Source organism: Neovison vison, chromosome 7 (genome assembly GCF_020171115.1).
Source record: "Neovison vison isolate M4711 chromosome 7, ASM_NN_V1, whole genome shotgun sequence".
In the NCBI taxonomy this organism is placed as follows: domain Eukaryota; kingdom Metazoa; phylum Chordata; class Mammalia; order Carnivora; family Mustelidae; genus Neogale; species Neogale vison.
Window position 1 is genome coordinate 46,209,063 of NC_058097.1, and position 144,179 is coordinate 46,353,241.

At 42.7% G+C, this 144,179-nt stretch overlaps 2 protein-coding genes and 1 pseudogene across 2 annotated transcripts; 1 reads left to right on the forward strand and 2 right to left on the reverse strand.

The window, feature by feature from the left end:
• Positions 1 to 50,063: 50,063 nt before the first annotated feature.
• On the reverse strand, positions 50,064 to 52,195 carry LOC122911691 (zinc finger protein 420-like). The gene is made up of 3 exons (XM_044256658.1): positions 51,406 to 52,195; positions 50,698 to 51,314; positions 50,064 to 50,327 (listed from the first exon to the last, which is right to left on the reverse strand). Exons 1-3 carry the CDS (start codon positions 51,971 to 51,973, stop codon positions 50,223 to 50,225), a joined length of 1,290 nt encoding a protein of 429 aa, XP_044112593.1. The 5' UTR covers positions 51,974 to 52,195; the 3' UTR covers positions 50,064 to 50,222.
• Positions 52,196 to 52,646: 451 nt separating this feature from the next.
• On the reverse strand, positions 52,647 to 112,064 carry LOC122913316 (putative protein ZNF720). Its single transcript, XM_044260081.1, has 5 exons — positions 111,840 to 112,064; positions 111,587 to 111,645; positions 108,061 to 108,187; positions 107,256 to 107,351; positions 52,647 to 52,906 (listed from the first exon to the last, which is right to left on the reverse strand). Exons 2-5 carry the CDS (start codon positions 111,599 to 111,601, stop codon positions 52,647 to 52,649), a joined length of 498 nt encoding a protein of 165 aa, XP_044116016.1. The 5' UTR covers positions 111,602 to 111,645; positions 111,840 to 112,064.
• An 18,185-nt stretch (positions 112,065 to 130,249) lies between these two features.
• On the forward strand, positions 130,250 to 133,015 carry LOC122913317 (annotated as a pseudogene).
• Positions 133,016 to 144,179: the final 11,164 nt, after the last annotated feature.

Below are 144,179 nucleotides of genomic sequence, written 5' to 3' on the forward strand. Positions count from 1 at the left end.
GGAGCAACCACAGCACATGCCCAGCTGATTGGGTGTATTCCACTGTCCAGAAGCCTTCTTCATCTCAAACATCTATTCTACCACGTGACATCTTAAAGCTGCCCACATGATTGCATGATCCAAAACCCTCCTCCATCCCTTGTCTTGGATCTAGGCAAGGATAATACAGTAATCACTGACATCCAACAGCATTAGTCCTCAGGAAGACAAAGGAGGTCGATCAAATCATCAGGATAAAGCAGAACTTCCCTACTCCTGTGAAACCCACATTAGCCATCTCTTCTCCCCATGACATGTGTTCATCAGGTGATACCAGCAAGAGCTGCCTGTGCCTTTGCAGTGACTAAAGGGAGCCACCTCTGGGTCCCTCCCAACATGGGAAAGAGTTCCTCACATTTCCTTTTTTTTTTTTTTTTAAAGATTTTATTTATTTATTTGAGAGAGAGACAGTGAGAGAGAACATGAGTGAGGAGAAGGTCAGAGAGAGAAGCAGACTCCCTGTGGACTTGGGAGCTCAATTCAGGACTCAATCTCAGAACTCCGGGATCATGACCTGAGCCGAAGACAGTCATCCAACCAACTGAGCCACCCAGGCATCCCCTTACATTTCCTTTTAATAGGTCTTGTCTTTCTCTCAAATGATGGTGACTTCCCCCCAATTTTACTTAGATTCACATCCCACCACCCTGTGCTAAATGTCTTAATACCCATCGGCTTTCCATCTGTCTAATCTCAATTAAACATCTTTGAAGACATTCTCCACATCACAGGCGAAAAAGGACATAGCGAGGAAGAAAAATGAGGGCGAATACAAAAGATCTGGAGATAAGTAGGTCAGAAGTAGAAGTTATTTTTCTACATCTAGGGAGTCACATGGGAAACTCAGCACAGTTGTCCTCCTCTACATGCTAATTCCTCATCTTAAATATCTTTTGTCTCTTTCCTGGGTTACCACATCACTCCAATTGGGATAGATTTCTCTTTCTTATGGGATATCTATGACACACAGGACGGTCATATGTGCATGTGTACCTCACAGACACATGAAAACAACCCTCAATGCAGGATGTGGAACACATACTTTCATTTGGGGCCATCGGACAGTGTTATAGAGTCCCAAGTCTATGTCCAGAATATGGCATTTCGACTAAAACAGATTTAGGGAAGCTCTGGGGGAGGGGGAGTCTTCTCTATGGGACATGGGAAGGAAGGCATTGGAAGAAAGGAGTGATGGTGGCTCACTAGGATAGAGTACAGATGTTATATGAGACGTTCCACTAACTTGTCACCCTACAGTGTACTGACTGGGAATGCATTAGTGAGAAGGGCTCCTGTCAGTACAAGGCCCCAACAACACTACTGGCTACAACAAAATCAATGTCAAGTAGCAGTATCATGGAGTACATGAGCTAAAACACCAACAATACCTCTATGTCACAAAGCTTGGTAATACACATACAGTAATATCATCCTATTCACAAATAGGAGAAAATCATAGCATAGACTGGGGAAAAATAATCACATATCCCTTAAACCTTCAGAGCACTGGGAAAATGGTGTTCTAGGTATATTGTTTTACTCCAGTACCAAACAGGTGATGGATTCAAACAGCTCCGTTCAGCCCACAATGAAACAGAGGAACACTAGACGAAGAATAACAAATCATTCATGACATACCCATATCCATATGTTAGAAAACAATGTTTTATTGGGGCACCTGGGTGACTTAGTGGGTTAAAGTCTCTGCCTTCAGCTCTGGTCATGATCCCAGGGTTTTGGCATCCAGCCCCAGATTGAGTTCTCTGCTCCCCCTGGAGACTGCTTCCTTTTCTCTCTCTTTGCCTGTCCCTCTTTCTACTTGTGATCTCTGTTAAATAAACAAAATCTTTAAAAAACACACACACACACACTAGGTTTTATTAATTAAAATATATTAAGTTCACACATTACTGAATAATGCATATCAAATCCACTCTATTGTTGACATTCAAAATACAGAACACACATGTGCATTCAAGTGTTGTCAGAAGGATGTGGGAGTACCTATTTCCAAAAATTTCAGGACTGAGGTACATTCTGCAGAAATGTGTATGTTCAATGGTATGGCATTTTAGGGGAGAGTTAGCTACCTTCTTTCAGTCATCTGTCAGGATCTCCTCATTTAACCACATCAAGTCATACTCTCTAACGATTTCACTTAGGAAGATACATTTGTAGTTTACATGGCTACCTATTTTTCCTTTAGGAACAATTAGGAAAACCTCCTATTTCTGATATTCAGGAAGTTCTTTAGTTTCAATACATGCAGAAGTGTGTGCTCTGAACACCTGTCTCATGGAATCTTACATTAGTGTTATAACCGTAAGCACCATCTCCACTGAGATGTACTTCATATGTTGTATATCATACAGTCCTCTTCCATGGAAAATTAGGTATGCATGAGTCCCACTTAATGGAGCAGGACATCTAATAGCTTTGATGTAGCAACATGGGTGTTCTTACACACCCACGAGGAACAGAGAAATTTTCCAGAGTGATTTCAGAGGAAATACATTAATATTGCTAGTCACAAATCTCAAATAGGGTTATTGTAAAAATAAAAAAAAATACTGAAATCCAGGGGCGCCTGGGTGGCTCAGTGATTTAAAGCCTCTGCCTTCGGCTCAGGTCATGATTCCAGGGTCCTGGGATCGAGCCCCGTATCAGGCTGTCTACTCTGCAGGGAGCATGCTTCCTCTTCTCTCTCTCTCTGCCTGCCTCTCTGCCTACTTGTGATCTCTGTCTGTCGAATAAATAAATAAAATCTTTAAAAAAATACTGAAATCCATATATATATATGTATATATATATATTCTTTGAATGTATATATATATATCTATGATGTCTATATATATGTATATACATATATATATTCTTTCCATATATATATATACCCCATATATATATATATATATATATATGTGAAAAAGTCTATCCACTAAATCTGTTCAACAGACTACACATATACATTTTCTAAGTGTTCAGGTCTGATTTCTCCTTATAATCACTATTTTCATGCAGAGTAATGCCTGAGGAAGGTCAATAATGTATTCCATTGGCTTGATTTCTGTAACATTCATTGGCATCTGATGTTCAATTCAATAGTTTTCTAAACATTGCTAACTTTAAACTGACTTTCCTTAATGCACTCTCTGGTGTATGCTCCAATGTATACTAAAATGAAGGCCTTTCCACATTCACGATGTTCCAAGGGTTTGAATCTAGTATGCATTTTGACATATTGAGTAAGAACTGAATAACAGTTACAGGCTTGGCCACGTTCTTTACATTTCACACTTTCACTCCTCCTGTATGAAAACAATGATGTGAAGAAAGTTGGGAGTCCCACTGAGAGGTCAGACCCATTCTTAGTATTTGTACACCAACTCTCCTATTTAAAATCTCTCATATGGAGTGAGGAGGGAGCAGTCCTTAGGCACTCTCTCACATTCATTACATCCGTAATGAATTCACCTCTGCAGGGTGAATTCTGTGATGTGCAGTAAGGGTTGTGTGCCTGCTAGAGGTTTGGCCACATTATTCATCTGGTGTCTTTCCAGTCTGAATTCTCTGTTTGGAAGGCGTGCATGCTGGAAAAAGGTCTTGCCACGCTGGTTATATTTGTGAGGTTATTGTCTAATATGAATTCTCTTGTAGGCATGAATCGGTGAGCACTCTTTAACCAATTTTGCTCACATTCTCCTTTTCTTTCATTCTTCACGATTTTATTTATTTATTTGACAGAGAGATGAAGAGAGAGCACATGTAGAGAGGAGGGTCAGGCAGGGGGAGAGGGAGAAGCACGCTGCCCACTGAGCAGGGAGCTTGATACAGAGCTGAATCCCGGGACTCTGGGATCATGACCTCAGCTGAAGGGAGCGGCATAACCGCCTGAGCCACCCAGGTGCCCCTGTTCTTACATTCTATACACTGGTAAGCCTTCTATCTAGTATTAATATTATTTTTAGTGAGGACCAAGTGCCTATAAAGGCCCAACAACATTCTTGATGTTGGTAAGGTTTCTCTTCAGTATGAATTCTGTGATGTCGAGCAAGGGATGAGGTGTGTATGAAGGCCTTGCTACATTCTTGACACTCATAAGGTTTCTTTCCAGTATGAATTCTGTAATGCTGAGTAAGGCCTGAGTTGTGGTTAAAGGACTTTCCATAGACTTGACATCTGTACGATGTCTTTCCATTATGAAGTCTTTGATGCTGACTACGCCTTGAGCACCAGTTAGAGGCCTTGCCACATTTTTGGAATTTATAGGGTTACGCTCTAGTATGAGTTCTACTATGTTGACTGAGGTGTGAGTTCACCTTGAAGGCCTTGCCACATTCCTGACATTGGTAAGGTTTCTCTCCAGTATGAAATCTATGATGTCAAGTAAGGTGTGAAAGGCAGTTAAAGGCTTTGTCACATTTTTGACATTGGTAAGTTTCCTCTCCAGTATGAGTTCTGTAATGTCCAAAAAGAGTTGAGCTGTCCTTAAAGGGCTTGTCACATTCTTCTATTGGTAAGACTTTTCTACACAATGAATTCTGTAATGCTCAGGAGGACTCGACCTCCAGTTAAAGGCCTTGCCACATTCCTGACATTGGAAAGGTTTCTCTCCAGTATGAATTCTGTGATGTTGAGTAAGTGTTGGCCTGTCACAAAAGGCCTTGCCACATTCTTGACATTGGTAAGGCTTCTCTCCAGTATGAATTCTGTGATGCTGAGTAAGTTGTGAAGGGAAGGCATAGGCCTTACCACATTCTTGACATTGGTAAGGTTTCTCTCCACTATGGATCTGTGATGTTGAATGAGGGCTGGGCGCTGGTTAAAGCTCTTGCCACATTCATGACATTGGTAAGGTTCTCTCCAGTATGAATTCTGTGATGTTTCTTAAGACTTGAGTGATTGTTAAAAGCCTTGCCACATTCTTGACATTGTTTCTCTCTGGAATAGATCTGCAATTGCCCATTTTTTGATGAACAGTCTTTAAAAGTTTGACCACCTTCTTCACATTTGTATAATTTTTCTCTAGTATGCATTCGCTGATGTTGAGATAGTGTTGAGTGGCAGTCAAAGGATTTACCAAATTCCTTAAAAATGTAGGTTTCTTTTCCCCAGGGATTATCTCATTGATGTTTAGGCTTGATGACTAACTAAACATGGTCCCCAGTTTATTAGATGTGAATGGGCTTTTCCCCTTATGAATTCTCTGATGATCACCAACACTGGAGGACTGGTTATGAATTTTCCCACATTCATTATATTTATGAAGACTGTCTCCTGAAAGGAGTATACTGATGTTAGAGCTGATGAAAGCCTTCCCAACATTTATCACATTCATAATGGTTCTCTGCAAACCTAGCCCTAACATATCGGTGAACACTGGAGCCCTGGTTGAATGTTTTCTCAGATTCAGTGCACTGAGAAATTCTGTCTCCAGTGAAAAGCCACTGGTCATTCTGTAGGGTTGACTCCTCAGTGAAGCCTCTCTCAAATGGATCCCACTGAGCACTTTGTTTTTCATTTCTAAATCTCTGATTTAAGGTCTGGCCAATCCTATCTTCCAAATGGCTCAAATCATTATTTTCAGCTTGGACTAGGTTACTTTCCAGATGTTCCAAACGGTCTGTCAACAAATAGCTATGGTTGAATATTTGATTGGAGCTTGTGCTGACAGAAACACACTGCTCTGCAGAAATGACTTCAAAAGGAAGGTTTTCCACAGCGGTTTATATCCTTCACCATTTGGGGCAATGAGATTCCCATTATGGGCAACTGCCTTGGTTTGGGTGTATTGTCTAGGACTTCTTTGATGCCCTTCATTCTTCCCATCATCTCCCAGTCTGTGTGTAAGTGTAAAATCTCAACAGCACTATGTTTGTATCTGTGCATTGATCCATTCTGGAAAGAACATTCTATGCTCCGCTTTAACAGGAAACTCTGGGTCTCATGTGAAGGTAGGGCTGAAAGATACCAAATAAAAGTAAAACCATTGCACTTACTACATTCAGAAGAATATACTGATGACTTCAAATGCAGAAGCACCAAGTCACTCAGACAATGTCAGAAAGATGGCTGTGAAGGAGTCATCAGGACTTCATTTCTCCATGGACACACAACATGGCACACAATGTACTGAGCTCATGGTCTAATAGATAATTCTGCCTTATGGTCAGGGAGTAGCACAAATCACTTTCCTGTATCTCTATCAATCAGAAAAAGGATCACATGAGCTGAAAATAAGGAGCACAATGGATACTGAGACAGAAAACTGAAATGAACCAAACAGAGTACAGTAAAAATAGGAACATATCAAGCACAGGAAAAGTTTTTTGGTAGAAAAGATCAACAACATTGAGAACCCATGAACTAAATTAAAAATTATAGTGAAAGACTGACTAAAATGAGAGGTAAAGAAGTGAAAACAGACACAGTAAAACTGACCATAGGAATATAAGTAATTATAAGAGGAACAATGGATGATCAGTGTCCACAAACTGATACTAAAAGACAAGTATAAATTTCAAAAAAGTATAACCAATTTAGACTCCATCATTCAGAAAAGTAGAATAAATCTCAACTGATCTACATCCATGAAGCAGAATGAAAGAGGAATAAAAGAAAAAACTCCAACAAACAAAAATTGTGTGCCAGATGAATTAACTGAATATTCAAACAGTTACTGAAGTAACTATACCTCAAGTCTCCTCAAAGGTTTCCAAGGTGTGGGGCGCCTGGGTGGCTCAGTGGGTTAAGCTGCTGCCTTCAGCTCAGGTCATGATCTCAGGATCCTGGGATCGAGTCCCGCATTGGGCTCTCTGCTCATCGGGGAGCCTGCTTCCTCCTCTCTCTCTCTCTGCCTGCCTCTCTGCCTACTTGTGATCTCTCTCTGTCAAATAAATAAATAAAATCTTAAAAAAAAAAAAAAAAGGTTTCCAAGGTGTGAAGATCACAGAAACTAGTGGAACACCCTGTCCGTAGCACCAGCATTACCAGCTCATCCAAGCCAGACAAAGACACTACAATCAACAAAGTTTACAAAACTCTACCTGTGAGAAATATTCAAAGTCCACAATAAAATAGAGGAAACTGAATCAAAAGCACATTTTCCCTTTTTACAAGTTGATCAAGTGCAAAATGGTCCTGGATTTAAGGGTGCTCCAACATACAGAAAACCATACATTTAAGACTCCACATTAACAGAACAAAGATCAAAAATGACATGATCATATTAAGGGAGACAGAATTCAAATATGGGCACACTGGACAACATGTCATGCTAAAAACACTCAACATAGAGAGAGAAGGAAACCCCTCAACCCAATGAATGCCATAGATGTGTTAAAAGCTGAAACCTATTCAACAGGGACAGTCTGCAAGCTTCTCTGTGATCAGCAGGTAATGAAGTGATCCCACCACTGCCTTTGAGTGGTCCTGGATACTAGTCCTGGATACTCTAGTCAGAACAATTATGCAACCAAAAATAGAGTAAAGGAATCTAAACTGAAAAAGAAATAGTAAAACTATCTCTGTTCCCACATGACATGATTACAGAAATCCCTAAAAATCATCGTTTTAGCTTTTTTACTGTTTTTGGTCATTGTTTATTGTTTATTTCTGCCAGTTTTTTCCCTACTAGATTATCTATTTCCCAATTATTTCATGTCATACAACACAGAGTTAGGAAAAAATGTTGGAATAAACAAGTTAATTTCCACCACAGGAACTAAAAAAGGAAGAAATTTAGATGAAACTTAGTAGAGCAAAGGAAGAAATAAAAAAATCTGAAAGAAAGAAAAAAGCAGATTAACACTAACTCAACACTGAAAGTAATGCCCATTTCAATCAACAAAATCAATAAAGCTGGCAATGCTTTGACTCAGTAAACCATTACGTAGTAGCAAATAGGGTAATTTTAGAATAAAACAAACAAACAAAAAACACAAAAAAAGAGAGAATTCCTAAAAACAGACAAGTTATTAAGACTGATGTACTAACCCTGAACCAAAGAAATTGGAAATCCCCTTAAACCAGTAAGAATCAGGAAAGTTGAATTTGGAATCAATACTCTCCCAGCACATAAAAGCTCAAGACCTGGGAATCTTCCTACATTTGATGGAAGCAATGAGTTCCCTAAATAAATCCCATGTTGCATGATTCTTCTCCCTCCCTTTGCTCAGATTCAGTGTTTTCCTTTATTTTGCCTCCTATATGATGAAGTCACTCTTCTGCATCTTCCAACCTCCTCTTTACATCAAACCTGCTTCTAATCTTGCTTATTGAATTGTTCACCTATGTTTGATTTTTTTAAATTTTGAGGGGGGGGTGATCACAAGAATAGAGGAGGGAGCTATAGAGGCAGAGAGGGAATCACAAGCAGGCATCACACTGAGGGCAGAGCCAGCAAGCATGTTACTACTCTCTGTTTCCCATTTATCTCTGGCCTTGGCCTTATCTGTATGTTTTGTTGGGGATAAATTCTTTCATTGTGGCATTCTGTCAGAGTCTGTACCATCCTCTCTACACTAGAGAAGCGAAAGAAGGGTCCTGCTGTATCTTTCAGGCCAGGAGTCTGCAGGGGCTCTCCTTGCCTTCTATGGGTAGTGCTTGGTCCCTGGCCTGAATGTGGCCAGTTTGAATTAGGTGAGCTCTGGTCTGGTCATGAAAGGAGACCTGACATCATCTCCACCAGAACTGAGGCCCTGCAGTACTCACTGCTCAGGAGAGGAGAAAGGGGTAGGGCTGAACTTGCTGAGCCTGAGGCAAGCCTCACTGAGAAGGGAAGTCCCCTCAGATCACAGGGGGTTGGGTCTGGTGCACGCAAGGCAGACAGCCAGTGTCCTCACTGAGTGGGGCTCTGCTTTATGCTACAGGACGGAAAGGGGAAATGGTACCATCCAACTCCCATGTTCTTAGAGCCACATGTCACTGAATGTTTCCTCTCAGGAATGTGCTCCTAGACTACTGAATACTCTCTCCACCTTGTGCCCCAGGTGTTCTACAGATGGCTGTTTCACCACTCTGTGTCCTTGGTTATTTGCCAGCCTTCTCTTCAGGAGCACCCCAGTGCCCTCCTGGTTCTATCCCATCCAAACTTGCTGACCATTAAACTCTAGGATTTAAGACATGCTAGTTCCAAGACTCAAGAAATTCATCCCTTCTCCCTTTCCAAGCCAATGGCTTTGGGGAAACCTCCTTAGGCATCCCCGGAATGCTCCTCTGTCATGACACCTACTGCACAGCTGGGGTTCCCTGCCCTCCACAATGCTATATTCCTCTCCTCCCTAAACCATGTCTCCACACTATCTGCCATCTTCCATGTGGCCTATTCTCTCCTTTTACTTAGGAAGTTTGTCCAGTCACTCTTCAGACCAATGTCTGGGGCATTTAGGATGACCTGACAGTTGCCTAGTGGTGCTCATGACAGGACGCATGAGTCTAGAATCCTCCTGCTCCACTGCTCTTGCTTCTCCTGGGAATCCTTATTGCTTTAATCCTATTAAAACCCATATGCAGTTTATAAAACTGGTACACAAACCAACACATAAAAATTAGTTTTGTTTCTACACAACAAAGAACAATTCCCAAAACAGACACATCATACATTTACAGCAAACCCCCTCCGCACAAGAAATGCTTCCAATTTAACATAATGGTAGAGGTCAAACCAGAAATGATGAAAAGTGTAATATACTGTGCAGGAATCAAAGAATGAATAAGTAGGAAACCTAACCATGTTCTTTCACTGGAATAATTGAAACACAATAAATCTTGAAGGGATCTACAGAAAATGCATTCTCTACCAATAATCCATTGTCATTTTTGCACAAAGATCAAAACCCATCCTAAATTTACATGGATGTCATGGGATAAACCATACCCAAAATAATCTGGGAAATGAGGAGCATATATCCTGATTTATGGCATACAACAAGGCACAGATGTCAAACTAATGTTTTATAGACATGACGTCAGGAGTAGAATAATGGAAGAGTCTGGCTGAGCTAGTTGTGCACGTCTCCAATGTTAATGTGTATGACAATGAACTGAAGTTCCTGTTAAAATTCATATTCTGGAGAGAGGAGTCAAGATGGCGGAGAAGTAGCAGGCTGAGACTATTTCAGCTAGCATGAGATCAGCTAGATAGCTTATCTAAAGATTGCAAACACCTGCAAATCCATCGGCAGATCGAAGAGAAGAAGAACAGCAATTCTAGAAACAGAAAAACAACCACTTTCTGAAAGGTAGGACTGGCGGAGAAGTGAATCCAAAGCGACGGGAAGATAGACCCCGGGGGGAGGGGCCGGCTCCCGGCAAGCGGCGGAGCAACGGAGCACAAAATCAGGACTTTTAAAAGTCTGTTCCGCTGAGGGACATCGCTCCGGAGGCTAAACCGGGGCGAAGCCCACACGGGATCGGCGTGACCTCAGGTCCCGCGGGGTCACAGAAGGATCGGGGGTGTCTGAGTGTCATAGAGCTTGCGGATATTGGAACGGGAAAGCCGGCTGCAGAGACAGAGCCGACAGTAAGCTCGCAGCTCGGAGTTGCCTTGAACCGGTCGCAAACTCGGTGAGCTCGGAGCGCGGCCGGAGGTCAGGCAGACGCGAGTTACTAGGAGCTGTTCGCTGAGGGCGCACTGGGGAGCGGGGCCCCGGGCTCTCGGCTCCTCCGGGCCGGAGACCAGGAGGCCGCCATTTGTATTCCCGTCCTCCGGAACTCTACGGAAAGCGCTCAGGGAACAAAAGCTCCTGAAAGCAAAGCCGAGCAGATCACTCAGCCCGGCCCCTGGTAAGGGCGGTGTAATTCCGCCTGGGGCAAAGACACTTGAGAATCACTACAACAGGCCCCTCCCCCAGAAGATCAACAAGAAATCCAGGCAAGACCAAGTTCACCTACCAAGGAGTGCAGTTTCAATACCAAGGAGAGAGCAGCAGAATTCCAGAGGAGGAGAAAACAAACCACGGAACTCATGGCTTTCTGCCTGTGATTTTTTAGTCTTGCAGTTTATTTTTTTTTTCTTTTTCATTTTTTTTCTCTTCTTCTGCTAAAATTTTTTATAATTTTGCCATTTTCTTTTTTAACGTTTTTTAACTAGATTATCTAATATATATATATATATTTTGCTTTTTATACTTTTCTTTATTCATTTTCTTTTTTTTTAATTCTTTTTTTTTCTTTCTTTCTTTTTGAACCTCTTTTTATCCCCAAATCAGAAGAGATCCTAATCTCTTCAATCCTTTTTTTTTCTTAATTCTTTTTTAAATTCTTGATTGAATTTTTAATTCAATCTCTTTTTTTAATTCTTTTTTTCTTTCTTTCTTTTTGAACCTCTTTTTATCCCCAAATCAGAAGAGATCCCAATCAGAAGAGATTGGGAGATCCCAATCAAAGGAGATCCCAATCAGAGGAGATCCCTCACCCAATCGTGAGGGGGGAGAAATCCCCCTGCATGATTTGGGATCTCTTCTGATTTGGTTAAAGCATATATTCCTGGGATTGTTGCCACCCTTTTAGTATTTTACTTGCTCCTTCATATACTCTTAGCTGGACAAAATGACAAGGCGGAAAAATTCACAACAAAAAAAAGAACAAGAGGCAGTACCGAAGGCTAGGGACCTAATCAATACAGACATTGGTAATATGTCAGATCTAGAGTTCAAAATGACAATTCTCAAGGTTATAGCCGGGCTTGAAAAAGGCATGGAAGATATTAGAGAAACCCTCTCCAGAGATATAAAAGCCCTTTCTGGAGAAATAAAAGAACTAAAATCTAACCAAGTTGAAATCAAAAAAGCTATTAATGAAGTTCAATCAAAAATGGAGGCTCTCACTGCTAGGATAAATGAGGCAGAAGAAAGAATTAGCGATATAGAAGACCAAATGACAGAGAATAAAGAAACTGAGCAAAAGAGGGACAAACAGCTACTGGACCATGAGGGGAGAATTCGAGAGATAAGTGACACCATAAGACGAAACAACATTAGAATAATTGGGATTCCAGAAGAAGAAGAAAGAGAGAGGGGAGCAGAAGGTATACTGGAGAGAATTATTGGGGAGAATTTCCCCAATATGGCAAAGGGAACGAGCATCAAAATTCAGGAGGTTCAGAGAATGCCCCTCAAAATCAATAAGAATAGGCCCACACCCCATCACCTAATAGTAAAATTGACAAGCCTTAGTGACAAAGAGAAAATCCTGAAAGCAGCCCGGGAAAAGAAGTCTGTAACATACAATGGTAAAAGTATTAGATTGGCAGCTGACTTATCCACAGAGACCTGGCAGGCCAGAAAGAGCTGGCATGACATTTTCAGAGCACTAAACGAGAAAAACATGCAGCCAAGAATACTATATCCAGCTAGGCTATCATTGAAAATAGAAGGAGAGATTAAAAGCTTCCAGGACAAACAAAAACTGAAAGAATTTGCAAACACCAAACCAGCTCTACAGGAAATACTGAAAGGGGTCCTCTAAGCAAAGAGAGAGCCTACAAGTGGTAGATCAGAAAGGAACAGAGACAATATACAGTAACAGTCACCTTACAGGCAATACAATGGCACTAAAATCATATCTCTCAATAGTTACCCTGAATGTTAATGGGCTAAATGCCCCAATCAAAAGACACAGGGTATCAGAATGGATAAAAAACAAAACCCATCTATATGTTGCCTCCAAGAAGCTCATTTTAAACCCGAAGACACCTCCAGACTTAAAGTGAGGGGGTGGAAAAGAATTTACCATGCTAATGGACATCAGAAAAAAGCAGGAGTGGCAATCCTTATATCAGATCAATTAGATTTTAAGCCAAAGACTATAATAAGAGATGAGGAAGGACACTATATCATACTCAAAGGGTCTGTCCAACAAGAAGATCTAACAATTTTAAATATCTATGCCCCCAACGTGGGCGCAGCCAACTATATAAACCAATTAATAACAAAATCAAAGAAACACATCAACAATAATACAATAATAGTAGGGGACTTTAACACTCCCCTCACTGAAATGGACAGATCATCCAAGCAAAAGATCAACAGGGAAATAAAGGCCTTAAATGATACACTGGATGAGATGGACATCACAGATATAATCAGAACATTTCATCCCAAAGCAACAGAATACACATTCTTCTCTAGTGCACATGGAACATTCTCCAGAATAGATCACATCCTCGGTCCTAAATCAGGACTCAACCGGTATCAAAAGATTGGGATCATTCCCTGCATATTTTCAGACCACAATGCTCTGAAGCTAGAACTCAACCACAAGAGGAAGTTTGGAAAGAACCCAAATACATGGAGACTAAACAGCATCCTTCTAAAGAATGAATGGGTCAACCGGGAAATTAAAGAAGAATTGAAAAAAATCATGGAAACAAATGATAATGAAAATACAACGGTTCAAAATCTGTGGGACACAACAAAGGCAGTCCTGAGAGGAAAATATATAGCGGTATAAGCTTTTCTCAAGAAACAAGAAAGGTCTCAGGTACACAACCTAACCCTACACCTAAAGGAGCTGGAGAAAGAACAAGAAAGAAACCCTAAGCCCAGCAGGAGAAGAGAAATCATAAAGATCAGAGCAGAAATCAATGAAATAGAAACCAAAAAAACAATAGAACAAATCAACGAAACTAGGAGCTGGTTCTTTGAAAGAATTAATAAAATTGATAAACCCTTGGCCAGACTTATCAAAAAGAAAAGAGAAAGGACCCAAATAAATAAAATCATGAATGAAAGAGGAGAGATCACAACTAACACCAAAGAAATACAAACTATTATAAGAACATACTATGAGCAACTCTACGCCAACAAATTTGACAATCTGGAAGAAATGGATGCATTCCTAGAAACATATAAACTACCAAAATTGAACCAGGAAGAAATAGAAAGCCTGAACAGACCCATAACCAGTAAGGAGATTGAAACGGTCATTAAAAATCTCCAAACAAACAAAAGCCCAGGGCCAGATGGCTTCCCGGGGGAATTCTACCAAACATTTAAAGAAGAACTAATTCCTATTCTCCTGAAACTGTTCCAAAAAATAGAAATGGAAGGAAAACTCCCAAACTCATTTTATGAGGCCAGCATCACCTTGATCCCAAAACCAGACAAGGATCCCATCAAAAAAGAGAGCTATAGACCAATATCCTTGATGAACACAGATGCAAAAATTCTCACCAAAATACTAGCCAATAGGATTCAACAGTACATTAAAAGGATTATTCACCACGACCAAGTGGGATTTATCCCAGGGCTGCAAGGTTGGTTCAACATCCGCAAATCAGTCAATGTGATACAACACATCAATAAAAGAAAGAACAAGAACCATATGATACTCTCAATAGATGCTGAAAAAGCATTTGACAAAGTACAGCATCCCTTCCTGATCAAAACTCTTCAAAGTGTAGGGATAGAGGGCACATACCTCAATATCATCAAAGCCATCTATGAAAAACCCACCGCAAATATCATTCTCAATGGAGAAAAACTGAAAGCTTTTCCACTAAGGTCAGGAACACGGCAGGGATGTCCATTATCACCACTGCTATTCAACATAGTACTAGAAGTCCTAGCCTCAGCAATCAGACAACAAAAGGAAATTAAAGGCATCCAAATCGGCAAAGAAGAAGTCAAATTATCACTCTTCGCAGATGATATGATACTATCTGTGGAAAACCCAAAAGACTCCACTCCAAAACTGCTAGAACTTGTACAGGAATTCAGTAAAGTGTCAGGATATAAGATCAATGCACAGAAATCAGTTGCATTTCTCTACACCAACAACAAGACAGAAGAAAGAGAAATTAAGGAGTCAATCCCATTTACAATTGCACCCCAAACCATAAGATACCTAGGAATAAACCTAACCAAAGAGGCTAAGAATCTATACTCAGAAAACTATAAAGTACTCATGAAAGAAATTGAGGAAGACACAAAGAAATGGAAAAATGTTCCATGCTCCTGGATTGGAAGAATAAATATTGTGAAAATGTCTATGCTACCTAAAGCAATCTACACATTTAATGCAATTCCTACCAAAGTACCATCCATCTTTTTCAAAGAAATGGAACAAATAATTTTAAAATTTATATGGAACCAGAAAAGACCTCGAATAGCCAAAGGGATATTGAAAAACAAAGCCAAAGTTGGTGGCATCACAATTCCGGACTTCAAGCTTTATTACAAAGCTGTCATCATCAAGACAGCATGTTACTGGCACAAAAACAGACGCATAGACCAATGGAACAGAATAGAGAGCCCAGAAATAGACCCTCAACTCTATGGTCAACTAATCTTCGACAAAGCAGGAAAGAATGTCCAATGGAAAAAAGACAGCCTCTTCAATAAATGGTGTTGGGAAAATTGGATAGCCACGTGCAGAAAAATGAAATTGGACCATTTCCTTATACCACACACAAAAATAGATTTGAAATGGATTAAGGACCTCAATGTGAGAAAGGAATCCATCAAAATCCTTGAGGAGAACACAGGCAGCAACCTCTTCGACCTCAGCCGCAGCAACATCTTCCTAGGAACATCGCCAAAGGCAAGGGAAGCAAGGGCAAAAATGAACTTTTGGGATTTCATCAAAATCAAAAGCTTTTGCACAGCAAAGGAAACAGTTAACAAAACCAAAAGACAACTGACAGAATGGGAGAAGATATTTGCAAACGACATATCAGATAAAGGACTAGTGTCCAAAATCTATAAAGAACTTAACAAACTCAACACCCAAAGAACAAATAATCTAATCAAGAAATGGGCAGAGGACATGAACAGACACTTCTGCAAAGAAGACATCCAGATGGCCAACAGACACATGAAAAAGTGCTCCATATCACTCGGCATCAGGGAAATACAAATCAAAACCACAATGAGATATCACCTCACACCAGTCAGAATGGCTAAAATCAACAAGTCAGGAAATGACAGATGCTGGCGAGGATGTGGAGAAAGGGGAACCCTCCTACACTGTTGGTGGGAATGCAAGCTGGTGCAACCACTCTGGAAAACAGCATGGAGGTTCCTCAAAATGTTGAAAATAGAACTGCCCTATGACCCAGCAATTGCACTACTGGGAATTTACCCTAAAGATACAAACGTAGTGATCCAAAGGGGCACGTGCACCCGAATGTTTATAGCAGCAATGTCCACAATAGCCAAACTATGGAAAGAACCTAGATGTCCATCAACAGATGAATGGATAAAGAAGAAGTGGTATATATACACAATGGAATACTATGCAGCCATCAAAAGAAACGAAATCTTGCCATTTGCGACAACATGGATGGAACTAGAGCGTATCATGCTTAGCGAAATAAGTCAAGCGGAGAAAGACAACTATCATATGATCTCCCTGATATGAGGGAGTGGTGATGCAACATGGGGGCTTAAGTGGGTAGGAGAAGAATCCATGAAACAAGATGGGATAGGGAGGGAGACAAACCATAAGTGACTCTTAATCTCACGAAACAAACTGTGGGTTGCTGGGGGGAGGGGCGTTGGGAGAAGGGGGGTAGGGTTATGGACATTGGGGAGGGTATGTGCTTTTGGGTAAATTGGAAGGGGAGAGGAACCATGAGAGACTATGGACTCTGAAAAACAATCTGAGGGGTTTGAAGTGGCGGGGGGGTGGGAGGTTGGGGTACTAGGTGGTGGGTATTGTGGAGGGCACGGCTTGCATGGAGCACTGGGTGTGGTGAAAAAATAATGAATACTGTTTTTCTGAAAATAAATAAATTGGAAAAAAAAATTCATATTCTGGGGGCGCCTGGGTGGGTCAGTGGGTTAAGCTGCTGCCTTTGGCTCAGGTCATGATCTCAGGGTCCTGGGATCGAGTCCCGCATTGGGCTCTCTGCTCAGCAGGGAGCCTGCTTTCTCCTCTCTCTCTCTCTCTCTGCCTGCCTCTCTGCCTACTTGTGATCCCTCTCTGTCAAATAAATAAATAAAATCTTAAAAAAAAATTCATATTCTGATTTGGGTGTTTGGGTGAGGTCTGAGTTTCTACTTTCACAAATGTGCCACTGATGTCTTACATCAACAATGCATGCTTCCCACAGAAATCCAGGACTGAATCACGATGAAGAGTTTCAAAAGTTCCTAAAAGGCGGGAATAGCATAGAGGTGAGCATGGAGTTCTTCCCTTCCCTTCCCTCTTCATTCAAGCTAACTCTACCTCTATAAAGTTTTCTCTGGACTTCCTCTTATTTTTCTTTCTTCAATTCACCACACCACCGTATTCATGGAAATAGCTCCCTCTTTAACGAGAAACGCAGGTGCAATCTGCTTCTGGCTGCAACCCTGGATTTTGTAGCTTGGACCCCACTGCATCCACGGCCTTTATCAATTTCAAGTTTCCCCTGCATTTTTGCTAATACCTATGGCTTCAGGCTACAGGATCACCTCTGTGAACCTACACTTCCTTTTGAAAATGGACCTTGCCTAAAACGAGCACAAGAACACTTTCTGGTCTTCCCTGAAGAATCCACTTACACAGAAAAGCCTTCCTGAAACCTGTGGCCATTATCACACACTCCTCAATGGTGAGAGATGACAACGACCACACTCAAGGAAATGGAGTTAAGAAGCTCTCATAGAAATGACTGTTCTTCCATGTACCCGCTGGGCTACTCAGTCTATGAAGATCACAGGCTCTTCTTGGTCTTCTAGTTCACTTTGTCACACTACCGGACAGAATTTTCGCTTTCCCTGTCCCCTCCCTTCTACATTAAGGAACCTTTATCTCCACTGTGATACAGATCAGTTTGCTTTCCTAGGACTTTATCCTAGGGATAGGATAGTACATGAATACTTAGGATTAGCTTCTTTGGAAGAGTAGGGTTAGTTTTCTTGACCTGCAACTTCTTTTTTTTTTTTCCAATTTATTTATTTTCAGAAAAACAGTATTCATTATTTTTCTTGACCTGCAACTTCTTAAGACACTAGTTGAATCTACATAGGTATATGCTTCTTGGTATCCATCTTGATTTCTTTTCTACTAATGTATACCTGACCATGTTCCACTAGTTCAGGCATGCAACATGGAGATTTGACAACTCTGTGGGTTCTACTATGCTCACTGCAAGCAGCTACCATCTTGCACCATAAAATGCTATCAACATACCATTGGAGGAGTTCCCTGTATTCTTTTTACTCCATGACTAATTATTCCATAACTGTAAGATAGTACTTCACATTCCCATTTCCACATGTTGCCTATGATCCTTCTCCATTCCACACTGGTAACAATCAGGCTATTCATTGTATTTATGGGTCTGTTTCTGCTTCTTTCATTGTGTCTTGTCATGTGTGACAACGTGGTTTGAACCACGAAGTATTATGCAATGTCAAGTAACTCAGACAAAGACAAATACCATATATATTCACTTATGTGTACAATCAAAACAAGAACATAAATGAACAAACAAGAAACAGGGTGCCCAGGTGGCTTAATGGGTTGAAGGCTCTGCCTTCAGCTCAGATCATGGCCTCAGGGTCCTGGGATTGAGCCCCACATAGCATCGGGCTCTCTGCTCAGCAGGGATTCTGTTTCCTCCTCTCTCTCTGCCTGCCTCTCTGCCTACTTGTGATCTCTCTCTGTCAAATAAATAAATAAATTCTTAAAAAAAACCAAACAAACAAGAAACAGACCTATGAATGTCTATTTTATTTTGAATACTTCTATTTTATTTTGAATAAAGTTCATAGATAATTCTAATAAATATATAAATTCCAAGATGACACACATTTTACACTCTTTTGGTCTGTAACAATTTTCCAATACTAGCAGAAGTCAAGAGGTTCCCAGGTCAATGTCTAAGTGTCTTAGGGTTCATGACATAGCAAACACCATATACTTCTTCATCACATTAATTCCACTTGTCAACTGCACACCCCCCACTGATACAGGGAGACGCTGCACATGCTGTGGGTTTGTGTGGGACACTCTGAACATAGGAAACTCCAGTATCTTCAAGGAACATCTAGCATATCTGCCTGATCCTTGGCAATGGAAGGAGACATCTGTTTTCCTGTACAATGAATTTATTTGTCCTCTACCCAAGAGCCAGATGCGTTCACTATATCCCAAGCTCTTTAATATACAAACATGAGTGGAATGACAAGTATGACTAAAACATCAATCAAGGAAATGTTTGTGCAGATCACGACATCACCACATGACTTCAAGGAATAGTGACAAGACTGTAGAAGGCCCATAAATGAATGTATGATTTGGGACAGATATCCACAACAGCAAGCAATACATTTTCCTTCATTATCTTTTGCTGCTCACCTGGCAGTGATATACAGTCACATGCAGTGCAGATCACAAAGTCAATGTACCTGGAAGGTTTGACTTTAAGATGCTTTCAACCATCGACCATAGGGCCACTTGTGAAGGTCTGGAAGACACCCAAGATGCACATTGTGCCAGGGACACATCCCTGGCCACTCTGTCTACCTAACAAAGAAGTGTGCATCCAATGTCATGACAGAAATCTTTCACCCAAAAGCTGTCGGTGTGGGTCAGACTCCATTACAGGCAATGTCCAATGAGTTGCCTATGCTCTCCTGTTTGGCAATAAAAGCTGTAGAACTCAACCCACCTCCAGTGAAGTAAAGAGTGACAGTGGTACAACATCTATCAGGTTGCCACAATTGCAGGGACAGCCTGCACCACAAAGCTTATGGCAACTGCCCAACTCCTGGAGGCATGTCTGCTGTGGGAAAACAGGAATAATCATTCATCTGAGCACAGAGGCCCATGCATGATCCATGACACCACAACTGACATTGGATATCTGGTCCTGGGAGGCTGCTAACACTACTAGAGGAAGAATACATAGAGATAAGTCAACAGAGAAGTCTGCTCTAAGATCTTGGCTGTGTGAATCCATATCAAGACACGACTTGTGTAGGGAAGCCTGGGTGGCTCAGTCAGTTAAGCTTCTGCCTAAAAACTGGATCCTGGGGGTGCCTGGGTGGCTCAGTGGGTTAAGCCGCTGCCTTCGGCTCGGGTCATGATCTCGGGGTCCTGGGATCGAGTCCCACATCGGGCTCTTTGCTCAGCAGGGAGCCTGCTTCCCTCTCTCTCTCTCTGCCTGCCTCTCCATCTACTTGTGATTTCTCTCTGACAAACAAATAAATAAAATCTTAAAAAAAAAAAAAAAACTGGATCCTGATGCAGGGTCCTGGGATAGAGCCTTGCCTGGGACTCCCTGATCAGTGGGGAGTCCGCTTGTCTCTCTGTCTCTGGCCCTCCCCTGAACTTGTGTTCATTCTCTCTCTCAAATAAATAATAAAATCTTTAGAAAAAAATGATTTGTATAAGGAAATGGAAAGAAAACATAGTTCAACTTTTTCAGAATACGTTTCAATCTGTTAAACATGTTGGGGGGAAAAAAAAAGAAAACCTCAGACACTAAGGAAACCACAGAGCACAGTAATTCATAATACATTTGTGACTTAAATTTTACACAAAATGATGTGTTTACAGAGAAACACAAAGGATTCAGTCTCTGGTAGGGTATAAGAAAAAATTTCTAAGATGAGGAAAAAGAAATACACTAACCATGAAGGGTGAAATGAAGAATGAGATTACAATAAAACTCAAAACTTTTCTGCATCACAAGCTCAAGAGATAGAAATAGAGGTAGACTGAGACATGGGGACAAAAGACTCATTCTCACAACATATAGCATGAAAATGATTGAATAAAAAAATGTAACAGAAAAAAATGAGCACAAGAACTCACTAGACACCTTGTGGAGAGATTATCCCATGGTTCATGTCCAACTCTATAATAACAGAGAAAGACAACACCAGCAAAAAAGCAAATAAAACCTGTACTTAGTATCATCATGTATGAACCAGGAACCCAACATCAAAATCACATAAGCTACCAAAATGTGGATAAGCCAGAAACCTCATGCATTGCTGATGGATGTTAAAATGGGCACAAGTATTTGAGGAAGAACATGGTAGCATCTATTAAAGCTGAATGTATCTAACCTATTTACCAACAATCTGGTCCCACATAAACAGCCAGCAGATATGCATGCACATTCTAGTAAAAGACAAATTATAGATTTTACATACCAGTACTATTATTGACAGTCTGCAGTGAGAACCATTCCCTCCTTCCATTAATAGTAGAATGATGCAATCATTTGGTATTCATACAATGGAATAGGAGCAATGCATTCTTCTTCTCCTTCTCCTTCTTAAGATTTTATTTGTTACATGAAAAAGTGGTCCACATCACTCGACATTAGGAAAATACAAATCAAAACCACAATGAGATACCACCTCACACCAGTCAGAATGGCTAAAATTAACAAGTCAAGAAATGACAGGTGTTGGCGAGGATGCCGAGAAAGGAGAACCTTCCTACATTGTTGCTGGGAATGAAAGCCGGTGCAGCCACTCTGGAAAACAGCATGGAGGTTCCTCAAAAAGTTGAAAATAGAGCTACCCTATGACACAACAATTGCACTAGTGAGTATTTACCCTAATGATATAAATGTAGTGATCCGAAGGGGTACATGTGCCTGAATGTTTATAGCAGCAATGTCCACAATGGCCAAACTATGGGAAGAACCTAGATGTCCATCATCAGATGAATGCATAAACAAGATATGGTATATGTATATGATAGAATACTATGCAGCCATCAAAAGCAATGAAATCTTGCCATTTGCAACAATGTGGATGGAAGTAGAGGGTATTATGCTGAGCTAAGTCAGTCAACCAGAGAGGGACAATTATCATATGATCTCTCTGATACAAGGAATATGAGAGGCTGGGTGGGGGGTCATGGGGGTTGGGAAGAAAAAACTGAAACAAGATGGGATGAAGAGGGAGACAAACCATAAGAGACTCATAATATCACAAAACAAACAGAGGGTTGCTGGGGGGAGGGAGGGTATGGAAGGGGTGGCTACATGATGGACACTGGGAAGGGTATGTGCCATGGTGAGTGCTGTGAAATGTGTAAGCCTGATGATTTACAGACCTGTGTACCTGGACAAATAATACATTATATATTAATTTAAAATATTATATATATATACACATATATATAAAAAAACAAATAAAATCTTTATATATAAATATATATAAACAATAAAATCTTTACATATAAATATATATAAAGATTTTATTTGTTTATATATGTATATATAATTTATAAGTTAACATATTTAAATAAAATCTTTATATATATGTATAAATATTTTATTTGTTTATTTGTCAGAGAGAGCGCACAAAGTGAGGGGTGTGCAGGCAGAGCAGGCAGAGGGAGAAGCAGTCTCCCCGCAGAGCAAGGAGACCCATTCGGGACTCGATCTCAGCACCCTAGGATTATGATCTGAACTGAAGGCAGATGCTTCACTGATTTCGACAACCTGCCTTCCGGGGACCCGTCCATTCTAATGAATGATGCACAGTAGCATGCGGGAATACACATCAACTCACAAATAGACAGAAACAAAGCCAAATACAAGAGTCCCCACTGCCTGACTCCATTTATGTAAAGTACAAAATGAGCACAGCAACCTCTGGCCTTACAGGTGAAAAGAGTGCCGAGTTTGGGGGAGGGTTACTGAGGAGTTTAGAGGGAATGTTAGAGGACAGTACTCTGTGTTCTGATCTTACTGGCTTGGAGAGATGTGAACAGTTTGTGAAATTCCACTGAGTGGTTCACTTCTCTTATTCACATGTGACTTTACTTTAAAAACAAAAACTTACTCATGAAAAACAGATGTACGTAAATACATAAGCAACACAATGCACATATATGGATGGACTGAAATCACAGGTATGACGTAATGTCTACCATGACCAGATTTGAAAAGCATGCTTAAGAAAAAAAACAAGGCATGCCTTCACTTCTACCTAAAGCAACGTTACTGAATGCATAATGGTCACAGAGAAGGAATGAAAGAAAGTTCATATTTTCCTAATACGAACACAGGAAAACACAAAATAGTAATAGTAAAACAAAAAAAAATAGGTAAGGTATAAAGTAAAACATTAAAATACATTGTAAATCCAGGGGCGCCTCGTGGGTCAGTGGGTTGAAGGCTCTGCCTTTGGCTCAGGCATGATCCCAGGGCCTTAGGATCAAGCCCCACCTTGGGCTCTTTGCTCAGCAGGGGGCCTGCTTCCCCAACACCTCTCTCTCTGCCTGCCTCTCTGCCTACTTGTGATCGCTCTGTCAAATAAATAAATAAATAAATAATCTTAAAAAATAAAAAAAATAATTAAATAAAATAAAATACATGGTAAATCCAAATCCCAACATCTCCACTGTAATATTAAACATGAATGAAGCAAACATTCCAGGTAACACTAAATGATGCTTCAATATATTTCAGGGCATTTTTCCCTTATCGATAACTAAAAAAAAAAGGACTATCAAATAAAGAAGAAAGAAAGAAACAGCCCATATACTGATAAGCAATCAAATAAGCAGCAAGGCAACATAAACATCTCACAGAATAATCATTAACATGAAAGGCATTTGTCTCTGTTAGTGTTATGGTTCAATATCAAAAAATTCATGATTTAAACATTCTACCTCTTGGATATCAAACATCTGTAAGTGCAAATTCATACACACATATAAAGAAATACATACCCACAAATACATGTATACAGGGAAACATCTCTTTTTAACCCAGGAAAGAGAAAACCGTTCCTCACAGAGGAAGGACCTCATCCAGATAGTGACAAAGTAGTTCCACCTTCGCTCAACAAGCAACAGTTCACATGAGACACCAGTGCATGATTCTCAATACAAAAGGGTGAGGCTGATGCACCCCAGGACCCCAGAGACCAAGAAGGACACCCATAGAAGGGTAACATGAACAATTTCACGTGGGTCCCTGTGCGCCTTCCCCGGGCCAGCACAGTGCGCCACTAGCAGGGACCAGAAGGGAACTACAATGGCTCCAGGAAGAAAAAGCCCAGAGTGGACATCCAGCATTCCCCTAAAGGCAAACCACTCCCTGAGTGATCCAGTGAGAGCTCACCTCATGGGGATCCCTGGGGGCATCTGTGGTGCTGGACCACTGTGGACCCTATAGACACGGGGAAGGTGGGTAGGGCTTATAGTAACCAGGGCTCAGATCAAAGAGCTGCCAGACCAGACAGTGTTCCAACTTGTAGTGGCAACGAATCAGAGATCCACAGGAATCTGCCCATGTGCAGAGAGGAAATGAAATTACCTGCCTAAGATTTGTCAGCTGCTGTGACTGGCTTGGGTGTACAGCCAATGCTTTGAATTAGAACATTCTCTGTTTTCTGTCTGGGTAGCTATGCACGTTCTAAGTCACTTCCCATGGCTGATCCTAGCCTCCAATCCTGCCCCACTAGAAGCCTGAACAGAGACCTAGACAACCTCAGAGCATCTCTTACAAGCTTCTGGGGAGAAAACCAAGCTGGCAGCACTGAACAAGCACTGAGCATAACCTCTTGCTCTGCATGAGCAGGGAGCCTCCTCAGTGAATCTGGGCAGCCACAGAGCCCAGCCTATGGTCCTGTCCAGCAACAGAGAATGGCCTTCAGTCCTGCCACATGCTCAGTATCACCTCTGGCCCCAGTTGATCACAGAGTTGCCAGCATAGGTTTGGAAGGCACGCAGGAGTCCACATGTGTCCATGGACAGATGTTAGCCCTCTGTGCTCAAACAGAATAAGTTTATATCCAAAATGATCACACTTGCTTTACATCAGAAGCTGCTGAGGTCCATGGGATACCTCTAGAAGGAATGCCAAACAGTTGGCTACATTCAGATGATGGTGAATAAAGCCACTCAAATTTGCCTTCCTGCCACTTCACTGAAGGAGAAGGCACAGATACAAGAGTTAGCAATTCCGCAGGATTCCAATGGAAATTGGGATCACACAGATACTTCCACATTTCAAATGCACATGGGCTATTATTTTTAACAAGGTGCACTATTCATATTCAAGCAGAGGATTCAGCTTGAAATACAGAAGTTGCCCGTGTTTGGATTCTCTTTCTTCTTTGATACTCAATGGTTCACCCAGCTGTCTTCACACAAAACAGGTTCCATGAACGGACACTTCAAAGTCAACGTTCTAGCCCATGTGACACATATACAGGCTGAGTGGTTTTCTGGTTGAATCCTCAGAACTAGACACAAAAGATCAGGCATTCAAGGTACAATACAGGATAGGCCCAACACACAGGAGCCCACATTCACTCCTGGAGAACCAAGACGACACACCTGAGTATCTCACTACATTACCCACGGGCTACTACCTTCCCTGAAGAACACAACTATGAATGTGTCCCCAGATATAGGTTCTCAAGGTCTAGTCCCTAGACAGCCACCTGAGACTGGGTAAGAAAGGAAAGGTTGGGGGTTGCACCCCACAGCTACTGACATGGTAATGTAAGGCTGGGCACAGCGATCCAAGATTTATAAGTGCTTCCGGTGATTCTGACCCAGGACAATTTGCACAACGTCTGCAGGAACTAAGTCACAGGTCAATCCTGAGTTATCCCCAAAGAAGTCACTCTCATAAACCCTCTGTGCTTGTGGTCATGTTAGTGTTGGGACACACATACACACGGACACAATGTACACAACACACGTTTCCTTTATTAATGACTAAATCTGACTCTAACAGAGTCTGTCTTGGCTTCCTCCACTTCCAAGTCTCTCTTCTCTTCCAAATAATACCCATCCTAGGACAGAAACAGAAATAAGAACCACCAGGATTCTGCACCCCAGTGGAGACAAAAATGGACCAAATTACCTTATAGAATGCTCCAGAAAACAGGAGAACACAGCACCCCCCACACAAGTACAAATGAAGTAGAGACATTGAAGAGACAAGGAAAGATTGGGACAGTTGCCCACAAGGTTGTTCACCCTAACACTCCATGGCAACACTATGAGAAAACGCCTTCCTCTCCTCAGCACAGAAAGAAATGAGTGACCTGAAGGTTCAATAATCTGCCTTCTTTTGACCTGCCTGACATGGAAGACACAGAGAATGAGAGCACCTCTGGAGGCAGTGTGGTGGCTACTCAGACAGAAGGTGAGCTTTTGCTCAAATAAGGAAGAGACGACAGAGCTGAAGGCAAAGGGAGACGAGGGGATCACTCATTCTAAAGTAGTAACTCCCCTTCCTGAAACTGGGAAATTACTGTAATGTAGACTTGACAAATGTCCAGGATATGTGTGACAGAACTCAGAACTGCTATTATTAGTATTCTCCTGAGGAAAACAAGTCCATCATTCTGGGCCCACATGTTATTTTCTTAAATTCCAAAATACCATTCAAAGATCACAAGGCATAAAAAGAAACAGAAAAATATTCTCCAATTAGAGGAACAAAATAAATCGCCAAAACTAGCCCTAAGCTAATAAAGACTCATATATAGCCCCCCCACAAAAAAAAATTCACTGGGAGGAATTCAAATTACCATCATAAAGATCCTCATGGAGGAAGAAGAGAACACCACAGGTGACGAAACGTTATTGGGAAAATGAAGCATGACCAAAATATAAACCCAGAGAGACAGAAAGTGTAACATCCATGAACCAGAAATTGGGAGCCAATGAGAACAATTACTGAATTGAAAAATACAATAAGGGATCAGCAACAGACTTGAAGGACAAGAATGAATCAGAACTCTTAAGGACACCTTTTCTAAATTCTCTACTGAGGGGATCAAAGAAATAGGTGGAAAAGGACAGAGTCTGAGGGACTTGTGGGACACCACAAGTGGTTCAATATGCACATTAAGGGGCCCCCATAAGGACAGGAGCATGACCTCTGTGGACACAAGAGACAATTCAAGCTTGCTAAATTGTAAGTAGGATAAAGGGCAACACATGAACCCAGCTACAGATTGTAATTAACCCATCAAACACCACAGATGAAAAGAGGCTTTTGAACAGCATGGCAAATGCACTTCACCTTGTACAAGAGCTCCTAGAAGAGCATAGTGGGATTCCCAGCAGTCCCAACAAGAATGGGGCTGGCATAATATTCTCAGCTACTGAAAGATCAAAAAGTACCACCAAGAATATTTTACCAGGCAGAACACTTTTCCATAGATATAGAAATGAAGACATTCCCAAGTAAAGACCCCTCTATGTTTACCAGTAGACCTGTCCTACAAGAACCATTAAAGGAATGTTCTTGATGAAATAAAAGGATTCTACCCAGAACCTGCAACCACACAAGAACACAAAGCTCTTTGCTGAACATAAATATGTAGACAATTACATAAACCTGCAGTGGTGTAATGAGATACAAGTCACGTTTATTTCTGCTACACAGTTTTTAAAAAAAGATTATATATACATATATATATATATATTTGTTTATTTGACAGACAAAGATCACAAGTAGGCAGAGAGGCAGACAGAGAGAGAGGGGGAAGCAGGCTCCCCGCTGAGCAGAGAGCCTGATGGAGGGCTTGATCCCAGGACCCTGAGATCTGACCTGAGCTGAAGGCAGAGGCTTAACCTTAACACTGAGCAACCCAGACCCCCAAAGTTTTTGTTTTTTTGTTTTTTTTTTTAAGTGTAAAATTCATCAGTGTTGGTCATATAGTACACAACATAAAAGAATCTGTGATATCAGTAACAAAGTGGGTGCAGGGGTGGACACAGGAAGAAGAGTTTTCTATGGAATTGACACTATGAGTTTTAAATGGTTCGATTTACAACTAATTTGTTGTAAGGAATCACTAAGGTGACCACGATGAAAATACTCACAGAACATACAAAAGTCATTGAGAAAGTACCAGGACCTATCATGGGTATTAATGCAACAATTAAAGATAAAATGTATGTTTTGAATTTCATATAGTAACATGATACAGAAGATGGCGGAGAAGTAGCAGGCTGAGACTACTTCAGCTAGCAGGAGATCAGCTAGAGAGCTTATCTAAAGATTGCAAACACCTACAAATCCATCAGCAGATCAAAGAGAAGAAGAACAGCAATTCTAGAAAAAGAAAATCAACCACTTTCTGAAAGGTAGGACTGGCAGAGAAGTGAATCCAAAGCGACGGGAAGATAGACCCCGGGGGGAGGGGCTGGCTCCCAGCAAGCGGCGGAGCAATGGAGCACAAAATCAGGACTTTTAAAAGTCTGTTCTGCTGAGGGACATAGCTCCAGAGGCTAAACCGGGGTAAAGCCCACGCGGCCTCAGCATGGCCTCAGGTCCCGCGGGGTCACAGAAGGATCGGGGGGGGGGGTGGTGTCTGAGTGTCGAAGAGCTTACAGGTATTAGAATGGGGAAGCTGGCTACAGAGACAGAGCTGACAGTGAGCTCACAGCTCGGGGTTACCCTGAACCGGTCGCAGGCTCGGTGAGCTCAGAGCGCGGCTGGAGGTCGGGCAGACGGGAGTTACTGGGTACTGTTCTCTGAGGGCGCACTGAGGAGTGGGGCCCCGGGCTCTCGGCTCCTCCAGGCCGGAGACAAGGAGGCCGCCATTTGTATTCCCGTCCTCCGGAACTCTACAGAAAGCGCTCAGGGAACAAAAGCTCCTGAAAGCAAACCGGAGCGGATTACTCAGCCCGGGCCCTGGTAAGGGCGGTGCAATTCCACCTGGGGCAAAGACACTTGAGAATCACTAGAACAGGCCACTCCCCCGAAGATCAACAAGAAATCCAGCCAAGACCAAGTTCACCTACCAAGGAGTGCAGTTTCAATACCAAGGAGAGCGGCAGAATTCCAGAGGAGGAGAAAGCAAAGTACAGAACTCATGGCTTTCTCCCTATGATTTTTTAGTCTTGCAGTTAATTTAATTTTTTTTCTTTTCCATTTTTTTCTCTTCTTCTGCTAAAATTTTTTTAACTTTAACCCTTTTCTTTTTTAACGTTTTTAAACTAGTTTATCTAATATATATATATATATATTTCTTTTTTATATTTCTTTATTTATTCGTTTTCTTTTTTAAATTGTTTCTTTTTTTTTTTTTTTCTGAATCTCTTTTTATCCCCTATCTCCCCCCCATGATTTGGGATCTCTTCGGATTTGGTTAAAGTGTATTTTCCTGGGGTCTTTGCCACCCTTTTAGTATTTTAATTGCTCCTTCATATACTCTTATCTGGACAAAATGACAAGGCGGAAAAATTCACCGCAAAAAGAAGAACAAGAGGCAGTACCGAAGGCTAGGGACCTAATCAATACAGACATTGGTAATATGTCAGATCTAGAGTTCAGAATGACCATTCTCAAGGTTCTAGCCGGGCTCAAAAAAGGAATGGAAGATATTAGAGAAACCCTCTCGGGAGATATAAAAGCCCTTTCTGGAGAAACAAAAGAACTAAAATCTAACCAAGTTGAAATTAAAAAAGCTATTAATGAGGTGCAATAAAAAATGGAGGCTCTCACCGCTAGGATAAATGAGGCAGAAGAAAGAATTAGCAATATAGAAGACCAAATGACAGAGAATAAAGATGCTGAGCAGAAGAGGAACAAACAGCTACTGGACCATGAGGGGAGAATTAGAGAGATAAGTGACACCATAAGACAAAACAACATTAGAATAATTGGGATTCCAGAAGAAGAAGAAAGAGAAAGGAGAGCAGAAGGTGTATTGGAGAGAATTATTGGAGAGAATTTCCCTAATATGGCAAAGGGAACAAGCATCAAAATCCAGGAGGTGCAGAGAACCCCCCCTCATAATCAACAAGAATAGGTCCACACCGCGTCACCTAATAGTAAAATTTACAAGTCTTAGTGACAAAGAGAAAATCCTGAAAGCAGCCCGGGAAAAGAAGTCTGTAACATACAATGGTAAAAATATTAGATTGGCAGCAGACTTATCCACAGAGACCTGGCAGGCCAGAAAGAGCTGCATGATATATTCAGAGCACTAAACGAGAAAAGCATGCAGCCAAGAATACTATATCCAGCTAGGCTATCATTGAAAATAGAAGGAGAGATAAAAAGCTTCCAGGAAAACAAAAACTGAAAGAATTTGCAAACACCAAACCAGCTCTACAGGAAATATTGAAAAGGGTCCTCTAAGCAAAGAGAGAGCCTACAAGTGGTAGATCAGAAAGGAACAGAGACAATATACAGTAACAGTCACCTTACAGGCAATACAATGGCACTAAATTCATATCTCTCAAGTGTCAGGATATAAAATCAATGCACAGAAATCAGTTGCATTTCTCTACACCAACAACAAGACAGAAGAAAGAGAAATTAAGGAGTCAATCCCATTTACAATTGCACCCAAAACCATAAGATACCTAGGAATAAACCTAACCAAAGAGGCACAGAATCTATACTCAGAAAACTATAAAGTACTCATGAAAGAAATTGAGGAAGACACAAAGAAATGGAAAAATGTTCCATGCTCCTGGATTGGAAGAATAAATATTGTGAAAATGTCTATGCTACCTAAAGCAATCTACACATTTAATGCAATTCCTATCAAAGTACCATCCATCTTTTTCTTTTTTTTTTTAAGATTTTACTTATTTATTTAACAGAGAGAGATCACAAGTAGGCAGAGAGGCAGGCAGAGAGAGAGAGAGGAGGAAGCAGGCTCCCTGCCGAGCAGAGAGCCCGATGCGGGACTTGATCCCAGGACCCTGAGATCATGACCTGAGCCGAAGGCAGTGGCTTAACCCACTGAGCCACTCAGGTGCCCCCCATCCATCTTTTTCAAAGAAATGGCACAAATAATCCTAAAATTTATATGGAACCAGAAAAGACCTCGAATAGCCAAAGGAATATTGAAAAACAAAGCCAAAATTGGTGGCATCACAATTCCGGATTTCAAGCTCTATTACAAAGCTGTCATCATCAAGACAGCATGGTACTGGCACAAAAACAGACACAGATCAATGAAACAGAATAGAGAGCCCAGAAATATGCCCTCAACTCTATGGTCAACTAATCTTCGACAAAGCAGGAAAGAATGTCCAATGGAAAAAAGACAGCCTCTTCAATAAATGGTGTTGGGAAAACTGGACAGCCACATGCAGAAAAATGAAATTGGACCATTTCCTTACACCACACACGAAAATAGACTCAAAATGGATGAAGGACCTCAATGTGAGAAAGGAATCCATCAAAATCCTTGAGGAGAACACAGGCAGCAACCTCTTCGACCTCAGCCACAGCAACATCTTCCTAGGAACATCGCCAAAGGCAAGGGAAGCAAGGGAAAAAATGAACTATTGGGATTTTATCAAGATCAAAAGCTGTTGCACAGCAAAGGAAACAGTTAACAAAGCCAAAAGACAACTGACAGAACGGGAGAAGATATTTGCAAACGACATATCAGATAAAGGACTAGTGTCCAAAATCTATAAAGAACTTAACAAACTCAACACCCAAAGAACAAATAATCTAATCAAGAAATGGGCAGAGGACATGAACAGACACTTCTGCAAAGAAGACATCCAGATGGCCAACAGACACATGAAAAAGTGCTCCATATCACTCGGCATCAGGGAAATGCAAATCAAAACCACAATGAGGTATCACCTCACACCAGTCAGAATGGCTAAATTAACAAGTCAGGAAATGACAGATGCTGGTGAGGATGCAGAGAAACGGGAACCCTACTACACTGTTGGTGGGAATGCAAGCTGGTGCAACCACTCTGGAAAACAGCATGAAGGTTCCTCAAAATGTTGAAAATAGAACTGCCCTATGACCCAGCAATTGCACTACTGGGTATTTACCCTAAAGATTCAAACGTAGTGATCCGAAGGGGCACGTGCCCCCGAATGTTTATAGCAACAATGTCTACAATAGCCAAACTATGGAAAGGACCTAGATGTCCATCAACAGATGAATGGATAAAGAAGATGTGGTGTATATATACACAATGGAATACTATGCAGCCATCAAAAGAAATGAAATCTTGCCATTTGCGACAACGTGGATGGAACTAGAGCGTATCATGCTTAGAGAAATAAGTCAAGCGGGAAAGACAACTATCATATGATCTCCCTGATATGAGGAAGTGGTGATGCAACATGGGGGCTTAAGGGGGTAGGAGAAGAATAAATGAAACAAGATGGGATTGGGAGGGAGACAAACCATAAGTGACTCTTAATCTCACAAAACAAACTGAGGGTTGCTGGGGGGAGGGGTGTTAGGAGAAGGGGGTGGGGTTATGGACATTGGGGAGGATATGTGCTTTGGTGAGTGCTGTGAAGTGTGTAAACCTGGCGATTCACAGACCTGTACCCCTGGGGATAAAAATATATTATATGTTTATAAAAAATAAAAAAGAAAAAATTAAAAAAAAGGAAACACGATACAGAGGTATAAAATGCTTCAGAATTACTATGAATTCTAAAACGTCTTTCTCTCATGTGGAGAGAATAAAAATTCACCCACAAATACATGGTGAAATTAATTCTATCTTTATTTTAAATGTTTTATTTATTTATTTGTCACAGACAGAGAGAGATCACAAGTAGGTAGAGAAGCAGGCAGAGAGAGAGGGGAAACAGACTCCCAGCCGAGCAGAGAGCCTGATGCGGGGCTTAATCCCAGGACCCTGAGATCATGACCTAAACCAAAGGCAGAGGCTCAACGCACTGAGCCACCCAGGCACTCCAAAATTAATTCTATCTTGATGACAGGGGCACCTGGGTGGCTCAGCGGGTTAAAGCCTCTGCCTTTGGCTCAGGTCAGGATACCAGGGTCTTGGGATAGAGCTCCGCATCACGCTCTCTGCTCTGTGGTGAGCCTGCTTCTTTCTCTCTCTCTGCCTGCCTCTCTGCCTACTTGTGATCTCTGTCTGTCAAATAAAAAAAAAATTTATCTTGATGACAACTCAACAAGACATAGTACAACATTCACTGACCACTCTGCAAGGAGAGAAAAATTAGGGTCACATGGTGTGTATGTATGACATATAAACTCAAGACAAAGACACACATAATTTACTGGCAGAAAGCCCATTCATTTCAAGTTATACTCACATGGTCCTGAAATATACTGAGCTTCCTGTAACAACATACACAGATAAACCCCAATCCACACCTTGCTAATGTTGTAGAATGAGCCAGACAGAAAAATCACATTATTAGAAAATTCCTGAACCAGAATAAGACTAAACGTAACCCAAGAAATTCTAAATAAAACAGGAAAGGAAAGGAAACAGGAACAGGAAAGGAACATGAAAGGAAAGCTTCTATATAACTTTAATTTTGAACTGTGTCCATGTACCCAGGAAAAACAAGCATTTGACTGGTATCTCATCATGAGCCATAAAATTGTAAAGAATTTCATTAAAATCAATCATAAAAAGCTATAAATGAAAATTTTATGAACAATTAAAAAGTGTCAAGGAAATGTACTACATTATTAATATATTCCTTCTCTAACACAGGATGTAACCCTATACTCCCTTCTTTATTTTTCCTTAAAGATTTTATTTATTTATTTGACAGACAGAGATCACAAATAGGCAGAGAGGCAGGCAGAGAGAGAGAGAGAGAGAGAGAGAGGAGGAAGCAGGCTCCCCGCTAAGCAGAGAGCCGGATGTGTGGCTCTATCGCTGGACCCCAGGATCGTGACCTGAGCCGAATGCAGAGGCTTTAACCCTCTGAGCCACCCAGGCATCCCCCTGTACTCCATTCTTTAAGACAGAGGAAATGACAACATCTTCATTTCGAAATCAATAAAACCATGAAAGTTGGAAAATACACTGAGAGACAGTGTATATGAAATTAATATTTGTGGTTAAATTCTGATGCATTCTGAGGAAAGTAGAAGAAAAAGCTCATGAGTAATTTCCCATGAAGTAACATTGCATTACTGAACACAAGGATATTTCAAAATGGAGGTTTGGGATACCTCGGGGCTCAGTTAGTCAAGCAGGTTCCTTCAGTTCAGATCATGAGCTCAGGGTTCTGGGATCCAGCCCCACACTGGGTTCCCTGCTCAGCAGGGAGTCTGCTTCACCCTCTCCTTTTGCCCTTTCCCCACTCATTCTGCCTCTCTCTGTGTCTCAAAGAAATAAAAATTTTTTAAAGATTTTATTTATTTATTTTACAGACAGAGATCACAAGTAGGCAGAGAGAGGAGGAAGCAGTCTCCCCAAGGAGCAGAGAGCCTGATGTGGGGCTCGGTCTCAGGACCCTGGGATCATGACCTGAGCTGAAGGCAGAGGCTTTAACCCATTGACCTACAGAGGCGCCCCAGGAAATAAAATTTTTTTTTTCCAATTTATTTATTTTCAGAAAAACAGTATTCATTATTTTTTCACCACACCCAGTGCTCCATGCAAGCCGTGCCCTCCCCAATACCCACCACCTGGTACCCCAACCTCCCACCCCCCCGCCACTTCAAACCCCTCAGATTGTTTTTCAGAGTCCATAGTCTCTCATGGTTCATCTCCCCTTCCAATTTACCCAAAAATTTTTTAAACAAATTGTATGGAAATATTACTTATTGTCTAACTCACTTCTTATAAACACATGCTCATGTTGTATCAGGACATTTGATGTAAAAAATTCAGGGATAAATATCATAGAGAACTAATTAAAAAGTGAAAACACATGATGAAGTAGCAAGAAGTTCACACAAGAGAGAATCATATGATGGTACAATTATTAGAAAATAAAGTTATAAATGAGACTTTATTAAGGCACAAGTTCAAGTTCTAAATGTGCTAGTTCTCCAGTAGCATTTGTTATGTAGGAATTCTAGGAAACAAATAGAGACATCGCATTATTTCACCACCAAGGAATGGAACTCATAGAGTGGAAATTTCTATATATAAAAAAAGAAAGAAAGAAAGAAAAAGAAAAAGAAAAGAAAAAGGACCTTTAGAAGGGAAATAAAGCAGTACATTTTCTCATTTTAGGGCAGTGCTTTGTTATCTGAGGTTACTGAAACTCAATTTTGTAAGACTGAGATTAAACCCTCCATAATATTAGAAAGCAAAAGCCAGAAAACATTAGAAATCTGTCTCCAGTGTTCTGGGAATTTCCCCACCAAACCCCAGTGTGCATACAACTACCCTGACCTACTTGTCCCATGATGAAAACCAGAATTGACATAGTTTGTAGTGTACAGGTCCTCAGAAATAGGATGACTTCCCCAGGACCCTCACAGCAATGGAGGGAGATTATGGAGGCCCTCCCCCTCCAAGAAGAGTCTGCTGGCACTCCCTGTGGATGTGACGGACCATCACTGAAGCTGAAGGAGAATCCCTAGAGAACACAAGACCTTGATAATATTGGAGAGCAGACGTTCCTCTTGGAAAGAGAGAGACATAAAACTAGGCAAGTCTCCAGCTGATTTTCATTCAGGAGAGCTACTCAAACCACTGCTTAAGGTCTACCTTCCTCCTTCAGACTTGGACCTCCCCTCATGTGCCTCATTCATTCCCACCTACCTGGATGGAAGCCTCTAGTCTCCTTTATTTTCACATCCCAGAGCTGCTTCTCTTGCTCCAAAAACATGATCAGGTCTGGGCTTTGACACAGTGAGACCTGTTTATGAGGAAAAAGAAAAATGACTATTGCTGCCAATTCTAACTTTCCATCAGGCTTATGTTCAGCAAAGAGGAGACAGAGTAGAATTCTAGAAAATGGTTTTCCAAAAGCTGTGGCCCAACAGTCCCTTTAGAACACACAGGAGGCATTTCCAATGTTCACATCCTGACCTCCACTTCAAAGTAGTAGACATGGTAACAAGAAGGGGAAATTTCAGTTTAAGATGTGAGCAGCACCATTCTATGTCACTAAATGTTCAGAATTGCCACAATCTACACAAGGGATGATGTTACCTTGAGGAAGGAGAAGCTAAGGCTGAGAAGGAAACATCATGAGGATGTGTCTCTCCATCTCCATCTACAAATAGAGAGATCTCCTCTCTGCCTGGATCTGAATTCCACTCATTCAAAGAAAGCCCTCCCAAGAAACAGTCTTCACAGGAAGAAAAAAAACCCTCAGTGAGATTTGGGAAATCTGGAAGGAATCTTCCTCACCCAGGAAAGGAGGTGTCCAGTTTTCCAACATCACATCTCTGTACAGTTGCCTCTGAGTGTGGGTCAGGCATCCCCACTTCTCCTCAGAGAGTTTTATGGCCATATCCCTAAAGGTCAGCTTCCCTGCAATAAATACCACAGTCACCAAGACGCCATTGACACAGTTCATGATGGTTCTAAGATGAAAGAGAAAGTTAATGTCACCACTAAGAATCAGTTTGAACCTTTCTTTCTCTGTGACATGGGTGAGGAGTTAAAGAAAAACTTATGGGGCAGGGGGCTGCCTGGTTGAGAACTTTCACTCCTTTCATGACAAGAAGTCAACTCTTTCCACTACACAGAGGTCACAGCCCTCTTTGTCCAGTGCAAAGTGTTGGTTGTGGGAGAAAAGCCAATGGTCAATAAATTCCAGACATGTTTTGATGTGAAATATTGGGGTTCTGGAGTGAATGATGAAGGAATTGTTGAGATACCCATGGTACAAACACTGTGGTCCTAACGCAAGGGGAGAGGAAAGTTGTGAGCAGTGACTGCTTCTATGCTTTCAGCTGGGTAGGGGGTAAGGGATAGCAGGAGGCTCTAAGGAATTTGGAAGCAAGTTTCCAGGACCCTCGGGGCCTCCCAGCTGGTGTTTTGATGAGGCTACACACTGTATAGCAACACTTTAGTCAGGAGACCCTCCAGATATGTATAGGGGCCACATGCTTGAAGGATGTTGGCCAAGCTACATTTAGGGAATGGAGTTCAAGGAAGTTTCCAAAGGAGTTTTCATCTGTTAAAGAGGAATTACAGGATCCTGGAGGTCTATTGTCAAGCTAAGATATCCAACAGAACACTAAGCTTGCTTTTTGCATCCAACAAAACATTAACCTTGAGGCAGTTGTGAATTCCCTGAGGAATGTCCTACTCTGCCTTTCTCAGGTATTTATCAACAGACTAGAAGTTAAAGGAAATTTAATTTTATTCACACCACTTTTGACTTTGTTCTCCTCATCAGAAACTATAAGCAAGGGGGACCCAGATAGTTCAGTTGGTTAAGGGTCTGCCCTGAGCTCAGGTCATGATCCCAGATTCCTGGGATGGAGCCCTGAGTTGGGCTTTCCACTCAGTGGGGATTCTGTTTCTCCCTCTTTCCCTTTCCTCATTCATGTGCTCTGTCTCTCAACTGAGAAATTGTGAAAAGAAGGAAAGAAAGAAAGAAAGAACCTACAGGCAAGCCAAATGCAGAAGAAAGAAGTTTATACCCAAAATGCAACAGTTCCTGCATATTTCTCAGTATCCCATGTTCCTTACAAATGACAGGAGGGAAAATAGGAACATGACAGCAGAGGATCTGGCAGACAGCACAAAGCCAATAAAAGAAGTTCCCCTCAGCTGAATGGAAACAAATGTTATCAGCACCTAATGCACATCAAAGGACACATCATCACTGGAGTTTCCATTGGACTGAAAAAAGGATTTCAGAATATAAACCTAATTTTGGAAATGCACTGGATATACATATACAATTCAATCACTATACAATCTGTAGAGGCTGCTTTTAGGAAGCAGGCTTGAGCAAAGGAGTGAAGGGAGGGCCCCAGTGACCACTTGGCTGAGTCCAGACAGGCCCAGTGGGGACCCACCTCAACATTCCCAAGGCCCTAACGAACCAATGGACTTCTGAAACCAAGTACTATGACCAAAACTGGGAAGGTTCCACATGTTCCCCATAACTCCCCCATTAAGAAACCTCCCTGACCCACTGTTCCTTGCAGACAAGCTCTCCTGTGCCCTTCTGCCTGCTGGTCTTTTAGGTATTCAGTTAACTTCTCCAGCCTTTGTCCTGCCTCAAGGGAATTCCATCAGTACTGCTGGACGGGCTTCCAGCCAATCGTGGACCCTTGTCTCGGGCCACCATGCAACTGACAGAGACACTACACTGAGACAGCACAGCGTCCCTGTGTTAGAAATAGCTAGTTTAGTCCTTTTCAAATTTTAATTCCTAAAGATTTATATAATCTTCTTTTTAAAGATTTTATTTATTGGAATGTCAGGGTGGCTCAGTAAGTTGGGCATCAGCCTTTGGCCTAAGGCTCAAGAATGTCTCTCACACTGTGTGTGTGGGGGTTCTTTGCTCAGCGGGGAGCTTTCTTCCTCTGCCCACTGTTCACCCTACTTGTGCTCTCACTCTTTTCTTACAAATAAATACAATTTTTAAAAAAGATTCTACTTTCTTCAAAGAGTGAGAGATAGAGCACAAACAGGCAGAGGAGCAGAGGGAGAGGAGGATGCTGGATGATTTGGAGCCCACTGTGGGGATGGATCCCAGGTCCCTGGAATCACGACCTGAGCTGGAGGCAGAAAGCAGACTCAACCAACTGAACCACTCTTGGTCCCCAAGATTGATTTATACTTTAGAGGAAATGAGAAAGGGCAGGAGAGGGAGAAAGAGAATGTTAAGCAGACTCCCCTCAGGGCACAGAGCCAGAAGTGGGGATACCAGTCTAGGACCCTGAGATCCCAACCTGAGCTACAACCAACAGTCCAAGCTTAGTCGACTGAGCCCCCCAGGCACCCTCCTCTAGTGCATTTTAAGTAGAATATCTCTTTCACGTGCTAAAGATGCACACACACACACACACACACGTTTTCTGGAATGAGAACATACCAAGTTTTTCTGGACTCAGACCCTCCGAGTCTATGTCTGCATTTCCTTTCTCCCCGGCTGCACACAGCTGATTGAGAATCCAGAGAGCCCGAATGAAAAATTATTTCCCTCCCTGTTATCCCAGGACCAGACCTCATCAGGCATAAGAATCTCGGACTCGACACCTTCCCCTCCGGATCTGCCACTAACGGAATATTGTCACTTCTCAAGGAACCTTAATTCAAAGTGACAATGGCTGATGCCCTATCGAAGCCAGGTTGGGGACAGAGGACAGAAGGCTCTGGGACATAGAGAAGCATTCTAAAGACCTATCTGTGAGTATCACTTCTGACCACATCTTAAAAACAGGTGAAGGCAGAAGCGAGAAGCATCCGAACTTGAGGCATCCACATCTGCAGCTTCTAAACGCGAGGGCCTTTGAGGAAACAGAGGATACGGCTCCACGGGGACACCAGGCTCACCTGAGAACCAGCTGTTTCTGCCTTCACCTCCACCTCCACCTCCAGATTTTGTCCTCATGAGGAATCTGTGGGAAATCACAGCTGCATCAGGAGAAAATGCCCTGAAATCCAGCAACAGGGCTCCTTGTCCTCACACCACTCGCCCGCAGGCAGGACTCGGAGATGCAGAAAAGGCCTAACTTCCCAGTCCTTTGTGTCCAGAGTAGCTCAGAAACTGTGAGCTCCCATGAGGACACCCATCCCTGCATTTTCCTTACCTGCTTTGTGGGGGGTCCCCTGCCACCGCCATGCACAACTTCAGCATCAGCATCAGAACCGCGGGCTCCCAGACTCATGGAGCAGAGACCCTGTCACATCTCCAGGACCAAAGCAGCAAATCCACTCTCAGAAAACCACCAAAAGCCCTCGGATTCCCCCCTGGCCTCACTGAGAATCTCCTGGAGCCCTTAGTTAACACAACAGTGTTGTTTTCACCCAAACCAACTGACAGAATCTGAGGGGGAGGCCCAAAGAGAAGATCCTTTCTGAAACTCCACAGGTGACCCTGCTGGGAAGGAACTGGGGTGGTGACCAAGCCAAGCAGGGGAACCAAGCCTGGGGCTGGGAGCAGAGTTCGAGCCCTGCCTTCTCCACCATCAGAGTTTATGGAGACTGGTTCCTTCTCTCTCTTTCTGCTACACAGAGACCCCTGACAGACCTAACTTTCCTGGATAATCGCAAATGTCTCCAAGTTAACACAGGAGTTTAGAGCTCTTCCTTTATTTGCCTTTGATTCAAAATAACCAGCCAAAAAAAAAAAAAATGCACAGGCCAAACAGACATATTTTCGGGTGACAAAATATTCCCCTCAGTAGAATAAGTGTTTCTGTTCATAAGGACCTGCCACACAGTCTTGCACACTGCATGTTCTTTGTACCCTCCCATCAGTGATATGAGAATTCTAATTCTCAGCATTATCAGGAAAATTGGATGTTATCCTTTTTCTTTATTTTAGCCATTCCAGAAAACACTGAGTGGTTTCTCACTGTAAAGTATGAATTCTTACAACAGCTGTCTTGGTGACTGAAATGAAAACCACTTGCGAGGCATCAGATTGAACAAAGAAAAAAGCAATTAATGCTTCAGTGAGACTCCCCATTTCCAAATAAGTAAACTTTCTCTTCTCCACAGACCTCTTCTCCTCACTTCTCAGCCCTTTCTTTCAGGAACCTGGTTCTTAGAATATAAGTGAGGTTCGGTGGGGTGAGGTCTGGAGGCGATGACCAAGAAAGAATTCCTCAGACATTTTTGGTGCAAAATGGTGGTTTATTGAGGCACAGGGGCAGTCCTCAGACAGAAAGTGCTGCTACCCTGGGGCTGTGAGGAGTGGTTCACTATATACTTGCCAGTTGCAAGGGGGTCAGGGATGGTATAAGTCTCTAAGGAGTTTTGGAACTGAGGTTTCCAGGACCTTGAGGAACTAGGTATTATTGGGGAAAAGGTTATTCATTATTGGTAATGAAACGTTTGTCGTAAGACCTTTTAGATGTATGTCAGTGGGCCATATGCTTGGGAATGATTGTCAACACATATCTTGGAGCGTTTGGAGATAGAGTTACAAGGAATAGTTACAGTAGACTTCCAGGATCCTGGTTGGGGGTAGGGTTCTGTCAGGCTAGGATTGCCCTTTGCCTTTAGCAAAGCCTGAAGGTGGAGTTTGTTGAATCCCTAGAGGAGAGGTCATAGGGCTTGTTAGTGAGTAAGGAAATTGAGTAATTGTTCTTCTGCCTCTGCTTCCCACCTCAGTGAGACTCCATTTCCAAATAAGTAAGCTTTCTCTTCTCTGCAAACCTCTTCTCACTTCTCAGCCCTTGGTTTCAGGAACCTGGTTCCACCCCGATGAGATGATGAACAGGGCTGGAGCACAGACACAATTCCTCTGGAAATCGGACATAATCCAGTATTTTCCTACAAACCCCCATCCCTTTCCCCAGGTGAGCTGCAGGTTTGAAGGCCCCAACTTGCTGAGACCTCCTTGGCTGGCAAAGCAATGAAGCTCTGGCTGCCCTTGATCCCCAGCTCTGTCTGCACATTCTGTTCTGGGTCTGAAGCATGGAGGTCAGTTGACACAACAGAATGAATGTGAGGAGAGGAAAATTTGTTTTTTCCTGTGCTGTTCTCAATTCTTTGGCTGATCTAAGACTTAAAATGATGTAAGATATTTTCAGTAGAGAAAACAAGGAAGTTCTTAATTATGGGAACGAGAAAGACAAGAGACTCAAGGACAGGTGATTGAAGCTTCTGTGTCATGGTGACTTAAGAAGGAGGAGGTAGGATTTCAAATTTCCAAAGAGGGGATTATATTCAGAGGAGAAAGGAAAGATGAAATATTTATCAAACAATGGTTTGTCCTCCAGATAGGTAACTCTTCTTCTTTTTTTTTGCAATATTTTTTTCCCAATGTTCCAACATTGTTTATGCACCACACCCAGTGCTCCATGCCATATGTGCCCTCCTTAATACCCACCACCAGGCTCACCCAACCTCCCACCTCCATCCCCTCCATAACCCTCAGTTTCTTTCTCAAAGTCAATAGTTTCTCATGCTTCATCTCCCCCTCTGATTTCCCCAAACTCACTTCTCCTCTCCTTCTCCTAATATCCTCCGTGTTATTCCTTATGCTCCACAAGTAAGTGAAATCATATAATAATTGACTCTCTCTGCTTGACTTATTTCACTCAGCGTAATCTCCTCCAGTCCCATCCATGTTGATACAAAAGTTGGGAATTCATCCTTCCTGAAGAAGGCATAATACTCCATTGTATATATGGACCATATCTTCTTCTTCTTTTTTTTTTCAAGATTTTATTTATTTATTTGACAGACAGAGATCACAAGTAGGCAGAGAGGCAGGCAGACACAGAGAGGGAGAAGCAGGCTCCCTGCTGAGCAGAGAGCCTGATGTGGGGCTTGATCCCAGGACCCTGGGATCATGACCCGAGCCTTAGGCAGAGGCCTTAACCCACTGAGCCACCCAGGCACCCCTGGGCCATATCTTCTTATCCTTTCATCTGTTAAAGTGCATCTTGGATCTTTGTACACTTTGATGACTGTAGCCATTACTGCAATGGACATTGGGGTACTGATGGCCCTTCTTTTTACTGCATCTGTATCTTTGGGGTAAATACCCAGGAATGCAATTGCAGAGTCATAGGGTAGCTCTATTTTTAATTTCACAAGGACTCTCCACACTGTTTTCTAACATGGCTTCACTAACTTGCATTTCCACCAACAGTGTAAGAGGGTCCCCCTTTCTCCACATCCTTCTTTACACTTCTTTCCTGTCTTTTAAATTTTGACAATTCTAACTGGTGTAAGGTGGTATCTCAATATGGTTTTGATTTGAATATCCCTGATGGCTAATGACGCTGAACATTTTTTCATGTGTCTGTTATAAGTAGGCAACTATTTGTGATATAAACTGTTATTCTCCGGTATCCATGTAGGAAAGAATGTTATGGTTTGATATCCATGGCAAGGAAAGAATTCTTGAGATGTCTATGGTGCAAAAGGTGATATTGTGAAAGCATGGGGACAGGACCCAGGGGCAGAAAGACTGCACTCTATCATGAGGCATGGCCCATTATATACTTTCAAGTCAGAGGGGGTTTATATAGCACAAGTATCTAAGGAATTTTGGAAGCAAGGTATCCAGGACCTTGAGGGGGCTATCAGTTCTTGGGAAAAGGTCATTTATTACCAACCAAAAATCCTTACTCATGGGACCCTTCTGATGTTTATCCCTGGGCCATCTGCTTGGAGGATGATTACCAATAGGCAGCTAGGGGGTTTGAGAAAAAAGGGAAGTTTCCAAAGGAAATATTTTATGTTAAAGTAGACTTACAGGATCCTGGTGGGGGTTGGAGAGTTCAGGTCAGGATTGTCTTTTCCCATTAGCAACCTATTAACATCATGGCAGTTGAGTCCTTGGAGGAATGTCACTCTACCTGTTTCAAGGATATGTCAATGACCTGTAGGCATAAGGATATTAGAACTTTTTCTTCTGTCTTTGTTTCCCACATCATGATTAGCTTTCTTCCTAATAAAGGTCTTCCATCTAATCGATTCTTGAATACACAGACACACAGACACACACACACAACTCAGCATCATAGCAGAAGGCAATAATGTCATTTATATCACAGAACAAACCTTGAAGACAAGTTTCTAACTTTTTTTTTTTAAGATTTCATTTATTTATTTGATAGAAAGAGATCACAAGTAGGCAGAGAGGCAGGCAGGGAGAGGAAAGGAAGCAAGTTCCCTGCTGGGCAGAGAGCCTGATGCAGAGCTGGATCCCAGGTCCCTGGGATCATGACCTGAGCCAAAGGCAGAGGCTTAACCCACTGAGCCACCCAGGTGCCCCTCAAAATAACAGATTTAAACAAAACATATTTGAGTATGGTTGATCCATCAGTAAGTTATTTAGTAGTAAAATCATGACAAATACAACATTTGAAATTGTATCTCAGCAAACACTATGATCAGCAGTCAACACTGAGGGCATTTTCATGAAAGTGAGGCTGGGAGTAGGGCCCCAGTCCGGGCTCTCCCTGTTCACCACACACAGGATGTCTGAGCGGGGACCCAGAGAAACAGGTAAAGGTGGAAACAAGACAAGGGTAGTAGGAGGCTAGAACTGTTATTATTCATGGACAATGTGATTACATACCTGAAACAGCAGAGATTGTATTTTGAGGTCAGACTAACAAGAGAATTGAGAATGTCGGGAAGGGAGAACTTCCCCTGCTTTGTGGTCCTTCTCACTGGTCTTAGAATCAAATTGACATGAGACAAGTGTACGTCCGTGGAACCCACACAGATATGCAAGTCCAAAGACAACAAGGCACCACGAAGCTTACTTGAGCTAAGGAGAGGGGCACGGAAGAAGACACCTTGGCAAGGTGAAAAGAGAAGCTTGGAAAAACAAGATTGTTCCATCAGGCAGATGAGGGGCTTTGGTTAATACTTGTCTTCTGCTGCAGGTCACCCTTCCGATGTATATTAGGCAGTTACAGGGGAAGCAGAGGGCTTTTCCTGCATCTGCTGGGTTTATATTACTTTTAGCTCAAAACAACTTTTATGTGCCACTTTTTGGAGCAGCCTGCTTTGTGTCCTTACAAGAACGCAGAACAAACCCTTAACACAGTGACATCAGTCTTTCTGCTTTACTAGCAGTAATTTTAAAATAATGCAAACAAAAATTGAAGGGGTTGCATTTCCCATCAGCAAATACACTGTGACTCTTTCTTATGAGGCATTTCTAGATTTGCACAAAGGAGGGCATAACATTAAACATATCAAGTGGTCTGATTAAATTAGTTTTTGACTTAATATAAGAGATCATAAATATCCTTACTATTATGAGTTGAACTGTTTTTTTCTCAGAGAAGATATTGTTAAGTCCTAACCCATTCGCCCTCGGCCCCCGGCTTCCTCAGTGTGATCTTACTGGAAGTGGGGGTCATCATTGATATAATGAGTTAAGATGAGGTTACCCTGGGGTAGAGCACATCTTTAATTCAGTATGACAGGTGTCTCTATAGAAACACATGCATCATATGAAGATGAAAGATTGGAGTGATGGACCACAAGCCGGGAAAGTCAAACACTGCTCACCAAGACCAGAAGCTAAAAGAGCAAGGAAAGATTTTCCCCGACAGGCTTCAGAGGGAACATGGCCCTGCAGACATCTTCCACACTCAGGACTAGGAATCAATACATTTGTTTTTGTTTTGTTTTGCCTTTTTTTTTTTTTTAACATTTCTGATTTAGGCCACCCTATTTGTGGTACTTTTTTTTTTTTTTAAGATTTTATTTATTTGAGAGAGACAGAGAGAGAGAATGCACATAGGCAGAGGCCCTACTGAGCAGGAGCCTCTTGTGGGACTCGATCCCAGGACCCTAAGATCATGACCTGAGCTGAAGGCAGACATTTAACAACTGAGCCACCCAGACATCCCTATTTGTGGTACTTTGTTAAAGCAGCCCTAGGACTCCCATATGTTTATCAAATGCACAATGAAATAGTGTAAAATTATGTACTGGACACTACAGTCTTTTCAACATATAATTATTATAAAACTCTTGAGACCTCATCTGTGATACAATTTAAAGGAAAAACACTGGATATTTAACAAAAATAATAACTTTGGAATTGAATTTATTTATTTATTTATTAGATTTTATTTATTTATTTGACAGGCAGAGATCACAAGTAGGCAGAGAGGCAGACAGAGAGAGAGGAGGAAGCAGGCTCCCTGCGGAGCAGAGAGCCCAATGCGGGACTCGATCCCAGGACCCTGAGATCATGACCTGAGCCGAAGGCAGCGGCTTAACCCACTGAGCCACCCAGGCGCCCTGGAATTGAATTTAGATGAAACTTGAGAATACAGGGATAGGAAAAACAAAACAAAACAAAATAAAGCAAACCCAAAACCAAAAAACCAAAAAACCCAAAAAACAAAAAAAACCAAAAAAACCCAAAACCCTCCTATGGGTACTCTTTCCAGTGGAGCACTGGGGCTGTACACATGCCACTAAAAGAGGCCTTCGAGTGACTCCATTTTGACCTCAAACATTCTGGTTGGGTTCTTCTTTCCAGCTTGAGTCTCAGCTCACATGGAAGATCCTGAGAGCAAATCACTATGAGGGAAACTGAAAGCACCCCCTCACACAGTTAAGGATGGCCCTGAGCCAGCCAGTGCCCACCAATGACTGACTCACAGACGCCATCGCTTTGACTTCCACTGCCTACCTGCACTACTCATCCACCCACATTTGCCCTACATTTTCCTTAAAAGGCAGATAGACATTCCTCTAGGAACTCGGCTGCCTTGATGTTAACACTTTGCTAAAGGCAAAAGGCAATCCCAGCCTGATCCCCCTGGATCCTGCACGTCTACTTTAACATGTAAAAACTCCTTTAGAATTTTCCCGATGCAGGGCTCAGACCTGAGCCTCAGGCAGATACTTAATGACTGAGCCAACCAGGCACCCCTAGAACTACACCGATTATGGCTCTGAGAAAAGGGAGAAAGGTCCTGCACAGTAGGGAAACAGCTTCCCTAAAGGATTACCCAACCACACCGGATCTGACCTTGACTGGGATTATCTACCTGGGAAATGGCTTGGAAGCAACCACAGCTCATGCCTTGCTGATCTGGCCTATGCCACTGCCAGTGGTCTGGCATAAGTCTTCTTCACCTCAAACATCTGTTCTACCGTGTGACATCTTAAAGCTGCCCACATGATCATCCAACACCCTCCTCCATCCATTGTCACGGATCTAGCCAGGGGAACTTACAGTCATCACTGATATCCAACAGCATTAGTCCTCAGGAAGACACAGGAGGTCGATCAAATCATCAGGATAAACCAAGACTTTCCTACTATTGAGAAACCCACATTTTCCATTTCTTTTCCCCATTACATGTATTCATCAGATGACACCAGCAAGAGCTCCTTGTGCCTTTGCAGTGACTAAAAGGAGTCACTTCTGGGTCCCTCCCAACATGGGAAATAGTTCCTCACATTTCCTTTTAATAGGTCCTGTCTTTCTGGTGAAGGATGGTGCCTTCCTCACAGTTTACTTAGACTCATATCCCACATCATTGTGCTACATGTCTGCATTAATACCCATTTGTTTTCTGTCTGTCTAATATCAATTAAGCATTTTCTGAGGACACTATCTCAATAATACAGGCAAAAAAGAATGGTTGTAGTGCCTACATAGGTGGAAAGAAACATGACCGCAAATACAACTGGAGCTCTGAAGGAGGTCATAAAACAAGTACAAGTTATTTTTCTACATCTAGGGAGTCACAGTCAACTAGGGGTAGTTGTCCTCCTCTACATGCTAATTCTTCAGCTTAAATATTTTCTGTCTCTTCCCTGGGCTACCTCATTACTCCTATTGGGATAGATGTCTCTTTTGGGTTATCTAGGACACACGTAGGATGGTCATATGTACATATGCACCTCATAGACACATCAAAACAACATTCAATGTAGGAAGTGGGGCACATACCTTCATTTAGGGCCATGTTGCAGTGCTATAGAGTCCGAAATCTAAGTCCAGAATATGCCATTCTGACTAAAACAGACTTAGAGAAGTGCTGTGGGAGATGGATTCTTCTTTATGAGACATGGGAAGGAAAGCACTGGGAGAAAGGAGAGATGGTGGCTTACAAGGACAGACTGCAGATGTCATATGAAATGTTCCACTAACTTGTCACCCTGCCGCATGCTCACTGTGGAATGCACTAGTGAGTAGGTCTCCTGTTAGTGCAAGGTCCCTGCAAAACTGCTGGCTACACAAAATCAATGCCAAGTAGCAGTATCATGGAGTACGTGAGCTCAAACATGAACAATACCTTTCTGTTACACACCTCAGTAATACACCCACTGTAATATCATCGTATTCACAAAGAGGAGAAAATCACAGCATAGACTAGGGGAAAACATAATCACATAACCCTTCCTTCAGACCACTGGGAAAATGGATTCCTAGGTTTATTGTTCTACTCTAGGATCAAACAGGTGAATGATTCTATCAGCTCCCTACAACTCTCAGTGAGACAGATGAACACTAGACATAGGACAACACATCATTCATGACACACCCATATCCGTATGTTGAAAACCAGTGTTTTATTAATGAAAATATATTATGTTCACATATACACTAAGTTATGCTTTGAAAATCCACTCTATTGTTGACATTCGAAATACAGAATACACATGTGCAAAAGCATTCAGTGTTGCAAGAAATCTGTGGAGTACCTATTTCCAAAAATTTCATGACAGATGTACACTCCTCAGAAATGTGTATGTTCAATGGTATGGCATTGGAGGGAAGAGTTAGCTACCCTCCTTCAGTCATCTGTCAAGATCTCATTTAACCACATACATTCATACTCTCTAACAATTGCACTTAGGAAGATACATTCATAGTTTATTCCATGGCTACCTCTTTTTTCTTAAAGAACAATTAGGAAAACCTCCTATTTCTAATGTTCAGGAAGTCCTTTAGTTTCAATACATGCAGAAGTGTGTGCTCTGAACACCTGCCTCATGGAATCTTACATCAGTGTTATAACCGTAAGCACCATCTCCACTGAGATGTACTTCATATGCTGTGTATCATACGGTCCTCTTCCGTGGAAAATTAGGTACACAGGAGACCATCTAATATCTTTGATGTAGCAACATGAGTGTTCTTACACACCCAGAAGGAACAGAGAAATATTCCAGAGTGATTTCAGAGGAAATACATTAATATTGTTAGTCACAAATCTCAAATAGGTTTAATGTAAAAATTTAAAAAATACTGAAATTCATATATATATATATACATATATAAAAGTATATATGTATATATATATATATACATATATAAAAGTCCATCCACTAAATCTGTTCAACAGATTACCATATATTTTATAAGTGTTCAGGTCTGATTTCTCCTTATAATCACTAATTTCATGCAGGGTAATGCAGGGTAATGAGTAGGGTGAATAATGTATTCCATTGGCTTCATTTCTGTAACATTTATTGGCATCTGATGTTCAATTCAATAGTTTTCTAAACAGTGCTAACTTTCAATTGACTTTCCTTAATGCACTGGTGTGTGCTCCAATGTATACTAAAATGAAGGCCTCTCTACATTCACCATGTTCCAAGGCTTTGAATCTAGTATGCAATTTGACATACTGAGTAAGCACTGAATTCCAGTTGGCCACATTCTTTACATTTCGCACTTTCACTCCTATATGAAAACAATGATGTTAATTTAAGAAAGTTGGGAGTCCCACTGAGGGGTCAGACACATTCTTAGCATTTGTACACTTACTCTATTTAAAATCTCTCACATGGAGTAAGGAGTCCTTAGGCACTCTCTCACATTCATTACATCCATAATTTTCTCTACAGTATGAATTCCTTAATGGGCCATTAAGGGTTGTGTGCCTGCCAGGGATTTGGCCACATTATTCATCCAGTGTCTTTCCAGTATGAATTCTCAGTTTAGAAGGTGTGCATGCCAGACAAAGGCCTTGCCACACTGGTTATATTTGTGAGGTTATTGTCTAATATGAATTCTCTCCTAGGCATGAATCGGTGAGCATGCTTTAACCAACCTTGCTCAAGTTCTTTTTTTTTCTTTCTTTCTTCAAGATTTTATTTATTTATTTGACAGAGAGATGAAGAGAAAGCACAAGTAGATTGGACGGTCAGGTAGGAGCAGAGGGAGAAGCATGCTGCCCTCTGAGCAGGGAGCCTGATGCAGAGCTCAATCCCAGGACCCTGGGATCATGACCTCAGCCAAAGGGAGGTACATAACCACCTGAGACACCCAAGTGTCCCTGTTCTTACATTCTATACACTGGTAAGCCTTCTATCTAGTATGAATATTATTTTTAGTGAGAACCAAGTGCCTTTAAAGGTCTAACATCATTCCTGATGTTGGTAAGGCTTCTTTCCAGGATGAACTCACAAACGCTCAGTAACACTTGACCTCCAGTTAAAGGCCTTGCCACATTCATGATATTCGCCAGATTTCTCTCCAGTATGAATTCTGTGATGTCGGGTAAGGGTTGAGCTGTGTATAAAGGCCTTGCTACATTTTTGACATTGGTAAGGTTTCTCTCCAGTATAAATTCTGTAATGTTGAGTAAGGCCTGAGCTGTGGTTAAAGGCCTTGCCATAGTCTTGATATCGGTAAGCTGTCTTCCCATTATGAAGTCTTTGAAGCTGACTAAGCCTTGAGCACCAGTTAGAGGCCTTGCCACATTTTTGGAATTTATAGGGTTATGCTCTAGTATGAGTTCTACTATGTCAACTGAGGTGTGAGTTCACCTTAAAGGCCTTGCCACATTCCTGACTTTGGTAACGTTTCTCTCCAGTATGAAATCTATGATGTTGAGTAAGGTGTGAAAGGCAGTTAAAGGCCTTGCCACATTCCTGACATTGCTAAGGTTCCTCTCCAATATGAGTTCTGTAATGTTCATTAAGAGTTGAGGTGTCCCTAAAGGGCTTGCCACATTCTTCACATTGGTAAGATTATTCTCCACAATGAATTTGGTAATGCTGAGTAAGACCTGACCTCCAGGTAAAGGCCTTTCCGCATTCCTGACATTGGTAAGGTTTCTCTCCAGTGTGAGTTATGTGACGTAAATAAGGTATGAACTCCATTTAAAGCTCTTGTCACATTCCTGACATTGGTTAGGTTTCTCTCTTTATGAATTATCTGATATTGTATAAGGGCTGAGTTGGGGGGCACCTGGGTGGCTCAGTGGGTTAAGCCTCTGCCTTCAGCTTAGGTCATGGTCCCAGGGTCCTGGGATCGAGCCCCACATCGGGCTCTCCACTCAGCGGGGAGCCTGCTTCCCTTCCTTTCTCTCTTCCTGCCTCTCTGCCTACTTGTGATCTCTCTCTCTGTCACATAAATAAATAAAATCTTAAAAAAAAAAAGGGTGAGTTGGAGATAAGGGCCATGCCACATACTTGACAGTTAAGGTTTCTCTACACTATGAATTCTGTGATGTTTAGTAAGTTGTGAAGGGATGGCATAGGCCTTACCACATTCTTGACATTGGTAAGGTTTCTCTCCAGTATGAGTTCTATGATGTTGAGTAAGAGATGAGCTCCAGTTAAAGCTTTTGCCACATTTTTGACATTGGTAAGGTTTCTCACCAGTATGAATTCTGCGATGTTTAGTAAGATGTGACCTCTGGCTAAAGCTCTTGCCACATTTTTGACATTGGTAAGGTTTTTCTCCAGTATGAGATCTGTAATGTTGAATAAGGGATGATCTCCAATTAAATCTTTTGCCACATTTTTGACATCGGTAAGGTTTCCCTCCAGTATGAGTTATATAATGTTCAATAAGAGTTGTACTGTCCTTAAAGGGCTTGCCACATTCTTCACAAGGGTAAGATTTTTCTCCACAATGAATTCTGTTATGCTCAGCAAGACCTGACCTCCAGTTAAAGGCCTTGCCACATTCTTGACATTGGTAAGGTTTCTCTGCACTATGGGTTCTGTAATGTTGAATAAGGGATGACCTCCAATTAAAGCTTTTGCCACATTTTTGACATGGGTAAGGTTTTTCTCCTGTATGAGTTCTGTGATGTGCAATAAGAGTTGTTAACTCTTGTTGTTTAACTGTTGTTAAAGGGCTTTCCACATTCTTCACGTTGGTAAGATTTTTCTCCACAATGAATTCTGTTATGATCAGCAAGACCTGACCTTCCGTTAAAGGCCTTGCCACATTCTTGACATTGGTAAGGTTTCTCTGCGGTATGAATTTTGTGATGCTGAGAAAGATTAGACCTAAAGGTAAAGGCCTTGCCACATTCCTGGCATTGATAAGGTTTCTTCCCAGTATGAATTCTATGATGTTGAGAAAGGTATGAAGGGCATTTAAAGGCCTTGCCACATTTTTGACATTGGTAAGGTTTCTCTCCAGTATGAATTCTGTGATGTCGAGTAAGTGTTGAGCTGTGGTTAAAACTCTTGCCACATTGTTGACACTGGAAAGGTTTCTCTCCAGTATGAATTCTCTGATGTTGAGTAAGTTTTGAGCATGATGTAAAGGCTTTGGCACATTCATTACAGTTGTAATTTTCCCCTGCAATATGAATTTGATGATGTCTATATAGACTTGAGTGATCGTTAAAAGCCTTGCCACATTCTTGACATTTGCAGGGTTTCTCTCCAGAACAGATCTGCGAATGTCCATTTACGGATGAACAGTCCTTAAAGCTTTGATTGCCTTCTTCACATTTATATACTTTTTCTCCAGTATGCATTCACTGATGTTGATAGTGGTGAGTGGCAGTCAAACGATTTACCACATTCCTTAAAAATGTAGTTTCTTTTCCCAAAGGGATTATCTCATTGATGTTTAGGCTTGATGGCTGACTAAATATGGTCCCTGGTTTATTAGATGTGAATGGGCTTTTTCCCTTATCAATTCTCTGATGATCACCAACACTGGAGGACTGGTTACGAGCTTTCCCACATTCACTATATTTATGAGGACTGTCTTCCAAATGGTGACCATTATGTATAGTGAGGTTAGAGCTTGGATGAAAGCCTTCCCCACATTTATCACATTCATACTGGTTCTCTGCAAACCTAGCCCTGACACAACAGTGAACACTGGAGCCCTGGTTCAATGTTTTCTCAGATTCAGTGCACTGAGCAATTCTGTCTCCAGTGGAAAGCCTCTGGTCATACTGTAGGGTCAACTCCTCAGTGAAGTCCCTCTCAAATGGATCCCACTGAGGACTTTGTTCTTCATTTCTAAATCTCTGATTTAAAGTCAGGCCAGTCCTATCTTCCAAATGGCTCAAATCATTATTTTCAGCATGAACTAGGTTACTTTCCAGATATTCTAAACGGTCTGTGGACAAATTGCTATGGTAGACTATCTGACTGGAGCTTGTCCTGACAGAAACACACTGCTCTGCAGAAATGACTTCAAAAGGAAGGTTTTCCACAGCGGTTTATATCCTTCACCATTTGGGGAAGTGAGATTCTCATTAAGGGCAATTCCTTGGCTTTGGTGTATCGTCCAGGATTTCTTTGCTGCCCTTCATTCTTCCCATCACTATCCCAGTCTGTGCTTAAGTGTAATATCTCAACAGAACTATCTTTGTATCTGTGAGTTGACCCGTTCTGGAAAGAACCTTCTATGCTCCGCTGTAGCAGGAAACTCGGGGTCTCATGAGAAGACAGAGCTGAAAGATACCAAATAAAAGTAAAGTCATTGCACTTACTACATTCAGAAGAATATACCGATGACCTTTAATGCAGAAGCATCAAGTCAATCAGAAAATGTCAGAACGATGGCTGACAAGGAGTCAACAGGCCCTCATTTCCCCATGGATATGCAACATGGAACACAACATATTGACCATATATACTAACAGATAATTCTATGATATGGTTACAGTGTAGATTATATCTCTAACAATAACAAAAAGGATTATATGAGCTAAAACTTAGCAGAAGACTGGAGGATATGGGAACAGAAAACTGAATTGAATCAGAGTACAGTAAAAGTGTAACTAACTTTAGGAAGAAAATTATAAAAGGCAACAATATTTGAGGGGAATAACAAGATTTTGGGTGAGAGCCATAGAGAGAGGGAATCACATGCAGGCATCACACTGAATATTCAGTTTTAATTGAGCCTGCATCCGAGGACCCTGAGATCAAGATCTGAGCAGAAATCGAGTCGGTACTTACCCAAGTGAGCCACCAAGCATCCAATTATTTTTTTAACTCTTATCTCTGTAGTAAAGTTCTCACTTTTGTTTTCTCACTCCTTGAGTATATTTATGATTGCAACCTTAAATTCTTCATTAAGCTCCTTAATACTGTTTCCATTGTGTATCTGCCCTTGGTCTTATAAATTCTTTCATCTTGGCATTTCTCTAAGTCTCTACTTTCCTCTGTCCATTAGAAAAGTCAGTGATGTGTCCTGTTGCAGGGGCTCTCCTTGCCTGCTACCAGCAGGGTTTTTGGTCCCTGGCCTGAATGTGGCCAGTTTGAACTAGATGAGCTCTGTTCTGCTTATGAAAGGAGACCTCACATCAACTCCACCAGGATTACAGCCCCGCAGAACTCTCTGCTCAGGAGATGTGATGTGGGCAGGGGTTAACCTTGCTGAGCCTGAGGAAAGCCTCACTGAGAAGGGAAGTTCCCTCAGATCACAGTGGGTGAGGCCTGGTGCAAGCAAGGCAGACAGCCAGTATCCTCACTGAGGGGGCTCAGCCTTTATGCTACAGGACAGGAGAGGGCTCCCATGTTGTGGAAGCCACATGTCACTGAAAGTTTCCTCTCAGGAATGTGCTCCTAGACTACTGAATACTCTCCCCACTGTGCACCCCAGGTGTTCTCCAGATGACTGTTTCCACACTCAGTGCCCCCAGGTTGTTTGCCAACCTTCTCTCCAAGAGCACCTTAGTGCCGTCCTGGTTCTCTCCCATCCAAAGCTGCTGACCATTAAACCTCCAGGCTTTAAGATGTGCTGGCTTCAAGAACTCATAAAATTCAGGCCTTCTCCCTCTCCAAGCCAATGGCTTTGGGAAACCTCCTGAGGCATCCCCTGAGTGGTCCTCTGTCATGACACCTATTGCACAACTGGGCCTCCCTGCCTGCCACAATGCTATACTCCTTTCCTCCATAAACCATGTCTCCACACTATCTGCCATATTCCGTGTCTCCTCTTCTCTCCTCTTACTTGGACAGGAGTTTCTCCTGTCACTCTTCAGTCCAATGTCTGGGGCATTTAGGATGACATGACATTTACCTAGTGGGGCTCATGACAAGACACATGAGTCTAGGACCCTCCTACACAACTGCCATTTCTTCTGCTGGGAATGCTTATTGTTTTAATCCTGTTAAAACTCATATGGATTTTATAAAGCTGGTACACAAACCAACACATAAAAATTAGCTCTGTTTCTACATAACAAAGAACCATTCCCAAAACAGAGACATCATACATTTATGGCCAACCCCCGCCCCCCTCAAAAAATGCTTCCAATTTAACATAATGGTAGAGTTCAAACCAGAAACAATGAAAAGTGCAATAGACTGTGCAGGAATCAAAGAATGAGTAAGTAGGAAACCTAACTATATTCTTTCACCGGAATAATTGAAACACAATAAATCTTGAAGGGATCTACAGAAAACGCAATCTCTACCAAAACTCCAATGCCATTTTTGCACAAAGATCAAAATCCATCCTCTTGTTATGTGGATGTCAAGGGATAATCCATACCCAAAATAATCTGGGAAATGAAGACCATATATCCTGATTTAAGGCATACAACCAGGCACAGTTATCAAACTAATGTCCTACAGACATGATGTCAGGAGTAGAATAACAGAAAAGTCTGGCTGAGCTAGATATGCACGTCTCCAATGTTAATGTGTGTGACAATGAACTGAAGATCCTGTTAAAATTCATACTCCGATTTGGATGTTTGGGTAGCATCTGAGTTTCTACTTTTCACAAATGTGCCACCTGATCGACAATGCTCAATATACCAGAACTGAATCACGATAGTTGCAAAGGTTCCTAAAAAGGGGGCAGAGCATACAGGTGAGTATGGAGTCCTTCGCTTCCCTTCACTCTTCATTCAAGCCAGCCCTACTCCTGCATAGCAAACTTAACCCTATCACTCCTCTCTGCACCTCCTCTTATTTCTCCTTCTTCAATTTTCCATGCCACCATACTCATGGAAACAGCTCCCTCCTTCACAAGAAACACAGGTGCAATCTGCTTCTGTGTACAATGCTGAATTTTGTAGCTTCGATCCCACTGAATCCATGGCCTTTATCAATTTCAAGTTTCCCCTGCATTTCTACTAATACCCATGGCTTCAGGCTACAAGATTACTTGTTTGAAACTAGGCTTCTTTCTGAAAACTGACTTTGCCTACAATGAGCAGTTCTACAACCTGGTTGCACTTTCTGGTCTTCCCCGAGGAATCCACCTCCAAAGAAAAGCCTTCCTGATGCTCCTCGGTGGTGAGAGTAGGGAGACCACACTCAAGGAAATGGAGTTAAGAAGCTCTCACAGGAATAACTGTCCTTCCATGTATGCCCTGGGCTGCTCTTCCTGCGCAGCCTCTGAGGACTACAGCTCTTCTTGGTCTTCCAGTTCCCTTCTTTGCTCTGCTGGGCACATGTTCTCTTTCCCTGTCCCTTCCCTTCCACATTCAGGAATGTTTATCTCCAATGTGATACAGATCAGTTTGCTTTCCTAGGACTTTATCCTACTGTTAGGATTAGCTACTTTGGAAGAGTAGGTTTAGTTTTCTTTACCTGCAAATTCTTAAGACACTATTTTTTTTTAAGATTTTATTTATTTATTTATTTATTTAATAGAGAGAGAGATCACAAGTAGGCACAGAGGCAGGCAGAGAGAGAAGGGGAAGCAGGCTCCCCACTGAGCAGAGAGCCCGATGCGGGGCTCGATCCCAGGACCCTGAGATCACGACCTGAGCCGAAGGCAGAGGCTTAAACTACCAAGCCACCCAGGTGTCCTAAGACACTACTTTAATCTACATATGTATGTGCTTCTTGACATCCACCTTGATTTCCTTTCTATTAATATATACTTTACAATGTTCCATTACATTAAGTGTACAACATGGGGATTCAACAACTCTATAGGTGCTACTATACTACCAATAGTAGCTAATATCTGGCACCATAAAATGCTATGGGAAAACCATTGGAGGAGTTCCCTGTATTCTTTACACCCCCTAGAAGTCTGTACTTCCCATTTCCACTTTCTCATGTTGCCCATCATCCTTCTCCATTCCACACTGGTAACATTCAGGATATTCATTGTATTTGTGTCTCTTTCAGCTTTTTTCATTGTGTCTTGTCATTGGTGATAATGTGGTTTGACCCAGAAGGTGTTATGCGATGTGAACCAAGTGACATACAAATACTATACGTATTCACTTATGTATACAACCAAAACAACAACTTAAATGAACAAACTAGAGACAGACCTATGAAAGGCTATTTTGTTTTGAATAAAGTCCACAGATAATCTCAGTAAATATAAAAATTCCAAGATGACACACATTCTATACTGTAACCTGTTCCAATACAGGCAGAAGACAAGAGACTCTGAGGTCAAAGTCCAAGTGTCTTATGGCTCATGACACAGCAAACATCGTAAACATCTTCATCACACTAATTCCACTTGCCAGCCGCCCACCCCCAACTCAAACAGGGACACACTGCACATGCGGTGGGTTTGTGTTGGACACGCTGAACATAGGAAACCCCAGCATCTTCAAGGAACATCTAGCGTATATGCCCCATCCTTCGCCATGAAAACAAACCATCTGTTTTCCTGTACAATAAACTCATCTGTCCTCGACCCAAGATTAAGATGCTATCACTATACTACCAAGCATTTTTATACACAAATATAAGTGAAATGACCATTATAACTAAAATGTCCATCAAGGAAACGCTCATACAGATCACGAGGTCACCACATGACTTCAAGGAAGAGTGAGAATACTGTATAAGGCACAAGTGTGATTTGGCTAAGATATCCACTACGGTGCATATACATTTTCCTTCATGATCTTTTGCTGCTCACTTGGCACTGCTATACAGTCACATGCAGGGTAGATGCCAAAGTCAATGTACCTGGAAGGTTTGATTTTAAGATCTTCCAGCCATCAGTCATAGGGCCAATGACAAAGGCCTGGAAGATACCCAAGATGCACACCATACCACCAAAGACACATCCCTGGCCACTCTGTGAACCTAACAATGTAGCATTCATCAAAAGTCATGGTCAAAATCTTTCACCCAAAAGCTGTCAGCATGAGTGGTACTCCATTACAGACAATGTCCACTGATTGCCTATTCTCCTGTGTAGATGAAACTATCTGCTTAAGGGGAACTGTCAGCACCTGTGACTGACCTCGGTGTCCAGCCAATGTTTTGAACTAGAACATTCTATGTTCTCTGTCTGGGTAGCTATGCACGTTCTAAGTCACTTCCCATGGCTGATGCTAGCTTCCATTCCTGCACCACTAGAAGCCTGAAGAAAGACCCTAGACAACCTGAAAGCCTCTCTTACAGGCTTCTGGGGAGAAAACCAAACCAGCACCATAGACCAAGCACTGAGCATAACCTCTTGCTCTACATGAGCAGGGAGACTCATCAGTGAACCTGGGCAGCCACAGAGCCCAGCCTATAGTCCTGTCCAGCAACAGAGAGTGACCTTCGGTCCTGCCACATGTTCAGCATCACCTCTGACCCTCGCTGATCACGGAGTTGCCAGCATAGGTTTTGGAGGCACTCAGGAGTCCACACATGTCCATGGACAGATGTCTAGCCCTCTGTGCTCAAACAGAGTAAGTTCATATACAAAATGATCATGCATGGTTTATACCAGAAGCTTCAGAGGTCCATGGGATGCCTCTAGAAGGAATGCCAAACAGTTGGCTACATTCAGATGATAGAGAATAAAACCACTCATACTCGCCTTCCTGCCATTTCAGAAAGGAACGCACAGATACAAGAGTGAGAAATTCCACAGGATTCCAATAAAAATTGGCATCAGACAGATACTTCCATGTTTCGAATGCACACAGGGTATTTTTTCTTTTTACAAGGTGCACTATTGCCATTCAGTGAGGATTCAGTATGAAACATGACTTACGGGCTACTTTTTAATGATTAAAAGGAAAATCCAAAATATTCACTAGCATCTGACACCATCCTCTACATACTGCAAACAACAGATGTCCCATGGTTACTGAATCTGCTCTTAATGTATTCAGTGCTTTGGATCCAATGGGTTAGGGCTAATACTATTCTCCTTGTACTGAAAGAAATGATTTATTTTTTTCATTTATGGATTTTGAAAGAAATGATGTAGATAAAGAAAGGTATAGTGAGCCTCTCACTATTGGTAGAGTCAGGGTTTGAATTTGGCTGACCTACATAGGAACATGAGGCACACAGGACAAAGCAGAAAGATGCCCTTCTTTTTTTTTCTTTTTTTCTTTTTTTTTTTTTTAAAGATTTTATTTATTTATTTGACAGAGAGAGATCATAAGTAGGCAGACAGGCAGGCAGGCAGAGAGAGAGGAGGAAGCAGGCTCCCTGCTGAGCAGAGAGCCCGATGTGGGACTCGATCCCAAGACCCTGAGATCATGACCTGAGCCGAATGCAGCGGCTTAACCCACTGAGCCACCCAGGTGCCTGAAAGATGCCCTTCTAGAAGGTGACCTGGGTTGGATTCTTTTTCCTCCTTGACATGCCAATGATTCATCCAGCTGTGCTCACACAGAATAGCTTCCCTGAACGGACACTTCAAAGTCAACATTCCAGCCCACACCACACATATGTAGCTTGAGTGGTTTCCTGGTTGACTCCTCCATACTATAAACAAAGGTCAGGCATCCAAGGTGCAATACAAGAAAGCACCAACACACAGGAGTCTAGGTTCACACCTGGAGAACCAAGATGACACACCTGAGTATCTCACTACATTACTCAAGGGCTACTACCTTTCCTGAGGAACCCGACTATGAAGATGTAGGTTCACAGAGTCTAGTCCCTAGACAGTCACCTGACACTGGGTAAGAAAGGAAAGGTAAGGGGCTGCACCCCAAGCTACTGACATGGTAATGTAAGGCTGGGTACAGGGATCCAAATTTACAAGTGTTCCCGGTGATTCTGACCCAGACAAAACTTGACAACCTCTGCAGGAACTAAGTCATAATTATATCCTGAGTTATCCCAACAGAAGTCACTCTGAGAGAACCTCCATGCTTGTGGTCATGTTCGTGTTGGGACACACACACACATACACACAACATACACACCATGCATTTCCTTTATTCATTAATAAATCTGACTCTTAACAGAATCTACCTTGGCTTCCTCCTCTTCCATGTCTCTTCTCTCCCCCCTCCTTCAGCTTGCTGAGATCACCCCAGATACACTTTAGTTCATGTTCCTGAATGAAAGCAATCCAAATTTAGGTGAATGGGAACAGGGGTTCTGGGGTGGCTCAGTTGGTTAAGTTGCCACTCTTCATTACAGCTCAGTTTATGATGTCAGGGTCCTGGGTTCGATCACGTCATCAGCTCTCCACTCAGCAGCAAGTCTGCTTCAGGATTCTCTCTCTCTGCACCTTTGCTCTACTCACTAGTGTGCTCTAAAATAAATGATGCTTAAAAAAAAAAAAAAAGTGGGGCTCCTAGGTGCTTAGAGGGTTAAACTTCCAACTTTCATTTCAGATAAGGTCATGATCACAATCTCAGGGTTCTGAGATCGAGCCCTGTGTCAGGCTTCATGCTCACTAGGGAGTCACTCTGAGATTCCATCTCCCTCTCCCTCTGCCCCTCCCCTGCCTCTCACCTGAGCTATCTGTAAAATAAATGAATACATCTTTTCTTTATTTTAAACTGATCTGGAACTTATGTAAATACTTTTTTAAGTTAAGAAATGCATGACAGACACTAATACATGTTATGGATTATATGGTGCTGAATATAGCATTCTCACGATAAATCTGTATTTGACTATTTTTATTGGATGATCAGAAACAACTGCAGGCTTAAGCAGCTCTTTATCACGATGCCAATGCATGCAGCAGAAAATCAGCATGCACTCAGATTAAGGACACTCTCTGCTTCTTTGAAACAGCTAGTTAGCTTCAGGGCAAAGTGTCATCACCTTTGTGCCAGACACTGTGAAAGAATTCAAACAAGAGACACTCACAAACATCTTCCACGTCCACCTCTGCTACAGTTGTGTGTTTCAACATAGACCGGCCCTTGTGACAGTTCTGGTCAATGGCATAGAGAGAGTGGTGCCTTGGGGAGGATGATTTCCCTGAATGGGAGCAGAAATGGTTCAAATCAAATCTCCTATGTCCTGTCAGGTTTACACTGTGTTCTTTGCTGCAAGAAACATGACTGCTCTCTGGTGCTGAGCAGTTATCTTGGGGCCAAGAAAATTCAAGTATAAGCACTATGGCGGAGGGAGGACAATCCCAGAAAGAAGACATGTAAAAATCAAGATTATACTCGTGGTTATTAGGGCTATTTCAGAAGACATGAGCATGTACCAACACACTGGATATGTAAATATGCAAATTGCCACCTTCTTTTCTCCATGTACACAGCAGGGTTTCATGGTATTGCTGACCACAGCAGAACAGCTACTGAAAAATCTATTATCCTTCAACTGATCCCTTGTTCAATATGAGCGTACCATGCTACCCAACTTGAATGTTACCTGTCTCTACAACTCATACAAATTCTCTTTTCACTCAGGTCAAGAGAGGTGTAGGGAAAGCATGGGCTCTGAAACAAAATAGGGACAGCTATCCCAAATATTGGGAAGGCTGTTTGAAGCAGAAATTGTCACTGCTGGAAACTGGTGACTGAGTTCTCAATGAATCATTGACTTGCCCATGGATCAGAGCACAGGATAGATTCACCACAGGGCTGAGTGGAAGTGAGGGAGAACCCTGCCAACCACAGGTCATCATGCTTGCAAGGTCACCCATCTACCCTGGATCAGACCTATGTTGGGTTATATTCCTGGGATACCAATGCTTTGTGGAACTGCAATACACACCTGACTGGTTCTCACTCTAAGTGTCCAGCAGCCTTCTTCATCTTCAACATCTACTCTGTCATGTGACATCTTTAAGCTATGCCCACCATGTTTAAATCAACTAATACCCCCTCTCCACACACTCCATGCATCTGGGCCTCAGAGAGTACAATTATCTCTGGCATCCAATAACAGCTGGTCCTCAAGACCAGCAGGGAATACACTACATCATGAGAAAAGCATCGGACATCCCAGACAGCCACATTTCCCAGGAATGCCTCTCTGTCCCATCAGCTCATTATGAGTAGCTTCCTAAAGCCTTGCAGTGACCAAAGGGACCTCTCTATCACATCTTTGCTCACATTTCAAGAGTTCGCCATATTTCATTTTCATAGCACTTACCTTCCTCTCAAACTGTTGCAACATCATGTCTTATCTGTCCTCCCAATTTCCAGTGCCAAGTGCCTAAACTAATCCTGTGGCCTAGTAATGGTTTTTTGCTTTTCTTCCAGTGCAGTGATGACAACATTGTATTTAAAACAGACATACAGCCTCACGTAATCCTGTTATCAATCATTTACAGTGGCATTAGAAAACTCCAAGCTACTCCTACAAGGCTCTGCATGGCTTAGGTGGGTGGGGGAGTGCAGTGACAAAGAGGTTTCCAGAACACAGGAGGGAAAGTCAGCTGTGATGCCTCCACCCCTGAAATAGAGATGAGACAGAAGAGGACAGCATTTGGGAAGAAAGGAAGTGCAATTTTTCTTTCTAGATTCAGAGTCAGTAGTGTAGCTTTGGACAGGGGTCCTCTTCCCAGATGAAGAATCCTGGCCAATGTTTCAGCCTAGATCTGTTTCATCTCTTCTGTTGGGCTACTCCATCACTCCTAACAGAAGACTGTGTCCTGTTTAAGTTAGAACAACTACTCCACACCCAGCCCTGTTCCATCTTTGTTTCCTTCAAGGAAGTGTTAAAAAACAAAAACAAAAACAAATACAAAGATTCACGAACTCTCCACATTTTTACCTTATCAAATGCTGACACCGAAGTGACCAACATGGATGATGTCACTTCCTAGAAGGGAAAAGAAGAATAACTAAGGAACTCTTACTTCTCCAACTGCAAAGGAAGGACTGAAGTCTCAATTTAACTACATGGAATTTATAATGCCCCCTGGAGAATTACTCTCACATTTAAATTAAATTTTGAATACCATGTCATTCCATGGAAATTCTTGTTAAAATCTCTATCAAGGTAGGTAAGCAACAGGTCGACACAGGAATAAGGAAAACAGAGTAGATCCTACAGGAGTAAAACCCAGTTATGTAAGAGACGATTCGCATGGGGAGATTCTCAAACTAAGATACACCAGATGTAGGAAGCATAAATTCAATACAATACAGAGAAGAAAACTATTTCTATTATGAATCTAGAATTTCTTTGCTTGCTAAGAAATCATTAATGTTCAAACTTGGAAATGATCTGGTTTGAACCAAGATTCACTTTCCTTCTGAAGATACAGGTACACACACATATTTTTCTACACGTGTTTCTTCCCAGTTAGATCTCGAACTGCAAAATCTGTCTTTAGCTTAATAGGACACATTGAATTCTGTGCAGATCAAAACCCTAAATCTCTGCTTGTGTTCTCTGTGCTCACAGAACAGGAGAAACATACAGGGTAAAATTTGATTGATCGTCCTTGAGAATTGTGTAGCTATGGCTTAACATTATATGTGTAGTGACTTTGTTCAATTAGCAATCGTTAGGTAGAACCCCTGGCAAGCCATGGTTCAGGACAAGAGAAAGAAACTAACATTTACCAAAATCATTCTGACAATCCTTATCAATCTTAGTGATTTAAAAAATCTTATAATTTTGAAATAGAGAAATACACTGAAAACCATTCTGTGTGGTCAGCAGTACGCTGATATCTAAGCAGTATAAACAAAAGATAAGGGTGCCTGGGTGGCTCAGTGGGTTAAGCCGCTGCCTTCGGTTCAGGTCATGATCTCAGGGTCCTGGGATTGAGTCCCGCATCGGGCTCTCTGCTCTGCAGGGAGCCTGCTTCCTCCTCTCCCTCTCTCTGCCTGCCTCTCTGTCTGCTTGTGATCTCTGTCTGTCAAATAAATAAATAAAATCTTAAAAAAAAACACAAAAGATAAAAGGCTAGTTTATCTGATGAAACTTCTGCTACTCTGGCTTTCTTTGGATGTCCATCTACATGTGCAAAATAGAGTCAAAAGAAAAAACGAATCACACTGAAAGTAATTGTCCCTCTCTAGAGACCCATCTGCCTGTGAATCCTTTCATGTCTGCTAACAAACACAGCTAACCATTGAATAATGTGCTTTTCACCAATAACGGTCCACTTAGACACAGAGAAGTTTGCTTGATAAATCCAGTGCACTACAGTAAATGTCTTTTCATTATGATTGCCTTCATATTTTATTTTTTCAAATTACTTCCTTATAAAACCATGGTATGTACAGCAGACCACATACAAAGAATGGGGCGAACTCACGACATGTTGTAATTAACCCACCCAACAGCACGGATGAAGACAGACCTTTGAAATACAATGACAGGGGCACCTGGATAGCTCAATGGGTTAAGCCCTGCCTTTGGCTCAGATCATAATCTCAGCCCCCCATCCAGCTCTCTCTCAGCAAGGAGCCTGCTTCTCCCTCTCTACCTGCCTCTTCCCCTACTTGTGACCTCTCTCTGTCAAATAAATAAATAAATGAATAAACAAATAAATAAATCTATAAAGAAACACAATGGCAAATCCACTTCATTTTTTGCAAGAGCTCCTAGAGAATCACTAGGAGGATTCTCAGGAGTCCAAACAGCAACGGGGCCTGGCATAATGTACTCAGGTACTCAAAGATTGAAAAATAGCCACCACCAATACCTTACCTAGCAAAATTCTTTTCCACAGAGCAGAAACGAAGACATTCCCAAGCAAAAACCCCTCTAAGGTTACCAGTAGATCTGTCCTACAAGAACCATTAAAGGAAGTCTTTCTAGATGAAATAAAAGGATTCTACCCAGAAACTACAACCACATGAGAACACAGAGCTCTCTGCTGAACATAAATATGTAGACAATTACACAAACATGCTGTGTGTTACAATGAGATACCAGTCACATTTATTTCTGCTACAGAGTTTTGTTTTGAAGAAAAAAAAAAGAATAAAAATCACAAATGTGGGTAATAAAGGATCCAACGTAAAAGAATTTGTGATGTCCTTAACAAAGTTGGGAGGGTGTGCAGGGGTGGAGACGGGAAGAAGAGTTTTCTATATAACTGACACTGAGTTTTAAAAGGTTTGTTTCAGGGCGGCTGGGTGGCTCAGTCAGTTGAGCTTCTGCCTTCAGTTCCGTTTAGGATCTCTGGGCCCTGGAATCGAGACCCACCCCAGACTCTCTGCTCAGCGGGGAGCCTGCTTCCCCCTCTCACCCTGCCTACCTCTCTGCCTACTTGTGTTCTCTCTGTCAAATAGATAAATAAAATCTTTAAAAAATAAAAACAAAATTAAAAGGTGCACTTAAAGCTAAGTTGTTTTAATGAATCTCTAAGGTAACTACAATGAAAATACTCTTAGAAGACGCATAACTCAATGACAAAGTACCAAGACATATCATGAGTATTAATCCTACAATTAAGTAGATAAAGTATATCTTTTATATTTCATACCAAAACAGAAGTATATACAGAACATATATAAAATGTTTGAAAATTCCTCTGAAATCAAAAAAGTCTTTCTCTCATGCAGAGAATAAACATTCACCCACACATACATGATGAAATTAATTCTATGTGGATGACAACTCACCTAGACATGGTACAACATTCACTGACTACCCACCAAGGAGACAAAAAGTATGGGTGACAGAGTATGTATGTGCAACATACTAACACAAGACAAAAACACACAGAATTTACCAGCAAAAAGCATAAAGCTCATTCTTTTTTGAGTTATACTCACATAGCCTTGAAATATGCTGAAATATGCTGAGGTGAAAATTCTCTTCCTGTAACAACCTGCACAGATAAAACCCAACTGACACCTAGCTAATGTCGTGGAATGGGCCAGATAAGGAAGCACATGCTTAGGAAATTACCAAAGCAGAACAAGAGAAAACTCAATGAAATTCTAAATAAAACACTGATGTATGACAGAAAAGGAAAACTTCTGTATTACCATAATTTTGAACTGCGTCCACATACCCATGAAAAACAAGCAATTGATTGGCATGTCTCATGGACTATAATATCATAAAGAATTCTCATTAAAATCAATCATAAAGAGATGTAAATGAAAATTTTATGAATACTTAAAAAGCTTGAAAGATGTGTATTATGGTATTAATATATTCATTCTCCGCCACAGAATGTAACCCTATAGTCCAGTCCGTTACGACAGAGGAATCAAGCATCTTCATTTCTGAAAAAATAAACATCTGTTGAAAATATGCTGAGAGACACTGTATATGAAATTAATATTTGGGGCTAAATTCTGATGCATTCTGAGGAAAATAGAAGAAAATCTTGTGATTAATTTCCCATGAAGCAACACTGCGTTACTGAACACAAGGATTTTTCAAACATGGGGGTTTAGGGTACCTGGGGGCTCAGTCAGTTAAGCATCTTCCTTCCGTTCAGGTCTTGATCTCGGGGTTCTGAGATTTAGCCCCCTCACTGGGCTCCCTGTTCAGCATCTCAGGGACTTGGCATCTCCCTCTCCTTTTGCCCTTCCCCTCCATACTCATTTTTGTTTTCTCTCTCTGTCTTGAACAAATAAAAATTTTAAACAAACTATATGGGAAGATTATTAATTGTCTAAGTCACTTCTTATAAAGCACATAGCCATGTCATATCAGGACATTTGATATAAAAAAATTCAAAGATAAATCTCATATAAAACTAACTAGAAAGTGAAAACACCCATGACAAAGTCACAAGAAGTTCACAGAAGAATCATACAATGATGCAATTATTAAAAAATAAGGTAATAAATGACAATTTATTATAGACAAGTTCAAGTTCTAAATGTGCTATCTCCCCAAGAGCATTTGTTATGTCGGAATTCTAGTAAAAAAAAAATAGAGACATCACAGTATTTCACCACAGAGGAATGGATCTCATAGAAAAGAAATTTCTTATGGGGGGGAAAAAAAGAAGAAGAAAGAAAGAAAAAGAAAATTAAAAAAGAACATTTGAAGGGAAATAAAACAGTACATTTTCTCATTTTAGAGCAGTGCTTTGTTATCTGATGAAGTTACTGAAACTCAATTTTGTAAAACTAAGATTAATGCCTCCATAACATTAGAAAGCAGAAGCCAGAGAACATGAAAAATCTGTCTCCAGTGCTCTGGGAATTTCCCCAACAAATCCCAGTGTGGTTACAACTACCCTGACCTACTTGCTCCATAATGAAAACCAGAACTGGCAAAGGCCATAGCATACAGGTCCTCAGAAATAGGATGCCTTCCCCAGGGCCTTCACAGCAACATTAAGCTCTCAGGTTAGGGGGCCCTCCCCCTCAAAGGAGAGTCTCCTGGCTCTCCTATGGATGTGATGGACCATCACTGCACCTGAAGGAGAATTCCCAGAGAATGCAAGAGCTTCATAATGTTGGAGAGCAACATTATTCTCTCTCTTGGAAAGAGAGAGACATAAAGCTAGGCAAGTCTCCAACTGATTTTCATTCAAGGAGAGCTACTCAAACCACTGCTTAAGGTCTACCTTCCTCCTTCAGACTTGGACTTCCCCTCTGTCACCTGCCTCATTCATTCCCACCTACCTGGATGGAAGCCTCTGGTCTCCTTTCTCTTCACATCCCAGAGCTCCTTCTCTTGCTCCAAATATATAATCAGGTCTGGCTTTGATAGAAGGAAAAAGGAAAATGGCTATTGCTGCCAATTCTAACTTTCTATGAGTCTTGTGTTCAGGAGAGAAGAGATGATATTGTACAATCCTAGAAAATGTTTCCCCAAAAGGGTTCCCCAACATGCCCTTCAAAACACACAGGAGGTAGGGCACCTGGGTGGCTCAGGGGGATAGGCCTCAGGCTTTGGCTTAGATCATGATCTCAGGGTCCTGGGATCAAGGTCCACATCAGGCTCTCTGCTTGGTGGGAAGCCTGCTTCCCCCCCTCTCTCTCTGCCTGCCTCTCTGCCTACATATCATCTTTCTCTGTCAAATAAGTAAATACAGTCTTCAAAAAACAAAAACAAAAACAAAAAACAAAAACCTCAGTAGGAATTTCCAATGCTCACATCCTGACCTACACTTCCAAGTAGTAGACATGATAATAAGGGGGAAATTTCAGTTTAAGATGTGAGCAGCACCATTCTATGTCACTAAAGGTTGAGAACTGCCACTCATTTACACAAGCAATGATGGTTCCTTGAGGAAGGAGAAGCTAAGGCTGAGAAGGAAACCCCATGAAGATTTTTCTCTCCATCTACAAAGCCCTACTTATTTCCCTTTCTGCCTGGATCTGAATTCTAGTCATTCCATGAGAAATCACCAAAAAGACAGTTTTCATGGGAAGGAATAAAACCCTGAGTTGGGTTTGGGAAATCTGGAAGGAGTCTTCCTCACCCAAGAAGAGGAGGTGTCTGTAGTTCTCCAACATCACATCCCGGTACAGTTGCTGCTGAGTATGGGTCAAGCGTCCCCACTCTTCCTCAGAGAATTCTATGGCCACATCGCTGAAGGTCAGCAGTCCCTGTAATAAATACCACAGTCACCAAGTGGCCATTGACACAGTTCACGATGTTTCCTAAGATGAAAGTGGGGGTTTATGTCACCAGCTAGAACCAGATCCGACCTTTCCTTCTCCCTGAGATGGGTGTGGGAAAAAAGAAAAACCTATGGGGCATGGGGCTGCTTGGTTGAGAACTTTCACTCCTTTCACTCCCAGAAGTCAACTCTATCGACTACACAGCGGTGACAGCCCTCCTTGTCCACCACAAAGTGTTGGGATGTAGGAGAGGATCTAATGGTCAAGAATTCTAGATATGTTTCTGATGTGAAATATTGGGGTTCTGGAGTGAATGATGAAGGAATTGTTGAGATACCCATGGTACAAACACTGTGGTCCTAAATAAAGCAAGGGAAGAGGAAAGTTGTGAGCAGTGACTGCTTCTATACTGTCAGGTGGGGAGTGGGTGAGGGATAGCAGGAGGCTCTAAGGAATTTGGAAGCAAGTTTCCAGGACCCTTAAGGCCTCCCAGCTGGTGTTTTGATGAGGTCACTCACTGTTTAGTTAACACTTTAGCCAGGAGACCCTCCAGATATCTATCAGGGGCCACAAGCTTGAAGGAGGGTGGCCAAGCTACATCTGGGGGATAGAGTTCAAGAAGTTTCCAAAGTAATTTTCATCTGTCAAAGAGGAATTACAGGATCCTGGAGGTCTATTGTTAGGCTAAGGCTGCTTTTTGCATCCAACAAAACATTAACCTTGAGGCAGTTGTGAGTTCCCTGAGGAATGTCCTACTCTGCCTTTCTCAGGTATTTATCAACAGACTGGAAGTTGAAGGACATTTAATTTTATCCACACCTCTTTGGCTTTGTTCTCCTCCTCAGAAACTACAAGCAAGGGGGACCCAGATAGTTCAGTGGGTTAAGGGTCTGCCTTGAGCTCAGGTCATGATCCCAGACTCCTGGGATGGAGCCCTGAGTTGAGCTCCAGACTCAGCAGGGAATCTGCTTCTCTCTCTTTCCCTTTCCTCACTCTCATGCACTCTCACTCTCAGCTGAGAAAACATTTAAAAGAAGAAAAGAAGGAAGGAAGAGAGGAAGGAAGGAAGGAAAGAGAAAGAACAAACTTACAAGCAAGAGAAACACAGAAGAAAGAAGTTGACACCTGACATGCGACAGTTCCTGCATACTCCTCAGTATCCCAAGTTCCTTACAAATGACAGGAGGGAAAATAGGAACATTTTAGGGGAGATCTGGCAGACAGCACCAAGCCAATAAGAAAAGTTCCCATTAGCTGAAGGGAAACAAATTGCTTTCAGCACCTAATGCACATCAAAGGACACACCATCACTGGTGTTTTCCTGTGGATTGAAAGTAGGAATTCAGAATGTCAATCTAATTGTGCAAATACAGTGGGTATACATTCACAATTCAAACACTTTCCTTCTGTAGAGACTGCTTTTAGGCAAGCAAGCTTGAGCAAAGGAATGGAGGAAGGGTCCCAGTGTCCCCTTGGCTGAGTCCAGACAGGCCCAGCAGGCGACCGACCTCAAAATTACCAAGACCCTAAGGAACCAATGGGCTTCTGACAACCAGGCACAGTGAGCAGAAAGGAGCAAGTTCCTGGTTTCCCAGAATTCCTCACCTTCCTTCCCCCTTTAAGAACTGCCCCCCACCCCTCCAACCCCCCACTCCCCCCACTCCCCCCACCCCACCCTTGAAGACAAGCTCTCCTGTGCCCCCCTGCCTGTTGATTTCTTAGGTCTTCAATAAACTTCCACTGCCTTTGTCCAGCCTCAGGGGAATTCCAGCAGTGCTGGGACGGGCTTCCAGCCAATCAAGGACCCATCCCATGTCAGGGGCCCCAAGCCACTGACAGAGACACTACACTGAGATGGCACAGCGTCCCTGTGCTAGTAATACCTAGTTTGTGCCTTTCTTTTCATTTAATTTTTAAGATTTATTTTTATTTTCATCTTTAAAGATTCTATTTATAGTGGCAACTGAGTGGCTCAGTCATTGGGCATCAGCCTTCTGCCCAGGCCAAGACACAAGGTCCTGGGACCACCTCCTACATTGCTGGGGGTGGGAGGGTGTCCTTGCTCAGTGGGATGCCTTCTCCCTCTGCCCATAGCACACCCTACTTGTGCTCTCACTCTTTTTCTTACAAATAAATAAAATTCTTTACAAAGATTGTATTTATTTCAGAGAGCAAGTGAGAGAGCATATGAAGGCAGAACAGGAGAGGAAGAGGGAGAAGCAGCTGCCCACCTGGGAGCCCGATGTGGGGCTGGACCCTAGGACCCTGAGATGATGACCTAAGCTGGAGGCAGAGGCTTAACCCACTGAGTGCCCGGTGCCACAATAAATAAAATTTTGAAAAAAATTATTCTATTTATTTCAAACAGAGCAAGAGAGAGATGACAAACAGGCAGAAAAGCACAGGGAGAGGAAGAAACAGGATCTCTGCCCACCTGGGAGCCCGATATGGGTCTGGATCTCAGGTCCCCAGGATCACGACCTGAGCTGGAGACAGAAAGCAGACTCTTAACCAACTGAACCACCCTCAGTCCCCAAGACCGATTTATACATTAGAGGAGATGGAGACCGGCAGGAGAGAAAAAAAGAAAATGTCAAGCGGAGTCCCCTCTGGGCACAGAGCCAGAAGCGGGGATACCAGTCCAGGACCCTGAGATCCCGACCTGAGCTCAACCAACAGTCCAAGCTTAGTCAGCGAAGACCCCCAGGCACCCTCCTCTAGTGGAGTTTAAGTAGAATATCTTTTTCACGTGCGAAAGATGAAGACACACCCACTGTCTTTCTTAGAATGAGAAGTTTCCAAGTTTTTCTGGACTCATACCCACTTAGCTTCTCTCCGCATTTTCTTGCTTCCCGGCTGCACACAGCTGATAGAGAATCCAGAGAGCCCAAATGAGAATTGATTTCCCTCCCTGATATCCGACCAGACCTCATCAGCCACAGGAATCTCGGACTGGACACTTTCCCCTCTGGATCTGCCACCATCAGAATATTGTCACTCCTCGAGGAACTTTAATTCAAAGTGACGACTGATGCCCTATCGAAGCCAGGTTGGGGACAGGACAGTAGGCTCTGGGACATAGAGAAGCATTCTAAAGACCTAACCATGAGTATCACTTCTGACCAGATCTTAAAACAGGTGAACGCAGAAGCTAGAAGCACCCGAACTTGAGGCATCCGCATCTGCAGCTTCTAAAGGTGAGGGTCTGCAGAGAAACAGAGGACACGTCTCTGCGGGGACACCAGGCTCACCTGACAACTGGCCATTTCTGCCTCTACCTCCATCTCTAGATTTCGTCCTCACGAGGGATCTGGGGGGAAATCACAGCTGCATCAGGAGAAAATGCCCTGAAATCCAGCAACAGAGCTCCTTCTCACAGCGCTCACCCGCGGGCAGGACTCAGAGATGCAGAAAAGGCCCAACTTCCAGTCCTTTTTGTTCCGAGCAGCTCAGAAACTGTGAGCTCCCCTGAGGACACCCAACCCTGCATTTTCCTTACCTGCTTTGTGGGGAGAGAGGGATTCCCATTCCTGCCACCGCCACTCACAACTTCAGTGTTGGCATCGGAACCGTGGGCTGCAGGGACCTGACGCTCCCAGACTCGCGGAGCAGAGACCCTGTTACCTCTCCAGGACCAAAGCCGCAAATCCACTCTCAGAAAACCACAGAAAGCCCTCGGGCTCCCCACTGGCCTCGTTGAGTATCTTCTGGCGCCCTTAATTAACACAAGAGTGTTGTTTTCACCCAAACCAACTGACAGAATCTGAGGGGGAGGCCCACAGAGGAGATCCTTCCTGAAACTCCACAGGTGAGTCTGCTGGGAATGAACTGGGGTGGTGAGCAGGCCAAGCAGGGGAACCAATGCTGGGGCCGGGAGCAGAGTTCGAGCCCTGCCTTCTCCACCATCAGAGTTTCGGGGACTGCCTCTTTCTCTCTGTTTCTGCTACACGGAGGGAAACAGCTGACAGACTGAACTTTCCTGGTTAAATGCAAATGTCTGTTTGAAAGTAAATGCAGGATTTCAGAGCTCTTCCTTTATCTGCCTTTGATTCAAAATAACTGGCTGAAAATAATGCTCAGGCCAAGGAGACAAATTTTGGTGTCAAAATATTCCCCTTCAGTAGGTGTTTCTGTTCATAAAGACTTGCAGATGAAGTTCTAGAGCCTAGGTGAGGTTGGGTGAGGTCCAGAGCCCACGGCTAAGAAAGAATTCTTAAGACACCTCTGGTGCAAAAAGGTGGTTTATTAAAGCATGGGGACAGGACCCATGAGCACACAGAGATACTGCCCCACTATCCTGAGGAGTGGCTGATTATATACACAGGAGTTGGGCAGGTGAGGACAAAGGGGATGATGTTAGTCTCTAAGGAATTTTGGAAGCAAGGTCTCTAGACCTTGCTTGGGGGGCTAGCTATTGTTGGGAGAAAGGTTATTTACTACTAGTAAAAAGTCTTCTCATGAGACCCTTTAGATGTATATCCGTGGGTCATATGCTTGGGAATGATCTCTGACACTATCTTGGAGGTTTAGAGATAAAGTTTCACATTTCTCCTATCAAGTGTCCTTGTTAGTGAGATTCAGGTTTAGAAGAAATTTAACTTTATTTACATTTCCTTCTACCTAAGCCTCCTTCAGTTTTTATGGAGGGGAGGGCAACATTAGGGCTCTAGGAACTGAGTTATTTGTCTCTGGAAATTGGGCTATTGATAAGATAGCTTCTTTGTTATAAATCTGTAGGACATTTGTAGAGCAAGGGAGACTCCTGTCTGGCAGGATTGTGATCTCAGCAAGTTAACTCTTTGTTTTCCTTTTAGGGCATCCTTGGGTGCCTGAGGAATGTTACACACACTACCGAGGGGAGCGGGCGGAGAGGGGGTGCAAGGTGCCAGCTTTTGCTTTGTCCTCAGCCAGCCTCCTGCTCTCTCATCATTCCCCCATGGACAATTTTGCCCCTCCCTTAAATCTTTAAGGTAGTTGAAAGTGGAAGGTCTCATCTTCTGTAACTTCATCCTGCTGAATAGGGGCATAGAACTGTTCCTACCTACTTGGACCAACATTGATTAGTTGAGGAATGTGTAGGGGAGTTACAGAAGACAGAGTCAGCTGAATCCAGGGCTGACAGTGAAGAAGTGTCTCTGTGTGTGGTAAGGATCATCATGAAGTCATTGCAGCAATGAAGTTTTGGCACCAAGTAGAGAAACATTGAACAAGGCAACACATTAAGATTAATAAGGCTATAAGAATGAGAAGCCTGAAAAGATTTTTAATTGTTGGCTACAGTCCTCCTTTAAACCAGGAATTTAACCAATCACTGAGAGGGAGAGAAGGATCTTGTACAGCTTTAATCTGGGTATTCATATCTTTTATTAGTTATGTGACATTTTTGTGATAGTCTGGGATTTACACCCAACCTTCCGCTTGATAATTGCTCATGTGCCCACCTGTGCTGCTGTCAGGACATCTAAGGCCATCCTATTCTGTAGGACTGCCTTGTGTATCTGTGAGACTTTGGTATTAAGTAGCGAGATGCTATTTAGTGAATCACTGAGTGCCTTTGTAGTATATTTATTAAGGGCTACTACATGCCAAATGACACTCTTAGTCCCACAGATGGAGCAAAAAAATGTTAAATGATCGTAATGATGAGGGAGTAGGAGACTGGCTGAGGACGGAGCAGGGGCTGGCGCCTTGCACCCCCTCTCCACCCACTCTCCTTGGTAATATATGTGACATTCCACAGGCACCCCTGACTGCCCTAAAAGAAGAACAAATGGTTATCTTGCAGAGATCACAGTCCTGCAAGGCAGGAGTCTCTCTTGGTTTACAAATATCCTTGAGTTTTACAACAAAGAAGTTACCTTATCAATAGCCCAATTTCCAAAGACACATAACTCAGTTCCTCAAGCCCTAAAGTCACCCTCCCCTCCATTAAAAACCAAAGGAGGCGGAGGTAGAAGGAAAAGTAAATAAAGTAAAATTTCTTCTAAAACCTAAATCTCACTAACAAGGATCCTTGCTTGAAAGCAGGAATGTAACATTCCACCAGGAGACTCCCAATTATCTTTATGTTAGTGCCTCATTAGAGGGAAAGTGGCCTTGGCTTGATAGTAACCAGGCCTTCAATATCCTGACAGTCTTCTTTACCCCAATAGCCCTTCTGAACACCCCTTTGTCCTCACCTACCCAACTCCTGTGTATATAACCAGACACTCCTCACAGGTCCTGGGCAGCCGCATCTCTGCCTGCCCACGGGTCCTGTCCCCGTGCTCTAATAAACCACCTTTTTGCACCAGAGACGTCTTAAGAATTCTTTCTTTAGGGACGCCTGGGTGGCTCAGTTGGTTGCACGACTGCCTTCGGCTCAGGTCATGATCCTGGAGTCCCGGGATCGAGTCCTGCATTGGGCTCCCAGCTCCACGGGGAGTCTGCGTCTCTCTCTGACCTTCTCCTCCCTCATGTTCTCTCTCACTGTCTCTCTCTCAAATAAATAAATAAAATCTTAAAAAAAAAAAAAAGAATTCTTTCTTTAGCCGTCAGCTCCGAACCTCACCCCACTGAACCTCACCTAGGTTCAAGAACTTCATCAGTACCATTTAAAAACAGATCGTATCCATCTTTGCTTTAAATGGGGGAGATTAGCTGGAGTGGTGATGGTTTTAGTAATGCGCCCATGAATCCAGGCAAATCCTAAAGTACAGCGACCTATCCATCCTGGAGGAAGGCAGGGCCACAGGTTAGTTCCACAGATCCAGTGGGTTCCATTTGGAGCTGACCATCTAATGCCAGGTCGCCTTACCCAATCAGTAGCAAACCAGTCAGTAGCCTGGAGTACTATTATTTGGGAACACATTTCTAGTGATAGCCATCCTACATGTCGTGTGTTATTTGCCCAAGTATCATACGTATGATTTCTTTGTTCCCAGCATAAAACTGCCTTCCAACTGAGATGTCCAATAGTGGGTGAGAGCCACAAATATGTATCCCAGATTTGATATATGCCATCCTCAGTATAGCGATAAGGAGGGTTTTGTAACTTAGGCCCTAGTTGGTGGGTATTGATTTGTGGGCTTGTAAGGTCAATTAGGATTTTAAGAGTTTGAGAAGATAAAGAAGTTTGGTTATGTCCTGGTGAATTCCATGTTTTACTGATAATGGGCCAGGAAGAAACATCTTGATTAATGATAGATTTATCCTGGTACATACAGTCTCCATCTATTATATCTGAAATATAATTTTGCAGAGAATGCCAATCAGTGCCCTGTAAAGGGGAAACCCATGAGGGTAATCCAGATGTACCTGAAATAGGCAAAATCCTACATATCCAACAATCTGTTTGATTTTATAGTTCAGCATCATGCTGTGCCCACTGTAGAAAGGAATTGTCAGCTAAGATAGGTGAAAGGAAGATAAAGAGGATATATAACCGGGGCACATGAGTGGCTCAGTGGGTTAGGGCCTCTGCCATTGGCTGGGGTCATGATCCCAGGGTCCTGGGATGGAGCCCCACGTCAGGCTCTCTGCACAGTAGGGAGCCTGCTTCCTAAGTCTCTCTCTGCCTGCCTCTCTGCCTACTTGTGATCTCTGTCTGTCAAATAAAAGAAAAAAAATTATTAAAAAAAAAGAATATATACAACCTTCATTTTTGATTGAAGAGAAGTTTGAGGTCTTCTATGGGCTCACAGGAGTAAGAAGTCATGTTAGTTTGTTCACTGGGTTCCTGTGAAGTAAGTACAAGTTTTATTCTAGATATATGGACCCATGAAGAGTGTCCTTCTAGCGTTACCGCAGTGGGGGGGGGTACATAGTATGACCCGTTATGGACCTTTCCATTTTGGATGTAGGTTTTCTGTTGTATCTGACTTACAATTTTTTAAATAAACCATGTTTCCGGGATTTACATGGGGTGGGTTTTCAGTTATAGTTAAATCAGGTTTGGGGAGTATACGATTAATATACTCATTGAGTACCTTATGAATTAAACCAGCTTCCAGTGAATAATTTACTAAGACATTATAATCTTCATCTAATAACACATCTACAGAAAGAAGTGGTTTCCCATATAATAACTCGAAAGGCTGAGTCCTAGAGGTTGTTTTGGAAGAGTTCTCATCCTGAGAAGTCCAGTACCAGTAGGAGAGTAACCCAATTTTCCTGGGTTTCTAGACTAAGTTTAGTAAGATGACATTTTAAAGTATGATTAGATTTTTTCTACTTTTCCAGAGGCTTGTGGATGCCAGGCTGTATGTAAGAAATATTTAATTTTTTTATTAATTAATTTATTTTCAGAAAAACAGTATTCATTATTTTTTCACCACACCCAGTGCTCCATGCAATCCGTGCCCTCTATAATACCCACCACCTGGTACCCCAAGAAATATTTAATTTTTAAGGCTTGGGCTATTTGTTGAGTTATTTGAGCAGTGAAAGAAGGACCATTGTCACTTTGAAGAGATGGACGAAGGCCAAATCTAGGGATAATTTCTCACAACAAAATCTTAGTTACTGCTATGGCTCATTCAGTTTTACATGGAAAGTCCTCGACCTGTCCGGTGAAAGTATCAACAAATACTAATAGATACTTACAGCCTTTCCAAGGTGGCATTTTTGTGAAATCAAGTTGCCAGTCCTCTCTAGGATATAACACCTTTGGACTGGTTTTAAGAGATGGGGAGGGCAAGCTGCACCTTCCGGATTTACTTGGGGACAGATGATACAGGATTGGCAAACCCGTTTTATTGTGGCTGTCAAATTTACTCCATCAAATATATATATATATATATATATGTATACACATATATATATGTATTTTAAGATTTTATTTCTTTATTTGACTGAGATCACAAGTAGTCAGAAAGGCAGGCAGAGAGAGAGAGAGAGGGAAGTAGGCTCCCTGCTGAGCAGAGAGCCAGACGTGGGGCTCCATCCCAGGACCTTGGGATCATGACCCGAGCCGAAGGCAGAGGCTTTAACCCACTGAGACATCCAGGCGCCCCCATCAAATATATTTTTAATTAAATGTTTTAAAGCATCTTTGCCCAAATGAGTAGCCAGGTGCAAGCCCTGTATTATTTTCCATTGACTGTTTTTAGGCATAAAAAAATTTCCCTCATTGTTAACAAGCCAGTCTTGTGCACTTTTAGCATATCCTCGCTCTTGAGCAATATGAGTTTCTTGGTCTGAATAGACTGGAGTTATGGACTCCATTGGAGTTAAGACTGGTATAAGGCTTAATATCTGCTTACCTTTTGCTGCTTCTTTAGCTGTATGGTCTGCTAAATTGTTTCCTTTAGATTCTAAGGTCATATCCTTTTGCTGCCCTTTGATGTGAATCACCACCACCTCCTTGGGCAGGTGTACAGCCTCAAGCAAGGTTATGATCTCAGGCCCATGTTTGATTGGGGAGTTATGGCTTGATAGCAATCCCCTTTCCTTCCAAATAGCTCCATGGGCACGTAGTACCAGGAAGGCATATTTGCAGTCAGTATAGATGTTAATTCTTAGGCCTTTTGCCAGTTGAAGAGCATGAGTAAGTGCTATTATTTTGATTTTTTGGCAGAAGTATTTATTGGAAGGGGTTTTGCCTCAATTGTTTTAATCAAGCTAACTATAGCATATCCAGCCCTTTTTTCTCCCTTATCCATGAAGCTGCTGCCATCAGTAAACCAGTTATCATCCACATTTTCAATAGGGGAGTCCTTTAAATCTGGCCTGCTAGAATAGACAAGATCAGTGATCTCTGAGCAGTTATGTTCTATGGAGGTAGGATGGTCAGGTCCAAGCATCAGATACCCGGGGGTTAAAGTTTGACAGGTTTTAAGTATTACTTCAGGTGTATCTAAAAGTATAGCCTGGTATTTAGTAAGGTGGCCTCCCATCATCCATTGGTGGCCCTTGGTTTCTAAGACACTCTAGACCTGATGCGGAGTCACCACTGTCAGGGACTGTCCCATTGTGAGCTTGGAGGCTTCTTTTACTAGGAGGGCTGTGGCAGCCATGGCTTGAAGACAAGCTGGCCACCCTTGGGCTATGTTGTCAAGTGACTTTGAAAAATAGCCCACCCGCCTTTTTTCATTCCCTAATTTTTGGGTGAGAGCTCCCAAGGCTTGGCTTTGCTTTTCTGTCACATATAGAGTAAAAGATTTTTCCAAATTTGGTAATGCCAAAGCTGGAGCTGACATAAGTTTAGTTTTTAATGTTTGAAAGGCTGTCTTCTGAGCTTTAGTCCAGAACAAAGGTTCCTCACTGGGGCCTTTAATTGAGTTACATAATGGTTTGGCCAAGAGCCCAAACCCAGGAATCCACAGGCGGCAAAAACCTGCCATACCTAGAAAACTGCATAGTTTTTTTGTAGTTGGAGGCTCGAGATCTAGTATGGCCCTTTTTCTATCAGTAGATAGAATACGGTGACCAGGTGTTAGTTTGTATCCTAAATGTGTACCTTTTGTTGAGAATTATTACATCACGGAGATCTTTGCTAAGTACAGCTCCAAATAGATGAGGACTCTTTTTAAATCCTTGTGGTAAGACTGTTCAGGTTAACGGAGCAGCCTGTGAGCTTGAGGGTGAAGTCCACTCAAAAGCAAATAGTGACTGCATTTCCTTACTTAATGGGATGCAAAAAAAGGCATCTTTTAAGTCAAGTACTGTAAACCAGTTGGCGTCACCAGGGACATGGGTGAGAATAGTGTACGGATTTGACACTATGGGATGAATAGGCAATACTGCCTCATAGCTCTGAAATCTTGTACCATCCAATATTCTCCATTTCGCTTTTTTACTGGTAAAACTGGGGTGTTATAAGGAGATTGACAAGGCTTTAATATACCATGTCTTAGAAACTTATCAATAAGTGGTTGTAACCCAGCTTTGGCCTCAGGTTTTAGAGGATATTGTTTCTTATGAGGTATATTGGTTGGGCCCCTTAAGGTCACCTGGATGGGTTGGGCTGTAAGAGCCCATTCTGGGATATCACAATCCCAGACTTGTGGGTTTACTTCCTTCCAGACGTTGGAAGGGATAGTAAGGTATGGATCAAGCTCTCCAGACATTAAAGAGAACAAGCCATGCACCTCTACAGTAAGAACAAATTGGCTACCCAGTTTATACATTAAGTCTCATCCAAGTAATGGGGTGGGACAAGACAGGACTAGAAAAGCATGAGTTACCAATTGACTCATATATTTACAGGTTAAAGGCACTGTTTGATGGCATGTTTGACGGCATGTTCCCCTTCTATGCTGACAATTTTAAGGTTAGAAAGACAAACAGGGCCGGAGTGCTGAGTAAGGACAGAGTAAGTGGCTCCAGTATCAATAAGAAAATTGATAAACTTACCTCCCACATCCAGGGTAACCTGGGGCTCAGTCATCTTGATGACAAAGGGAGCCGGACCAGCCTCAGGGCCCCGTCATGCCAGTTCTTCCCACATAGACTCTCAGGTGGGGAAGTGAGTTCCTATCTCCCTCTCTCTCTGGAGATGAGGACAGTCTCTCTTCCAATGTCCTGTTTCTTTACAGACAGGACATGGCCTTGGTGCAGAGTGCTTGTTCGGACATTTTTTGCTCTAGTGTCCGATCTGGCCACATGTATAGTACGAGGACTTACCTAGTTCTTTTCCCACTGCCGGCCCCTTCTTTTGCCCCTGGTTGGTCTGGTTCTGTGGGGAAACCACAATAGCAGCAGCCATTACTTGAGCCTGTATCTTACCCTGCAATTTAGTCCTCCGGTCCTTTTCTTGCCTTAAGGCCATATCTCTATTGTTAAAGACCTCAGTCGCTACCTCTAATAGGTGCTGGATGGGAGTTGGAGGACCTAAAGCCATCTTAGTTCATTTTCAGCAGATGTCAGGTGCCGATTGGCTTATAAAATACATATTTAGTATGGTTACTCCCTCAGGTGAGGCTGGGTCCAGATTGGTGTATTTACGGATAGCCTCTACCAATTGCCCCTGAAACAGGGCTGATTTTTATTAGTTCCTTGTGTAACTTCCTGAAGTTTGTCAACGTTTACAGGTTTAGAAAATCCTTTTTTTCATTCCTTCTATCAAACAAGGGATCATATGGTCCCGTTTTTCTCTCCCTGAACTATCCTCCTGATAGTTCCAGTGTGGCTCAGTGTTAGGGACAGCAGTACCCCAACTGGGTAATGATCCCTGTCTCTCATTGCCAGCTCATCAGCGAACTCCTGTACTCCCTCCCAGATTCGTCTCTTTTCCTCAGGGGTGCAACAATGAGTTAACATGATATATATATATCCTTCCAGGTCAAATCGAACATAACAGATACTTCTTGAAAGCCATCAATAAATTAAGAGGGATTTTCAGAATATCGTAATGATTATTGTTTTATCTGAGCCAGGTCTGCCATGGAGAATGGGACATGGACTCTAATTGTGCCTGTTTCTCCATTAGCAACTTCCCCAAGAGGATGCATCCCATACTTAGATGGAGCTCCTGGTAAATACGGAGTCCCGCTCCTGGTATGTCTGGCGGGGCTGGGGACAGAGGGTTCTCGGGGTTTATCAGGAGGAGGGATAGCATCAGAGTCAGTGTCCTCTTTTTGGGGACTCTGGCAGTTCCTTCAACATCCCGGGTTTGTTGAGAGGAGTCGGCCTGTTTAGACAGGGTGACAGTCATCACCCAATATTTTCTGAGGAGAGAGGGTCCCGTTAACCTGGCTGAGGGTTAGACACATTCTACAAGAGGCCCGCAGGTTCAGATCCTGATTTAGGGTCATAAAGGCTTGGACATACGGAACTTCAGTCCATTTGCCCTTTTCCCTGCAGAAGAGGTCTAACTGATAGATTGATCTGAAATTTAGGCCCCTTTTCTCCGTCTCCTAAGGAGTACTGAGGCCATTCAGTGTTACAGAAGAAGATTATCTTTTTCTATCTCAAAACTTGCAGTTTGGGGACGCCTGGGTGGCTCAGTTGGTTGGGCAGCTGCCTTCGGCTCAGGTCATGATCCCAGTGTCCTGGGATAGAGTCCCACGTCGGGCTCCTTGCTCGGTGGGGAGCCTGCTTCTTCCTCTGCCTCTGCCTGCCATTCTGTCTGCCTGTGCTCACTCTCTCCCTCTCTCTCTGATAAATAAATAAAATATTTAAAAAAAAAAAACAAAAAACTTGCAGTTTGAATTTGTTCCAATCGGTTTGGAGGCATCCCAAAGGAGAGTCCTTGGGCACAGAAGAGGAGGATCCCATGTTCCTAAGAAGTAAATAAGGTCCCTTACCAAAATACCCCTGACTTCTGGGTGGCATCCCACACAGGGTATGTCAGAGGTTCCAGGTGTCAAAAGCGACCAGAGGCATTCCTCAGCAAAAATCGTTATTGATCACCCTTCTACCTTCCCTTGAAGGCATTCCTGCTGTTAAAGGCCCTGCAGGGGTGCTGGCATCCCTTCTCTTTCCCATTGCATCCTAGGCTACAGATGGGTGCCTGGTGAATGGACTAGGATACTGCACTGTCCTACATTCTCAAGGTTGTGTTACTGCCCTGTCATTTTTAACCCATGGGAGTACTAGAAACATTTGGCAAAGAGAAGTTACTCAATTTTGTAGTTTTAAGTAGTTTGTAGAAGACACTGACAAGAAACAGTAAAGACTGAAATCCATCATGGTCTATGTGACATTCCAACACATGTGGTCCTTGCAGTCAACTTCCCCAGGAAATGGTCCCTGGTTGCATTTTAATTCAATTGGGTACTGGTTTCAGCAGGCTCCCAGTGGAGGTCCTGTGGCCAGAAGTGGCTAGACCAGGGATGTGGAGGGGATCACATTAGATAAATCAGGGGGAAACCTCACACGGGAGTCTTAAGATTGGCAGCCATCCTAGTGACTTAGGTGGCTGTCTTGTGCCCAAGAGAGACAACTTTATCTAAGAACAGGAATAAAGAGAGGCCATCAAATTTCTGGGTCTTATTACCATTCTGGCCAGGGTACTAACTTACAGCCAAAAGTCAGATGCTCTCCTCCCCATAGAGTAGCCATGGGATAGAGGATTACAGCCTGAGCAATTGACATGCAAGTGTTCCAATAAGACCATACTCCTTGAAAAGCCCCTGAAATGAGACTAAAGGAAGAAGAAAGTACTCACCAATTTTGCTCTGAAGCTCAGAGTCCAAATGTAAAGACTCACAGTCCCTTCGTGGTCGCCAAATGATGAAGTTCTAGAACCTAGGTGAGGTTTGGTGGGGTGAGGTCCAGAGTTGATGGCTAAGAAAGAATTCTTAAGACATCTCTGGTGCAAAAAGGTGGTTTATTAGAGCACAGGGACAGGACCTGTGGGCACACAGAGATGCTGCCCCGGTATCCTGAGGAGTGGCTGATTATATACACAGGAGTTGGATAGGTGAGGACAAAGGGGATGATGTTGGTCTCTAAGAAATTTTGGAAGTAAGATCTCCAGGACCCTGGGGGGCTAGCTATTGTTGGGAGAAAGGTTATTTACTACTAGTAAAAAGTCTTCTCATGAGACCCTTTAGATGTATATCCGTGGGTCATATGCTTGGGAATGATCTCTGACACTATCTTGGAGGTTTAGAGATAAAGTTTCACATTTCTCCTATCAAGTGTCCTTGTTAGTGAGATTCAGGTTTAGAAGAAATTTAACTTTATTTACATTTCCTTCTACCTAAGCCTCCTTCAGTTTTTATGGAGGGGAGGGCAACATTAGGGCTCTAGGAACTGAGTTATTTGTCTCTGGAAATTGGGCTATTGATAAGATAGCTTCTTTGTTATAAATCTGTAGGACATTTGTAGAGCAAGGGAGACTCCTGTCTGGCAGGATTGTGATCTCAGCAAGTTAACTCTTTGTTTTCCTTTTAGGGCATCCTTGGGTGCCTGAGGAATGTTACACACACTACCGAGGGGAGCGGGCGGAGAGGGGGTGCAAGGTGCCAGCTTTTGCTTTGTCCTCAGCCAGCCTCCTGCTCCCTCATCACTGCCACACAGTTTTCCACACTGCATGTTCTTTTTACCCTCCCATCGGCGATGTAGGAGAATTCTAATTCTCAGCATTCTCAGGAAAATTGGATGTTATCCTTTTTCTTTCTTTTAGCTATTCCAGAAAACATTGAGTGCCTTCTCAGTGTAAAGTATGCAGTGTTCTTACAGCAGTTGTCTTGGTGACTGAAATGAAAATCACTTGGAAAGCATCAGGTGGAACAAAGAAAAAAGTAATTAATGCTTCAGTGAGACTCCCATTTCCAATAAGTAACCTTTCTCTTCCCCACAGACCTCCTGAACTCACTTCCTCAGTCCTATGTTTCAGGAACCTGGTTCCACCCTGACAGCATGATGGACAGGGCTGGCGGCACAGACACAATTCCTCTGGGAATCGGCCATTGTGCAGCATCTCCCAGCAAACGCTTGGCCCCTTCCTCTGGGTGGGCTGCAGGTTTGAAGGCCACAACCTCCTGAGGCCTCCTTGGCTGGCAAAACAATGAAACTCCAGCTGCCTTGGATCCCCAGCTCTGTCTGCATGTTCTGTTCTGGGTCTGAAGTATGGAGGTCAGTTCACACAACAGAATCAATGTGAGGAGAGGAAATTTCTTTTTCCTGAGCTGTTCTCAATGATGTCAGACAGTTTCACAAGTGAAAACAATTAAATTCTCAAGGGGACAAGAAAGATACCAGGCTCAAAGAGAAGGTAAGGCTTCTGTGTCACAATGACTTAAGGAGGAGGAGGTAGGATTTAGAATTTCTAAGAGGGGATTATATTCAGAGGAGAAAGGAAAGACTAAATATTTGTTATAGAATGGTTTGTCCCTCGAGGTAGTCAACTCTTTTTACTTTTCTTTTTGTAATTTATTTTATTTTTTCAGTGTTCCAAGATTCATTGTTTATGCACCACACCCTGTGCTCCATGCAATCCCTGCCTTCCTCAATACCCAACACCAGGCTCACCCAACCCCCACCCCTCCCCTCCATAACCCTCAATTTGTTTCTCAGAGTCCTTAGTCTCTCATGCTTCATCTCCCCTTCCGATTCCCCCGCAACTCCCTTCTCTACATCACTGAATGGCCTCCGTCTTATTTCTTATGATCCACAAATAAGTGAAATCGTATGATCATTGACTCTTTCTGGTTGACTTAGTTCACTCAGCATAATCTCCTCCAGTCCTGACCATGTTCATACAAAAGTTGGGTATTCATCCTTTCTGATGGAGGTATAATACTCCATTGTATATATGGACCACATCCTCTTTATCTATTCGTGTGCTGAAGGGCATCTTGGCTCTTTGTGCATTTTGGTGACTGTGGCCATGGCTGCTATGAACATTGGGGTCCAGACGGCCCTTCTTTTCACTACATCTGAATCTTTGGGGTTAAAACCCAAGAGTGCAATTGCAGGCAGGGTCATAGGTTAGCTCTGTTTTTAATTTCTCAAGGAATCTCCACAGTTTTCCAACGTGGCTGCACCAACATGCATCCCTACCAACAGTGTAAGAGGGCTCCCCTTTCTCCACACCTCTCCAACACTTGGTGTTTCCTAGCTTGTTAATTTTGGCCATTCTAACTGGTGTAAGGAGGTATCCCAAAGTGGTTTTGATTTGAATCTCCTTGATGCTTAATGATGGTCAACATTTTTTCATGTGTCCGTTCCAGGTAGGCAAGGCTTTTTGTCTTTTTGTTTATTTTTAAGATTTTGTTTATTTATTTGAGAGAGAGAGAGAGAGATCACAAGTATGCAGGAGCAGCAGGCACAGCAGGCAGAGAGAGGGGACAGCAGGCTCCCTGCTGAGCAGAAAGCCCCATGCTGAGCTTGATCTTAGGACCCTGGGATCATGACCTGAGCCAAAGACAGAGGCTTTAACCTACTGAGCCACCCAGGTGACCCTAGGAAACTCTATCTGGTATCAACTGCTGGGGTGTCCAGGAGTCTCCCAGGGTTATGGTTTCAGGGTCCTGGGATCGAGCCCCATGTCAGGCTCTCTGCTCAGCAGGGGGCTTCCTGTTCCTTCTCACTCTGCCTACTAGTGATCTCTGTCAAATTTATAAATAAAATCTCTAAGAAATCTATTTTATTGAGAGAACAAGAGAGGCACATGTGGTGCTGGGTGGTGATGGGCAGAGAAGAGAGAGGAACTAACTCACCACTGAGCAGGGAGCCCAATGCAGGGCTTATGACCTGAGCCTAAGGCAGACACTTAATAACTGAGCTACCCAGACACACCTAGGACTACACTCATGATGGCACTGAAGAAAGGGAGGAATGTCCTGCACAGCACTGAAGCAGCTTCTCTGAAGGATCTCCCAACTACACTGGATCTGACCTTGACTGCGGTTATCTATGTGGGAAATGAGGGAGCAACCACAGTACATGCCCAGATGATCGGGCCTATTCCACTGTCCAGAAGCCTTCTTCATTTCAAACATCTATTCTACCACGTGACATCTTAACGCTGCCCACATGACTGTATCATCTAACACCCTCCTCCATCCTTTGTCACTGATCTAGGCAGGAAAGTACAGTCATCACTGACATCCAACAGCATTATTCCTCAGGAAGACACAGGAGGTTGATCAAATCATCAGGATAAAGCAGAACTTCCCCACTACTGAGAAACCCACATTAGCCATCTCTGCTCCCCATGACATGTATTCATCAGATGACACAAGCAAGAGCTGCCTGTGCCTTTGCAGTGACTAAAGGGAGCCACCTCCAGGTTCCTCCCCACATGGGAAAGACCTTATAATAGAAACTTGTCTTTCTCTCAAAGGATGGTGCCTTCCCCATATTTTACGAAGATTCACATCCCACAACCCTGAGCTAAATGTCTTAATGCCCATCGGCTTTCCATTGGTCTAATCTCAATTAAGCATCTTCTACAGTCCTCAATTAAGCATCTTCTAAAGACACTCTCTCCGCATCACAGGCAAAAGAGAATGGTTGTGGTTCCGCCATAGTGAGGAAGAAAAATTAGGGCGAATACAACTGGAGATCTGGAGATAAGTAGATCATAAAACAAGTAGAAGTTATTTTTCTACATCTAGGGAGTCACTTGGGAAACTCAGCACAGTTGTCCTCCTCTACATGCTAATTCCTCACCTTAAATATTTTTTTCTCTTCCCTGGGCTACCTCATCACTCCAATTGGGATAGATTTCTCTTTCTTATGGGGTATCTATGACACACATAGGATGGTCAGATGTGCATGTGTACCTCACAGACACATGAAAACAACCCTCAATGCAGGATGTGGGGCACATACTTTCATGTGGGGCCATGGTACAGTGCTATAGAGTCCCAAGTATATGTCCAAAATATGCCATTCCGACTAAAACAGACTTAGGGAAGCTCTGGGGGAGGGGGAGTCTTCTCTATGGGACATGGGAAGGAAGGCATTGGAAGGAGTGATGGTGGCTCACTAGGAGAGAGTACAGATGTCATATGAGATCTTCCACTAACTTGTCACCCTACAGCGTGCTGACTGGGGAATGCACTAGTGAGAAGGGCTCCTGTCAGTATAAGGCCCCAACAACACTACTGGCTACACAAAATCAATACCAAGTAGCAGTATCATGGAGTACATGAGCTAAAACACCAACAATACCTCTATGTCACAAAACTTGGTAATACACATACAGTAATATCATCCTATTCACAAAGAGAAGAAAATCCTAGCATGGACTGGGGAAAAGTAATCACATATCCCTTAAACCTTCAGAGCACTGGGAAAATGGTGTCCTAGGTATATTGTTTTACTCCAGTACCAAACAGGTGATGGATTGGAACAGCTCCGTACAACCCGCAATGACATAGATGAACACTAGACGTAGAATAACACATCATTCATGACATACCCATATCCGTATGTTAAACTGTTTTATTGGGGCACCTGGGTGGCTTAGGGGGTTAAAGCCTCTGCCTTTGGCTCTGTCATGATCCCAGGGTCTTGGCATCCAGCGCCACACTGAGCTGTCTGCTTCACTGGGAACGTGCTTCCTATTCTCTCTCTGCCTACTTGTGATCTCTTTCAGTCAACAAAATAAATAAAATCCTTTAAAGAAAAAACACCACTGTTTTATTAATGAAAATATATTAAGTTCACACATACACTGAGTAATGCATATCAAATCCACACAGAACACACATGTGCAAAAGCATTCAAGTGTTGTCAGAAGGATGTGGGAGTACCTATTTCCAAAAATTTCAGACTGAGGTGCATTCCACAGAAATGTGTATGTTCAATGGTATGGCATTGTAGGGAAGAGTTAGCTACCCTCCTTCGGTCATCTGTGAGGATCTCCTCATTTAACCACATCTGGTCATACTCTCTAACGATTGTACTCAAGAAGATACATTCATAGTTTACACGGCTCCCTTTGTTTCCTTAAACAACAATTAGGAAAACCTCCTATTTCTAATATTCTTTAGTTTCAATATATCCAGATGTGTGTTCCCTGAACACCTATCCCATGGAATCTTACATTAGTGTTATAACCATAAGCACCATCTCCACTGAGATGTACTTCATATGTTGTCTATCATACGGTCTTCTTCCGTGGAAAATTAGGTACGTATGGTCCACTTAATGGAGCAAAACATCTAATATCTTTGACGTAGCAACAATCAGCCCCGTGTCCTTACACACCCCCCAAGGAACAGAGGAATTTTCAGGAGTGATTTCAGAGGAAATACACTAGTAATTGTTAGTCACAAATCTCATATACAGTTAATGTAAAAATTAAAAAATACTGAAATCCTTATGTATTTATGAAAAAGTCCATCCACTAAATCTGTTCAACAGACTACCATATACATTTTCTAAGTGATCAGGTCTGATTTCTCCTTATAATCACTATTTTCAAGCAGAGTAATGTCTGAGTAGGGTCAATAATGTATTCCATTAGCTTGATTTCCGTAACATTCATTGGCATCTGATGTTCAATTCAATAGTTTTTTCTTTCTTTTTTTTTTTTTAAAGGTTTTATTTATTTGTTAGAGAGATATACAGAGCACAAGCACAGGCAGGCAGAGTGGCAGGCTAGAGGCAGAGGGAGAAGCAGACTCCCTGCTGAGCAAGGAGCCCAATGTGGGTTTCGATCCCAGGATGCTGGGATCATGACCTGAGCCGAAGACAGCCGCTTAACCAACTGAGCCACCCAGGCGTCCCAACTCAATAGTTTTCTAAACATTGCTAACTTTCTATTGACTTTCCTTAATGCACTCTCTGGTGTGTGCTCCAATGTATACTAAAATAAAGGCCTCTCCACATTTACGATGTTCCAAGGGTTTGAATCTACTATGCATTTTGACATATTGAGTAAGCACTGAATTCCAGTTACACGCTTGGCCACTTTCTTTACATTTCACACTTTCACTCTTGTATGAAAACAATGATGTGAAGAAAGTTGGGAGTCCCACTGAGAGGTCAGACCCATTCTTAGTATTTGTACACTAACTCTCCTACTTAAAATCTCTCATATGGAGTGAGGAGGGAGCAGTCCTTAGGCACTCTCTCACATTCATTACATCCGTAATGAATTCACCTCTGCAGGGTGAATTCTGTGATGTGCAGTAAGGGTTGTGTGCCTGCTAGAGGTTTGGCCACATTATTCATCTGGTGTCTTTCTAGTGTGAATTCTGTTTGGAAGGCGTGCATGCTGGACAAAGGCCTTGCCACACTGGTTGTTTTTGGAAGGTTATTGTATAATATGAATTCTCTTACAGGCATGAATTGGTGAGCACTCCTTAACCAATTTTGCTCACATTCCTTTTTTCCTTTGTTCTTTAAGATTTTATTTATTTATTTGACAGAGAGATGGAGAGAGAGCACAAGTAGAGGAGGATCAGGCAGGGTGAGAGGAAGAAGCAGGCTGCCCACTAAGCAGGAAGCCGGGTGCAGAGCTGAATCCTGGAACCCTGCCTGGGATCATGACTTGAGCCTAAGGGAACCACATAACCACCCTAGCCACCCAGGTGCCCCTGTTCTTACATTTTATACACTAGTAAGCATTCTATCTAGTATGATTATTATTTTTAGTGAGGACCGAATGCCTGTAAAGGCCTAACATTCTTTTTTTTTTTTTTAAGATTTTATTTGACAGACAGATCATAAGTAGGCAGGGGGGCAGGCAGAGCGAGAGGGGGAAGCAGGCTCCCTGCTGAGCAGAGAGCCGATGTGGGGCTCAGTCCCAGGACCCTGAGATCATGACCTGAGCCGAAGGCAGAGGCTTAACCCACTGAGCCACCCAGGTGCCGACCTAACAACATTATTGACGTTGGTAAGGTTTCTCTCCAGGATGAACTCTCTGATGCTCAGTGACACTTGACCTCTGGTTAAAGGCCTTGCCAAATTCATGACATTTGCCAGGTTTCTCTCCAGTATGAATTCTGGAATGTTGAGTAAGGCCTGAGCTGTGGTTAAAGGTCTTGCCACAGTCTTGATATTGGTAAGATGTCTTTCCATTATGAATTCTCTGATGCTGACTAAGCCTTGAGCAACAGTTAGAGGCCTTGCTATGCTTTTGGAATTTATAGGGTTATGCTCTAGTATGAGTTCTGCTATGTTGGCTGAGGTGTGAGTTCACCTTGAAGGTCTTGTCACATTCCTGACATTGGTAAGGTTTCTCTCCAGTATGAGTTCTGTAATTTTCATTAAGAGTTGAGATGTCCCTAAAGGACTTGCCACATTCTTCACATTGGTAAGATTATTCTCCACAATGAATTTTGTAATGCTGAGTAAGACCTGACCTCCAGGTAAAGGTCTTGCCACATTCCTCACATTGGTAAGGTTGCTCTCCAGAATGAGTTCTGTGATGTTGAATAAGATATGAACTCCATTTAAAGCTCTTACCACATTCATGACATTGGTAAGGTTTCTCTCCACTATGAATTATGTGATGTCGTATAAGGGCTGAGCTGTGGATAAAGGCCATGCCACATTCTTGACATTGGAAAGGTTTCTCTACACTATGAATTTTGTGATGTTTAGTAAGTTGTGAAGGGACAGCATAGGCCTTACCACATTCTTGACATTGGTAAGGTTTCTCTCCAGTATGAGTTCTATGATGTTGAGTAAGGGATGACCTGTAACAAAAGGCCTTGCCACATTTTTGACATTGGTAAGGTTTCTCTCCAGTATGAATTCTGTGATGTTTAATGAGAGATGACCTCCGGTTAAAGGACTTGCCACATTTTTGACATTGGTAAGGTTTTTCTCCAGTATGAGATCTATAATGTTGAGTAAGGGATGACTTCCAATTAAAGCTTTTGCAACATATTTGACATCGGTAAGGTTTCTGTCCAGTATGAGTTCTGTAATGCTCAATAAGAGTTGTACTGTCCTTAAAGGGCTTGCCACATTCTTCACATTGGTATGAATTTTCTCCACAATGAATTCTTTTATGCTCAGCAAGACTTGACCTCCAGTTAAAGGCCTTGCCACATTCTTGACATTGGTAAATTTTCTCTGCATTATGAATATTGTGATGTTGATAAAGATGTGACCTCCACTTAAAGGCCTTGCCACATTCTTGACATTGGTAAGTTTTCTCTGCAGTATGAACTTTGTGATGCCGAGAAAGATTTGACCTCCAGGTAAAGGCCTTGCCACATTCCTGACATTGGTAAGGTTTCTTTCCAGTATGAACTCTATGATGTTGAGAAAGGTGTGAAAGGCGTTTAAAGGCCTTGCCACATTTTTGGCATTGGTGAGGTTTCTCTCCAGTATGAATTCTGTGATGTGTAATAAGGGAGGACCTGTCGTTAAAGCTCTTGTCACATTTTTGACATTGGTAAGGTTTCTCTCCAGTATGAATTCTCTGATGTTGAGTAAGTTCTGAGCATGATGTAAAGGCTTTGGCACATTCATTACAGTTGCAATTTTTCCCTGCAGTATTAATTTGGTGCTGTCTATTAAGACTTGAGTGATCGTTAAAAGCCTTGCCACATTCTTGACATTTGCAGGGTTTCTCTCCAGAACAGATCTGCGAATGTCCACTAATTGATGAACAGTCTTTAAAGCTTTGATTGCCTTCTTCGTATTTGTATACTTTTTCTCCAGTATGCATTCGCTGATGTTGAGATAGTGTTGAGTGGCAGTCAAACGATTTACCACATTCCTTAAAAATATAAGTTTCCTTTCCCCAAGGGATTATCTCATTGAAGTTTATGTTTGATGACTGACTAATCATGGTCCCTGATTTATTAGATGTGAATGGTCTTTTTCCCTCATGAATTCTCTGATGATAACCAACACTGGAGGACTGGTTACAAGCTTTCCCACATTCATTGTATTTATGAGGACTGTCTCCCAAACGGGAAGCATTATGTATAGTGAGGTTAGAGCTTGGAAGAAAGCCTCCCCCACATTTATCATATTCATAATGGTTCTCTGCAAACTTAGCCCTGACACAACGGTGAACACTGGAGCCCTGGTTCAATATTTTCTCAGATTCAGTGCATTGAGCAATTTTGTCTCCAGGGAAAAGGCTCTGGTCATACTGTAGGGTCAACTCCTCAGTGAAGTCCCTCTTATATGGATCCCACTGAGCACTTTGTTCTTCATTTCTAAATCTCTGATTTAAGGTCAGGCCAGTCCTATCTTCCAAATGGCTCAAATCATTATTCTCAGCATGGACTCCATTACTTTCCAGATGTTCCAAATGGCCTGTCCACAAATCGCTATGATTGACTATCTGATTGGAGTTTGTGCTGAGAGAGACCCACTGCTCTACAGAAACAGTTGACTTAAAAAGGGAGGTCTTCCACCGCATTTTATGTCCTTCACCATTTGAGGCAGTGAGATTCTCATTATGGGCAATTGCCTTGGTTTGGCTGTCTCGTCCAGGATTTCTCTGATGCCCTTCATTCTCCCCATCACTATCCCCATCTGTGCTTAAGTGTACTATCTCAACGGAACTATCTTTGTATCTGTGAGTTGACCCGTTCTGAAAAGAACCTTCTATGCTCCGCTGTAGCAGGAAACTCGGGGTCTCATGAGAAGAGAGAGCTGAAAGATACCAAATAAAAGTAAAGCCATTGCACTTACTACATTCAGAAGAATATACTGATGACGTTTAACGCAGAAGCATCAAGTTAATCAAAAAATGTCAGAACTATGGCTGACAAGGAGTCAACAGGCCATCATTTCCCCATGGATATGCAACACGGGACTTAACATATTGACCATATATACTAATAGATAATTCTGTGATATGGTTACAGTGTAGATTATATCTCTAACAATAACAAAAAGGATCATATGAGCTAAAACTTAGCAGAAGACCGGAGGATATGGGAACAGAAAACTGAACTGAATCAAACAGAGTACAGTAAAAGTGTAACTGACTTTAGGAAGAAAATTATAAAAGGCAACAATATTTGAGGGGAATCACAAGATTTTGGGTGAGAGCCATGGAGAGAGGGAATCACATGCAGGCATCACACTGAATATACAGTTTTACTTGAGCCTGCATCCGAGGACCCTGAGATCAAGATCTGAGCAGAAATCGAGTCGGTGGGGCGCCTGGGTGGCTCAGTGGGTTAAGCCGCTGCCTTCGGCTCAGGTCATGATCTCAGGGTCCTGGGATTGAGTCCCACATTGGGCTCTCTGCTCAGCAGGGAGCCTGCTTCCCTCTCTCTCTCTCTCTCTGCTTGCCTCTCTGCCTACTTGTGATCTCTGTCTGTAAAATAAATAAATAAAAATCTTTAAAAAAAAAAAAAAAAGAAATCAAGTCGGTACTTACCCAAGTGAGCCACCAAGCATCCAAGTATTTTTTTAACTCTTATCTCTGTAGTAAAGTTCTCACTATTGTTTTCTCACTCCTTGAGTATCCTTATGATTGCAACCTTAAATTCTCCATTAAGCTCCTTAATACTGTTTCCATTGTGTATCTGCCCTTGGTCTTATAAATTCTTTCATCTTGGCATTTCTCTAAGTCTCTACTTTCCTCTGTCCATTAGAAAAGTCAGTGATTTGTCCTGTTGTATCCTTCAGACCAGTGGTCTGCAGGGGCTCTTCTTGCCTGCTACCAGCAGGGTATGGTCCCTGGCCTGAATGTGGCCAGTGAACTAGATGAGCTCTGTTCTGCTTATGAAAGGAGACCTCACATCAACTCCATCATGACTACGGCCCCGCAGAACTCTCTGCTCAGGAGATGTGATGTGGGCAGGGGTTAACCTTGCTGAGCCTGAGGAAAGCCTCACTGAGAAGGGAAGTTCCCTCAGATCACAGGGGGTGAGGCCTGGTGCAAGCAAGGCAGACAGCCAGTATCCTCACTGAGGGGGCTCAGCCTTTATGCTACAGGACAGGAGAGGGCTCCCATGTTGTGGAAGCCACATGTCACTGAAAGTTTCCTCTCAGGAATGTGCTCCTAGACTACTGAATACTCTCCCCACTGTGCACCCCAGGTGTTCTCCAGATGACTGTTTCCACGCTCAGTGCCCCCAGGTTGTTTGCCAACCTTCTCTCCAGGAGCACCCCAGTGCCGTCCTGGTTCTCTCCCATCCAAAGCTGCTGACCATTAAACCTCCAGGCTTTAAGATGTGCTGGTTCCAAGAACTCAAGAAATTCTGCCCTTCTCCCTCTCCAAGACAATGGCTTTGGGAAACCTCCTGAGGCATCCCCTGAGTGGTCCTCTGTCATGACACCTACTGCACAACTGGGCCTCTCTGCCTGCCACAATGCTATACTCCTTTCCTCCATAAACCATGTCTCCACACTATCTGCCATCTTCCATGTCTCCTCTTCTCTCCTCTTACTTGGGGAGTTTCTCCTGTCACTCTTCAGTCCAATGTCTGGGGCATTTAGGATGACATGACATTTACCTAGTGGGGCTCATGACTAGATACATGAGTCTAGGACCCTCCTACACAACTGCCATTTCTTCTCCTGGGAATGCTTATTGTTTTAATCCTGTTAAAACTCATATGGATTTTATAAAGCTGGTACAAACCAACACATAAAATTTAGTTTTGTTTCTACATAACAAAGAACCATTCCCAAAACAAAGACATCATACATTTATGGCCAACCCCTGCCCCCCTCAAAAAATGCTTCCAATTTAACATAATGGTAGAGTTCAAACCAGAAACAATGAAAAGTGCAATAGACCGTGCAGGAATCAAAGAATGAGTAAGTAGGAAACCTAACTATATTCTTCCACCAGAATAATTGAAACACAATAAATCTTGAAGGGATCTACAGAAAATGCAATCTCTACCAAAACTCCAATGCCATTTTTGCACAAAGATCAAAATCCATCCTCTTGTTATGTGGATGTCAAGGGATAACCCATACCCAAAATAATCTGGGAAATGAAGACCATATATCCTGATTTAAGGCATACAACCAGGCACAGTTATCAAACTAATGTCCTACAGACATAACGTCAGGAGTAGAATAATGGAAAAGTCTGGCTGAGCTAGATATGCACGTCTCCAATGTTAATGTGTGTGACAATGAACTGAAGATACTGTTAAAATTCATACTCCGATTTGGATGTTTGGGTAGCATCTGAGTTTCTACTTTTCACAAATGTGCCACCTGATCGACAATGCACGCTCCACTCAAAATTCCAGGACTGAATCATGATAGTTTCAAAGGTTCCTTAAAGGGGGGCAGAGCATACAGGTGAGTATGGAGTCCTTTGCTTCCCTTCACTCTTCATTCAAGCCAGCCCTACTCCTGCATAGCAAACTTAACCCTATCACTCCTCTCTGCACCTCCTCTTATTTCTCCTTCTTCAATTTTCCATGCCACCATACTCATGGAAACAGCTCCCTCCATCACATGAAACGCAGGTGCAATCTGCTTCTGTGTACAACGCTGAATTTTGTAGCTTGGACCCCACTGAATCCATGGCCTTTATCAATTTCAAGTTTCCCCTGCATTTCTACTAATACCCATGGCTTCAGGCTACAGGATTACTTGTTTGAAACTAGGCTTCTTTCTGAAAACTGACTTTGCCTACAATGAGCAGTTCTACAACCTGGTTGCACTTTCTGGTCTTCCCCGAGGAATCCACCTCCAAAGAAAAGCCTTCCTGATGCTCCTCGGTGGTGAGAGGAGGGAGACCACACTCAAGGAAATGGAGTTAAGAAGCTCTCACAGGAATAACTGTCCTTCCATGTATGCCCTGGGCTGCTCTTCCTGGGCTGCCTGTGAAGACTACAGCTCTTCTTGGTCTTCCAGTTCCCTTCTTTGCTCTGCTGGGCACATGCTCTCTTTCCCTGTCCCTTCCCTTCCACATTGAGGAATGTTTATCTCCACTGTGATACATTTCAGTTTGCTTTCCTAGGACTTTATCCTACTGTTAGGATTAGCTACTTTGGAAGAGTAGGTTTAGTTTTCTTTACCTGCAAATTCTTAAGACACTACTTTAATCTACGTATGTATATGCTTCTTGACATCCACCTTGATTTCCTTTCTATTAATATATACTTTACAATGTTCCATTACATTAAGTGTACAACATGGGGATTCAACAACTCTATAGGTGCTACTATACTACCAATTGTAGCTAGTATCTGGCACCATAAAATGCTATGGGAAAACCATTGGAGGAATTCCCTGTATTCTTTTCACCCCCTGGAAGCCTGTACTTCCCATTTCCACTTTCTCATGTTGCCCATCATCCTTCTCCATTCCACACTGGTAACATTCAGGATATTCATTGTATTTGTGTCTCTTTCAGCTTTTTTCATTGTGTCTTGTCATTGGTGATAATGTGGTTTGACCCAGAAGGTGTTATGCGATGTGAACCAAGTGACATACAAATACTATACGTATTCACTTATGTGTACAACCAAAACAACAACTTAAATGAACAAACTAGAGAGAGACCTATGAATAGCTATTTTGTTTGAATAAAGTCCACAGATAATCTCAGTAAATATAAAAATTCCAAGATGACATACATTCTATACTGTAACCTGTTCCAATATGGGCAGAAGACAAGAGGCTCCGAGATCAAAGTCCAAGTGTCTTATGGCTCATGACACAGCAAACATCGTAAACATCTTCATCACACTAATTCCACTTGCCAGCCGCCCACCCCCAACTCAAACAGGGACACACTGCACATGCGGTGGGTTTGTGTTGGACACGCTGAACATAGGAAACCCCAGCATCTTCAAGGAACATCTAGCTTATATGCCCCATCCTTCGCCATGAAAACAAACCATCTGTTTTTCTGTACAATAAACTCATCTGTCCTCGACCCAAGATTAAGATGCTATCACTATACTACCAAGCATTTTTATACACAAATATAGGTGGAATGACCATTATAACTAAAATGTCCATCAAGGAAACGCTCATACAGATCACGAGGTCACCACATGACTTCAAGGAGGAGCGACAATACTGTATAAGGCACAAGTGTGATTTGGCTAGGATATCCACTACGGTGCATATACATTTTCCTTCATGATCTTTTGCTGCTCACTTGGCACTGCTGTACAGTCACATGCAGGGTAGATGCCAAAGTCAATGTACCTGGAAGGTTTGATTTTAAGATCTTCCAGCCATCAGTCATAGGGCCAATGACAAAGGCCTGGAAGATACCCAAGATGCACACCATACCACCAAAGACACATCCCTGGCCACTCTGTGAACCTAACAATGTAGCATTCATCAAAAGTCATGGTCAAAATCTTTCACCCAAAAGCTGTCAGCATGAGTGGTACTCCATTACAGACAATGTCCACTGATTGCCTATTCTCCTGTGTAGATGAAACTATCTGCTTAAGGGGAACTGTCAGCACCTGTGACTGACCTCGGTGTCCAGCCAATGTTTTGAACTAGAACATTCTATGTTCTCTGTCTGGGTAGCTATGCACGTTCTAAGTCACTTCCCGTGGCTGATGCTAGCTTCCATTCCTGCACCACTAGAAGCCTGAAGAAAGACCCTAGACAACCTGAGAGCCTCTCTTACAGGCTTCTGGGGAGAAAACCAAACCAGCACCATAGACCAAGCACTGAGCATAACCTCTTGCTCTACATGAGCAGGGAGACTCATCAGTGAACCTGGGCAGCCACAGAGCCCAGCCTATAGTCCTGTCCAGCAACAGAGAGTGACCTTCGGTCCTGCCACATGTTCAGCATCACCTCTGACCCTCGCTGATCACGGAGTTGCCAGCATAGGTTTTGGAGGCACTCAGGAGTCCACACATGTCCATGGACAGATGTCTAGCCCTCTGTGCTCAAACAGAGTAAGTTCATATACAAAATGATCATGCATGGTTTATACCAGAAGCTTCAGAGGTCCATGGGATGCCTCTAGAAGGAATGCCAAACAGTTGGCTACATTCAGATGATAGAGAATAAAACCACTCATACTCGCCTTCCTGCCATTTCAGAAAGGAACGCACAGATACAAGAGTGAGAAATTCCACAGGATTCCAATAAAAATTGGCATCAGACAGATACTTCCATGTTTCGAATGCACACAGGGAATTTTTTCTTTTTACAAGGTGCACTACTGCCATTCAGAGAGGATTCAGTACGAAACACGACTTATGGGCTACATTTTTTTTTAAAGATTTATTTATTTATTTATTTATTTGACAGAGAGAGATTACAAGCAGGTAGAGAGGTAGGCAGAGAGAGAGAGAGAGGAGGAAGCAGGCTCCCCGCTGAGCAGAGAGCCCAATGTGGGACTCGATCCCAGATCACGACTCGAGCCGAAGGGAGTGGCTTAACCCACTGAGCCACCCAGGCACCCCATATGGGCTACTTTTTAATGATTAAAAAGAAAATCCAAAATATTCACTAGCATCTGACACCATCCTCTACATACTGCAAACAACAGATGTCCCACGGTTACTGAATCTGCTCTTAATGTATTCAGTGCTCTGGATCCAATGGGTTAGGGCTAATACTATTCTCCTTGTACTGAAAGAAATGATTTATTTTTTTCATTTATGGATTTTGAAAGAAATGATGTAGATAAAGAAAGATATAGTGAGCCTCTCACTATTGGTAGAGTCAGGGTTTGAATTTGGCTGACCTACAGAGGAACATGAGGCATACAGGACAAAGCAGAAAGAGGCCCTTCTAGAAGGTGACCTGGGTTGGATTCTTTTTCCTCCTTGACATGCCAATGATTCATCCAGCTGTGCTCACACAGAATAGCTTCCTTGAACGGACACTTCAAAGTCAACATTCCAGCCCACACCACACATATGTAGCCTGAGTGGTTTCCTGGTTGACTCCTCCATACTATAAACAAAGGTCAGGCATCCAAGGTGCAATACAAGAAAGCACCAACACACAGGAGTCTAGGTTCACACCTGGAGAACCAAGATGACACACATGAGTATCTCACTACATTACTCAAGGGCTACTACCTTTCCTGAGGAACCCGACTATGAAGATGTAGGTTCGCAGAGTCTAGTCCCTAGACAGTCACCTGACACTGGGTAAGAAAGGAAAGGTGGGGGGCTGCACCCCAAAGCTACTGACATGGTAATGTAAGGCTGGGTACAGGGATCCAAATTTACAAGTGTTCCCGGTGATTCTGACCCAGACAAAACTTGACAACCTCTGCAGGAACTAAGTCATAATTATATCCTGAGTTATCCCAACAGAAGTCACTCTGAGAGAACCTCCATGCTTGTGGTCATGTTCGTGTTGGGACACACACACACATACACACAACATACACACCATGCATTTCCTTTATTCATTAATAAATCTGACTCTTAACAGGATCTACCTTGGCTTCCTCCTCTTCCATGTCTCTTCTCTCCCCCCTCCTTCAGCTTGCTGAGATCACCCCAGATACACTTTAGTTCATGTTCCTGAATGAAAGCAATCCAAATTTAGGTGAATGGGAACAGGGGTTCTGGGGTGGCTCAGTTGGTTAAGTTGCCACTCTTCATTACACCTCAGTTTATGATGTCAGGGTCCTGGGCTCGATCACGTCATCAGCTCTCCACTCTGCAGCAAGTCTGCTTCAGGATTCTCTCTCTCTGCGCCTTTGCTCTACTCACTAGTGTGCTCTAAAATAAATGATGCTTAAAAAAAAAAAAAGTGGGGCTCCTAGGTGCTTAGTGGGTTAAACTTCCAACTTTCATTTCAGATAAGGTCATGATCGCAGTCTCAAGGTCCTGAGATCGAGCCCTGTGTCAGCCTTCATGTTCACAAGGGAGTCACTCTGAGATTCCATCTCCTTCACCCTCTGCCCCTCCCCTGCCTCTCACCTGAGCTATCTGTAAAGTAAATGAATACATCTTTTCTTTATTTTAAACTTATCTGGAACTTATGTAAATAATTTTTTAAGTTAAGAAACGCATGACAGGGCGCCTGGGTGGCTCAGTGGGTTAAGCCGCTGCCTTCGGCTCAGGTCATGATCTCAAGGTCCTGGGATCGAGTCCCGCATCAGGCTCTCTGCTCAGCAGGGATCCTGCTTCCCTCTCTCTCTCTCTGCCTGCCTCTCCGTCTACTTGTGATTTCTCTCTGTCAAATAAATAAATAAAATCTTTTAAAAAAAAAAAAAAGAAAAAAAAAGAAACGCATGACAGACATTAATACATGTTATGGATTATATGGTGCTGAATATAGCATTCTCACGATAAATCTGTATTTGACTATTTTTTTTAAAGATTTTATTTATTTATTTGACAGAGAGAAATCACAAGTAGGTGGAGAGGTAGGCAGAGAGAGAGAGAGGGAAGCAGGCCCCCTGCCGAGCAGAGAGCCCGATGCGGGACTCGATCCCAGGACCCTGAGATCATGACCTGAGCCGAAGGCAGCGGCTTAACCCACTGAGCCACCCAGGTGCCCCTGTATTTGACTATTTTTATTGGATGATCAGAAACAACTGCAGGCTTAAGCAGCTCTTTATCAAGATGCCAATGCATGCAGCAGAAAATCAGCATGCACTCAGATTAAGGACACTCTCTAATTTAGGGCTTCTTTGAAACAGCTAGTTAGCTTCAGGGCAAAGTGTCATCACCTTTGTGCCAGACACTGTGAAAGAATTCAAACAAGAGACACTCACAAACATCTTCCACGTCCACCTCTGCTACAGTCGTGTTTCAACATAGACCGGCCCTTGTGACAGTTCTGGTCAGTGGCATAGAGAGAGTGGTGCCTTGGGGAGGATGATTTCCCTGAATGGGAGCAGAAATGGTTCAAATCAAATCTCCTATGTCCTGTCAGGTTTACACTGTGTTCTTTGCTGCAAGAAACATGACTGCTCTCTGGTGCTGAGCAGTTATCTTGGGGCCAAGAAAATTCAAGTATAAGCACTATGGCGGAGCGTGGACAAACCCAGAAAGAAGACATGTAAAAATCAAGATTATACTCGTGGTTATTAGGGCTATTTCAGAAGACATGAGCATGTACCAACACACTGGATATGTAAATATGCAAATTGCCACCTTCTTTTCTCCATGTACACAGCAGGGTTTCATGGTACTGCTGACCACAGCAGAACAGCTACTGAAAAATCTATTATCCTTCAACTGATCCCTTGTTCAATATGAGCGTACCATGCTACCCAACTTGAACGTTACCTGTCTCTACAACTCATACAAATCCTCTTTTCACTCAGGTCAAGAGGGGTGTAGGGAAAGCATGGGCTCTGAAACAAAATAGGGACAGCTATCCCAAATATTGGGAAGGCTGTTTGAAGCAGAAATTGTCACTGCTGGAAACTGGTGACTGAGTTCTCAATGAATCATTGACTTGCCCATGGATCAGAGCACAGGATAGATTCACCACAGGGCTGAGTGGAAGTGAGGGAGAACCCTGCCAACCACAGGTCATCATGCTTGCAAGGTCACCCATCTACCCTGGATCAGACCTATGTTGGGTTATATTCCTGAGGTACCAATGCTTTGTGGAACTGCAATACACACCTGACTGGTTCTCATTCTAAGTGTCTGGCAGCCTTCTTCATCTTCAACATCTACTCTGTCATGTGACATCTTTAAGCTATGCCTACCATGTTTAAATCAACTAAGGGACGCCTGGGTGGCGCAGTTGGTTGGACGACTGCCTTCGGCTCAGGGCGTGATCCTGGAGTCCCGGGATCGAGTCCCACATCAGGCTCCCAGCTCCATGGGGAGTCTGCTTCGCTCTCTGACCTTCTCCTCGCTCATGCTCTCTCTCACTGTCTCTCTCTCTCTCAAATAAATAAATAAAATCTTTTAAAAAAAAAAAATAAATCAATCAACTAATACCCCCTCTCCACACACTCCATGCATCTGGGCCTCAGAGAGTACAATTATCAATGGCATCCAATAGCAGCTGGTCCTCAAGACCAGCAGGGAATACACTACATCATGAGAAAAGCATCGGACATCCCAGACAGCCACATTTCCCAGGAATGCTTCTCTGTCCCATCAGCTCATTATGAGAAGCTTCCTAAGGCCTTGCAGTGACCAAAGGGACCTCTCTACCACATCTTTGCTCACATTTCAAGGGTTGGAGGGTAATTGTTTAAAACAATAAACAATATTTCATTTCCATAGCACTCACCTTCCTCTCAAACTGTTGCAACATCATGTTTTATCTGTCCTCCCAATTTCCAGTGTCAAGTGCCTAAACTAATCCTGTGGCCTAGTAATGGTTTTTTGCTTTTCTTCCAGTGCAGTGGTGAAAACACTGTATTTAAAACAGACATACAGCCTCATGTGGTCCTGTTATCAATCATTTACAGTGGCATTAGAAAACTCCAAGCTACTCCTAAGGCTAAGCAAGGCCCTGCATGGCTTAGGTGGGTGGGGAATGCAGTGACAAAGAGGTTTCCAGAACACAGGAGGGAAAGTCAGCTGTGATGCCTCCACCCCTGAAACAGAGATGAGACAGAAGAGGAGGACAGCATTTGGGAAGAAAGGAAGTGCAATTTTTCTTTGTAGATTCAGAGTCAGTAGTGTAGCTTTGGACAGGGGTCCTCTTCCCAGATAAAGAATCCTGGCCAATGTTTCAGCCTGATCTGTTTCATCTCTTCTGTTGGGCTGCTCCATCACTCCTAACAGAAGACTGTGTCCTGTTTAAGTTAGAACAACTACTCAGCACCCAGCCCTGTTCCATCTTTGTTTCCTTCAAGGAAGTGTTAAAAAACAAAAACAGAAACAAATACGAAGATTCACAAACTCTCCACATTTTTACCTAATCAAATGCTGACACTGAAGTGACCAACATGGATGACGTCACTTCCTAGAAGAGAAAAGAAGAATGACTAAGGAACTCTTACTTCTCCAACTGCAAAGGAAGGACTAAAGTCTCAATTTAACTACATGGAATTTATAATGCCCCCTGGAGAATTACTCTCACATTTAAATTAAATTTTGAATACCATGTCATTCCATGGAAATTCTTGTTAAAATCTCTATCAAGGGGGCGCCGGGGTGGCTCAGTGGGTTGAAGCCTCTGCCTTCGGCTCAGGTCATGATCTCAGGGTCCTGGGATTGAGCCCCGCATCGGGCTCTCTGCTCAGCAGGGAACCTGCTTCCTCCTCTCTCTCTGCCTGCCTTTCTGCCTACTTGTGATCTCTGTCTGTCAAATAAATAAATAAAATCTTTAAAAAAATCTGTATCAAGGTAGGTAAGCAACAGGTCGACAGAGGAGTAAGGAAAACAGAGTAGATCCTACAGGAGTAAAACTGAGTCATGTAAGAGATGATTCACATGGGGAGATTCTCAAACTAAGATACACCAGATGTAGGAAGCATAAATTCAATACAATACAGAGAAGAAAACTATTTCTATTATGAATCTAGAATTTCTTTGCTTGCTAAGAAATCATTAATGTTCAAACTTGGAAATGATCTGGTTTGAACCAAGATTCAATTTCCTTCTGAAGGTACAGGTACACACACATATGCATCTACACGTGTTTCTTCCTAGTTAGATCTGGAACTGCAAAATCTGTGTTTAGCTTAATAAGACACATTGTATTCTGTGCAGATCAAAACCCTAAATCTCTGCTTGTGTTCTCTATGCTCACAGAACAACAGGAGAAACATACAAGGTAAAATTTGATTGATCGTCCTTGAGAATTGTGTAGCTATGGCTTATCATTATATGTATAGTAACTTTCTTCAATAAGCAATCGTTAGGTAGAACCCCTGGGCATTAGATGGTGAGCCATGGTTCAGGACAAGAGAAAAAAAAGAATTTTTACCAAAATCATTCTGACAATCCTTATCAAATCTTAGCAATAAAAAAAATCTTATAATTTTGAAATAGAGACCATTCTGTGAGGTCAGCAGTACCCTGATATCTAAGCAGTATAAACAAAAGATAAAAGGCTAGTTTATCTGATGAAACTTCTGCTACTCTGGCTTTCTTTGGATGTCCATCTACATGTGCAAAATAGAGTCAAAAGAAAAAACGAATCACACTGAAAGTAATTGTCCCTCTCTAGAGATCCATCTGTCCCTGAATCCTTTCATGTCTGCTAACAAACACAGCTAACCGTTGAATAATGTGCTTTTCACCAATAACGGTCCACTTAGACACAGAGAAGTTTGCTTGATAAATCCAGTGCACTACGGTAAATTTCTTTTCATTATAATTGCCTTCATATTTTATTTCTTCAAATTACTTCCTTATAAAACCATGGTATGTACAGCAGACCACATACAAAGAATGGGACGACTCATGACATGTTGTAATTAACTCACCCAACAGCACGGATGCCAACAGACCTTTGAAATACAATGATAGGGGCACGTGGGTCGCTCAATGGTTTAAGCCCCTGCCTTCGGCTCAGGTCATGATCTCAGGGGCCTGGGATTGAGTCCTTCCATCCAGCTCTCTGCTCAGCAGAACTTCCTCCTCTCTACCTGCCTCTTCACCTACTGTGACAAATAAATAAATCTAAAAGAAAGACAATGGCAAATCCACTTCATCTTGTGCAAGAGCTCCTAGAAAATCACTAGGAGGATTCTCAGGAGTCCAAACAGCAATGGGGCCTGGCATAACATACTCAGGTACTCAAAGATTGAAAGATACTCACCAACAATACTTAACCTAGCAAAATTCTTTTCCACAGAGCAGAAACGAAGACATTCCCAAGTAAAAACCCCTCTAGGCTCACCAGTAGATCTGTCCTACAAGAACCATTAAAGGAAGTCTTTCTAGATGAAATAAAAAGATTCTACCCAGAAACTACAACCACATGAGAACACAGAGCTCTCCACTGAACATAAATATGTAGACAATTACACAAATGTGCTGTGTGTTGCAATGAGATACCAGTCACATTTATTTCTGCTACAGAGTTTTGTTTTGAAAAATAAAAATCACAAATGTGGGTAATAAAGGATCCAACATAAAAGAATTTGTGACGTTGTTAACAAAGTCGGGAGGGTGCGCAGGGGTAGAGACAGGAAGAAGAGTTTTCTATATAATTGACACTGAGTTTTAAAAGGTTTGTTTTAGGGGCACCTGGGTGGCTCAGTCAGTTGAGCCTCTGCCTTTGGTTCAGTTTAGGATCTCATGGTCCTGGGATGGAGACCCACCCTGGACTTTCTGCTTAGCGGGAAGCCTGCTTCCCCCTCTCTCCCTGCCTACCTCTCTGCCTACTTGTGATCTCTCAGTCTCTGTCAAATAGAGAAATAAAATCTTTAAAAAATAAAAACAAAATTGAAAGGTGCACTTACAACTAAGTTGTTTTAATGAATCCCTAAGGTAACCACAATGAAAATACTCATAGAAGATGCATAACTCAATGAAAAGGTACCAAGACATATCATGAGTATTAATCCTACAATTAATTAAAGTATATCTTTTATAGTTCATACCAAAACAAAAGTATATACAGAAGTATAAAATGTTTGAAAATTCCTCTGAATTCAAAAAAGTCTTTCTCTCATGCAGAGAATATACATTCACCCACACATACATGATGAAATTAATTCTATGTGGATGACAACTCACCTAGACATGGTACAACATTCACTGACTACCCCACCAAGGAGACAAAAAGTAGGGGTGGCACAGTATGTACGTGCGACATACAAACACAAGACAAAAACACACATAATTTACCAGCAAAAAGCATAAACCTCATTTTTTTTTAAAGATTTTATTTATTTATTTGACAGAGAGAGATCACAAGTAGGCAGAGAGGCAGGCAGAGAGAGAGAGAGGAGGAAGCAGGCTCCCTGCTGAGCAGAGAGCCCGATGCGGGGACTCGATCCCAGGACCCTGAGATCATGACCTGAGCCAAAGGCAGCGGCTTAACCCACTGAGCCACCCAGGCGCCCCAACCTCATTCTTTTTTGAGTTATACTCATATAGCCTTGAAATATGCTGAAATATACTGAGGTGAAAATTCTCTTCCTCAAACAATATGCACAGATAAGACCCAACCAACACCTAGCTCATGTGGAATGAGCCAGACAAAGAAGCACATGCTTAGGAAATTACCAAAGCAGAATAAGAGAAAACTCAACCCATATTGTAAATAAAACACTGATGTATGACAGAAAAGGAAAACTTCTACATTACCATAATTTTTAAAAATTTTTTTATTTATTTGATAGAGAGAGATCACAAGTAGACAGAGAGGCAGGCAGATAAAGAGAGGGAAGCAGGCTCCCTGCTGAGCAGAGAGCATGATGCGGGACTTGATCCCAGGACTCTGAGATCATGACCTGAGCCGAAGGCAGTGGCTTAACCCACTGAGCTACTCAGGCGCCCTATATTACCATAATTTTGAACTGTGTCCACATACCCATGAAAAACAAGCAATTGATTGGCATGTCTAATGGACTATAATATTGTAAAGAATTGTCATTAAAATCAATCATAATGAGCTATAAATGAGAATTTTATGAACACTTTAAAAGCTTGAAAGATGTGTATAATGGTATTAATATATTCGTTCTCGTCCAGAGAATGTAACCCTATAGTTCATTCAGTTACAACAGAGGAATCAAATAACATCCTCATTTCTGAAAAAATAAACATCATAGATGTTGAAAATATGCTGAGAGACACTGTGTATGAAATTAACATTTGGGGCTAAATTCTGATGCATTCTGAGGAAAGTAGAAGAAAAAGCTCATGATTAATTTCCTATGAAGCAACATGCTTTGCTGGACACAAGGATTTTTCAAACATGGAGGGTTAGGGTACCTGGGGGCTCAGTCAGCTAAGCATCTTCCTTCAGTTCAGGTCATGATCTCAGGGTTCTGGGATCCAGCCCCACACTGGGCTCCCTGCACAGCAGGGACTTGGCATCTCCCTCTCCTTTTGCCCTTCCCCTTCATACTCATTTTTTTCTCTCTCTCTCTCTGTCTTGAACAAATAAAATTTTTAAACAAACTATATGGGAATATTACTAATTGTCTAACTCACTTCTTGTAACGCACATGCCCATGTCTTATCAGGACATTTGATGCAAAAAAATCAAAGATAAATCTCATATAAAACTAATTAGAAAGTGAAAACACATACGACAAAGTCAAAAGAAGTTCACAGAAGAATCATACAATGATGCAATTATTAAAAAATAAGGTAATAAATGACAATTTATTATAGGCTACAAGTTCAAGTTCTAAATGTGCTATTTCCCCAAGAGCATTTGTTATGTCAGAATTCTAGTAAAAAAATAGAGACATTACAGTATTTCACCACAGAGGAATGGATCTCATAGAAAAGAAATTTCTATATGGAAAAAAAAAAAAGAAAGAAAGAAAAAGAAAAAAGACCAGTTGAAATGAAATAAAGCAGTACATTTTCTCATTTTAGAGCAGTGCTTTGTTATCTGATGAAGTTACTGAAACTCAATTCTGTAAAACTAAGATTAATGCCTCCATAACATTAGAAAGCAGAAGCCAGAGAACATGAAAAATCTGTCTCCAGTGCTCTGGGAATTTCCCCAACAAATCCCAGTGTGGATACAACTACCCTGAACTACTTGCTCCATAATGAAAACCAGAACTGACAAAGGCCGTAGCATACAGGTCCTCAGAAATAGGATGCCTTCCCCAGGGCCTTCACAGCAACATTAAGCTCTCAGGTTAGGGGGCCCTCCCCCTCAAAGGAGAGTCTCCTGGCTCTCCTATGGATGTGATGGACCATCACTGCACCTGAAGGAAAATTCCCAGAGAATGCACGAGCTTCATAATGTTGGAGAGCAGACGTTCCTCTTGGAAAGAGAGAGACATAAAGCTAGGCAAGTCTCCAACTGATTTTCATTCAAGGAGAGCTACTCAAACCACTGCTTAAGGTCTACCTTCCTCCTTCAGACTTGGACCTCCCCTCTGTCACCTGCCTCATTCAATCCCACCTACCTGGATGGAAGCCTCCGGTCTCCTTTCTCTTCACATCCCAGAGCTCCTTCTCTTGCTCCAAATATATAATCAGGTCTGGCTTTGATAGAAGGAGACCTGTTTATGTGTAAAAAAGAAAATGGCTATTGCTGCCAATTCTAAATTTCCAGGAGTCTTGTGATCAGGAGAGAAGAGATGATATTGTACAATCCTAGAAAATGGTTTCCCAAAAGAGTTCCACAATAGTCCCTTCAAAATGCACAGGAGGTAGGGCATCTGGGTGGCTCAGGGGGATAGGCCTCAGGCTTTGGATTAGATCATGATTTCAGGGTCCTGGGATCGACGTCCACATCAGGCTCTCTGCTTGGTGGGAGCCTGCTTCCCCCTCTCTCTCTGCCTGCCTCTCTGCCTACTTATCATCTTTCTCTGTCAAGTAAGTAAATACAGTCTTCAAAAAAAAAAAAAAAAACCCTCAGTAGGAATTTCCAATGTTCACATCCTGACCTACACTTCCAAGTAGTAGACATGATAGTAAGAAGGGGAAATTTCAGTTTAAGATGTGAGCAGCACCATTCTATGTCACTAAAGGTTGAGAACTGCCACTCATTTACACAAGCAATGATGGTTCCTTGTGGAAAGAGAAGCTAAGGCTGAGAAGGAAACCCCATGAAGATTTTTCTCTCCATCTACAAAGCCCTACATATTTCCCTTTCTGCCTGGATCTGAATTCTAGTCATTCCATGAGAAATCACCAAAAAGACAGTCTTTATGGGAAGGAATAAAACCCTGAGTGGGGTTTGGGAAATCTGGAAGGAGTTTTCCTCACCCAAGAAGAGGAGGTGTCCATAGTTCTCCAACATCACATCCAGATAGAGTTGGCGCTGAGTATGGGTCAGGCGTCCCCACTCTTCCTCAGAGAATTCTATGGCCACATCGCTGAAGGTCAGCAGTCCCTGTAATAAATACCACAGTCACCAAGTGGCCACTGACACAGTTCACGATGTTTCCTAAGATGAAAGTGGGGGTTTATGTCACCAGCTAGAACCAGATCCGACCTTTCCTTCTCCCTGAGATGGGTGTGGGAAAAAAGAAAAACCTATGGGGCAGGGGGCTGCTTGGTTGAGAACTTTCACTCCCAGAAGTCAACTCTATCGACTACACAGCGGTGACAGCCCTCCTTGTCCACCACAAAGTGTTGGGATGTAGGAGAGGATCTAATGGTCAAGAATTCTAGACATGTTTCCAATGTGAAATATTGGGGTTCTGGAGTGAATAATTTGTTGAGATACCCATGGTACAAACACTGTGGTCCTAAATAAAGCAAGGGGAGAGGAAAGTTGTGAGCAGTGACTGCTTCTATGCTGTCAGGTGGGGAGTGGGTGAGGGATAGCAGGAGGCTCTAGGGAATTTGGAAGCAAGTTTCTAGGACCCTTAAGGCCTCCCAGCTGGTGTTTTGATGAGGTCACTCACTCACTGTTTAGTTAACACTTTAGCCAGGAGACCCTCCAGATATCTATCAGGGGCCACAAGCTTGAAGGAGGGTGGCCAAGCTACATCTGGGGGATAGAGTTCAAGAAGTTTCCAAAGTAATTTTCATCTGTTAAAAAGAGAAATTACAGGATCCTGGAGGTCTATTGTTAGGCTAAGGCTGCTTTTTGCATCCAACAAAACATTAACCTTGAGGCAGTTGTGAGTTCCCTGAGGAATGTCCTACTCTGCCTTTCTCAGGTATTTATCAACAGACTGGAAGTTGAAGGACATTTAATTTTATCCACACCTCTTTGGCTTTGTTCTCCTCCTCAGAAACTATAAGCAAGGGGGACCCAGATAGTTCAGTGGATTAAGGGTCTGCCTTGAGCTCAGGTCATGATCCCAGACTCCTGGGATGTAGCCCTGAGTTGAGCTCCCCACTGGGTAGGGATCTGCTTCTCCCTCTTTCCCTTTCCTCACTCTCATGCACTCTCTCTCTCAGCTGAGAAAACATTTAAAAGAAGGAAAGAAAGAAGGAAAAAAGGAGGGAAGGAAGAAAAGAGAAAGAACAAACCTACAAGCAAGAGAAATGCAGAAGAAAGAAATTGACACCTGAAATACGATAGTTCCCGCATATTCCTCAGTATCCCATGTTCCTTACAAATGACAGGAGGGAAAATAGGAACAGGACAGGGGAGGATCTGACAAGCAGCACCAAGCCAATAAAAGTAGTTCACATCAGCTGAACGGAAACAAATCTTATCAGCGCCTAATGCACATCAAAGAACACACCATCACTGGTGTTTTCCTGTGGACTGAAAGCAGGAATTGATAATGTAAATCTAATCATGCAAATACAGTGGATATACATTCACAATTCAAACACTTCCCTTCTGTAGGGAGTGCTTTTAGGCAAGCAGGCTTGAGAAAAGGAGTGCTGGAAGGGTCCCAGCGTCCCCTTGGCTGAGTCCAGACAGGGCTATCAGGGGATGCACGTCAAAGTTACCAAGACCAGGGGCTCCTGGGTGGTTCAGTGGGTTAAGCCGTTGCCTTAGGCTCAGGTCATGATCTCAGGGTCCTGGGATCAAGTCCCACATTGGGCTCTCTGCTCGGCAGGGAGCCTACTTCCCTCTCTCTCTGCCTGCCTCTCCATCTACTTGTGATTTCTGTCAAATAAATACACAAAATCTTTAAAAAAAAAAATTACCAAGACCCTAAGGAGCCAATGGGCTTCTGACAACCAGGCACAGTGAGCAGAAAGGAGCAATTTCATGGTTCCCCCAAATTCCTCACCTTCCATCCCCCTTTAATACCCGCTTGCAGAGGAGCTCTGCTGTGCCCTCCTGCCTGCTGATCTCTTAGGTCTTCAGGAAACTCCTTCCACCTTTATCCTTGCTCAGGGCAATCCAGGCAGCACTGCTGGATGGGCTTCCAGCCACTCATGGACCCGCATCTGGGTCCCCAAGCGACTGACAGGGACACTACACTGAAACAGCACAGTGTCCCTGTGCTAGTAATACCACTTTATGCCTTTCTTTTAATTTTTAAGATTTAGTTTTATTTTCAACTTCTTTAAAGATTCTATTTGTGGGCCTCTGTGTGGCTCAGTCAGTGGACCTCACCTTTCTGCTCAGGCCAAGACGCAAGGTCTTGGGAACAGCTCTTACATTGCTGGGGGTGGGAGGGTGTCCTTGCTCAGTGGGGAGCCTTCTCCCCCTGTTCATAGTACACCCTATTTGTGCTCTCTCTCTTTTTCTTACAAATAAATAAAATTTTTTACAACGATTGTATTTATTTCAAAGAGAGCAAGTGAGAGCACAAGCAGGCAGAACAGGAGAGGATGCAGTTTGAGAAGCAGGATCCCTGCCCACTAGGAGACCAATGTGGGGCTGGACCCTAGGACCCTGAGATCATGACCTGAGCTGGAGGCAGAGGCTTAACCCACTGAGCCACCCAGGTGCCACAGTAAATAAAATTTGGAATAAATTACTGTATTTATTTCAGAGAGAGTGAGAAGGAAATGGCAAACAGACAGAAAAGCAGAGGAGAGGAAAAGGCAGGATCCCAGCCCACCTGGGAGCCCGATGTGGGGCTGGATCTCAGGTCCCCAGGATCAAGACCTGAGCTGGAGGCAGAAAGCAGACTCTTAACCAACTAAACCACCCTCAGTCCCCAAGACTGATTTATACTTTAGAGGACATGGAGACTGGCAGGAGAGAAAAAAAGAGAATGTCAAGCAGACTCCCCTCTGGGAACAGAGCCAGAAGAGGGGATACAAGTCCAGGACCCTAAGATCCTGACTTGAGCTCAACCAACAGTCCAAGCTTAGTCAATGAAGACCCCCAGGAACCCTTCTCTCATGGACTTTAAGTAGAATATCTCTTTCACGTGCTAAAGATGAAGACACACATACTCCCTTTCTTAGAATGAGATGTTTCCAAGTTTTTCTGGACTCACACCCACGGAGCTTCTGTCCACATTTCCTTCCTCCCCAGCTGCACACAGCTGATCGAGAATCCAGAGAGCCTAAATGAGAAGTGATTTCCCTCCCAGACATCCCAGGACCAGACCTCATCAGCCACAGGAATCTCGGACTCAATCCCTTCCCCTCCGGATCTGCCACCAACGGAATATTATCACTCCTCGTGGGACTTTAATTCAAAGTGACAACGGCCAGGTTGGGGACACAGGACAGAAGGCTCTGGGACATAGAGAAGCATTCTAAAAACCTAACCGTGAATATCACTTCTGACCAGATCTTAAAAACAGGTGAATGCAGAAGCCAGAAGCACCCGAACTCGAGGCATCCACATCTGCAGCTTCTAAACGCGAGGGTCTGTGAGGAAACAGAGGACACGGCTCTGCGGGGACACCAGGCTCACCTGAGAACCGGCCATTTCTGCTTTCGCCTCCACCTCTAGATTTCGTCCTCACGAGGGACCTGTGGGAAATCACAGCTGCATCAGGAGAAAATGCCCTGAAATCCAGCAACAGAGCTCCTCGTCGTCCTCACACCGCTCGCCCGCGGGCAGGACTCGGAGATGCAGAAAAGGCCCAACTTTCGAGTCCTTGTGTCCGGAGCAGTTCAGAAACTGTAAGCTCCCCTGAGGACACCCATCGCTGCATTTTCCTTACCTGCTTTGTGGGGAGGGAGGGGTCCCCTGCCACCGCCCCTCACAACTTCAACGTCCGCAACAGAACCGCGGGCTGCAGGGACCGGACCCTCCCAGACTCACGGAGCAGAGACCCCGTCACTTCTCCAGGACCAAAGCCGCAAATCCACTCTCAGAAAACCACAGAAAGCCCTCGGGCTCCCCACTGGCCTCGTTAAGTATCTTCTGGCGCCCTTAATTAACACAACAGTGTTGTTTTCGCCCAAACCAACTGACAGAATCTGAAGGGGAGGCCCGCAGAGGAGATCCTTCCTGAAACTCTACAGGTGACCCTGCTGGAAAGGAACTGGGGAGGTGACCAGACCAAGCAGGGGGACCAAGCCTGGGGTTGGGTGAAGAGTTCGAGCCCTGCCTTCTCCACCATCAGTTTAGGGAGACTGAAACCTTCTCTCTCTTTCTGCTACATAGAAGGAGACCCCTGGCAGACAGAACTTTCCCGTATGAATGCAAATGTCTCTTTCAAAGTAAACACAGGAGTTCAGAGCTCTTTCTTTATCTGCCTTTGATTAAAAATTGCCAGCCAAAAATGCTTAGGCCAAGAGACATATTTTCAGGTAACAAAATATTCCCCTCAGTAGAATAAGTGTTTCTGTTCATTAGGACCTGCCACACAGTCTTGCACACTGCATGTTCTTTGTACCCTCCCATCGGGGATACAGAATTCTAATTCTCAACATTCTCAGGAAAATTGGGTGTTGTCCTTTTTCTTTCTTTTAGCCATTCCAAAAAACACTGAGTGTTTTCTCACTGTAAAGTACGCAGTCTTCTTACAACAGCTGTCTTGGTGACTGAAATGGAAACCACTTGGAAGGCATCAGGGTGAACAAAGATAAAAGCAACTAATGCTTCAGTGAGACTCCTTTTCCAAATAATCAACCTTTCTCTTCTCCACAGACCTCTTCTCCTCACTTCTCAGCCCTTTCTTCTAGGAACCTGGTTCTTAGAATATAAGTGAGGTCCGGTGGCGATGACCAAGAAAGAATTCCTCAGACATTTTTGGTGCAAAATGGTGGTTTATTGAAGCACAGGGACAGGACCCAGGGCAGAAAAAGCTGCTGCCCCGGGGCTGTGAGGAGTGATTCATTATATACTTGCCAGTTGCGAGGGGGTCAGGGATGGTGTTAAGTCTCTAAGGAGTTTTGGATGCAAGGTTTCCAGGACCTTGAGGAGATAAGTATTATTGGGAAAAGGTTATTCATTATTGGCAATAAAACATTTGTTGTGAGATCCTTTAGATGTATATCAGTGGGCCCTATGCTTGGGAATGATTGTCAGCATGTATCTTGGAGCATTTGGAGATAAAGTTTACAAGGAATAGTTAACAGTAGACTTCCAGGATCCTAGTTGGGGTCTGTCAGGCTAGGATTGCCCTTTGTCCTTAGCCAAGCCTGAAGGTGGAGGTTGTTGAGTCCCTAGAGGAGAGTCACTCTGCCTGTATGAAGGGCTTGTCACTGGGTAAGGAAATTGGGTAATTGTTCTTCTGCCTCTGTTTCCCACATCAGTGAGACTCCATTTCCAAATAAGTAACCTTTCTCTTCTCCGCAAACCTCTTTTCCTCGCTTTTCAGCCCTTTGTTTCAGGAACCTGGTTCCATCCGGACAAGATGATGAACGGGGCTGGCAGCACAGACACAGTTCCTCTGGAAGTCGTACATAATCCCATATTTCCCTACAAACCCCCATCCCTTTCCCCAGGTGGGCTGCAGGTTTGAAGGCCCCAACTTGCTGAGGCCTCCTTGGCTGGCAAAGCCATGAAGCTCCCGCTGCCCTTGATCCCCAGCTTTGTCTGCATGTTCTGTTCTGGGTCTGAAGCATGGAGGTCAGTTGACACAACAGAATGAATGTGAGGAGAGGAAAATTTGTTTTTCCTGCACTGTTCTCAATTCTTCGGCTGGTCTAAGACTTAAAATGATGTAAGACATTTTCAGTAGAGAAAACAATGAAGTTCTTAATTATAGGAATGAGAAAGACATGAGACTCAAAGACAGGTGATTGAAGCTTCTGTGTCATGGTGACTTAAGAAGGAGGAGGTAGGATTTTGAATTTCCAAAGAGGAGATTATATTCAGAGGAGAAAGGAAAGATGAAATATTTATCAAACAATGGTTTGTCCTCCAGGTAGGCAAGTCTTCTTCTTCTTCTTCTTCTTTTTTTTTTTTTTTTTGCAATATTATTTTTTTTCCCAATGTTCCAACATTGTTTATGTAGTATACTGAGTGCTCCATGCAATACATACCCTCCTTAATACCCACCACCAGGCTCACCCAACCCTGCACCCCCATCCCCTCCATAACCCTCAGTTTCTTTTTCAAAGTTAACAGTCTCTGATGCTTCATCTCCCCCTCTGATTTCCCCCAACTCACTTCTCCTTCTCCTAATGTCCTCCGTGTTATTCCTTATACTCCACAAGTAAGTGAAACCATATGATAATTGACTCTCTCTGCTTGACTTATTTCACTCAGCATAATCTCCTCCAGTCCCATCCATGTTGATACAAAAGTTGGGTATTCCTCCTTCCTGATGAAGGCATAATATTCCATTGTATAAATGGACCAGAGCTTCTTTATCCATTTAGGTCTTGAAGGTCATCTTGGCTCTTTGCACATTTGGTGACTGTTGCCATGATGCTATGAACATTGGGGTACAGATGGCCCTTCTCTTTTTTACATCTGTATCTTTGGGGTAAATACTGAGGAATGCAATTGCAGGGTCATAGGGTAGCTCTATTTTTAATTTCTCAGGTAATCTCCACACTGTTTTTCAATGTGGCTGCACCAACATGCTTTCCCACCAACAGTGTAAGAGGGTCCCCCTTTCTCCACATCCTCTCCAACACTTCTTTCCTGTCTTGTAAATTTTGGCCATTCTAACTGGTGTAAGGTGGTATCTCAATGTGGTTTTGATTTGAATCTCCCTGGTGGCTAATAATGTTGAACATTTTTTCATGTGTCTATTATAGGTAGGCAACTGTTTGTGATATAAACTGCTAATCTCTGGTATCCATGTAGGAAAGAATATTATGGTTTGATATCCATGGCAAGGAAAGAATTCTTGAGATGTCTGTGGTGCAAAAGGTGATTTTGTGAAAGCATGGGGACAGGACCCAGGGGCAGAAAGACCGCACTCTGTCATGAGGCGTGGCCCATTATATACTTTCAAGTTAGAGGGGATTTGGGATAGCACAAGTATCTAAGGAATTTTGGAAGCAAGGTATCCAGGACCTTGAGGGGGTTATTGGCTCTTGGGAAAAGGTCATTTATTACCAACCAATAATCTTTAGTCATGGGACCCTTTGGATGTTTATCCGTGGGCCATCTGCTTAGAGGATGTTTACCAATAGGTAGCTAGGGGGATTGAGAGAAAAGGGAATTTTCCAAAGGAAATATTTTATGTTAAAGTAGACTTACAGGATCCTGGTGGGGCTTGGAGAGTTCAGGTCAGGATTGTCTTTTTCCATTAGCAACCTATTAACATCATGGCAGTTGAGTCCTTGGAGGAATGTCACTCTACCTGTTTCAAGGGTATGTCAATGACCTGTCAGTATAAGGATATTAGTATTTTTTCTTCTGCCTTTGTTTCCCACATCATGATCAGCTCTTCCTAATAAAGGTCCTCCATCTAACTGATTCTTGAATACACACACACACACACACACATAACTCCGCACCATAGCAGAAGGCAATAATGCATTTGTATCACAGGGAAAACCTTGAAGACAGGTTTCTAAGTTTTTTTTTAAAGAGTTTATTTATTTATTTGACAGACAGAGATCACAAGTAAGCAGAGAGGCAGGCAGGGAGAGGAAGGGAATCAGGCTCCCCACTGGGCAGAGAGCCCAATGCAGAGCTGGTTCCCAGATCCCTGGGATCATGACCTGAACCAAAGGCAGAGGCTTAACCCACTAAGCCACCCAGGCGCCCCAATAAATAAGATTTAAACAAACCATATTTGAGTATGGTTGATCCATCAGTAAGATATTTGGTAGTAAAATCATGCCAAATACAACATTTGAAATTGTATCTCAGCAAACACTATGATCAGCAGTCAACACTGAGAGCATTTTCATGAAAGTGAGGCTGAGAGTAAAGGCCCAGTCTGGGCTCTCCCCGTTCACCACACACAGGGTGCCTGAGCGGGGACCCAGAGAAACAGGTAAAGGTGGAATCAAGACAAGGGCAGTAGGAGGCTAGAACTGTTATTATTCATGGACGACGTGATTACATACATGAAACAGCAGAGATTGTATTTCGAGGTCAGACTAACAAGAGAATTGAGAATGTCGGAGAGGGAGAACTTCCCCTGCCCTGTGGTCCTTCTCACTGGCCTTAGAATCAAATTGACATGAGACAGGTCTATGTCCATGGAACCCACACAGATATGCAAGTCCAAAGACAACAAGGCACCACGAAGCTTACTTGAGCTAAGGAGAGGGGCACGGAAGAAGACACCTTGGCAAGGTGAAAAGTGAAGCTTGGAAAAACAAGATTGTTCCATCAGGCAGATGAGGGGCTTTGGTTAATACTTGTCTTCTGCTGCAGGTCACCCTTCCGATGTATATTAGGCAGTTACAGGGGAAGCAGAGGGCCTTTCCTGCATCTGCTGGGTTTATATTACTTTTAGCTCAAAACAACTTTTATGTGCCACTTTTTGGAGCAGCCTGCCTTGTGTCCATACAAGAACACAGAGCAAACCCTTAACACAGTGACATCAGTCTTTCTGCTTTACTAGCAGTAATTAAAAAATAATGCAAACAAAAATCGAAGGGGTTGCATTTCCCATCAGCAAATACACTGTGACTCTTTCTTATAAGGCATTTCTAGATTTGCGCAAAGGAGAACATAACATTAAACACATCAGGTGGTCTGGTTAAATTAGTTTTTGACTTAATATGAGAGATCATCAATATCCTTAGTTTTATGAGTTGAACTGTTTTTTTCTCAGAGAAGATATTGTTAAGTCCTAACCACCCCCCGCCCCCGGCCTCGGGCTTCCTCAGTGTGATCTTACTGGAAGTGGGGTCATCGCTGATATAATGAGTTAAGATGAGGTTATCCTGGGGTAGAGCAGGACTCTAATTCAGTATGACAGGTGTCCCTATTGTTGGGCTGGCAGGAAGGGCTACTAAAGATGGCGAAAGTTCCCGCCACAAGACCTGAGCTCAGACAGGAGAACAAAGGCCCAAGCAGGAATCTGAGACCCCCACCCCGGGCTCCTATGGACCAATGGGATCCCGACAAGCAGGCGAGATATCTGAATAAGGGAAACTTCCAAAAGATCCCTGAGCTTCCTCTGAGACCCCTTAAAAGCCCCCTCCTCCCTGCCTTGGGTGGGACTTCCACCACTCTGCTTTCCAGAGTCGCGGAACCTCGCCCAAGGGTGCCCACCTCCTCCTCCCTGTGCAACTTTCTTGGCTCCCCTTCTCCTGAGCCCTGAAACTTCGCCGGAGAGTGTTTTTAATAAATCTTGCCTTGCACCCACTTTGCCTGGTGTTGTGTTTACCTCTCCAGAAAAAACTTTACACCTATAGAAAGACATGCATCTTGTGAAGATGAAGGACTGGAGTGATGCACCACAAGCCAGGGAAAGTCAAACACTGCTCACCAAGACCAGAAGCTAGAGGAGCCAAGGAAAGATTTTTTTCCTCTGACAGGCTTCAGAGGGAGAACATGGCCCTGCAGACACCTTCCACACTCAGTACTAGGAATGAATACATTTGTTTTTGTTTTTATTTGCCCTTTTTTTTTTTTTTTTAACATTTCTGTTTTATGCCACCCTATTTGTGGTACTTTTTTCTTTTTTTTTAAGATTTTATTTATTTGAGAGTGACAGAGAGAGAAAATGCACACAGGCAGACTCCCTACTGAGCAGGAGCCTCTTTCAGGACTCGATCCCAGGACCCTGAAATCATGACCTGAGCTGAAAGCAGATGCTGAACAACTGAGCCACCCAGGCATCCCTATTTGTGGTACTTTGTTAAAGCAGCCTTAGGACTCCCATATGTTTAGCAAATGCACAATAAAATAGTGTAAAATTATGTACTGGACACTACAGTCTTTTCAATACATAATTATTATAAAACTCTTGAGGCCTCATCTGTGATACAATTTAAAGTAAAAACACTGGAAATTTAACAAAAATAATAAATTTGGAATCGAATTTAAATGAAACTTGAGGATACAGGGATTGGAAAAACAAAACAAAACAAAACAAAATAAAGCAAACCCCAAACCAAAAAACAAACAAACAAAAAGAAACCAAAACAAAAAACAAAAAAGCCGAAAACCCTCGTATGGAGAATACTCCTTCCCGTGGGGCACTGGGGCTGTACACATGCCACTAAAAGAGGCCTTTGGGTGCCTACATTTTGACCTCAAACCTTTTGGTTGGGTTTTTCTTCCCAGCTCGAGTCTTAGCTCACGTGGAAGATCCTGAGAGCAAATCACTCTGAGGGAAAATAAAACCACCCCCTCACACAGTTAAGGATGGCCCTGAAGCCAGCCTGTCCCTACCAATGATTGACTCACAGACGCCATCACTTTGACTTCCACTGCCTACCTGCACTACTCATCCACCCACATTTGCCCTACATTTTCCTTAGAAACCTGGAGAGTATTTTCAGTAGTTTGGAGACAGTCTTTGAGAGGATACTTTGCTGTCTTCCCACTGTCCACCTCCCCGAAGCATATCCCTTGTTCCTTTCACCACCACTGATTTCTCTGCCTTTGAATTTTGTCAGCGGGAATGGCAGAACCTGGTCTGTTTGGGACCCCAAAAGATGTGGATCCCAGCCCTCCACTGTGATGTGGGAAACAGAGGCAGAAGAGAAATTATTTAAATGTCCTTACTGTCTACCGCCCAATGACAAGCCTTCAAACAGGCAGAGTGACATTCCTTTGGAACTCAGCTGCCTTGATGTTAACACTTCCCTAAGGGCAAAAGGCAATCCCAGCCCAACCCCTGGATCCTGCACGTCTACTTTAACATGTAAAAACTCCGTTAGAATTTTCCTGTAGCTCTAACCTACTCCTCCCCCCCAACCCGGCCAAGAAATGTATTGGCAATCATCCTCCAAGCATATGACCTACTGATATACACTGGAAGTGTCATGACCAAGGTTTTATTAGATGGTAATAAATGACCTTCCCCTAACAGCTAGCCCCTTCACGATCCTGGAAACCTTGTTTCTGAATTTCCTTAGAGACTTAGGCTGTCTCTAACCCCCTTACAACTTGAAAGTATATAATGGGCCACCGCTCATTACCCCAGTGCAGCTGTTTCTGCCCAAGGGTCCTGTCCCAGTGTTGTAATAAAACCACCTTTTTGCACTTAGACATCTCAAGAATTCTTTCTTGGCTGTCACTTCGGGCCCTAACGTCCTTCTTACATCAAGCTGCTGTTGCACAGCTGCCGGTGAGCCACAGCACTACTAGCACATTCCCCGCATGGGATGAGCCTGGGGATGGAACAAACACGACTTGTCACGGGACACGAACCTGTCACCTTCTGCAGGGGTAGCAACAGTGAGAAGAAAGCCAGGCAAAAGGGGCCCTTCACTGTGTTGTGGGGTGGCGCCTCAAGACAGGGTGAGGTGTGCAAAAGCCCAGGATTAGGGAGGACCCCGGCACGGGGCGGCAGGGGGCGGCCGCTGGCTGGACGGCGCCCCCGCGAGGGGCATCGGGCCACTAGTGGGGACTTTCACACGGCACTGGGTGCATGAGGAAGGTGGGCCAAGGGTACCAAGCCGAGAAACGAAGAGGTAGGTGGTGTCTCCACGCCAGAGCTGGAAAGGGACCAGGGATGGCCTCTGGGTGATTTTAACCTGCAAAGGACGCAAGATCCAGCCCTCGGATCGTGTAGCAGCGAGGTCCGGGCTCATCACCTGAGGACAGAGGGGCCTTTAGTATCCTACCACCCCCGCAAACACGTATGGACCTTGGCCGACTCAGTGCCTCCGGGGTACAGCCTGAAGCGGAAAAAAGTGACCGCCTACAGAGAGACCGCCCCTCCTCCCGATCTGCTTCCTGCTTCCGGGTCTGCCGGAAATACGCCAGGGCCCTGGGACAGGTCGGCCGCGGACGCGGGGGCGCGGTCTACGAGTGGGCGGGGAGTCAGCTTCCCGTGTGCCTCGCCCCATCTGCCAGACAGAGCTTGGTCTTCTGGCGTGGATCCATTTGTGTTGCTCCGGCATCATGCCTCCTGACTATTCTACAGTAAACGTTTCCAACCATTCAGGGTAAAAGCTTACTGTGCTGTGGACACTTAGGCCGGAAGCTGAGATGTTTTCCTCATAATAGGCCGGAAAGTTTTGAGTCTGAAGCTGCCTCTGCTAGCAGGTGGAGACGAGAGGGGGCGCTGGGACCTCGGCGGGGATCTGTGTCGACCGTGGCTCCACGCGGGATCTGTACCTGCAGCCCAGACAGGGAGAATGGCTTATTTAGGTGATGGAAGACTGGAGCTGTCTGTCCCGGGGCCAGGAGCGGGAAGGGTCAGGCATACCGCGCCTGTGCAGAACCTGCAGCTTTATACCCGCTTCCACCAGAACACAGCTTCCGTTCTTCACCACCGGCAGGGCAGCTGAGCAACCAGAGGGTTCAGGTCCAGCAGCTTTCAAGGAACAAGGATGGGTGGGTGGGTGGACAGGAATCTGGTGGTTTAGGTCACCAATCTATTGCTTTGAGCCATCAAATAGGGGCACCTAGGTGGCTCAGTGTGTTGTGTGGAATTTCTGATTTCAGCTCAGGTCGCGATCTCATGGGTCCTAAGATTGAGCCCCTCCTAGGGCTCGGTCCTCAGCGGGGAGTCTGCTTGATATTCTCTCCCTTTGTCCCTCCCTCAACGCACACAGGCTCTCTCTAAAATAAGTGAAGAAATCTTTTTTATTTTTAATTTTTTAATTTTTATTTTTTAAAAGATTTTATTTATTTATTCGACAGGTAGAGATCACAAGTAGGCAGGCAGGCAGGCAGAGAGAGAGAGAGAGGGAGAAGCAGGCTCCCTGCTGAGCAGAGAGCCAGATGCGGGGCTGGATCCAGGACCCTGAGATCATGACCTGAGCCGAAAACAGAGGCTTTAACCCACTGAGCCACGCGGGTGCCCCAAGAAATCTTTTTTAAAGAATCAATTTAGGGATGCCTGGGCGGCTGAGCTGGTTAAGTCACTGCCTTCCGCTCAGGTCCTGATCCGAGCCTCCTGGGATCAAGTCACACATCCGGCTCCCTGCTGGTTCAGCAGCTTGCTTGTCTCTCTGCCTCTGCCTGCTTGTGCTCTCTCTCTCTCAAAAATACATAAATAAATAAAATCTTTTTTAAAAATCAGTTTTAAAACCCCTTGAAAATAGGTACTAGTTACTTTGTTCATCTATCTTCAGTGTGTTGATCTATATATTATATGCTGGAGGTGAGCCATAAATCCATGTATCTTGAAATAGTTGGATGATATCTACTTTTTTTTTTTTCAGTTCGCTGAATTTTTTTTTTGCCCTACTGTAATCCCACATTTGATAGATGTTTTATTACAGAACCCGAAATCCAGGTTCCTGTGGCTCAAAAGGTAATACTCAAAAGGTAATGCCCAAGAGACAAGACATGAATTTTTGTTTGTTTGTTTGTTTGTTTGTTTGTTTTTTTAAGTATACTCCACACCCAGCATGGGGGGCAATGTGGGGTTGAACTCAAGACCCTGCTATTAGGACCTGAGCTATGATCAAGATTTGGAGATTTACCTTGCTGAGCTACCCAGGTGCTTCCCAAGAGATGAGTAGTGATTGGGAAGGAATTTGAGCTTGATTCAGGAGTCTGGCCACCTGGAGAGAAGGCAGACTCTGATGACACCAGCTACACATGTTATCTAAATGCTTAGAATTTGTACAAGGGGTCTGTTCCTTATGCCCCAGGGGTTGTGCAAGGGTGTCAGGGGTCTGGTTCCTTAGTTCATGGAGATTACACGGGGGGTCTGGTTTCTGTTGGTGAAGTGCAGAGGTGCTCTGCTGTTCTAGGGAAGAATGTATGGTCTATAGATATTCAAAGATAAGCTAATCAATCACAGAGGCTAAGAGTGTTTGCTATAGTTTAAAGACTTCTAGATTGACTGGAGGGGCCAAGGCAACTTCACTATGTGTGTGTTCAAGTGGAATAAAGAGTATTTCTTAGGGGCACCTGGCTGGCTCAGTGGGTAGAGCATGCACTCTGGGTCTCAGGGTCATGACTTTGAGCCCCACATTGGGTGTAGAGCTTACTTTAAAAAACCAAAACACATCATTTACTAAAAGTGTAAGAAGAAACAATACTTAAATACAAATATTTTATTGTAGAGAACTATCATAAGCTATTTCAGCAGTGATAAAAACTAATGAGTTTGTGATTCATCCCAGTCATCAAAGGGAAACATGTACTAGTAACACCAATCCTAGGATGCCAGCATTCCCCTGAAAGGAAACCAGGTTTCAAAATCTTTCACAGGTTTCAAATTTCTCACTTGTTTCAAAATCTTTCATAAGATTTCCTAACAATCTGGTGAGATATTGGCATGTTGATTATCTTTAAAATGACCAACTCTCAGAGCGCCTGGGAGGCTCAGTGTGTTAAGCCTCTGCCTTCGGCTCAGGTCATGATCTCGGGGTCTTGGGATTGAGTCCCACATCTGACTCTTGCTCAGCAGGGAGCCTGCTTCCCCCCACACCTCTGTCTGCCTCTCTGCCTACTTGTGATCTTTCTCTGTCAAATAAATAAATAAAATATTTTTAAAAAATGATCAACTCTCCTCAAACAATGAAAACATATGAAGAAGATACAAAAGCATGAAAACAGTTGGAACATATAATGCAAACTGATGGAGAAGTGGTCCCAATTCTTTTTTTAAAAACATTTATTACTGAAGTTTAGTGGACATACAATGTTATGTTAGTTTCAGGTGTACAGCATAGTGATTCGACAATTCTATATGTTGCTCAGTGCTCACCATGATAAATTTACTCACCATACAATCTTAATTACAGTATTATTGACTATATTTCTCATATTGACTTATTTATTTTATAACTGGGAGTTTGTATGTGTTATTCCCCTTCACCTATTTCATCCAAGACCCCACCATTTCTCTCTGGCAAGCACCCATTTGTTCTCCGCATTTAAGAGTTCTGTTTTTTTTGTGTTTCTTTTGTTTTTTAGACTCCACATATAAATGAAATCCTATGGTATTTGTGTGTCTCTGACTTACTTCACTTTGCATACTGCCTAGATCTGAGACTTTATTTTTGTTTTTAGTAGTGTCTGTATCCAACAAAGGGCTTGAACTCACAACCCCAGATCAAGAGTTGCATGCTCCACTAACTGAGCCAGACAGGCACCCCAATCTTGATTTTTCTTAAAAAAAAATTTATTTATTTATTTATTTAACAGAGAGAGAGAGAGATCACTAGTAGGCAGAGAGGCAGGCAGAGAGACGGGGGAAGCAGGCTCCCCACCGAGCAGAGAGCCAGATGTGGGGCTCGATCCTAGGACCCTGAGATCCTGACCTGAGCTGAAGGCAGAGGCCTAACCCACTGAGCCACCCAGGCACCCAATCTTGATTCTTAATAGCAAAAATCTTTCCCATCTGAGAACTGCTACGAAAGTCACATCTTAATACTTTGAAAACTTCGATGTTCATAGATATTATACGGTATAGTTGAATTTGACAAGTACTTATGCCTGTAGAGTTTTCAATATGGTCATCTAGGACAGTACATCTCAAAATCCCCGATGGTAGCCACATGATAAAATTCCATCAGAATATCCAGTATATTTTTTTGAAACTCCCCAGGTAATTCTAGAAGACCGCCCTGTTTGAGAAATCACACATAGAATATCTTGAGGCAGATTCAGTCATGGGCTGAGCTTGTTTCCCCTGCAGATGGCTCGAGTACAACCTGTGGTCTGCAGGTAGCCAGAACATCCCTTTCAAGTGTGTGATCGAGTAAGGTCCATAGAGAAATGGGGAACTTGGCTGGCTCTGTCAGGACAGTGTCCACCTGTTTATCTTGAGGTCATGGGTTTAAGCCCTAACCTTGGGTGTAGGGATTACTTGGAAAAAAAAAAAAAAAAGTGGAAGTTTGTTCTATTGAGGTTATTATGTCTGCATCAGAAGTTGTAGACAATTGGGGCGCCTGGATGGCTCAGTGGGTTAGGCCGCTGCCTTCGGCTCAGGTCATGATCTCAGGGTCCTGGGATTGAGCCCCGCATCAGGCTCTCTGCTCAGCAGGGAGCCTGCTTCCTCCTCTCTCTCTGTCTGCCTCTCTGCCTACTTGTGATCTCTGTCTGTCAAATAAATAAATAAAATCTTTAAAAAAAAAAAAAAAAGAAGTTGTAGACAATTGAGAGAATAGGGAGTTCTGCGTGCTGACCTAAGTCCACCTTCCCACCTCCAAGTAAGGCGGCATCTTTGAGGATTACCCCAAAGGATGTGGTGTGGGTTAATACCAGGTGTGGGGAGGGTTGGGACGGAGGAGAGGGTTATGTGTTTGGTGGACAGAGTCTTTTTAGGAATTCCAGTGATAAAATAAAGGAATTTTTAAACTTTTAGTGCTTATGGGTCCTGCTCCTGGGATCCCAGGGAAGCTATACTTTAACATTTCAAGGTCAAAATGACTTGCCAAAACCTCAGAGTGTGGGCTTTATTTCTGCCTTGAGTATACATTGTACATCTGTTTTGTTAAAAACAAAACTGGAGGGTATTATGTTAAGTAAAATAACTCAATCAGAGAAAGACAATTATCATACAGTTTCACTCATATAGGGAATATAAGACATAGCCCAAAAACTATAGGGGAAGGGAGGGAAATTTGAATGGGAAGTCATCAGAGAGGGAGAAAAACCATGAGAGACTCTTAATTATAAGAAACCAACTGAGGGTTGCTGGAGTGGGGGTGGTTGGAGGGATAAGGTAACTGGGTGATAGACGTTAAGGAGGGCATGTGACATGATGAACACTGTGTGTTATACACAACTAATGAATCATTGAGCCGTATATCAAAAATTAATGTTGGCTAATTGAATTTAAATTTAAAAAACCTGGAGCATCAAAAAAAAACAAACCCCAAAACCAAAAGGACAACAAAAACAAAAAGGAGCAAGCAAAAAGATAAAGGAAAAAAACTTCCCGGGTTCCTGAAAGATTAAAATCATGCAACCTTGGGATGCCTGGGTGGCTCAGTTGGTTGGACGACTGCCTTTGGCTCGGGTCATGATCCTGGGGTCCTGGGATTGATTTCCGCATCGGGCTCCCTGCTCCATGGGGGTTTGCTTCTCCCTCTGACCTTCTCCACGCTTATGCTCTCTCTCACTGTCTCTCTCTCAAATAAATAAATAAATAATCTTAAAAAAAAAAAATCATGCAACCTTGCAGATACTAAAAGAAGGTAAAGTCCATAGCTTTCCAGAATGTCTTTTGTCATGATGATTTTTAACTCTTCACATACAAAAAAGCACATAGCCCTGCATTAAATATTTCTTTCCTGGAGCGTGTCTACTTTGTGAAGATTGTGTTTCTGGGGCTACTGTCCTAACCTGAACTCAAATAAACTTTTTTTTTTTTAAGACTTTATTTATTTGACAGAGAAAAACATAGTGAAAGAGGTAGCAGAAGTAGGGGCACTGGGAGAGGGAGAAGCAGGCTTCCTGCTGAGCAGGGAGCTGGGATATTGGATCATGACCTGAGCCAAAGGCAGATGCTTAATGATCAAACCACCCAGGCGCCCTTCCTTTACTCTTAAAAAAAAAAAGTTTCTTCATTTTGCTTCAACACCAGAAAGGAGGGAGGGAAACCAGAATCTTTCCAAAACTTGTAGGCTTGGTGACTCAGTGGTTTTTCTTCTTTCCAAAATTCTATCTTTCAGAAAGCTTGATTCCTTTCTAGTTTTCCTGTCCTGCAAAAGTCCCCTTTCAGGTCCAGCTTACTAATTTTTCTCATTTCCAGTAATTAGATGTAGCATAGTTGTGGCTTAAGCATCTCTGAGTATTCTCTCCTGTGATACCATGATTTATACAAAATATGTATTTGGTCATTCAGGTAACCAAAATTTATTTTCTGATGTACTGATTGATGGGATACATGAGCACAGGCATATATATTGCTTAGTGGTCTGATATGTGGTGAATATTTCTAAAGTGTCTCACAAGAACTAAAAATATGTTTCTCTGTTTTTCTTGTATAAGATTTAATATATAACAGGTCAAACTCATTCTTTTGTTGTTCCATTATTGAATTTTACTAGTTTGTACCAGCTTTATAACATGAATATGGACAGAGTCATATTAATATGCCTCTGAAAATTGAGGACTTACACATTTACTCTTTTGAGAATAACAGGCCAAAAACTCCATGTGAACAAGATGACTTCATGACTCAGCCCTGCAGATGGCTATTCCTCCAGTGCTTCATGAGTCACGGAAGAGCCCGCCATCATCATGTTCCTCGCCCCTGTTTCCTGCCGGCATGTCTAATTGGCATGTACACATGAGAGGCAACATCTACCTGGGTGTCTGGGTGACTCGGTTGCTTGAGCGGCTGACTGTTGGTTTCAGCTCAGGTCATCTTCTCTGTATCCTGTGATCTAGCTCTGCATGGGGCTCCCTGCTCAGCTCAGCATAGAGGATTCTCTCTGTCCCTCTGCCCCTGCCCTCAAATAAATAAATCTTAAAAATAATAATACTTACTTAAGACTCTTGCATTTCTTTTCAGGGCTCCATAGCTCATTTCCATTCTTTTCGGGATTGACTAGAATGTGTGCATGGACCACAGTTACTTACCCTTTCATCTCCTGAGGGACGTCTTGGTTTCTTACAAGTTTTGGCAGCTATGAATGAATAAAGCTGCTATAAACACTTGTGTGCAGAACTTTGTGGGGACATAAATGTCCAATTCATTTGGGTGAAAACCTAGGAGTGTGGTTTCTGGATCCTATGAGAGGTCATTTAATTTTGTGAGAAACTCTCATCTGTTGTCCAAAGGGGCTATCGCATTTTGCATTTCTCATCTACAGCGAATGCAAGTTCCTGCTGATCCACCTAGTGTTTGGTGGTGTCATTTTTGGAGTATACCTCTCAAATGTACCCTTAACATATCTCACTGTTTCAGTTTGCAATTTTCTAACAATGCATGGTGACAAGAATCTGTTCATATACTTTTTTGCTATGTGTGTGTCTTCTTGGTGAGGTGTCTGTATAGATTTTTTTTCCATTTAAAAAATCAAGTTGTTTGCTTTCTTATTGTTGAATTTTAATAGTTCTTTGTATATTTTGGATCATGGTCCATTGTCAGATATGTCTTTTGTTTTCTCCCCATGTCTGGCTTGTCTTCTCATTCCCTTGACAGTGTCTTTCATAGTGTAGAAGTTTGTAATTTTAATGAAATCTGACTTAGCAATTATTTTTTCATGGATTATACACTTGGTATTGCATCTAAACAGTTATAGAACATAAGGTCATCTAGATTTTCTCCTGTTATCTTCTGGGGGGGGTTATAATTTTGTGTTTTACATTGAAGTCTGTGATCTATTTTTTTTTTAAGATTTTATTTATTTATTCATGAGAGACAGAAAGAGACAGAGTGGCAGAGGGAGAAGCAGGATCCCTGCAGAGCAGGGAGCCCTATTTGGGACTCAATCCCTGGACTCTGTGATCATGACCCAAGCTGAAAGCAGACACTTAACTGACTGAGCCACCCAGGCACCATGTGATCTAATTTGAGTAAATGTTTGTGAAGTGTGTAAGGTCTGTATCTAGATTGCATATTTATTATTTATTTATTTGTTTGTTTGTTTATTTTTACTTGGGTGTGGATGTCCACTTGTCCACTTGTTCCAGTGCCATTTGCTGAAAAGATTATCCTTTTTTAAAAAAGATTTTATTTAATTGTCAGAGATAGTGAGGGCTAGCAGTGCAAACAGGGGGAGCAGTAGGCAGAGGGAGAAGCAGGCTCCTCTCTGAGCAGGGAGCTGGTTGTGGGACTTGATCCCAGGACCCTGGGATCATGACCTGAGCTGAAGGCAGATGCTTAACTGACTGGGCCACCCAGGCATCCCAAGACTATCCTTTTTCCATTGGATTGCCTCAGCTCCTTTGTGAGACCAACAAATACAGTTGGCTGTATTTAAGTTAGTCTATTTCTAGGATCTCTATTTTGTTCTATTTAGCTATTTGCCCATTATTTTAACAGAGTTACACTGCCTTAATTTTTTTTTTTAGGTTTTTTGGGTTTTTTTTAAGATTTTATTTATTTGTCAGAGAGAGAGAGAGCAAGAGCAAGCACAGGCAGACAGAGTGGCAGGCAGAGTCAGAGGGAGAAGCAGGCTCCCTGCGGAGCAAGGAGCCTGATGTGGGACTCGATCCCAGGGCACTGGGATCATGACCTGAGCCGAAGGCAGCTGCTCAACCAACTGAGCCACCCAGGCATCCCTACACTGCCTTAATTAATGTAGCTTTATATTAAGTCTTGACATTGGGATGTGTCAGTCATCTGACTTTTTCTTCTGCTTTGACACTGGGCTGGCTTTCCTGGATCTTATGCCTCTGTCTATAGATTTTAGAATCAGTTAGTTTATTCCTACAAGTAATTTCACAGAATTTTGGTTGAAATTTCATTGACTCTACAGATCAGTTTGGGAAGACCTGTCATTTTAACAATATTTAGTCTTTTTATCCATGAATATAGATATAAGCTGTGCTTGATCGTGCCATAATATTTTATGGCAATATTTGCAAATAATATTTCATAATTTTGGATCCCTAGGCAGATAGGAGGAGTGTGAAATATTTGTGGTTATCTTTGTAAGATTTCTGGAAATTTTTAGGAAGTGTCATCCTTCAATATGTTTGGATCACCTACATAGCAATGGTTCATCTAACATTTAAGAGTAGTAGGATGCTGTTGATAAAACCATATGACCTTGTATTGTGTTCATGAGGGACCTCTTCTGTAAATATTGCCACTTATTCTATAGACATTGCTCAGCTTAGAATTTGTATCTCTCTTTGTGTCAGTATTGATAAAATATATATTCCTAGAATTATCCCTAACAACTAGGATTTTCAAACAATTGGACTGAGTCTGGAGAAGCATCTCTAGCTAATTCCATGCTCTTTGTATCACTTTTCCTTGAATCCTTGTCAGGCCCTCTATATCCTCCCATCTCCTTCCTTATTTTGTAGTTCTTAGGAGGCAGAAAAAGAAAATTACTGTGGAGGGAGGCAGTGAAATTCTTAGGCAAGTACAGAGTCCAGTGAAATACATTGGCATCACTGCCAGCCCCTCCTCTGTCAGATGCAAACATTTCCTGCTTCTGCCACCTGAGACCCTATCTGCCTCCAGCTGTTGTAGAAGAAAGGAAGTTTCTCCCACACACAAAACTTGTTTCTTTGAAGAGCCTCTCTAGGATCTTATAATTGTTTCTGGGAATTGGGGTCTGGGAGAAAGTTTTAAAAACCTAGTCTCAACTGCCTTATGTGTCACTGAGAGGTAAAGTGATAATTGCAGTTCTGTGCGGGAGGTGAGGTTCACAGAACCACAAGCCCTTATCTTAATACTGGCTGCTTCCCTCCCACACACAAGCAGGGACTTTCATGACTGGCCCAGTGAGCCCACATCCTGGCAGCAGGAAAGACTGGAGTGAGTGTCAGTCCAAGTGACACAATGTGTAAGGGAAGGAGGTGTATCAGGGTCTGGATCCAGGTTAGAACTCATGCTTGGAAAAAGGATTCTACTTGTGAAGAAAGTGGCTTGATGTCAGATCTGTACAGATAGGAACAACAATTCCTGAGGCACAGGCCGAGTTATGGAGAGACTGAGGTCCATACAGAGTTACGGAGTTACAGAGTTACGGAGGTCTGAGGTCATCCATGGGACTAACTGCTCCAAACATAGTTTAAAGCATAGTCCCTCCCTAATGGAAATTGTTGGAGTTCACTGAAAGTAGTAACATAGTCTGATGTTTGCTGTCCTTAAAACTGCAATTCAGAAGGGGCACCTGGGTGGCTCAGTTGGTTAAGCCTCTGCCTTTGGCTCAGGTCATGATCCCAGGGTCCTGGGATCCAGCCCAATGCTGGGCTCTCTGTTCAGCGGGGAGCCTGCTTCCTCTCCCCTCTCTCTGCATGCTTGTGATCTCTCTCTCTCTGTGTCAAATAAACAAATAAAATATTTTTAAAAACCTGCAATTCAGAAATTAATATGCTATTTAGTCTGCGCTGTGAAACCACAGAGAAATTGACATGATTGGTATAGTTACCTCATTAAACTTCTGTGCATGTGATAATGAGTTTCATGGAGCTAAGCACATCCTATCTCAATGTGAGCAATGGGACCAAGTGGCATTTGGAGAACCATAATTGTTGCTTGATGCAGCTATGGAGATAGTGTCTCCTGAAAAGATTTGTAATCTTTTGATCAAGGAAGGACAATCTTCCTCTCTGAAGTTAGGAAAGGAGACTTTCAGGAAAAGGTAACTTCAACATGTGAGGATTTGGACAGCAGAAAAATTAAGGAATTCAGCATGTTTTCAGCTTAAATGTATCTTTAAAAAAAAGATTTTATTTATTTGACAGAGAGACACAGTGAGAGAGGAACACAGGAGAGGGAATGGGAGAGGGGGTTCAGTCCCAGGACCCTGGGATCATGACTTGGGCCAAAGGCAGACACTGAACGACTGAGCTACCCAGGCGCCCCTTAAATGTATCTTCTGATATTTTACATGGTTTTCAAAGTTCTAACATAATTTTTAGGCTCACCCTTGCATTTCTTCTATTCAATGCACAAGATTTCATGCCTTGAGATTTGTTTTGCATGCTTGTTTTGTATTTTATTATCTTTTTCAAATTGATTAGTTTTAGTTGCTTTTTTAAAAACATCACAGCTAATTGTATGCTCTCTAATGAGGAATAATTTAGATCCTACTCTAAATGTTTTATCGATCTCTACATGTTTTATTTAAATTACAAATCCCACAGTTTAGGGTAAAAAGTGAAATATTACACAATAATTTCGATGGTGAGTTCCATTGGCCAAAAAAATCACATGATTACTTCTGTTGCTGTATTAATACTGCTGAATTAATACTGTTGCTGTATTAATACTGTATTAATACTGCTGTATTAAATACTTACATATTTGGTAAATCCATTTTGTTCATGGACAATATTCAGGTTCTTACTAAGTTTTCATCTTCACTCACAAGTGATGATGGTTAATGGAAAAATTAGTTTAACAAGAATGAGGAATTGGCACAATCAAACCTAAATTGAAATAAATTTCAAAGATGATAATGTATGCATGAATAACAGTGGGTTATTTAAGGATACAACTAGGTAGGGAAACCTGGCTGACTCCATTGGTGGAGCGTGCAGCTCTTGATAATAAGAACTCAGCTGTGAGTTTGAGCCCCATGTTGGGTATAGAGATTAGTTACAAATAAAGTATTTTTAAAAATTATTTATTTATTTGACAGAGAGAGAGAGACAGTGAGAGAGGGAACACAAGAAGGGGGAGTAGGAGTGGGAGAGGGAGAAGCAGGCTTCCCGCTGAGCAGGGAGTCCAGTGCAGAGCTCGATCCCTGGACCTTGGGATCATGACCTGAGATGAAGCCACCCAGGAGCCCCATAAATAAAGTCTTAAGAAAAAAAAAAAAGATATGATCAGGTAGCTATAAGAGTATAGCATGCTGGTAAACACCAAACTTTATTGCAACCTGGCCATTGCAATATTTAAATGAGTTATATAACCTCATTATAATTAAAATCTTGGCTGTAAAATGCACATAACTTGTAAATACTAAATAATTTACAACAGGTAAAGCATGAGTAAGAGTGACTCAATGAGCACTATGCAAAGAAATACATCAAACTTAATAATTATTAATTATTAATTAATGAAGACATGTGTATGGGAAAGAAAGTCTCAGGGGTAAGTAATAGCAAGGGAAGAATTTTGAATTTATTTTCCACAAACAGCGCACAGCTCATGTGTTCATGCAGACTCCTCTCTTTGTGGATGCGAACACTGAGCCCTGGCGAGTGACAGAATGGCCTTAATGGGTGTGAAATCTTCCTATTGCAGATGGTCCTTGGAACCCTGGGAACTTCTTGCTTTTCTGTCATTGTTCGTCATCTCTTGGCGTAAGGGGATACAGGTCAAAGTCCACAGATTTGCTTCTTAGGCATTTGACTTTAACTAACTCCTTGGTCATTCTCTCCAGAGGAATCCCAGAGACCATGGAGGCTTTTGAGTTGAGATATTTTCTCAGTGACTTTGAATACAAAGTTGTTTTCTTCATCCACAGAGTGTCCAGGGGGTTGTCTATGGGCACCATGTGCCCCCTGAGTGCCTTCCATGCCATCACCATCAGCCCCTGGAACTCCTGGTTGGCAGCACTTAAAGGGAAACCTCCCCAGTACATTGGCCCCTCAAATATCCTTTGCTGGATCCTGAATATAAGCCTAAATATTATTGTTGCTGTGTATGTGACTGAGAAATGGAACAACAAAAACACTTCAAAAAATATGGAATTTGGGGGCGCCTGGGTGGCTCAGTGGTTTAAGCCTCTGCCTTCGGCTCAGGTCATGATCTCAGGGTCCTGGGATCGAGTCCCGCATCGGGGTCTCTGCTCAGCGGGGAGCCTGCTTCCCCCCCCCCCGCCTCCCTCTCTGCCTACTTGTGATCTTTCTCTATCAAATAAATAAAAATCTTTTAAAAAATATGGAATTTGGATACTGTGCTTCTGCACTTCACAACAAAGACACAAACTTACTATATACGGTATTGATATCCTCCCATGATGTTTTGTGCTTGGGACTCATAACTTAGGCCAGTGGGTTCATCGTTTCCACCCTGTATGGCATAAGCAGCAGGTCCAACACATTTATAGGACCAAAGTGTCCCCCAGAAGCTCCCCTGAGGTAAGAGCCACCCAAAGCATCCTTCTGCTGGGGAGCAACTTTGTATCTTTTTATACCCTCTCTTCCATCAATTACATGTATTTTTCACAAGACCAGTTGGTGGCTGATGAATACTTCTGCCCTAATCAATGCATGTTTTTCAACTGTCTGCCCCTTTGTTCTTTGAGTCATGACCACTGTGTATCCAGATTCTTTTCTGTGTGCATGAGAAGAAAAATATAAACTACCTGGTTTGCACTGTGTTCAGCTGCCTATACACTCATTCTTCAAGGATTCTTCAGCAAAATTACAGTCCGTCTCATTTTACATCGAGTTTTGAATAAGACAGAAATTTCTGCTGCAACAATAGTGATTAATGAATGGCCACTTGTAAATGAAATTCTGTGTAAATACTATGGAAGTACTCATGTAATTGCATTTTATTAATGGCTGTAGTGGAGAAATTCAGAGTCCAATAAACAAAACATTCTTGAAATACTGTGGAGACACTGGAAATGTCTTTAGATATGTAATTTTTATTTTTTATTTTTTATTTTTTTTAAAGATTTTATTTATTTATTTGAGAGAGAGAGACAGTGAGAGAGAGCATGAGCGAGGAGAAGGTCAGAGAGCGAAGCAGACTCCCCATGGAGCTGGGAGCCCGATGCGGGACTCGATCCCGGGACTCCAGGATCACGCCCTGAGCCGAAGGCAGTCGTTCAACCAACTGCGCCACCCAGGCGTCCCTGGATATGTAATTTTTAATATGAGAGACCAAATTTTCTCAAGGTTTACTGGCCATGTGATAGTAAGGCCAGTGTCTTTTTTTGGAGGGGGGGTGTTCTCTACTTCTTCCTAGATAGACCAGTGCCTTTCAGAGGAATAACATGTGGGATGACCATTCAGAGAATTCAGGGTAGAGGCTTCTGGGTTCTGTATTGGGATGCAAGTGGCCTGAGGTATAGCTGAGGGAAAATTAGGTTTTAGTTTGAAGGACAATGACATCCAGATTGTGCAAATTGTGTCTTACATCCTTAGAGAATGGTAGGTGTCTGAAATAAGAAAACATGTGTGTGGAGAAAGATGAACATATTAAAACAGTTTTCAGTGGAACATTGGAATTGTGAACTGCAGGGCATGAAGGAGAATCTTGCAGGAGGATATGTTAGCTGATGTTTTAAAAGGTAGAGGTGGAAAGTAAATATTAAATAAATGTTTTATGTCTATGATAAAAAAAAATTAACCAATTTTTAGGGTCTGCAGAGGGTAGATTGTTCTGGGTTAGGTATTGGAACCAACTGGCTGGTTGCTAAGAAGCAGATTTTAGGGTGGGTGTCTACATCCAATTTGAGGAGAAAATCTTATAAAGAAAGTCTTCATCAAGCTTGGATTAGTAAAGGAGTAAGAACTTGGAGACCAGAGACATTAATCTATTGAGTCTGTTTTGTTTAATGAATTTTCCTGCTTTTGAAATCACCCACCAGAGCAAATGGACACATTTGAAAGAAACAGTAGATATCATTTCACACATAATTTAATGTAGATATCTGTGAATAAATTAAATGATAAGGATTGCAACTTTATTATTATTATTTTAAAATTTTTAAAAAAGATTTTATTTATTTATTTGACAGAGAGAGATCACAACTAAGCAGAGAGGCAGGGAGAGAGAGAGAGAGAGAGAGAGAGAGGAGAGGAAGCAGGCTCCCCGCCGACCAGAGAATCTAATGTGGGGCTCAATCCCAGGACCCTGGGATCATGACCTGAGCCAGAGGCAGAGGCTTTAACCCACTGAGCCCCCCAGGTCCCCACTTTATTATTATTTTTAAAAGATTTTTTAAAATTTATTTGACCGAGGGAGAGAGCACAAGTAGAGGGAAAGGGAGCAAACCTCCCGCTGAGCAGAAAGCCCAACCAGGGGCTTGATCCCAGAACCCTGGGATCATGACCTGAGTAGAAGACAGATACTTAACTGACTGAACCACCCAGGTGCCAGGGTTGCAACTTCAATGTAATTTTTTTTTACTTTGGAATCACTTTAGCAAAGAACTTACAGAGAATTCCCATCTTCCACTCTATCTGTTTCCCCTCTTATTAACATCTTAGGTTACCAGAGTACATTATGGAAAACTAAGAAACCAACAGTGACACCACATTAGAAATTGAATTGTACACTTTATTCTTATTTCATCAGTTTTAACACAAATGTCTTTTTCCCCCCTCTTCCAGGATCCAATCCAAAATACCACATTACATATAGCCCACATGTGTCTCCCACCTCCTCTTCTCTCTGTCAGATTCTGTCAGATTCCTTTGTCTCCTCAGTTTTTATGAACATGATAAGTGTGTGGAGAACTGGCCAGGTACTTTCTAGAATACCTCTGAAATTGGGTTTGTCCAATTAGACAGTGTTTATAGATTTTTTTTCCTCCCTTTTAAAAATTAACATATAATGTATTATTTGTTTCAGGGGTACTGGTCTGTGATTTCTCAGTCTTACACAATTCACAGCACGCACTTTTGGACTTCCCTTTCAGATCACTATGTTTGTATCTCTGGGGTAAATACCCAGTAGTGGGATTGCTGGGTGGTAGGGTAGATCTATTTTCAACTTTTTGAGGAACCTCCACACTGTTTTCCAGAGTGACTGCACCACCTTGCATTCCCACCAACAGTGTAGGAGGGTTCCCCCTTCTCCGCATCCTCCGCCAACACCTGTTGTTTCCTGATTTGTAAATTTTATCCATTCTGACCAATGTGAGGTGGGATCTCACTGTGTTTTTTTTTTTTTTAAGATTTTATTTATTTATTAGATAGATATCACAAGTAGGCAGAGAGAGAGAAGAGGAACCAAGCTCCCCGCCGAGCAGAGACCTTGATGTGGGGTTCGATCCCAGGACCCTGGGATCATGACCTGAGATGAAGGCAGAGGCTTTAACCCACTGAACCACCCAGGTGCCCCTCTCACTGTGGTTTTGATTAGTATTTCCCTAATGCCAAGTGGTTGAGCACTTTTTCATGTGTCTGTCAGCTGTTTGGCTGTCTTCTTTTTAATTTTTTTTTAAGATTTTATTTATTCATTTGACAGAGAGAGATTACAAGTAGGCAGAGCAGCAGGTGGGGTGGAGGGGAAGCAGGATCCCCGCCGAACAGAGAGCCCAACATAGGCCTCAATCCCAGGACCCTGAGATCATGACCTGAGTCAAAGGCAGAGGCCCAACCCACTGAGCCACCCAGGTGGCCTGGATGTCTTCTTTGCAGAAGTGTCTGTTCATGTCTTCTGCCCATTTATTGATTGGATTTTTTGTCCTTTGGGTGTTAAGTTTGATAAGTTCTTAGTAGATTTTGAATACTACCCTTTATCTGATAGGCCATTTGCAGGTATCTTCTCCCATTTTGTCCATTGTCTTTTGGTTTTGGTGACTGTTTTTTTTGTTATGCAAAATATTTTTATTTTGATGAAGACCCAGTAGATCATTTTTGCCCTTGCTTCCCTTGCTAGGAAGAAGTTGCTGCAGCTGAGGTCAAAGAGGTTGCTGCCTGTGTTCTCCTCAAGGATTTTGATGGATTCCAGACATGTATATAGATTTTTATAAAAACATCTCACATCTCATCTAATCACATCATATCACATCAGGGAATTCATGCAATTAACCATTACTTATCATTGGCCATGTTAATCTCCATTACATGGTTATCAACAGTTGGTAGTGTTATCCAGTCTCTCCACTGTAAAATTGCTATCTGCCCATCCCCATTCTGTACTGACTGGAAGGGAGTCAGTAAGTTTAGCAGATCAATCAGTCTCCACCTCTTAGAAAGAGTGGTATCTGGGGTGTCTGGGTGCCACAGTTGGTGAAGTGTTGGGCTATTGCTTTTGGCTCAGGTCTGATATCAGGGTTGTATGATTGAGCCCTGTGTTGGGTTCTGCACCTGGCAGGGACTCTGCTTGAGTTTCTCTCTCCCCCTTTTCCCCTTCCCCCTCCTTTCTCTCTCTTTCTCTCTAAAATGGGTAGATGGGGCACCTGGGTGGGTCAGTGGGTTAAAGCCTCTGCCTTCGTCTCAGATCATGATCCCAGGGATTGAGCCCCAAATGGGCTCTCTGCTCAGCAGGGAGCTTGCCTCCCCCTCTTCCTCTGACTATCTCTCTGCCTACTTGTGATCTCTCTCTGTCAAATAAATAAATAAAATCTTAAAAAAAAAATAAAATGGGTAGATAAATCTTTTCTTAAAAAAAAAGACATCTTTTATAAAAATATATAAATCCTTTTTAAAGAAGTCACCTGGGTGACTCAGTCGGTTAAGCATCTGTCACTTGATATGGACTCAGGTATTCATCTCAGGGTCAGGAGTTTGATCCCTGAGTCAGGCTCCATAAGCCCACTTTAAAAAGAAGAAAGAAAAAAAAAGGGGGGCAGAAAATGTGCAAATAAACAGGAAGGCATTGGTGGTCTAAAATAATTCAGAATTCTCTGCAAAAGAGAACTTTGCTGTGTAGTTTGCTAAAGAAACACTACTTACATACCCTGCAGATTACAGGGCTTGGAAGCTAAATGTGCCTTGATATTTGCATAAAGCCAATGTTTTCTCATGATTCGATTCTGATTATAATTTTCTTTTGTTAAAAGTCAACTTTTATTATAATTCACATATATTGTGGAAACAGGATTGTAGCTAGCCGGCCAGGGTAATATGAAAAAAATTGTTGTTAAACTATAGCTCTGTGCATGTTGGAACAGGTTCTCCCCCGCATGGGGGCCGGGAGCCACACTTGTCCCATGCCTCCCAGAGGACACAGCCCAGGGCACAAGGCCAGGCCCACAGTGTGGTGCACTGGCAGGAGCCGGTGCAGGTGCCTGGGCTGCCAGCGGAATGTGAGCTCCTGGGATCTACTTGGAGTCCAGGTGAGGATGGAGGTCCAAAGCAAGTAACAGGGAGGCACTGGTGCAGGCAGGAGGCATGGGGTGTAATTAAATTTTGTTTTTCCGATGACACAAAAATTGGTGATGTGTCCTGGGTACATCAAGCACCTGATAGCACTGCGATGTGCTCTGTTATGGCCGATGTTACCTTCATCTCCTTGGCTCAGGTGTTCTCTGCCAGATCACCCTGCTCCACAGCTAATACAGCCTTTCATTCTTATTTAAATTCAATTAGCCCACATAGAGTGTATCATTAATTTCCCGATGGAGTGTTCAGTGATTCATCAGTTGCATATAACACCCAGTGCTCATCACAACACATGACCTCCTTCATGCCCATCCCCCAGTTACCCCATCCCCCCCTCCAGCAGCCCTCAGTTCATTTCCTAGAGTTAAGAGTCTCTTGTGGTTCATCTCCCTCTCTGATTTTGTTGCCTTCACCTATGGTCTTCTACACTATTCCTATGGTACCACATATGAGTGAAACCATATGATAATTGTCTTTCTCTGATTGACTTACTTCACTCAGCATAATCCCCTCCAGTTCCATCCATGTTGATGCAAATGGTGGGTATTCTTCCTTTCAGATGGCTAAGTACTACTCCATTGTGTATATGGACCATGTCCTCTTTATCCATTCATCTGTTGAAGGACTTTGCTCTTTCAGTTTGGCTGTTGTGGCCATTGCTGCTATGAACATTGGGGTGTAGGTGCCCCTTCTTTTCACTACATCTATACCTTTGGGGTAAATAGTGCAATTGCTGAGATAATACTGTTTTAAAGTTAGTAAAGGGGGTGTCTGGGTGGCTCAGTTCATTAAGCGTCTGCCTTTAGCTCAGGTCATGATCCTAAGGTCCTGGGATTGAGACCCGTGTTTGGCTCCCTGCTCAGTGGGGAGCCTGCTTCTCCCTCTCCCTCTGCCCCTCCCCCTGCTTGTGTTCTCTCTCTCTCTCTCAAATAAATAAATAAAACCTTTTAAAAATTAATAAGGGGCACCTGGGTGTCTCAGTGGGTTAAAGCCTCTGCCTTTGGATTGGGTCATGATCCCAGGGTCCTGAGATTGAGCCCCGCATTGGGCTCTTTTCTAGGTGGGGAGCATGCTCACTCCTATCTCTCTGCCTGCCTCTCTGCCTACTTGTGATCTCTCTCTGTCAAATAAATAAATAAAATCTTTTAAAAAATTAATAAAGTTTGTTCTTTGCCATTAATATGGGTCCTGGGTGAACTGCTTTGAGATGTGCATATAACATGGTATTTAATCTGGAAAGCCCTCTCTCTTCTTTCTCTTTGCTTACAGTTTGCTTGGGAAATGAAGGCTCTCACCTTTGTTTACTTGGTGATTCTTGACTTTGCAGGTAGAGGTTCTAAATCATTAGGACATTGGTCCTGCAAATTTCCTTTCATTCGACGCTCATGTCACACAGACACATTCTTCTTATTGCTGGGAAACAATCATATCATATTAACATATGTTCAAGGGTCCCAGAATTCTAAAAGATAACTCCCAATTCATCAAAAAAAGAAATTTTCAATGAAAACAAGACTCAGAAACAGTAGCTCTTATTTTAGTTCGTGTATTTGTCTCCATGGTGTGTTTAAAAGACCCAAAAGGGTCATCCACAAATAGGTGTGTATGTTTTATACCACTGAAAATATTTTAAAATTGCAATCACAAGAGAAATTTTCTACACTACCTCTTTTATTTTTTTAAAAAGATTTTATTTATTTATTTGACAGACAGAGATCATAAGTAGGCAGAGAGGCAAGCAGAGAGAGAGGAAGGGAAGCAGGCTCCCTGCTGAGCAGAGCCTGATGCAGGGCTTGATCTCAGGACCCTGGTATCATGATCTGAACCAAAGGCAGAGGCTTTAACTCACTGAGCCCCCCAGGTGCCTCTACATTACCTCTTTTAAGTGTATATAATTACCTTGTAAATGTATCAATATGTGCATAAAATGTAAAAGTTGCTAGATGAGTTCTGTAATGTTACCTTCTTTACATTACTCCTCTCACTTAGGAAACCTGTCCTGAATAGTCTTTTTGCACCTTTCTGTACATTGACCAATGTGGTCCTTTTGGATAAATTCTACATCTCACAAATGAGGTTAAAACCCAGACCCCTGTGTTTACTGGATGTTTGAGAGCATAGTCTCACAAAAGTTGAAGAATAATATTCTCTCAGATTATTTTTATGGTTTTATGTGTTAATTATGAAAGCTCTTTGAATAATACTTAGGGAAATATTCAAAAAAGATTGTGGCCATATATTAGAATCTATAATTTCTCTGCTCAGCAGGGAATTTTCTTCCCCCCTCTCTCTGCCTACTTGTGATCTCTCTCTCTTGTCAAATAAATAAATAAAATCTTAAAAAAAAAAGAAACTATAATTTCCATAAAATTGTTCTAAGTCACTCATGATTATTTTCCTCAAGATATTTCCTTCAAGATTTCCTCAAGTGAAGCCTTTAGGCGCGCCTGGGTGGCTCAGTCAGTTAAGCATCTGCCGTTGGTTTGGGTCATGATCCTAGAGTCCCAGGATTGAGCCCCACATAGGGCTCCCTGTGCAGCAGGGAGTCTACTTCTCCTTCTGACCCTTTCCCCTCTGACACTCTCTCTTTAAAATAAATACATTTTCAAAAAAAAAGAAAATCTTAAAAAAAATAAAAAAAAGTGCCTCTCTTGGACCAGAGCCAACACTTGGTGAACTTGTTCAAAATGCAGAAACTCAGGTGCCACCCCAGAATGGAATCAGAGCCTGTATTTGAACAAGATCTTTAGCTTGTGGCTGTATACATTAAATTTTTGAGAAGTGCGGGGCGCCTGGGTGGCTCAGTGGGTTAAGGCCTCTGCCTTCAACTTAGGTCATGATCCCATGGTCCTGGGATCAAGCCCCACATTGGGCTCTCTGCTTGGCAGGGAGCCTGCTTCACTTCCTCTCTCTCTCTGCCTGCCTCTCTGCCTATTTGTGATCTCTGTCAAATAAATAAAATCTTTTTTTTTTTAATATATTTTTTTAAATTTTTATTTATTTGACAGAGAGAAATCACAAGTAGGACAAGTAGGCAGAGAGGCAGGCAGAGAGAGAGGAGGAAGCAGGCTCCCTGCTGAGCAGAGAGCCCCATGTGGGGCTCGATCCCAGGACCCTGAGATCATGACCTGAGCCAAAGGCGTGGCTTAACTCACTGAGCCACCCAGGCGCCCCCAATAAATAAAATCTTTAAAAAAAAAATTTTTTTTTTTTGAGAAGTGCACATCTGACTCACCATGACTCCCATTGAGAAAGATACACAACTTACGATGTAAATAGAGAGACCAAACATAACCATGTATGCCCGTGTTGATGCCCTAATACATTTTACCATCCCTGAAGTAGTATTTATCAGGGTTTTGTAAAACTTATGCTGTCCTCTTTTCCCTGAATTAGGGAAAAGATCAGGGAGTGTTTTTGTGTCTAATCATCTTAGTGTGTAATTCATGCCACTCACCTAAGTCAGTTCTCTGAACTCTCTTAGGCAAAATGAAAAACTCTGCACAATGGCCACATGATAAATATATTATTTATCTTAGGGATGCTTGACATTCAGGAATGTGGCTGAAGAGTTCTCGCAGGAGCCGTGCTAGTGCCTGGACCCTGCTCAGTGGGATTTTAACCAGTGCTTATTGTTAACAATTCTGAGGAAAAAATCAAGTGGTGAGAACTATGGTAATCCTTCACTACTCTAGATTTCAGTAAGTTCCACTGGGTTAAGTGATCAATAAAAGTAGTGCAGTCCTGGGTGCTTGGGTGACTCATTGGGTTGGGCCTCTGCTTTTGGCTTGGGTCATGATCTCAGGGTCCTGGGATTGAGCCCTGTATCTGGCTTTCTGCTCAGCAGGGAAGCTGATGCCCCCTCTCTCTGCCTGCCTCTCTGCCTACTTGTGATCTCTCTCTCTGTCAAATAAATAAAGTCATTAAAAAAATGTAGTACAGGGACGCCTGGGTGGCTCAGTTGGTTAAGCAGCTGCCTTCGGCTCAGGTCATGATCCCAGCGTCCTGGGATCGAGTCCCACATCGGGCTCGTTGCTCAGCAGGGAGCCTGCTTCTCCCTCTGCCTCTGCCTGCCTCTCTGTCTGCCTGTGCTCGCTCTCTCTCCCTCTCTCTCTCTGACAAATAAATAAATAAAATCTTTAAAAAAAAATGTAGTACAATCTGCCTCTTAAAGTCTGACCCCAATGCTTTTATTTGTGAGGGGCTTTTCTGAGACTTCCCTCTTTCTTTCATGGACACTCTTCTGTTGTTCCTGTCGTGAGTGGGGGTCAGTGGATGTTCACCTTCCTGTAAGACATTCATATTAATTTGCACTGAATTATGCCAAGGACTCAACATGGGGACAGAGTCATGCAGATTAAGTCCAGTGATTTCTAACTTGAAATATCAGTGCCTTGGATACCTTTCACTTGTATCTGTCTGGAAATCTTCAGGGGATGCCTGGCTCACTTTTGTCTCTGCTCATAACTGACGTGTTGGTGTACATGGCAGTCCAAAGAGAAAGAAAGAACATATTTTCTTGGCAGAATGACTTCTTACAGATATTATCTGTGAGTGCAAGGAGACCCATGTGCCTCCTCACCTGTCAGACCCCAGAGTTTCCTGCCCACTTCCTTGCAGTGTTGCGATAATGGTCTTCAGATGTACCAGTGCTTGCCAGCATCTGCCTGTAGGGATCCTTTCGCAAACGTTCTGAAGCTCCCTTGGGAGACATTGAAAGGAAACGTGTAATTGTTTTGTTTGGTTGATTTTTTTTTCTTTTTTTTTAATTAGCCACTGGAAATAGGTTTCTGGAAACTTCCTCCCAGCCTGCATTCCGAATGCCACTGTGGGAGAAATGACAAGTGTGCTCAGGAAGTTGGTGAGGTCACAGGTTCCTGAACTCATATCTCAGGGTCTGACTGCCTCCTCTCCTCACCTGTCCTGGCTGGTAGAACCTTCATGTCTGCCCACCATTTGTATAGTGGGAAGGGGACAGTGGCTTCAGTTTCAGCCAGAAGGTCAGAGTCTACCGTACCTCTGCATTTATTAAGATTTCTAGATCTTCGGGACACCTGGGTGGTTCAGTTGGTTAAGCAGCTGCCTTCGGCTCAGGTCATGATCCCAGGGTCCTGGGATGGAGCCCCACATTGGGCTCTCTGCTCAGCAGGGTGCCTACTTCCCTTCCTCTCTCTCTGCCTGCTTCTCTGCCTACTTGTGATCTCTGTCTGTCAAATAAATAAATAAAATCTTAAAAAAAATTTTTTTAAACTGATATTCTGAATTGCGTACAAAATTATTCAACTTATTTCCACCCCTGCACCCACTTTGTTACCAGTATCACAAATTCTATCTTTTATATTGTGTACTTTATTACCTGGGTTTATGATTTAAATGCTTTGATTTAAAAACATTTTGTAGGGGTGCCTGGTGACTCAGAGGGTTAAGCATCTGCCTTCAGGTTAGGTCATCATCTCAAGGTCCTGGGATCAAGTTCCCCATTGGGCTCTCTGCTCAGCAGGGAGCCTGTTTCTCCCCCCACCCCACTTGTCTCTCTGCCTACTTGTGATCCCTCTCTGTATATCAAATAAATAAATAAAATCTATAAAGAAAATATTTTGTGGCACAAATAAAAACAACTTGTGCTACCTCATTACAACACTACAGGTTTCTATAATTGTGAAAATATTTGTAATTAGCAGAGAGGTTTATATTGTCCTGTGGTTTTAGTTACTGTTCAGAATCCTTTTACTTGACCTAGAAGGATTTCCTTTAGCATTTCTTGTAGAACAGGACTAGGAGTAAACTTACAGGGGTTTCTATGTTGGAAAGTGTTCATTTCTACCTTTATGGAAAAGGGTTTTCCCAGATAGAGGATTCTTGGTGGATATTTTGATCTTTCAGTTCTTGAATACACTATCCCATGCATTTCTTCCTACCAGGTCTGCTGTGAATCCCAGAAATAATCTTATGGAGATCTCTTAAATAGGATGAGTTGTTTTTATCCCACTGTTTCAAAATTCTCTTTTTTACTGGTGACTTTTCATAGGTTAATTGTAATGTGTCACTGTGTTCATGTCTTGAATTTTATCCTACTTTAATTTTCCTGAGCTTCTTGAATTTGTCTCTTCTTTCCACAAACATGGCAATTACAAGCCCTTAGATCTTCATATAACTGTTCGGCCCGTTTTACTCTCCCCTACCTTTGGGATCCACATAACCTGCCTATAGGACCATTTGTTGGTGTCCCATGAGTCCCTACTCTGCCCTTTTCCACATGTCTCTTTGTTCCTCTCGGCAGATAATATAAAACCTGGGGTCTTTAGGTTGTCTGAATCTTTCTTCTGTTTGATCAAGTCTGTGAGTGACACCTTTGTGTATTTTTAATTTCAGTGATGTACTTTTCAGCTCCCAACTTTGGTTGATTGTTGTATTTTCTGTGTCTTTGAGTTTACATTTCTGTCATGCATAGTTTTCC

Coding starts and splice junctions, on each gene's coding strand:
- LOC122911691 (XM_044256658.1), bottom strand. CDS start 51,973: ATGCATACTGGAGAAAAAGTATATAAATGTGAAGAAGGCAATCAAAGC. Junction 51,315..51,405: donor GGCCTTTAACGGAAGGTCAG/GTCTTGCTGATC, acceptor TTAAACAACAAG/AGTTAACAACTCTTATTGCA. Junction 50,328..50,697: donor AACTTACTAAACATCACAGA/ATTCATAGTGTA, acceptor TATTTACGTCAC/ATAACTCACACTGGAGAGAA.
- LOC122913316 (XM_044260081.1), bottom strand. Junction 107,352..108,060: donor TGGACACCTCCTCTTCTTGG/GTGAGGAAAACT, acceptor ACACATAAACAG/GTCTCCTTCTATCAAAGCCA. Junction 52,907..107,255: donor GACCGGAGGCTTCCATCCAG/GTAGGTGGGATT, acceptor GGTATCTTTCAG/CTCTGTCTTCTCATGAGACC.